The sequence below is a fragment of the Pyrgilauda ruficollis genome, unplaced genomic scaffold (assembly GCF_017590135.1).
Source record: "Pyrgilauda ruficollis isolate IOZ18807 unplaced genomic scaffold, ASM1759013v1 scaffold273, whole genome shotgun sequence".
NCBI lineage: Eukaryota > Metazoa > Chordata > Aves > Passeriformes > Passeridae > Pyrgilauda > Pyrgilauda ruficollis.
In genome coordinates, this window is record NW_024524078.1 from 135,066 (window position 1) to 272,157 (window position 137,092).

The 137,092-nt window shown below is 55.2% G+C and overlaps 7 protein-coding genes and 1 non-coding gene across 11 annotated transcripts; 4 read left to right on the forward strand and 4 right to left on the reverse strand.

Annotated features, from left to right (window-relative positions):
* Window positions 1–23,322: 23,322 nt before the first annotated feature.
* Window positions 23,323–41,370, forward strand: LZTS1 (leucine zipper tumor suppressor 1). The gene is made up of 4 exons (XM_041471693.1): window positions 23,323–23,446; window positions 36,435–36,844; window positions 37,194–38,018; window positions 38,702–41,370. The coding sequence occupies exons 2-4, from the start codon at window positions 36,494–36,496 to the stop codon at window positions 39,359–39,361; spliced, it is 1,836 nt and encodes a 611-aa protein (XP_041327627.1). The 5' UTR covers window positions 23,323–23,446; window positions 36,435–36,493; the 3' UTR covers window positions 39,362–41,370.
* A 5,883-nt stretch (window positions 41,371–47,253) lies between these two features.
* On the reverse strand, window positions 47,254–56,900 carry ATP6V1B2 (ATPase H+ transporting V1 subunit B2). Its single transcript, XM_041471685.1, has 14 exons — window positions 56,768–56,900; window positions 54,424–54,479; window positions 53,702–53,800; window positions 52,924–53,017; window positions 52,751–52,828; window positions 52,113–52,252; window positions 51,908–52,009; window positions 51,342–51,439; window positions 50,606–50,729; window positions 49,981–50,131; window positions 49,634–49,716; window positions 49,447–49,551; window positions 48,815–48,944; window positions 47,254–48,719 (listed from the first exon to the last, which is right to left on the reverse strand). The coding sequence occupies exons 1-14, from the start codon at window positions 56,874–56,876 to the stop codon at window positions 48,583–48,585; spliced, it is 1,506 nt and encodes a 501-aa protein (XP_041327619.1). The 5' UTR covers window positions 56,877–56,900; the 3' UTR covers window positions 47,254–48,582.
* SLC18A1 (solute carrier family 18 member A1) lies at window positions 56,875–68,149 on the forward strand. The gene is made up of 16 exons (XM_041471682.1): window positions 56,875–56,941; window positions 59,822–59,926; window positions 60,939–61,299; window positions 62,247–62,305; window positions 62,479–62,562; window positions 62,720–62,812; window positions 63,136–63,225; window positions 64,094–64,137; window positions 64,241–64,301; window positions 64,416–64,511; window positions 65,983–66,061; window positions 66,157–66,208; window positions 67,273–67,336; window positions 67,417–67,536; window positions 67,610–67,743; window positions 68,036–68,149. Exons 1-16 carry the CDS (start codon window positions 56,875–56,877, stop codon window positions 68,147–68,149), a joined length of 1,623 nt encoding a protein of 540 aa, XP_041327616.1.
* Window positions 68,150–68,819: 670 nt separating this feature from the next.
* Window positions 68,820–72,834, forward strand: MAK16 (MAK16 homolog). 2 transcript variants are annotated; one of them, XM_041471690.1, is made up of 10 exons: window positions 68,820–68,967; window positions 69,278–69,327; window positions 69,538–69,647; window positions 69,904–69,968; window positions 70,284–70,435; window positions 71,179–71,233; window positions 71,318–71,392; window positions 71,702–71,818; window positions 71,952–72,008; window positions 72,256–72,834. In XM_041471690.1, the coding sequence occupies exons 1-10, from the start codon at window positions 68,953–68,955 to the stop codon at window positions 72,442–72,444; spliced, it is 885 nt and encodes a 294-aa protein (XP_041327624.1). In that variant the 5' UTR covers window positions 68,820–68,952; the 3' UTR covers window positions 72,445–72,834. The 2 variants fall into 2 exon arrangements, with proteins under 2 accessions (XP_041327624.1, XP_041327623.1); XM_041471689.1 differs by lacking the exons at window positions 68,820–68,967; window positions 69,278–69,327 and adding an exon at window positions 69,038–69,231.
* On the reverse strand, window positions 72,815–77,117 carry TTI2 (TELO2 interacting protein 2). 3 transcript variants are annotated; one of them, XM_041471686.1, is made up of 7 exons: window positions 76,350–77,117; window positions 75,953–76,139; window positions 75,389–75,481; window positions 74,905–75,089; window positions 73,929–74,072; window positions 73,338–73,500; window positions 72,815–72,936 (listed from the first exon to the last, which is right to left on the reverse strand). In XM_041471686.1, the coding sequence occupies exons 1-7, from the start codon at window positions 76,955–76,957 to the stop codon at window positions 72,856–72,858; spliced, it is 1,461 nt and encodes a 486-aa protein (XP_041327620.1). In that variant the 5' UTR covers window positions 76,958–77,117; the 3' UTR covers window positions 72,815–72,855. The 3 variants fall into 3 exon arrangements, with proteins under 3 accessions (XP_041327620.1, XP_041327622.1, XP_041327621.1); XM_041471688.1 differs by lacking the exon at window positions 72,815–72,936 and adding an exon at window positions 73,195–73,263 and having other exon boundaries at window positions 73,344–73,500; XM_041471687.1 differs by lacking the exon at window positions 72,815–72,936 and adding an exon at window positions 73,235–73,303 and having other exon boundaries at window positions 73,344–73,500.
* Window positions 77,118–77,595: 478 nt separating this feature from the next.
* On the forward strand, window positions 77,596–77,690 carry LOC121355879. Its single transcript, XR_005955468.1, has one exon. It is a non-coding gene; the product is annotated as a small nucleolar RNA U13 (small nucleolar RNA).
* A 562-nt stretch (window positions 77,691–78,252) lies between these two features.
* On the reverse strand, window positions 78,253–85,744 carry RNF122 (ring finger protein 122). The gene is made up of 6 exons (XM_041471691.1): window positions 85,679–85,744; window positions 80,907–81,063; window positions 80,328–80,373; window positions 80,120–80,161; window positions 79,238–79,320; window positions 78,253–78,793 (listed from the first exon to the last, which is right to left on the reverse strand). Exons 1-6 carry the CDS (start codon window positions 85,701–85,703, stop codon window positions 78,688–78,690), a joined length of 459 nt encoding a protein of 152 aa, XP_041327625.1. The 5' UTR covers window positions 85,704–85,744; the 3' UTR covers window positions 78,253–78,687.
* A 1,888-nt stretch (window positions 85,745–87,632) lies between these two features.
* DUSP26 (dual specificity phosphatase 26) lies at window positions 87,633–95,279 on the reverse strand. Its single transcript, XM_041471694.1, has 4 exons — window positions 95,169–95,279; window positions 90,559–90,831; window positions 89,566–89,774; window positions 87,633–88,226 (listed from the first exon to the last, which is right to left on the reverse strand). The coding sequence occupies exons 2-4, from the start codon at window positions 90,735–90,737 to the stop codon at window positions 88,027–88,029; spliced, it is 588 nt and encodes a 195-aa protein (XP_041327628.1). The 5' UTR covers window positions 90,738–90,831; window positions 95,169–95,279; the 3' UTR covers window positions 87,633–88,026.
* Between the last annotated feature and the right edge of the window lie 41,813 nt (window positions 95,280–137,092).

The following is a 137,092-nucleotide window of genomic DNA, read 5'->3' on the forward strand; positions in this document are numbered from 1 at the left end:
AATCCATCCCAAAACAGACCCAAAATTCCTCCAAAAGCAATCCCAAAATGGGTCCCAAAGCAAACCCAAAATTCCTCCCAAAACTGCGGTGACCCTCAACGGGACCCCCGTGATGCCATTCTGATTTTTGCCTTTTTTCTTTTCTATTTTCTCAGACATTTGCAATTCTGTAACCCATTCTATCAATAACTCATTTTCCCAAGGAATTTCCACACCTGAATTTTCCACAGGCAAATTTTCCACACAACAAATTCCAGACCTCCAAAAAAAAGGACTTGACCCGGGGAATGGTTTCATCACTCTTCTCCTTCTAAATTTTTTTTTATCAATTATGCTAATTTATTAAATAAATAACTGTGTTGACCCCATGTGAGTGGAATTTATCTTTCTGTGACTGCCTCTGAAGGCCTTCAAACAAAGATCCACATTTTATAGTTCCTTTTTACTAAAATTACCTCAATTTTCATTTCCAGGTAGAGAAAAAGGGTTGGGAGGGGCTGGAATTTGGGATTTGCCAGATCCCGGGCAAAGCCGGGGTGAGACTCAGCAGGGATTGGCCTCTTTTGGGTGGGAATTCCATGAGGGCAAAAGCCCAATATCCCATGTAAATTTTATTTTCCCAGCAGTCAAACCTTTCTCCAGTGGTTTAAATCCCAGGAAGAGACTTTTAAACATTTCTACCAGCTAAAAAAGGTCCATTCCTCCCTCTGCTGCTTGGATTGTTTCCTTGAACACACCGAGGACACCCATGGAAGTTTTTCCCACCAGGAGCTCTGCTGGGACAGAAAAGCAGCTTAAGGGAAAGAAGGAACAGCAGGAATATTTCATTACACAATTCCAGACTTGTTTGGGTGAGAAGGGACCTTAAAATCCCCTCGTTTCACCCCTGCTGTGGGCAGCCACTCCTTCCACCATCCCAGGGACACTTCCAGGGATGGGGCAGCCACAGCTCTCCTGGGAATTCCATACCAGACAGGAATTCCACCCCAATATCCCAGCAAAATCTCCCGTATTTCAGCTCAAACCCATTAAAACTGAAATTTTAAGTTCAAATCCTTCCTTGTTTGCACCTCCGAGATCCCAAAACGCCTCTTTGGCCATGGGGGAGTTTTACGGAGCTGGAATCCCGTTTATTGCTGGAATTGCCATGGAGGCTCTGATGAGGACGCCTGACAGAGGCCTTTCCTTAATTTCCTTAATTGTGCTTAATTGGCCGTGGTTTCATTGTGCCTTGTGCAGCGAGAGCTCGTTAGAGTGGCACTAAAACAGAAGGGAAGCCAAGGAAGGGACACGTGGAGAGGCTCCGGGAGCCGAGATTGGCACCTGGGTGCTCGTTCCCACTCGGAAAACGCCGGGAATGATGGATGGAGGCACTTACGAGCACCCTGACAGCAATCAAGGGGGTGATCCATCCCGGTGCTGGCGGAATTCCAGCGGCTCGGCCTCGCGCTGCGCCGTGGGAAAGGCTCAGAGGGATTGGGGGAGCACGTTAGGAATTGTGAGCCTGGATTCTGCTCCTGGTAAAGCCATTCCATGGGATGGAAGTTCTGGATTCTGCTCCCATTGGAGCCATTCCATGGGATAGAAGTTCGGGAGAGCAGTGTGGATTCTGCTTCCATTAGACCCTTCCATGGGATGGAAGTTTTGGATTCTGCTCCCATTGGAGCTATTTTATGGGATGGAAGTTCTGGGAAGCAGCGTGGATTCTGCTGCCATTGGAGCGATTCCTTGGGGTAGAAGTTCTGGATTCTGCTCCCATTGGAGCCATTTTATGGGATGGAAGTTCTGGATTCTGCTCCTGGTAAAGCCATTCCATGGGATGGAAGCTCTGGATTCTGCTCCTGGTAAAGCCTTTCCATGGGATGGAAGTTCTGGGTTCTGCTCCCGTTGGAGCCATTCCATGGGATGGAAGTTCTGGGAAGCAGCAGCGCCTCTGCACAGCCAAACTCGAGCCAGGAGCTGCTCAGGGTGGGGAACAAACGTCTCCCTGAGCTGGTTCCAGGGGAAAACGACAGATCCCAGCCTCTGGAAAAGCTCAGGAAAGGCTCGGGGGGAGGTCACAGGGACTGGCAGGGGGTGCAGGGGGGGAAGTGCAGCTCAGCACCTCCGTTTGGGGCTGGATCTGCTGATTTCTCCCAGGATGAGAGGGAACGGCCTCAGCTGTGCCAGGTGGGACATCCACAGGGATTTCTCCATGGAAAAGGTTGCTAAGCACTGCCTGGGGGGGTTTGGAGTCCCCATCCCTGGAGGTGTCCCAGGAATGCCTGCGACACTCAGAGCTCTGGGCTGGGGACGAGGTCGGACTCGATGACCTTGGAGAGTTTTCCAGCCTCAGGGGTTCCATGATTCCCTTCCATGGTTCCACAGTCCTGCTCTCCCGGAGCCGTGCAGGACCAGGAGCAGAACCAGCTGAGTGTCACAGCCCCAGTTGAGCCAAGGCCACCCTGGCAGGGACATTTCCAGCGTCCCCTCCTTGGCTCCGGAGCACAGCTCAGCCTCAATCCCCGCCTCCCATCTGCCACCAAACCCCACCTGCTCCTCTCCTCCGGCTCTCAGGTACAAAGCAGAACAAGCACTTTGTAATTTAGTTGAAAGAAAGGAGGTATTTTCTTTTTAATCCCCTAAACGCCACCTTCATTTTTCCTGCAAAGCACCAAATCTCACGGATTTTTTTTTATAATTTTTTTTTTTTTTAACTTTAGAGGAGAAATTAATGCACGGAACAAAACAGCAGAGAGAACAAAGAGGAGAGGGTTTGTTTGTCCCCAGCAAAGGCTGCAGATGACAGCCACACGCCCGGCCACCTCAGGTACGGCACCAGATTCGCACGGCTTTGTCTCCTGCCTTTGATGCCTCAAATTAAAATGCGCCAGAGGACGGTAATTAAAAAAAAAAAAAAAAAAAATCAAAAAAACCCCAAATCCTGAGAACCACTTGGCTTTTTGATTCGGATCCCTCCTGCCTCAAGGTTTAACCCTGTGAGGGATCTCCCTGGGAATGGTTTTCCATGGGAGCTGTGGTGGCTCCATCCCTGGAATGTCCAAGGTGCGGTTGGAGCAGCTTGGGGTGGTGGGAGGTGTCCTTGGGGGTGACTTTGAGGTCCCTCCCAACCTAAACCATTCCAGGATTCCGTGATAAAGGGAACAGGGCATGGACTGAGCCCATTTCCAGCAGAATTCCCACTTTCCAGGTCACCCCACGGCCGTTGGGGTGTGTTCTCTCCCAGCATCGCCTCTGCTCCTCTCCTCCTCCTCTGGGACCAAGATAAGGATGCAGAGCACCCCTATTTGGGGCAATTCCCTGCAGGAATTCCACCAGGAAATCAAAGCACGCAGATTTTGGGGGTCTGGTGGTGCTGCAGGAGGGATGGGGGTGCAGGAGCAGGCCCAGCTCACAGGGAGAGGACCCCAAAGTGCTCATTAAAGCCCCTCTGACTTGTGGGAACATTGGCATCCATTCCCAGCCCCAATTCCTGCTGAGAGCAAACTGCTCTGATCCCGATTCCTGCTCAGGGCAGAGTGCTCCAGCCCTGATCCCAATTCCTGCTCAGATCAAATGATTCCAGCCTTGATCCCAATTCCTGCCACCCCCATCCCAATTCCTGCTCAGAACAAACGATTCTTTAAAAAAAAACCTATTTTGATCCCAACCTGCCACCCCCATCCCAATTCCTGCTCAGAGCCAGATGCTCCAGCCCCGATCACAGGCAGCTAATTGGGATCTCAGCTAACGAGGATCAACCCCTCCAGGAAATCACACACCCCGAACTCGGAGCGGAGCAGAAATCGCTCCCTGCTCTCCCCTCGCTGATCCCCTCTCAGATCCGGGGTCCGGCCAAGCCCAGGGACGTGGCAGCATCCCCTGGTGCCTCATGGAACACAGCACCAGCCTCTTCCCTAATTATCCCCCCCGGGAATGCGCTGGAGTAAACACAACTCCACTCGGTAATTTATGCCGGCTGCTGCTGCCTTTGTGTTTCAGAACAAGCTGGGCCCTTTCTTGTTGGGTTTTTTTCGGTTTTTTTTTTTCAATTTAATTGCTTGATGAAAAGTCCCATCAGTGCTGTCAGCGCGAATAATGTCCCCAAAGAAGGGATGCCCACCTGGCACCCAAATGGCACAGCGGGAATTAGAGCCCACAAAGGGGCAGGGGAAGGGAAGGGGGCACGAGGTGACCCCCAAAGCCACTCCCAGTGCTGGAAAAGGGCTGGGCTGGTGGCAGTGATGCCATCCCTGCCCTTGGCAGCAATTCCAGAGCCTTCCAGGTCCCTCGGGATCTGTTTCAGCCCAGCCACGGGACAGGGTGTCCACCAGGATGTCAAATGTCACAAATGTCACACAAATGTCACAAATGTCACAGCAGCCTCCTAGCCCCTCCTCAGCTCCCCAAAACCAAGCCCCAGCTCTGGGCTGAGCCCTGTGTGCTGGGAACAGATCCCAGCCCAAATCTCACTTCCCAGCCAGGCTCATGGCAAAAAAAAAAAAAAAAAAAAAGAAGGCAGAAAAAAGATGTGAAGAAAAGCAAAATCTCTTCATCCAATCTCTTAATAAACCCCAAGAAGGATTCTGGGTTTGTTTCCCTTTTGCGCAGCAGCAGGATGAGGATTCATTAATTCTCTGGCTCTGGCTGGGATTATTCCCGAGGTTTTTGGCTGCATTGCCACAGGTGATTTTTGGAACAGGTGCACCCTCCTTGCGGGCAGCACCGATAATTGATTTGTCATTATTAGGGAGATAATTTACCTAAACTCGGTATCAGGCCCTGGTTCCAGCCTGGGATTAGTGCAGCCTGATCAGATTAGCAGGGCCTCTGCCAGGCCGGGGTGTTCCCAGGCCAGGAGCTGGAGCCTTGGAGCAAAAGAGTTTTGTGTAAAAAATTATCGTAATAATTATCTTTAAAATCATCCCGGAGTGTGGGATGATTCCCTGGCTCTTCCCTGGTGAATCCTGGGAGGATTCCTCCTTGACCTGAGCACCCAACACTCCAAACCCCAAAGGAGAACCCCCAAACTGGGTTTTGGGCAGTTTTGCTGGATTCTCGTCGTTTTGCAGCTCAGTCACAGAACGGTGCGGTGCCTGCAGCCCCCTCCCATTTACCACAGCCCCAGGCAGCTCCAGCTCCAGCCCAGGCCCGTGCCCATCCCTCAGCCTCTCCCAGATTCCTGGAAGGGGCAGGAGGGGCTGCTTGGGAGAGGCAGTGCAGGCTGAGAGGGATGCTTAGAAGAGACTACCTCCTCCTCTTCTTCCTCCTCCTCCTCCTCTTTCTCCTCCTCCTTCTCCTCCTCTCCCTCCTTCTTCTCCTTCTCCGTCCCCTTCTCCCACCACCTTCTCCTCCTCTCCCTCCTCCTTCTCCCTCTCCCTCTCTTTCTCCTCCTCCTCTTCCTCCTTCTCCTTCTTTTCCTTCTCCTTCTCCTTCCTCTCCTCCTCTTCCTCCTTTTCCTTCTTCTTCCCTTCTCCTCCTTTTCCTTCTCCTTCCTCTTCCCTTTCTCCTTCTCCTTCTCCTTCTCCTTCTCTTCCTCCTCCCCCTCCTCCTCCTCCTCACCTGCGCCTCCCCCGCCACCCGCGGCGAGCCCGGGGCCGCCCGGCGCTGACAAAGACGTTGTTTAGCAGCTTGTCAGAGCTGTAAATTGGCCGAGCAGCGGAGCCGTTTGCATTCTCCACGGGGCTTGAACTGAGAATTAAACAGTGGCAGCAACTGCTGCTGCTGCCTGATGGAGCAAATCAATTCTCCCTCCTCCTCCTCCTCCTCCTCCTCCTGCTCGCGGCCCGGATTCAGGAGGGCAGGGTTTGCCAGGCAGTCCTTGAGGGCCGGCGCAAAAAGGCAGAGAGAGATCAGGGCAATTAACCTGAAAGGCCCCTGGAGAGCGAGAGAGGAGGAGATCGGGGGGGAAAAACTCAGGATCCGAGCCCTCCATCTGTCCGCGCGCTGCTTTAATTGATCCGCGAGTCAATCACAGCAGCGGCGGCTCCTGCAGGGCTGCGCTGAGCTGGGCTCAAAGCAAACACGGGCCCAAAGCAAACACCCCTCCGGCACGGCTGGGGGGTGACACGGGGACAGCGGGGACAGCCAGGCTGCCACCCCCAGCAGCAGGTGACCCTGGGGTGGCTGGAGCGGGGTAAGACTGCAGGGAAATTCGGGGAGTGGGTCTGGGGGGGAGTGGGGGTGACCCCGCGGGTGTGGAGCTGGCATGGGGACTCTGCTGGGTTTGGTCACCTCCCCCTGTCCCCAGCCAGCACCCCAGGCTGTTCCCCGGGCCAAGGGGTTGGCAGGAAAATTAATCCACAAACACCAGAGGTTTGTGTCCAAAAGGAGACAGAGGAGTTCTGTAACTTTATTCCAGTAAAGGGAGAGGCCATGGGGCATCCCCTGTGGTCTCTCCAAGTTTTGGAGGACACAGCCTTCCTTTTAACCCAATTTCCTGGCTGCATTTCCCTTCTCTCTTTCCCCATTTCTGAGGTAGTTGGGAGGTTCAGACTTCTCAGAACACCTGATACAGAAGATTCCCCTCTAATGTATAATCCTCCCCTTTAATTTTTAATTCTTCTGGAATTTAGGAGTTTTCCCCATTGTTTCTTTCAACTTTCAATGTCCAATTTAATTTATCAGCAACCCTAAAGTCTATTTGTAAAAGCAAAGATCTTTTTCCATTTGTCAATCAGTGGAATCCTTCCCATTGTCTCTTTTCTCTCCCAGTGCTGGTTTTAACCACCAGCAGACCCACAGCTTGTTGGGAAAGACAAATCTGCCGTTCCTCTCAGGGTGAATCAGGAGGAATGGGCTGCAGGGCCCCATCCGTACCCCCCAGCCCGGCTCCTCGGGATCCCCGGGCAGCAGAGCCCGGCCAGGCTGCTCCTGCAGCTCCCTCAGCACCCCCGAGCCCGGGACAGCGCCGGGGACCCTGCCCGACGTCACAGACACTTCCCTGGATCCCGCCCTGCCCCGGATCCCCATCCTTGGATCCCCACCCCTGGATCCCCATTCCTGGATCCCCATCCCTGCATCCCCATTTCTGGATCCCCATCCCTGGATCCCCATCCCTGGATCCCCATCCCTGGATCCCCACCCCTGGATCCTGATCCCTGGATCCCCATCCCTGGATCCCCACCCCTCGTGGCTTCTCCTCCCTTCCTCAGCTCCCAAATTCCCGTTTTACTCCCTCAGGGCCTCGCAGCTCCTCAAGTGAGGCAGAGCAGCAGATCCAGGTGGAAGGGGCTGGGGGGCTGCCCACATTCCTGGTACTCCCAAATTATCCAGGGGTTCATCCCTGATATCTCCAATATTCCCACATTATCCGGAGGTTCATCCCACATCCCTGATATTCCCACATCCTCAATATTCTCATCTTCTTCAGGCATTCTTCCCATGTCCCTGATATTCCCACATTATCCAGTTCATCCCCAATATTCCCGACATTCCCACATCCCCGACATTCCCCCCTTCTCCAGGAGCTCATCCCTGCCATCCCAGCTCATCACCCGACTGAGGAACCTCAGCCTCACCCAATCTGGGGCCCCCCCACCCCCGGAAGCTCCAGCTGGGATCGCCTGGGATCATGGCCGGGTTTGGGATGAGATTATCCTTGAGACCTCTCCCAACCCAAACCATTCCATGATTCCTTTTCCCTCCCGCCAACCCCACAGACCCTCCCCATCCCGCTCGCCGTCTGTTTTGCACAGGCTCGGGGGAAGGAGGGGAGCAGCAAACACCGCCTTTATTTTAAAATAAAGCCAGAAAAACACCCGGAGCCCGCGCGGCGCCCTCGGCGGAGCCCTCTGCCCCTGATTTCCCTCCACCAGACAGCTCTGCTCTCGCAGCCGGCTCCGGGGAGCTGTTTTGTTCTGCGTGCTGAGAAATCGCGCTGCTCCTGGAGAGCCCTGACGAGCGCGGGGAGGTTCCCACAGCGCCCGGCCCCGGTGATTAACCCGGCTTTTCCCTGCTCCGGGATGTGCCAGACGGAGACGCTTCCGCTCCTTTTGGAGCCCTCTCCAGCCCTTCCAAACCGGGCTGCCAGGACCATGCCCAGCCCAGCTGTTTTGCATCCCAAAAAATCTATTTTGCGCCTTTATCCCAGCCTGGGAATGGATAAAAATGCAGCTCCGACAATATTTCCTGATCCTGAGGGATTGGAACACTGGGATATCTCCCCTCATTCCCGGGGCTGGGGGGAGAGGATGGATCAGATCCCAAGGGATTGGGAGCACTGGGATATCTCCAGATATCTCCCCCCATTCCCAGGGCTGGGAGGAGAGGTTAGATCAGATCCTGATTGGGAGCACTGGGATATCTCCCTGATTCGCAGAGCTGGAAAGAGCCTGGATCAGATCCTGGGCTATTGGGAGCACCGGGATATCTCCCCTCATTCCCGGCCTGGGAGGAGAGGATGGATCAGACTCCGACTGGGAGCACTGGGATATCTCCCTGATTCCCAGAGTTGGAAACAGAGCCTGGATCAGATCCTGGGCTGTTGGGAGCACCGGGATATCTCCCCTCACGCCCGGGCTGGCAGGAGAGGCCGGATCCCATCCCAGGCCATTGTGCCGCAATGAAAGGAGCAATCAGCGGCTGAAAGGAGCAATCACCGCCTGCCGCCTCCCCTGCGCCATCCCTGCGGGGTCTCGGCTCCCGGAGCAGCTCCGTGGGGTTTGCTCTGCCCCAGATCCCGCTCCCATGCCTCTCCCTCTTTCCCTCACCCTCCTGGTCTCCATCCCAGCGGAGATTCCCAAGGCGAGGAACCGGAGCGAGAATCGTTCCTTCTGTTGTCGCTACAACGTTTGGCACCGATCTTCTCTGCCCTTCAGGTGTTCCGGGGATTGATTTTGCATCAGCCGCCTCTCCCCCGGCTCTGGGGCCCGGTAAAATCACACAGACACCCCGGAGAGCTCCGGAGCGGCGGCTCCGGCTCCGGGGGAGCCCCTTTAGGGCCGGGAGAGGCGGCATCTGCTGCCAGCGGCCCTAAAAGCCGAGTCCCCGGCAGATAAAAGTTCGGACAAGACTCGGAGAGATGGAAAAATCTCCCTGTGCCTCTCTCTCAAAGGGATGCTCGGCTGAGGCACGGAGCTGGGAAGGAAAGGGCTGGAGGTGCACTCAGCCCCTCTGGCTCCGGGATTTTCTCCCTCTTGGAGAGGGGAGGATTGATTCCCCAAATTTATGGGGTGGTTATAGAATGATGGCTCGATGGAGGTTGGGGTTGTGTGTGAAAATCTGTGTAATTCCAGCCCTCAGGAATGCCCAGGTGAGGCTCTCCAGCCACATCTCTGGACAAAAACATCCCCCAGAGAAGGTTTTGAGGCTGTGTATGAAAATTCCTGTTATTCCAGCCCTCAGGAATGCCCGAGTGAGGCTCTGCAGGGATTCCCAGCCACCGATCTCGACTAAAACACTCCTCAGTGAAACCCCACCGATCCCGAACCCCACCGATCCCAAACCCCACAACCCCACACCGAGCTGCAGCCTGAGCACGTCCAAGCACAGATGCAAGCCCAGCTTGCAAAGCCTCCCAAATCCCTGTCCTGGAGCAGGAGCCTCTCAAATCCCCATCCTGGAGCGGGACGGTCCCAAATCCCCATCCTGGAGCAGGAGGTTCCCAAATCCCCATTCTGGAGCGGGACGGCCCCAAATCCCTCCCCCCGTTCCCTGGACCGGGGGAAATGCGGGATGCGGGTTTGGGGTCGGGCTGCAGGAGCTGTTTCGGCCTCCTGAGCGCATCCCCGGGGCGAGCGGGCAGAATTCCAGCCCGGAGCGATTCCAGGGCCAGAGGAGCTCCTGAATCCCTTCCCCGGATTTCTCCCCGCATCCCTCCCTGTGCGCGACTGACTCCTGCCACCTAGCGCTGCTGCCGGCCCCAAATCCCGCAATTCCAGCAATTCCTGCAAATCCCGCAATCCCGCAAATCCTGCAATTCCTGCAAATCCCGCAATTCCCGCTATTCCAGCAATTCCTGCACTTTCCGCAATTCCCCCAATTCTTGCACTTCCCGCAATGCCCGCACTTTCCGCAATTCCTGCAATTCCCGCAAATCCCGCAATCCCGCAAATCCCGCAATCCCGCAATTGCCGGCAATTCCCGCTATTCCAGCAATTCCTGCACTTTCCGCAATTCCCCCAATTCTTGCACTTCCCGCAATGCCCGCACTTTCCGCAATTCCTGCAATTCCCGCAAATCCCGCAAATCCCGCAATCCCGCAATTGCCGCAATTCCCGCTGCCCCCAAGCCCGGCCGCCCCCGCAGTCCCGGGGAGGCTCCGCAGTCCGGGGCAGGCGGGAGCGGCTGCGGGAGGAACCCGGGAAGGGCGCGGGGAGAGCGGCTGGGGGGGGGGAGCAAGGGCTGGGGCTGCCCCCAACAGGGGCACAGGGACCCTAAACCTGCTGGGGGACCCCAAATCAGCTGGGGGATCCGAAACCTTCATAGGGGACCCCAAACCCCCTGGGGGATCCAAAATCCAATGGGGTGACCCCTAAACCCGGCTGGGGGATCCCAAACCCGGCTGGGGGATCCAAAATCCAATGGGGGATCCAAAACCCTGCTGGGGGATCCCAAAACCGATCCCAAACCTCACAGATCCCAAACCCCACCGATCCCAAACCCCACAGATCCCAAACCCCACAACCCCACACCGAGCTGCAGCCTGAGCACGTCCAAGCACAGATGCAAGCCCAGCTTGCAAAGCCTCCCAAATCCCTGTCCTGGAGCAGGAGCCTCTCAAATCCCCATCCTGGAGCGGGACGGTCCCAAATCCCCATCCTGGAGCAGGAGGTTCCCAAATCCCCATCCTGGAGAAGGACGGCCCCAAATCCCTCCCCCTGTTCCCTGGACCGGGGGAAATGCGGGATGCGGGTTTGGGGTCGGGCTGCAGGAGCTGTTTTGGCCTCCTGAGCGCATCCCCGGGGCGAGCGGGCAGAATTCCAGCCCGGAGCGATTCCAGGGCCAGAGGAGCTCCTGAATCCCTTCCCCGGATTTCTCCCCGCATCCCTCCCTGTGCGCGACTGACTCCTGCCACCTAGCGCTGCTGCCGGCCCCAAATCCCGCAATTCCAGCAATTCCTGCAAATCCCGCAATCCCGCAAATCCTGCAATTCCTGCAAATCCCTCAATCCCGCAATTCCCGCTATTCCAGCAATTCCTGCACTTTCCGCAATTCCTGCAATTCCCCCAATTCTTGCACTTCCCGCAATGCCCGCACTTCCCGCAATTCCTGCAATTCCCGCAAATCCCGCAAATCCCGCAATCCCGCAATTGCCGCAATTCCCGCTGCCCCCAAGCCCGGCCGCCCCCGCAGTCCCGGGGAGGCTCCGCAGTCCGGGGCAGGCGGGAGCGGCTGCGGGAGGAACCCGGGAAGGGCGCGGGGAGAGCGGCTGGGGGGGGGGAGCAAGGGCTGGGGCTGCCCCCAACAGGGGCACAGGGACCCTAAACCTGCTGGGGGACCCCAAATCAGCTGGGGGATCTGAAACCCGCATAGGGGAACCCAAACCCCGCTGGGGGATCCAAAATCCCCAAATCAGCTGGGGGATCCGAAACCTTCATAGGGGACCCCAAACCCCCTGGGGGATCCAAAATCCAATGGGGTGACCCCTAAACCCGGCTGGGGGATCCCAAACCCGGCTGGGGGATCCAAAATCCAATGGGGGATCCAAAACCCTGCTGGGGGATCCCAAATCCAATGGGGGACCCCAAACCCGGCTGGGGAACCCTAAACCTAGCTGGGGGATCCCAAACCCAGCTGGGTCACTCCAAATCCAGCTGGGGTGACCCCCAAACCACCTGAGTGTGCCCAAACCCAGCTGGGTGACCCCAGGCCTGGCTGGGTGCCCCTCAGACCCCACTGCGTGACCCCTAAATCCATCTGGGTGACCCCAGACCCCACTGGGTGATCCCAAACCCACCTGCGTGACCCCAAACCCAGCTGGGTGACCCTCACTGACACCCCCACTCTCAGGATGCTCCCCCCCCCATCCCATCCCATCCCTTTCCAGGTGCTTTTCCAGGATAAGTGGGACCATTAGGTAAATTTGTTATTGACTGCATCACATTAAGGCCACGGGTTTTTTTCGGACTTTCATGGCAACAGGAATAATAAAAATGCACTTTATCCTGCTGGATTTATAGGTTTGTAAAGCAGCTTTGGTGCCCCCCTGGGAATGCAGGGATTAGAGGGGCATTAAACACCTCCAGCGAAAATTCCACTCAGGTGAAAAGGGGGGAATTCAAGGGCGAGGAGTGAAAATAGGAGTTTAATTTATTATCAAAGTAATAAAAGCCTCGTAAAAAAATTTAAAAAATAAATAAATAAAAAACTTCTCTCCCGGCAGGAGGAATCCATAATCCCACTGCTTGTGGATTCTGCCCGGGAACTTCTGGAGATAAGAGGCACGAAGGAAAAGCGGGATCAAAACGTGAGGGGCGAGCGGAAAATTCGGGAGGAAAACTCGTGAGCACCGACCCCTCCTCCCTGCCAGCAGAACCGATCTTCCTGCAGAGCGGGGCAGAATTCCAGCCGGGAAATTCCCGCAGTTCCGGCACGGGGATGCAGCTCTGTGCTGCGCCAGGAGAGGGGGCTGTGACAAATGGCCCCAGGTGTGCCCAGGTGTGCCCCCAGATGTGTCCCCTGGTGTGCTCAGGTGTGCCCAAGTGTGCTCAGGTGTGTCTCCAGCTGTCCCCAGGTGTGCCCAGCTGTGTCCCCTGGTGTGCTCAGGTGTGTCTCCAGCTGTCCCCAGGTGTCCCCAGCTGTTTCCAGGTGTGTCTCCAGGTGTGCCCCCTGGTGTGCTCGGGTGTGACCCCAGCTGTGTCCCCAATGTCCTCAGCTGTCCCCAGGTGTGTCTCCAGCTGTCCCCAGCTGTCCCCAGGTGTGAGTCCAGCTGTCCCCAGCTGTCCCCAGGTGTGTCCCCAGTGTCCCCAGCAGTGTCACCAGCTGTGTCCCCAGGTGCGTCCCCAGGTGCCACCACAGCCACACTTCATTCCCCTCTGACACCTTGTCTGGCCCCGGGGTCACTCTGCTGTTATAAACATCCCAATTTGGGGAATTTGGGGTGAAAATATCACAGTGAGAGCAAACCTGCAAGCGAGTTTTGTTCCCCTAAGGAATCGCTTCCCGTGGGAGCTGAGCCATAAATCTCCGGTGAAATCCCTGTCCCTGCAGCCGCTGATCCCACCCCAGTCCCGAGGAGTTATTTTGGATTTATGGAGCAGCCAGAGCCCGTTGTATTTATGGGGTTCCCCAATGAAGGAAGGAATGATGAATCTGACTCCATGTTCTCAGAAAGCTAATTTATTATTTTATAATCTGTATTATATTAAAGAATACTCAACTAAACTATACTAAAGAATACAGAAAGGATACTTACAGAAGGTTAAAAAGATAATAATGAAAACTCATGACTCTCTCCAGAGTCTGACACAGCTCAGCACTGATTGGCCAAAGAGTGAAAACAATTCACATGAAACCAATGAAACAATCACCTGTGGGTAAACAATCTCCAAACACATTCCAAAGCAGCAAAACACAGGAGAAGCAAATGAGATAAAATTGTTTTCCTTTTTCTCTGAGGCTTCTCAGCTTCCCAGGAGAAAAATCCTGGGTGAAGGGATTTTTCAGCGAGTGTGAATGTGACAAGAGGTGAATCCCCAGCTCCCCACCGAGCGCTTCAGGATCCGCCGCTCCCACCTGAGCCCAGGTGCTCAATTCCACTTTTCCACGGATTTCAGCAAAAGGAGAAATTAATGGGATGGTTTTTCCATCCATCCTGACTCCTGCTGGCGCCACAGCCTGGAATTCCTCCCTCATTCCCCCTGCAGCATTTTGATGCAGTTTTCCCCCTCTCCTTTGGCGAGGAGCCCTCGGAGAAGTTTTCCCAGGACAAACTCACGCCTGGTTTACAAATCCCTGGCTCGAGCCCTAATTAATCCTCCGAGGGCACTAATGGCACGGAAAGCCTCTGGAACAGCTTGAGTTATCCAAGGAAAAGCCAATAAACACCCCCGGGGATGGGCAGAGCTGTTAAACATCCAGTAAATCTCCCAGCAGGAGCATTCCCTGCTCCTCCTGAGCCCAGCTTGGCTTGGGAATCCCCTCCAGGCTCTTTTCCTTTTTCCTTTTTTTTTTCTTTTTCTCTTTTCCTTTTTCCTTTTCCTTTCCTCTTTTCCTTTTCCTTTTTACTTTCCTCTTTTCCTTTTCCTTTTTCCTTTTCCTCTCTTCTTTTCATTTTCCTTTTTCCTTTCCCTTTTTCCTTTTCCTTTTCCTTTTCCTTTTCCTTTTCCCTTTTCCTTTTCCCTTTTCCTTTCCTTTCCTTTCCCCTTTCCTTTCCTGGGATTCAAATTCCACATTCCCCCAGTTCCAGCTCTCTTTTCAGGAAAAGAGAGGACTCCGCTCAGGATCCTCCACTCTTCAATGTCTTTCACCAAATTAAATTCCCTGCCAGGAATGAGCGTTTTAATGATCATTATTTTAATTAGCAGCAAACCCGGCCTAGCGGAAGCCCATGGCAGGGGATGGGATGGGATGGGATGGGATGGGATGGGATGGGATGGGATGGGATGGGATGGGATGGGATGGGATGGGATGGGATTGAAGTCCCGCCCAAACCATTCCATGATTTCAGGGACGCTCTGAACTCCTCCCAGTGCCTTTTTCCAGCCCTCCAGGAGACGCTTTCCCCTCCCTCTGCCGTCCTCCCCCTCCCTCCCTCGGCAGGCCAGGGAACATTTCCATCATTGAGGTTTAATCGCGGGTCGTGAAAGGTTTATTGGGAGTGAAAGCTCTGCCGGTGCCGATAAAACCGCGGAGCTGGAAACCCAATCCTGCGGGAGAGAGGAGGAGGAGGAGGAGGGAGAGCCGGCGAGACCCAAAGCACAGCAGGAGAAACACGAGGAAATTCAGAGAGTTGGGTTTTGAGGGAACCCACGTGGGATTTTCAGGAAGATTTTGGGATCTGGGAGTTTCCTCCATGATCTCCTTGGGCAGCAGAGGAGGGAGGCTCTGCTGGATCATGGAATCCCTGAGGCTGGGAAAGAATTCCCAAATCATCAAATCGAACCTTTGATCCCGGCCTTGTCCCCAGCCTGGGGCAGGGAGTGTCACATCCAGGGGTTCCTTGGACACCTCCAGGTTCCTCGGATGCTTCCAGGCCCCTTCCAGTGCCTGCCCACTCTTGCCCTGGAGGAATTCCTCCTTGTTTTCTCTCCTGGATGCGCTCCAACATTTCTGTTTTGAAACCCTCTCCAAGCCCCACAACTCCCTCTTTCTTCTGCTCCAGAGGGAGGGAGGGAGGAAGGGCAGCTGGGTTTTCATGAATCCTGGACAATTCCTCCTTTTCCAGAGGACTGGAAGCCCCTCTGTCCGTTCCAGACATCCCTTTTCCCTCAAAACCTGTTGCTCCTGGTTTAATCCCTTTCCATGAGCTCTGCTGGACACTGATCCCACTTTTCCCAGGATTTTTGGGAAGATGAAACTCCCAAACCCTCACAGGGACCTTCCCGTGGGGGTTTTACCAATGCAAGGGGACAGGGCAAAGGTCCAGGGAGTTTCAAACCCAAAATATCCTGAGAGACCCCAGACACTGGATGAATCCCTGGAAGGATTGGCAGGATGAATCCCTCCAGGGTGAATCCCTCCTGGATGAATCCCTTCAGGATGAATCCCTGGATTAATCCCTCCAGGATGAATCCTTCCAGGAGGAATCCCTGGATGAGTCCCTGGCAAGATGAATCCCTCCAGGATGAATCCCTCCAGGATAAATTCCTCCAGGATGAATCCTGGGCAGGATGAATTCCTCCAGGAGGAATCCCTGGATGAATCCCTGGCAAGATGAATCCCTGCAGGATAAATCCCTTCAGGATGAATCCCTGCAGGATGAATCCCTCCAGGATGAATCCTGGGCAGGATGAATCCCTTCAGGAGGAATCCCTCCAGGATGAATTCTGGGCAGGATGAATCCCTCCAGGATGAATCCATCTATTCCCCAGGAGCAGAGCAGACAGTAACTATGGCAATGCCTCAATCACAGCCCGCTAATTACAGCCCGCTAATTACAGCCCAGTAATCACAGCCCGGCCTGCCCGGGTCCTACCTGGCAGAAAAAGCATCAACCAGCCCTGATCCAGCCGGGAATCTGGCTGGGAATTCCCTGAGCTCCCGTTTGCAGGGTGCCCCTCCATGGGTTGCCATGGTGAGCCCTGACCTGGGGAATTGGAGGGGTTTGACCTGGGGGGGCTCACAGCTCCCCCCACCGTGCCCAGCTGGGCTTTGGGGGCTGGTTTGGGATCTTCCTGGGAAGAGGGGAAGCCACAAAACCCCAAATTTGGGCTGTGGCCACCAAACCCCTCCAAGCTCGCTCCCAAAAATGGGTGAGGGGTCACAGAGGCACAAAATGCCCACGGAAGGAGCAGAGGGGTCCCAGGCAGGGGCAGGACACGCTCTGGGGACCCTGAGGCTGGGAAGGGACAGAGGGGACATTGCTGAGGTCACTGCTCCAAAACTGCCCTGGAAAGGGATCGGGGGATCCTGGGATCAACAGGATCCTGGACAGGACTCAGGGAGATCCTGGAAATGGATCAGGGGATCCTGGGATCAAAGAGATCCTGGAAAGGGATCAGGGGATCCTGGAATTTGGGAGAGGATGGGGCTGGAATTCAGAAGAGGATGGGGCTGGAATTCGGGAGAGGATGAAGATGGAATTCAGGAGAGGATGAGGCTGGAATTCGGGAGAGGATGAAGATGGAATTCAGGACGGTTCCAAACGGCACCAGCAGCCTCTGGCGGGCGAGGCGAGCCCTGCAGCCGAGTCCGGTTTTATTTAATAAAGGTCCAGGTGTGTGCTGGGATTGGGCTGGGATGGGAAAGTCTGGAGCATCCCTGCTTCCCCAGGGATGGGAATTTCAGCTCTCCTGCCTCCCCCTGTCCAGGCTGGGCTTAAATCAACCTGAAACCGGCTTAAAGGGCTCTGGAGAACCAGCAGAGAGGAAAATCTGCTCGGGGTTTGGCTGTGATTTACTGAGACCAGCTCAAAGCTGTGTTTACGCAGCCCCGGGCTCAATAAATCCCGGAATTACTGCTCCTCTTTAGGAGTGATTTAAGTCACTTTAAGAGCTTCGAATTTGCAGCAGAGCAGCCAAAAGGGATTTCCACAGCTGGGTGAGGGAAATGAACAAACCCCAAGTGTCCCAGCCCCCCCAAACTGGGGATGTTCCCACTCCAGCCCCCAAATCATCCCCGTGGATGATTTTAACCTAATTCCAGCCTCCTGTGTTGGAGCTGGGGTAAATCCTCATTTCCCAAGCTCTCCTCCAATGGAAAAAGGATTTCATCCAGCATGGAGAGAGCTGGGAATCCTGGAAGGGGGTGGGAAGGGCCTCAAAACTCATCCAGCTGCAGCCCAGGGCCACCTCCCGCTGTCCCAGGGTGATGTGAGCACATCTCCCCCTCCAGCTCCGGGATGAATTATTCAATCCCGCAGTGCAGCAGCTCTGCTGAATTATTGAGGAGGATTTGGATCTGGAGGCCGACGGAGCAGAAGCACTGAACATCCTTGGGGAAATCCAGGCTCTTTTCCCACTGTTTTTTTTTCCCTGGAAAGCAGCAGGAGAGCGGCCTGGGCTGTCCTGGGGTGAATCCAGGCAGGCAGAGCCAGGCAGGCTCATGGAGATAAGAATTGAGTAAGTGGTGAGTAATGAGAGGAGGGAGGAGCTGGAGGAGGAGGAAAAGGCTGAGAAGGAAATGGAGAGAAAACTTTTCTTCTGAAAAGGAGAGAAAACTTCTGCTCCAGAGCTCCTGGACTGGGATGACACAGGGGTCTGGATATCACCCACTGATATTCCCATTTCTGACCCAGATGTGACACCTGGATTGGGATGAAAATTTGGGATATTTCACCCATTGATATTCCCATTTCTCACCCAGAAGTGACTCCTGGATTGGGATGAGTTTGGGATTTCTCACCCCCTGATATTCCCATTTCTGACCCAGATGTGACACTTGGGTTGGGATGAAAAGTTTGAGATATTTCACCCACTGATATTCCCATTTCTCACCCAGATGTGACACCTGGATCGGGATGAAGACTTTGGGATATTTCACCCACTGATATTCCCATTTCTGACCCAAATGTGACTCCTGGATTGGGATGAAGAGTTTGGGATATTTCACCCATAGATATTCCCATTTCTGACCCAAATGTGACTCCTGGATTGGGATGAAGAGTTTGGGGTATTTCACCCATTGATATTCCCATTTCTGACCCAGATGTAACTCCTGGGTCAGGATGATGAGTTTGGGATATTTCACCCACTGATATTCCCATATGTGACTCCTGGATTGGGATGAGAGTTTGGGATATCTCACCCACTGATATTCCCATTTCTCACCCCAGATGTGACACCTGACTCCAGCTTCCTCCTGCATTTTGGGATCCCCCCTCACCTTCCCACCTTCCTCCTCTGACATTCCACCCCTCAGCTCCCTCCCTAGACCAGAAGCAGGATTTGGAGCAGGATTTTGGAGTAGGATTTTGAGCAGGATTTTGGAGCAGAGTTTGGAGCAGGACTGGTAGCAGGGTTTGGAGCAGGGTTTTGGAGAAGGGTTTTTTGGAGCAGGGTTTTTTGGAGCAGGATTTGGAGGAGGATTTTTTTGGAGCCTTTCTCTCAGAATTATCCTGACCTGGCTGGAAATCCCTTTGTGCAGTACAGTGGGGACAAAATCCTGGGACATCAGCTGGGGATGAGCTCCTGAATATTCCCAGCCCCAAAGCTGAGCCCTCAGCAATCCCAAAGACACATCCCAGTCCTGAAGTCCCAAATCCCTGCTCTGGCACCTCTGGGAAGGCTCAGGCTTTGGGATCAGGCCTTGAGCACAGGCTTTGGGATCAGGATGTGAGATCAAACTTTGGGATCAGCCTTTGGGCTCAGGTTTTGGGGTCACCCTTTGGCTCACCCTTTGGGCACCCCCACAGCTGCTTTCTCCCCCCTTGGAAGGGAAATTCCCATCCCTGTGGTTTTGGGAAGCAAACCCATCCTCCAAACCAGGAGAGTTGTGCCAGCCCCGTGTGACCCCCCTGCCCAGCCCCAGGGGATGTCCCTTCCCCATCCCCCAGCCCTTCCCACCCCACATCCCACTCCTGGATCTGTTGAAAATCCAGGTGGAAAAATCAAGGTACAATTTCTTTCCCTCCAGCCCCGCGGAGCCTTTGGAAGTTTTGTTTCCTTTTCCAGCCCTTGCCTCACTTCTCCAATCTTCCCTCATGGCTCTGTGGGGGAAAAAGTCATTAAATACACACCTACTTCTTGCTTTTATCACTGATCTGATTATCTTGTAATTCCCTCCCCAAGCAGCAAACGAGTGTGAACCGAGTTCTATCCAATTTCAAAGGATTTGTAAATAATCTGGGAGTAGTAAAAAAAGGAAAAAGAAAAAAAAAAAGAGAGGGGGTGGAAATCCTGTCTTTGTAATTTCTGCTTTTCCTTTATATTAAAATATAAGGGATTTTATTCCATGTAGCCATGCAAATCCACTTAGGGCTGCGTCCAGGATGATTCCAGGGAGGAAGGAGGGGTGGGAAGGAAGAGGGAGAGACTCGCTGCCCACCGGAGCCACTCCTGGAGCTGCCAGACTGAACGAGGCCCGGGAACATTTCCCTGCCCAAATTCCCTGCAGGGAAACAAATCACCTGTGGTTCACCCCCCACTTGCAGCCAAAGGACAAGAAGTGGAATTTAGTGATTTTTTTTGTTTTGTTTTGTTTTGGTTTTTTTGTGGTTGGGTTTTGCTGAAGGAATTTTTAAATTTAAAATGTGGAATGTTTGCGGGGGGATTTTCACAACAGGCCAGGCCCCACCATGGGGAAATCCAGGTGGATTCAGGAAGGCATTTCAGGACCTGGCCTTCACCCCACGCTCCTCAAGAACCCAAACCTCCACCGGGATCCCTTCCAGTTCCTCTCCGGGGCTCCCTTGGCCTGGGAAGGTTTCCAGGTGACTCGGCAGGTGAAGCAACACCGCAACTCAGAGGTGGCAGCGGGGGAGGAGGCAGCGGCACCCGGGGCGAGTCCTGACACGACTGGGATGGGATGGGATGGGATGGGATGGGATGGATGGTGGATGGTGGATGGATGGATGGATGACGGATGGAGGGATGGATGGATGGATGGATGGATGGATATTGGATGGATGGATGGATGATGGATGGATGGATGATGGATGGAGGGATGGATGGATGGATGGATGGATGGATATTGGATGGATGGATGGATATTGGATGGATGGATGGATGATGGATGGATGGATGACGGATGGAGGGATGGATGGATGGATGGATGGATGGATGGATGGATGGATGGATGGGGCAGCCGGGCAGGACGAGTTCCAACCCAGGAAGAGCCAGGCAGGGCAAGGTCCCGCCCAGAGGAGCCAGGGACGGCGAGTTCCAGCCCAGAAGGAGCCAAGCACATCCTCAGGGAAAGCCCAGGGACAGCCAGGGGACACCGTGGGGCTCTTTCCCCCCGACCCCCCACGGTGGTGGAGCTGCAGGCATCCCAGCCCGGAGGATTCCTGGGAGCTCCAGCCGCTGGTCCAGCTGGAGCAGATCCCTCCTGTCTGTGGTTTGCTATAGAAACACCGAGCTCGCTGAAAATGAATCATCACTGTTTTCCTGGCCCTTTTTCCCTGTAGAATCCTGCTAAACCCTCTCTGTGCTCACGTGAATTCGCTTTCTCCTTCCTCTCCTTCTCCTTGTCCTCCTCCTTCTGTTTCTACTTCTATTTCTCCCTCTCCCTCTTCTTCTCTTCCTTCTCCTCCTCCTCCCTCTCCCTCTCTCCTCTTCCTTCTTCTCCTCCTCCTTCTCTTCCTCCTCCTCCTTATCTTCCTCCTCCTCCTTATCTTCCTCCTCCTCCTTCTCTTTCTCCTCCTCCTTCTCCTCCTCCTCCTTGTTCTCTTCCTTCTCCTCCTTCTCCTCCTCCCCCCCCTTCTCCTTCCCTTCTCCTCCCCCTTCTTCTTTCTTCTCCTCCTCCTTCTCCTTCTTTCTTCTCCTGCACCTCCTTCTCTTCCTCCTCCTCCTTCTCTCTCTCCCTCTCCCTCCCCTTCTTCCCTCTCCTTCTTCTCCTTCCTCTTCCTCCCTTCACTTCAGAGCTCCCAAAATATCCGACTCCAGCCGCCTGCTCTGGCTGTGGGAGCCAGCAGAGACACCGAGGGAGCTGCCAGGAAACGGCGTCAAAAAAAGCCAGGGGGTGGATCTCGTCTGCCGAGCGGCAGCGCCATAAATCACAAAAATCCCATAAATCCCGTAAATCCCATAAATCCCAGCCCCGCTCTCCGTGCCGGCTCCACCCCCGCAGGTCCGTTCCCTCCTGTCAGACCCCGGGAGGGGAGGGCCAGGGTTGGGGTCACACCTCCCGCCCGGTCCGGGGTGCTGGCCCGGCTCCCACCGGGGGAATGGAGCAAATCCCAGTGCTGAGATCCTTGGGATGTACCAGAGGATGGAGATCCATGCGTGGGACACCATCCCAACCCCATGGGACACCGTGTCTCCTCCTCCTTCTCCTTCTCCTCCTCTCTTCCTCCTCCTTGTTCTCTTCCTTCTCCTCCATCTCCTCCTCTTCTTCCCCCTCTCTCTTCTCCGTCCCTTCTCTTCCTCCTTCTCCTTCTTTCTTCTCCTGCACCTCCTTCTCTTCCTCCTCCTCCTTCTCTCTCTCCCTCTCCCTCCCCTTCTTCCCTCTCCTTCTTCTCCTTCCTCTTCCTCCCTTCACTTCAGAGCTCCCAAAATATCCGACTCCAGCCGCCTGCTCTGGCTGTGGGAGCCAGCAGAGACACCGAGGGAGCTGCCAGGAAACGGCGTCAAAAAAAGCCAGGGGGTGGATCTCGTCTGCCGAGCGGCAGCGCCATAAATCACAAAAATCCCATAAATCCCGTAAATCCCATAAATCCCAGCCCCGCTCTCCGTGCCGGCTCCACCCCCGCAGGTCCGTTCCCTCCTGTCAGACCCCGGGAGGGGAGGGCCAGGGTTGGGGTCACACCTCCCGCCCGGTCCGGGGTGCTGGCCCGGCTCCCACCGGGGGAATGGAGCAAATCCCAGTGCTGAGATCCTTGGGATGTACCAGAGGATGGAGATCCATGCGTGGGACACCATCCCAACCCCATGGGACACCGTGGGACACGATGATCCCAACCCCACGGGACGCCATCCCAACCCCCAGGGAACACAATTATCCCGATCCAATGGAACACAATCCCAATCCTACAGAATGCCATCCCAATCCCATGGGCACCCAGCAGCCCAGTGTGAGACTGAACGGGGATCCTGTTCTGGAATGGGGGATCCTGGGCTGGAATGGGGGATCCTGGGCTGGAATGGGGGATCCTGGGCTGGAATGAGGGATCCTGGGCTGGAATGGGGGATCCTGGGCTGGAATGGGGGATCCTGGGCTGGAATGGGGGATCCTGTTCTGGCTCGGGCGATCCTCCCTCCCCGCACACCGGACCGGGCCGCAGCGCCGCCGCTCCGTGCCCGGGACAAGCCCAGATGTGGCCGGGACAAGCCCAGATGTGGCCGGGACAAGCCCAGATGTGCCTCCAGCTGCCCGGCGGATTTCTGAGCGCTGCGTCAGCGCCCCGACCCCGCGCGGGGCAGGCGGAAAACTCCGGGAAGGAAAACTCCGGGCAGGGAAACTCCGGGCAGGGAGCGGCTCCCAGGTGAGGGGAAGGAGGCGAACCCCCTCCCCAGGGGCCGGGGCGCAGGGACGGAAGGGACGTGGCAATGTCGCTGCCCCTCCAGCCCTGTTCCAGGCTGCCAGCGAGCAACGGGAACCACACGGAGCTGGAAAATCGGGAGCAGGACAGACCTCACCTGCGGCCACGCACAACCTCCCTGGGCTACAGAAACCGGGGCCCACCTGAATGGATTCAGCAGAGACGTTCGGGGCTTTCCTTTAGAGCGTCCCTGGCACTCCGGCGAGCCCAGGAGGGGTCAGGTCCCCCTGGCCCAGCAGTTCCAGCCCCCCGAGCGGGTTGCCGGGGGTCAGAGGCGCGGGGATCGTGTCCCTGCGGCGTGAGCCGGGCACAGCCCAGGCCGCGATTTTGGAGCCTCTGCTCAAAGCCCTCGCTCCGAATCCAGCAGAACAGGAACTTCAGCCCGGACCTTTCCCGGCCCTGCTGCCCCGGCTCCGTTCCCGCAGAGCTTCCCGAGGCGCCGGAGAGCCCGGCTCCACCGGCGGGCCCCTCTCCCTTCTCCCTCAGCATCCGAGAGAAAGCCCCGCTCCTGCCTCTGCCTCAGCCGGGGCCAGAGGAGGGGCCGGGGGCGCAGAGGAGGGGCCGGGGGCCGGGCACAAAGCCGGGGGCTGCGCCGGGGCGGGCCCGGTGCGCGGGCGCGGGGTCCAGGCTCCTCCTCCGCTGCCGCGCCGGGGATGCTGCGGCCGGGCCGGCTCCGGGAGCCCCGCGGAGCCCCGCGCCGCGCCGAGGAGCCAGCGGCCACCCGAGGTGGGCACGGGGGGACGCCGGGGGGCCGTGCCCGGGGGGCTCCGGGAAGGGGCACGGAGGGGACGCGCGGGGGAAGCGCCGGCGGCACCGGGGGACGCTGCCCAGGGTGCTGCGGGGACATTGACGGGACAGCGAGGGGACCCGGAGGGGCCGAGGTGCGCGGTCGGGGCTTCCCACAGTGCGGTGGCTTTGGGGTGACCCCCCCCGGTGGGCACTGCGGCCCCGGGGGTGCCCCGCGCCGGCCCGGCTCCGTGGGGACGGGGCTCGGGGACAGGGCTCGGGGCTCGGGGACAGGGCTCGGGCTCGGTGACAAAGAGTCGGGATCGCCCCGGGAGAGCGGCTGGGCTCGCCCCCGTTGCCGGCTCCCATCCCTTTGGCCGCTCGGAGCCGCCCGCGGCTCCCCCGGGGCTCAGCTCTGGCTTTTCGCTTCCCTCTGAAGTCTGGAAAACTTCTTTTCACACGGCAGCGAGAAAATTCTGCCTGTTCAGCACCTCGGTGCGGGCTGCCTCGGGTTACAGAGCCCCGCACTGCCGGGAAGGAGGGGAAGGAAGGGAAGGAGCGGATGCCTTTGGTTTGTTGTCATCAGCTCGGAGCCATCCCGGCAAGGGGCTGCCTGCTCCTGCAGGAATTCTTCGCCGCTGGAGCTGCGCGGGCAGGGCCGGGTGCGTGGGAGGGGAGGAAGGAGCGCGGGGGCCGCGGGCAGCGGAGACCCCTGCGGGAAATGCCAACCGCACCTGGATGGATGCGGCAGCCCCGTCCCGCCGCCTCTGCCAGGGGCCCGGCCTTTCCCGGGGCTGCCCCCGCTCCGGGCCGGGCTCTGCAGCCGGGGAAGGCGTGGGAGGGAGGTCAGAGCTGCCCCGAGGCCGCGCAGCTCCCGCGGGTGCCAGCGCAGCTCCTGGAAAGCCGGGGATTAATCTCGCTTGGAAAAGCGGCGCTGGAGCGCTGCCACGGCCGGAGTCAGCGCGGGGCTGTCACCGCTCACCCGGTGACACGCAGTGCTCGGGGACGGATCCGCACGGGGACAGGTCCTGGCAGGTCCTGGCAGGCGACATTCCCGTCGCTGCTGAGCCACCTGAGCCGTGTTTGCTCTGTGACATCTCCGGAGGGCCCTGGGTTCTCCCTCCTGCTCCAGGGGTCTCTCCCACAGGACAGGACCCCCTGGTGTGGCAGGAGGGTCCCACACCCACGAGAGGGCCCGGGGGTCGTGTGGGACCCCCAGTGCTGATCTCCTCCCCCACAAGGGATGTGTCCCCATCCCTCGGTCCCGGCTGCAGGGGTGGCACAGTTGCATCCCTGTCTCCCGGGGAGCTGGGCTTGGGGTCCTGCTGTCCCCTTCTGCCACCACCCCCCCTCCCCCCGCCCCGTGTCTGCCCTGTCCAGCCGTGCCCAGCCCTGGGCACGCCCTTGGCCCGAGGGGTTTCTGTGTGTGTCCCGTGCTCCCGTGACCTTCTCCTCCCCCGTGGGCCTCGGGCAGCCAGGAGGGAGCAGCGCCGGCCCCATTTTTTGGGAGCAGGCCCGTGCGTTTCCCCCATGGCTGCCCAAACCCTCCCCAGAGCTCCTCTTCCTCACCCGAGGCTGCGGCGAGCGGAAAAGCAGGGAAAAAAACTCCCCCACCCTCAACCAGAGACTGATTTACCTTCCCTGGGAAGCTCTGCCAGGGATTCCTGGGCAGCCCAGCCTCCCACGCCAGTCCCGGCCCAGTGTCACACTCTGTCCCCTGCGTGTGTCCAGCTCAGCTCTGTGCACCCAGCCAGGCATTTCCAGTGTCACACTCTGTCCCTTCCGTGTGTCCAGCTCACCCCCGCGCCCCCCAGCCAGGTTTTCCCGGGGCTGCGAAGCCGCTCCGCCCGGGTCATTAATTACCAGGGCTATTAATGAGCGGCACAAAGAGCTGAAAGTGCGAAATCCTCGTAATCGGCGTTGGGGGGCAATTAATGGCAGCTGCAAAAGCGCACTCAGCCGCACAATCGCGGCTCCGGGGATGCTCCCCGGCCCCCGGAGCCCCCGGCTGTGCCCGGGTGAGCCCTGCCCGGCACGGCGGGGCCGCTGAACGGGGCCGGAGCCGCTCCGTCCCTCCCACCCGTTAGTCACCGCTCCTGGCAGGCAGCGCTGCCGAGGGGGGGAGGCGAAGGCAGGCGAGGCTCAGGCAGCAAAATGAGAGCTCCAGAGCAGCCCAGCGCCCCTGCAGAGCCCCAGCAGAGCCCCCCGGCCGTGGGGGCTGCCAGGGCAGCGCCCCCGTGCCCAGGTGTGCAGGGCAGGAGGGGCAGCGGGAGATGCTCCGCTGTGGAGGGGACAGGGATCTGTGCCAGGGAGCTGCCGCTCCTCCTGCACCCCTCGCTCCATCCTCGGCCCCAAATCCCTCTTTTCCCTCTCTCGGAAAGGCTCTGTCTGCAGCGGGCAGGTCCAGTCATGCTCAGGTGAGGCTCAGGTGAGGCATCCGCGGCACGCAGAGATGGGCAGCACAGAGCAGCAGGGCCCGGCCGGGGCAGGAATCTGATCCTTGGGACCATCCCAGAAATCCCTGAGAGCCAGAGCCGAGCTCCAGGGGCCCTTCCCGGGACACCGAGTCACCCAGGGCCACCGGCAGAGCTCGGTGCCCGCGCTGCGTGGCCAAGTGTGAAACCGTAGTAGCACTGCAGCTATTCCGGGAGCTGCTGCAAAACCTGCTGCTAAAACTGCTGCTGAAACTGCTCCTGGAGCAGCCCAGCCTGGCAGGGACACGGCTGTGGCCCCGCATGGCTCCGTGGCAGAGCCGTGGGACCTCCGTCCTCTCCATCAGGGAAAGCTCAGCTCTGACAGGAAATTTGGAGGGGTTTTTTTCCTGCCCCCTGAGCACTGCCTGGCGTGTTTATAAATACCCTCTCTCCTGGGAGGCCCCAAATCCACCCCCTGCCTGATTTATTCGGTGTTCCTCGCTCACCAGCTGCCCGTGGGGGGATTTTTCCAGGAGCTGCAGGGAAGGAGCAAGGCCGGGAGCAGGAGCCCCAGGCAGGGTTTCCATTTGGGATTAGTTAAAAATAGCAGGGAATGCACAAAGATTCCGCACGTGGCTCACCGAGGCCTTCCCTGCTGCCGGGGTTTTGTGCTGCTCCCCTGGCTGGGAGAAGCCCCTGTGAGCAGGAAGGGCCAAGGAATTCCTGGGTTTTTGTGGGAAGCCCTGAGTGCTCCCAGGCACTTCCCTGGGTTTGAGGAGCCAAATCCTGCCCAGGCAGCGCTGGGGTTCCTGCAGCAGCACCCCTGCCACATTCCCAGTCAGACCTTCCTCCTCTTCCTCTTCCTCACAGCCAGGACTTCTCCCCCTGGGCTGAAATATTCCCATTTATCCCCTCGTGGCAGCAGCAGTGGAGGCAGCTCCTGCCTGAAGGGAGTTTTTATCATTTCTGGGAGAGCCTCGTCCCTGATCTCTGGCTTTGGGAGGTGGGAGGATCCTCCGAGGCCTGGGAGAGGGAGAGGATGCAGCTGGGAGATCCTGGGAAAGGAAAACCTCCCAAAAATCCCTGCTGCCATCCCAGGGTGTCCCCTCCGAGCTCTCCCAGCTCTCCTGGGTGCAGGGCTGTGGATTTGGGCCCTTGCCCAAGCCAAGATCAGAGGTTCCAGCTCAGGATCCAGGAACATTTGGATCTTTAAATGCCCCTTTTTCCATCTCCTCCTGCTCCTCCCAATTTTCGGAACAATCCAGTGACATCTCCGTGAGCCACTTAGGGAAGAGCTCCTTTAAAGGTTAATTAAATATTCCCCGCAACTTTGATGCACATTTCCCTGTTGGGAGAGCTGCTCTATTTGGCAGCCAGGCATTAAAGGGGTGGATTTCACCACGGGCCAAGTCTGGGAAAGAGAGGAAGAGGAAAATAGGAAGCAAGAACTGAATTTGCCTTTTTTTCCCCCCCCTTCTGCTGCTGCATTGGAGCATTGGGAAGGGATGTGACACTCTGGGAAGCAGGAGAGGAGCTGGGGATGAGGAGACAGCGGCAGCAGATGCTCCTCACAGCGAGGACAGAGCTTGGCTCCTCACCAACGAGCAGGAGTTGCCTTTGCTCAGCTCTGAGCGCCAGGCAGGGACAAAAATCCCCAAATTGAGACAAGCTGGGTGTAACTGGTACCACAGACAGGGAAGGGCAGCGCAGGAGGAATCACAGCAAAGCCCAGCCTGGAGCTGGCGCTGGGTTTGGTTTGAGGAGGATCTTTAGGCCCTGCCTGGCCGAGGTTTCTCTCTGGCTCTCTCAGTTTCCTCAGAGATTTGGGGCTTTCAGCTGCTGCCAGGGCCACGGACTCCCCCTCCTGTTCCTCAGGCAGTGTCCAGCCCTTGGCTGGAGGAAAAAGCCCCAAACCAGCCCAATTCCAGCCCTTGTCCCCCTTCCTGGCTGTCCCCAGGGCACAGCGCGGAGTGGACAGCAGAGGGTGGCCCCGTGCCCCTCACGGTGCCCACCTGAGCCCAGCAAGCCCAAATTTGCTTTATGGTGCCCAAAGTGGCCCTGAGAGGGGGTGAAGGAGCAGAGAGGGCGGTGGGCTGGCTGCTGTGGCCACCAGGAGCAGGGGGGCAGTACCGGGGGGCAATGCCAGCTAGGCAATGCCAGCCCCGCTGCTCCTGGCTGCTTTTCAGCCGCTCGGGAGAGGGGGAGAGACAATAAAAGGCGCGGGGATTGCAAACACAGCCCGGTCTCCATGGCAGCCTGAGCACCGCTGCTAAATTTTGCCTGTACATGGAGAGGATGCTGCTCCCCTCCTGTGCCCGGGGGAGTTGTGCAGCACAAAGAGCCTCGGCCCAGGTATTTCCCGCAGCTTTTGGGCAGCTGGGTGCCTCGTGGAAGGAGCCCTCGAAGGGGTTTGCTGTCCCTCATCCCGGTTTCATCCATAATTCAGGGCCGAAGCCACGTGAGCAGCCCGTGGAAGCGGCAAGCTGGGAGGAGAAGTATTTCGGGCTCATGCCGAGTTACAGCGAGTTCCTGCTATTTTTAGCCGGACAGACAAAGCTTTCCCACCAGGCAGAGCCCGGGGCCAGCGCGTGGGAGGCTGCGGGACCCCCACCCCGCCGGGGTCGGTGCTGCCCGGGCAGGAATGCAGGGATCCATCCCCGAACCCTCCCGGAGCTGCCCGGGGCAAAGCAGCCCCTGGAGCCGGGAATTTCAGCTGGCACCGCGGCAGATTGTGCGGGGCAGGGCCGGGAAGAGAAGTGTGAGCAGGGGCCTGGCGGCTCCCGAGTGAAAGCCGGGCTCAGCTGTCACCGCCCCGGCACCACCTGCCAGCCCCAGACGGCTCCCAAAAGATCCCAAAATGTCCTAAAATATCCCGGCCAGCGCGGGGGGGGACGCTCCTCACCTGCAGGGATGGCACCTCCAGCGAGGTGTCCCCCACAGCATCCCCAGGAGGCCAAAATGTCCCCAAATTTGGCGCTGTGGCTGCTCCCCACGGATCGAGGGTGCCTGGCAGGGGAGGGGAGTGGATCCCCCAGACTGGCCGCGGTGCCACTGTCACCCTTCAGGTGTCCCCAAACCAAAGCAGCTAGCGGGCGTTTCCTTGCCAATTAGCAGGGCTCTAATTGCCGTCTCAGTCGCTCATTAGTGCGAAAAGCCAGATGCTGGGAGGAATTAGAGGAGCTGAAAGGATCTTTCTCTCCGCCCCAGGAATATTTAACGGTGTCTCACACGCGTTCCCTTTGTCGCCGAGCATGACTGATGTGGCTCGTGTGGGTGCTCTGTGAATCACCGAGCTCCCAAAGCCCGGCGACAGCAGCGGGGACAGAACCGGGCAGCTCCGGGTGGCACTGGGAGGCTCTGGCACGTGGTGCCAGCTGGGGAGGGGGCCTGGAGTGGATTTAACCCAAAAAAGAGGGAGGAAGAATTCGGGTTCTGCTCTCACAGGAAGGGCTGGGGGTTGTTCACACAAATGTTGGTGTTGGGAGGATGGAAAGGACAGGGTTTGGAGGGCAAAAGAAAAGAACAGGGTTTGGAGGGAAAAAACAGCAGGGTTTGGAGACCCAAAAGCAGAATTTGGAGGGCAAAAGGAGCAGGGTTTGGAGAGAAAAAAATGCAGGGTTTGGAGAGAAAAATAGCAGGGTTTGGAGAGAAAAAATAGCAGGGTTTGGAGGGCAAAAGGAGCGGGGTTTGGGGAGCCTGGCCCAGCTGGGCACAGGGAGAGCCGGAGGCCGAGCTGAGGTGGGTGGAGCAGGGATCCCCAAGCTCCTGGGATGTTCCCAGGCTGCCTTGAGTCCAGCAGGGAGCATCCATCCTTGGGGCCAGCTGGGAGCAGCCCCTGGCCGGGCTCAGGCAGGGACAGGGGTGGCAGGAGGGGCCGGGGATGTGTCCAGCCCCCGATTTTCTGGGCTCTGCAGCTCCCAAACTGCAGCGGTGTGGGGAGAGCTGGGGGGTTTGGCCTCCAGGAATCCCTCCTCGCTCAGGGCACGCACACAGGGCAGCTCCAGGGCTGGCCTGGGAGCAGCAGATTGCCAAAGTGACTTTTGGGGCCGGCAGGGCCGGCAGGAAGGAGGTGAAGATGTTCGGTCCCTCATCATCACCATCTGGTGGCATCCCAGTTAGTTCTAGGATCACAGGATGTGCTGAGCTGGGAGGGACCCACAGGGATCAGAGTCCCAGCCCTGGCCCTGCACAGAGCCCCAACAATCCCATCCCAGGACCTGCAGCAGCCCCGGGGCCGTGCCCATTCCCTGGGCAGTGCCTGCCACCCTCGGGGGGCAGAACCTTTTCCAGCCCAGCCCTCTCCTCAGCCTGGTTGTCCCAGGGGCCGTGACCCTCCAGGATCCCAGGGGATTCCATCCCAGGGGGCTCCATCCCAGGGGGCTGCATCCCAGGGGCTCCATCCCAGGGGATTCCACCCCAGGCGGTTCTGTCCCAGGGGATTCTGGTTCTGGTTCTGGTTCTGGCTGGGGCCTCTCAGGGTTTGTGCCCCCCCCGCGTCCCCCGAGGGCTGCGGGGCAGAGAGGAGAGGAGCAGATCCCCTCTCTAGGCCGGGCATTTGCTGGGCTGAGGCTGCAGGGAGCGAACTCTCGGCGGGAAGTCCCGGCACGCTGCTGACACCGATTTTCTGCGCGTTGAGCAATCGTCGGCGGGCAGGGCCGGGAGCCTCTCCCCGCGCTGCCCTTCCCCGGGGAGGGTGGGGAGGCAGCCCCGGAGCTCGGCCTGGCTCTGAATCAGCGGGACCCGCGGAAACCCCTCCTGCTCTGCCCCAAACGCGGCTCGGAGCCGCCCACGTCCCGCCGGGGATGGTTCCACCCTGCTCGCCCTGCGCGGCCGCTTCTCGGCGCATCCCGGGCGGGATCCGCGCCTCGGCCCCTCCTTGGGTGTCCGCGGCTCCTCCAGAGCCCTTCCCAAAGCTGCTGCTGAATTCAGAGATGATTTTGGGCTTTCTAAGTGCCCTTGACCTGAGCCACCCTCCCGCAGGAGCTGGTGTGATGCAAATTCCCTTGGTTTTTTTTTTTTTTTTTTTTAACCTTTTTTTTCCTTTCCCCCCTTTTTTCCCCTTTTTTTTTTTTTTTTGGCAAAACCAGCAGGGTTTGGGGAGCAAAAAGAGCAGGGTTTGGAGGTTTGGAGATAAAAAAGAGCAGGGTTAGGAGTGTAAAACCGGCAGGGTTTGGGGAGCAAAACGAGCAGGGTTTGGAGTGCAAAACCAGCAGGGTTTGGGGAGAAAAAAAGGCAGGGTTTGGGGAGCAAAAAGAGCAGGGTTTGGAGAGAAAAAAGGGCAAAGTTTGGAGAGTGAAAACAAGCAGGGTTTAGAGAGAAAAAAGAGCAGGGTTTGTGGAGCAAAAAGAGCAGGGTTTAGAGAGAAAAAGGGGCAGAGTTTGGAGGGGAAAAGAGCAGGGTTTGGAGGTTTGGAGAGTAAAAAGAACAGGGCTTGGAGGGCAGAGTTTGGAGGGGGAAAAGAGCAGGGTATGGAGGTTTGGAGAGTAAAAAGAACAGGGCTTGGAGGGCAAAAAGAGTGGGGTTTGGGGAGAAGAAATCAGCAGGGTTTGGGGAGCAAAAAACAGGGTTTGGAGAGTAAAAAGAGCAGGGTTTGGAGAGTAAAAAGAGCAGGATTTGGAGGGCTAAAAGATCAGGGTTTGGGGAGCCCGGGCCCAGCTGGGGACAGGGAGAGCAGCAGGAGCTGGAGCAGAGCTGGGCAGATGCTCTCACACAGCCCAGGGCGGCTTTGTTGCCTCAGCCCGGGGGGTTCAGTGGTGTTTGGAGGTCCTGGACGCTCAGTCTGGGTTTAGTGCAGCTCCCAAGCCCAGCTCCCAGCTCTGCACTGAGCCGTTCCCTTCACTAAGCCCAACTCACATGCTCCAGGTAGCACTTTCCGCCATGGAAATTCCCAGTTTTCCCCCCCAGGGCCACATTCCCGGTGTCCCCAAGCCCCGAATGGCCGGGTGGGACAGGGGCACAGCGCCTGGCAGCGCTCGAGGGGAAGAGGAAGGCTGAGGCTGAGCCCCGAGCCGGGCTCCTGGCAGCTGCTCCGTGCTATCCGAGCATCTCCCAGCAAACACCCAAATGTGTGGGAGCATCTGCACGGCGAGGATGAATAATAATCCAGGAGGGAAAAGGCGGGGGCGAGAGCTCGCGGGGAAGAAGGAAGCGCTGGCATTCCAGAGCGGGGGGAGAAGAACAGGATCGGCAGGGAGCGGAGCAGCACCGCGGGGCCGCGAGGAAACCGCGGCTCCTGCCAGGGGAACCTGCTCGGGAAGGCGCAGGGAAAGCTGCTGCTGCTGCTGCAGCGGGCAAGGGGGAACGCTTCAAAGGCTGGGGGAGATAAGATTGAGGGTGATAAGACTGAATTCTGGGGGGAAGGAGGCAGGGGAGAGCGGCGCTCCCACGTGCGGGGTAGGCATGACTGCGCTGATGAGATGCCATTCATTTTTTTCCCCCCTCTCTCTGCACAAGCCCGAGTGGGTGAATCCACGTGTTCTCCCCCATCCCGGGGTTCAGCCCGTGCTGTTTGTCGGGATCTGCCCCCCAGGACCCCCACGCTGCCAGGCGCTGCTCTGGGTGATGCCACCGTGGCCATTCCGGGATTCCCTGATCCGGGGGGAGCTGGAAGCCCCTGGGAGGGTCACAGACCTGCTCGGGGAGGGGACACGGGGCTCGTGCTGCTGCCACCGCGGTGCTGCCCACAAAAGACCCTTGAAAGGCTGGTTTGCTGCAGGCACAGAGCGACAGGGACACCTCTGTCTTCTGTGGCTCTCTGCGCTCGCTAATTGATCGGGGTAATCACCTTCAGGGGCTCTGGGGACAGCCGGGCTGTGCGGTGACATCACGGGACCCACCGAGGACACCATGACCCCACCCGCAGGTCCAGTCACCCCTCTCACTTTTAGGTCACAGGCTGGACTCGATTTCAAAGGTTTTTTTCTTTTAATTCTGTGTTTTTGTGACCTCTGGCCGTGTCACACCCCTAGGCCCGCAGTGCTCTCCAGCTGTGCACCCACAGCTGCCCACGGGACACCCCCACCTTCACTCCCTGCACTCTCGGTATCATTTACATTTCTTTTTTTACGTTCACAAGACGCCTGCTCTGACCCAGCCAAAGTGCCAGCCCCCTTAAACACCCAGCCCCGATATATCCACGCAGCTCTCGTGTGTGAATGTCCACAGTGACGGGGTTTGGTGGCTCAGCAAACGCCTCTGGCTCCCTGCAGGGCATCAGCATCCCTGTGTTGCACCCAGGAAAGGTGATGAAAAAGGAAAGGGGACAGCTCCGACCCCTCTTGGGGTCCTGTGCCCTCTCAGCTCTGCTGGCTCCTCTTTTTGCCGTCGTTGCCCGTGAATTCCAACTCCCCCACGGCTTTCCAAGTGTTCATTTTTAAGAGGGAAGGAGAAGAAAAACGTGCCCAGCCCTCTCGGGCGTGCGTGGGAGGGCTGGGGTTGATGGAAACGCCTCCTGCCAAGAGGCTGGAAAGTCCCAGCGCTGCCTCCGCACTCCCCCATCTCCCACAGGCACCCAAAAATCCGCGGGCGCCTCTGCCCGAGGGGCAGCGAGCAGCTCCGACCTCTTTAGGGGCTCGAACCCCCCCACCCTGCCCTGGGTGCGTGTAAACCCCCCGGGTGGAAAATAAATGTACAGGGACGTGTCACAGCCCGGGGCTGGGCTGAGCGCCGAGCGCTGCCCGGGGACGCTGCGGCTGCAGGTGGCACCTGTGTCATTGTCACAGCGCCTTCCACCCCCGCAGGCTCCGGCACGGGCTGTGCGGGACAGTTCTGGGGAAAATGGTGGGGACAATGGTGGGGAAAATGGTGGGGAAAATGGTGGGGATAATTGTGGGGACAACTGTGGGGACAGTTCTGGGGACAATGATGGGGATAATGGTGGGGACAATTCTGGGAACAATGGTGGGGGCAATGGTGGGGGACACTTGTGGGGACAATGGTGGGGACAATGATGGGGATAATGGTGGGGACAATTCTGGGAACAATGGTGGGGGCAATGGTGGGGAAAATGGTGGGGGCAATGGTGGGGATAATGGTGGGGATAATGGTGGGACAATCGTGGGGATAATTGTGGCGACCATTGTGGGGACAATTCTGGGGACAATTATCGCGTCCCCTGCAGCGATCCCTCCCCTCCTCCTCTTCCCAAAGCTTGTGCCGTATCAGCCGCGTCCCGGCAGCCGCTCTGGCCTTTCTCGGTTCTCTTAATCTCCCAAAAATGGATTTGGGGATTAGGCGGGCGGTCTGTCCTCCCCCTGCCCTTCATCCATCCCCCTCCTCGGGCACGGGGAGAGGGAAACAAACAAAGGGAGGGATGAGCGCGGGTGGGGCTGGGAGCAGCCGGAGCCGGGAGTGGGAAAAGAGTGGGAAAAGAGAGGAGTGGGGAAAGAAAGGAGAGGGGAAAGAGAGGAATGGGAAAAGAGAGGAGAGGGAAAAGAGAGGAGTGGGAAAAGAGAGGAGTGGGAAAAGAGGAGTGGAAAATGAGGAGTAGGAAGAGATGAGTGGGAAAAGAGAGGAGTGGGAAAAGAGGAATGGGGAAAGAGAGGAGTGGGGAAAGAGAGGAGTGGCAAAAGAGAGGAATGGGAAAAGAGAGGAATAGGAAAAGGGGAGTGGGAAAAGAGGGGTGGGAAAACAGGAATGGGAAAAGAGAGGAGGGGAGAAAGAGAGGAAAGGGAAAAGAGGGATGGGAAAAGAGAAGAATGGCAAAAGAGAGGAGTGGGGAAAGACAGGTGTGGGAAAAGAGAGGAGTGGGAAAAGAAAGTGGGAAAAGAGGGGTGGGAAAACAGAGGCCTGACTCTGGGATTGAGTTTAGGGCAGTGAGGGCCCTGGCACAGCGTTCCTGCACCCTCTCCACCACCCAACCCTCTCCCAGCCCCAGTTTAACCCCCAGATTCCCGCTTGGACCACCGGCACTCGGCCTGGGGAGCTCTGGAGAGGGCTGGAGCACCCGGTGGGAGCTCTGAGCTGTTCCAAGCACAGCACGGAGCAGAAACCTTCCCTCCCTCCTCCTGCAGCGCAAACAGGACCCAGCTCATTTTATTTACGTGCCTTCCTCCTTCTCACCGCTAATTACCGAGATGGATCTGCGTCCCCATTAGAGCCGAGCGTCGAGGAGGCCACCAGGAGCTGGGGCTTTGTTTTATTTATATTTTCCCCTCACAACAAAGCGGATGAGCCGAGAGCCCCGCGTGCCTCTGATGGCAGCACTCAGCGCTCGCAGGGCCTCTCGTCCCCTCGAGTGCCGCGCAGCCATTAACGCTAATTAAGCCTCGCGGAGCCCCTTTCCAGGCGGGTTAAGAGGAGCGCTGGGAAGTGGAGAGGGATCCGGGAGTGCCAGGGATGCGGGAGAGGCTGTGGAGCCGGGATCTGTCCAGGAACGAGCAGGAGATGCGGGCGCCTGTTGGGATTACGCCCAAAAATCGCCACAAATCCCTTCTCCTCCTCCGGGCGTTTTTAGAGAACTTTCCTGGCTTTATCCAGGATGGCTAAAAATCCACTGAAATTAATTAAATATTTCATAAAAGCCATTTAAATTAATAAGAAATTAAAGCCATTTCAAGACATTTCCTGGCTTTATCCAGGAGGGTCCCAAGCACAGCCGGAGCCTGGCCAGTGCCCGACCACCCTCTGGGGAAAGGAGCCTTTCCCTGATGCCCAGCTGGACGTGTGGGAATGTGGGAATGGGGAATGTGGGAATGGGATGTGCCTCCCTGGCACAGCGCTCTGGGTGCTGTCCTGTCCATGTGTTTGAGGGTCCCAGGACGAGGGAAGAGATGAATCTGACTCCATATTTCTTAGAAGGCTGATTTATTATATTATGATGTTATATTATATTTAAAAAGTGCTATACTAAACTATAGGGGGAAAGGAGTACATCAGAGGACTAGGAAAGGAGTGAATAATAAAAACCCGTGACAGAGAGTCCAATACAGCTGGCTGTGGTTGGTCACCAAGTAAAAACAATTCACATGAGACCAAAGACGCATCTGTTGGTAAGCAACCTCCAGACCACATTCCACAGCAGCAGATAGTTATTGTTTACATTTCTTTTCTGAGGCATCTCATATTTTCAGGAGAAAAATCTTGGCGAGGGGATTTTTTATGAAAATATCACAGTGACAGCTCACCCTTTTTATACAATTAAAATTTTACAAAAATTTGTGTTTGTAATCCTTCTGCTTGGCCCTTGCAGAAGAGAGAGCAAACACATCTCGAGAGGTTTATCTGTTGCCAATCAAAACCTCAATCAAGTGCTGATGTGGAATGATCAAGGAGATTCTTCACCTGTAGAACGTCAAATCCTATCATATCACTAAAACAAAGCTTACAATATAAGGAAACGCAAAAAATGTTCATTGCTTACACTTCTTATCTGAGGTTTCTCAGCTCCTCAGGAGAACAATCCTGGCGAAGGGATTTTTCATAAACGTATCACAGTGCCGCTGTCCCTGTCACACAGAGCTCGGGACGGGGCTGAGGCCCCCCCAGCCTCAATTCCCACCCTCACACCCCCAAACCGGGGGCTCTGCCACCCCCGCGTGGCCTGTCCTGCTGACGCCGTGTCCCCGTGTCCCCAGGCTCGCCGCTCCCGGCCGCTCCGCGGGCTCTGCTATGATCTGGCGGCGCCGGGAGCAGCATGGGCAGCGTCAGCAGCCTCATCTCCGGCCACAGCTTCCACAGCAAGCACTGCCGCGCCTCGCAGTACAAGCTCCGCAAGTCCTCGCACCTGAAAAAGCTCAACCGCTACTCGGACGGGCTGCTCCGCTTCGGCTTCTCGCAGGACTCCGGCCACAAGTCCGGCTCCAAGAGCAGCAAGAATGAGGATTTCTTTTACATCAAGGTCAGCCAGAAGGCGCACGGCTCGCAGCGGCCGGACTACACCGCCCTGGGCGGTGGGGAGCTGGCTGTGCCCGCCGGGACCAGCGGGCTGGACTTCGGGACGCCCACGCCACAGAAGCTGATGCCCTTCCCCAGCCAGCTGGAAGTGGTGAGTGGGGAAAAGCGGCCCCGGAAGGGGGGGATGTCCCACTGTCCCCAAAGTGTCTGCAGGTGCCACCACGGGGTTGTGTTGGTTGAGCCTGAGGAAGCTCAGGGAGAGCAGGGGCAGCTGGGGGCACTCTGCCACCTCGGATTTTGGGAGTTCGAATCGGCAACAGGAGCTGATTTGGGTCCTTTCATTTCCAAACCCAGCAGTTTTAGCCAGCAGCATCCCCCGAGCATCCCCGGAGCCCCGGGGGGACTGTCCCACCGCGGGGGTGCCATCCCGGGGGGCAGAAGGGGCGGGAGGACACTCGCGGGGCTCGCTTGGTGCTGACGCGCTCTGCTCTCCCCGGCAGGGTGGGGACAAGCCGCTGCCTCGTCCCACGGCCTTCAAGCCGGTGCTGCCGCGCTCCGGGGCCATCCTGCACTCGTCCCCCGAGAGCGGGGGGCCCCTGGGCCAGCAGCTGCACCCCCCGGAGAAGGGCAAGGAGCAGGAGCTGCGGCCGCTGCCGTGCTCGGGGGGCCTGTCCGACTCCGGCCGCAACTCCATGTCCAGCCTGCCCACGCACAGCACCAGCAGCAGCTACCAGCTGGAGCCCCTGGTCACCCCCATGGGCCCCATCAGCCGCTTCGGGGGCTCTGCCCACAACATCCTGCAGTGTGCCATCATCCAGGACAGCAACATGATGAGCCTCAAGGCCATGTCCTTCTCCGACGGCGGCAACAAGATCCTGAACCCCGGCAAGGCCCCCCAGCACCGCGCCGCCGCCGAGAAGAGCGTCTGCGTGCGCTCGCCCATCGCCACGGATGAATCCACCATCCAGGAGCTGGAGCAGAAGCTGCTGGAGAGGGAGGGCGAGCTGCAGGAGCTGCAGTCGAGCTTCGAGGAGAAGGAAATCAGCTCCTGCCAGGCCTACGAGGAGAAGCAGCGGCGCTGCAAGGAGGAGCTGGAGGGGCTGAAGCAGAAATGCAACAGCAAACTCAAGCAAACCTCACAGAAAACGCAGCGGACGCAGCAGGTGCTGCACCTGCAGGTGTTCCAGCTGCAGCAGGAGAAGCAGCAGCTGCGGGAGGAGCTGGAGAAACTCATGAAGGAGCAGAACCTGCTGGAGACCAAGCTGAGGTCCTACGAGAAGGAGAAGACCAGCTTTGCCCCGGCGCTGGAGGAGACGCAGTGGGAGGTGAGAGGCAAAGGGGGGAACAAGGAGCAAGGGGGACGGGGAAGGGGAGAGCTCCAAACCCCCCAGCCCTTCCCATCCCGTCCCAGGCTGTAGGAAATGGATGTGAAATCCCAGCAGAGCCCCGGGCTGTCCCCAGGGCAGTGGGATTGAGGCTCTCACTGCCCTCCTGAACCCTTCCCCTCACCCAAGGGAATAAGCACAGCACAAACCCCTCAGGCATTAAAATAACTCAGCATTCCTGGCCTCCAGCTCAGGTTTTCCTGCCCCACAGGAGCTGTAAAGCTGCCTTCCCTTAAGGAAATGGGAATTCCTTGGGCTTGCCACGGCCATTTGTAAGGGAGCAGTAAAACATTCCACTCTCTGCTTAAGGTTAATTTACTCACTCCTTGGTACTGCTGAGCAAACACTGTTAATCTGGAAATTCCAACGGGTATATTAATTACAAATTAATATTAAAAATAAATAATAATATGCAATATTATTTAATATAATATTAATTATGAATAATAATTGTAATTAAATTATAATTCTAAAAAATAGTGGTAAAAAAGTTAAATTCAGGGTCCATAATTCTAAGAAATAATGGTAAGGAAGTTAAATTCAGGGTCTCCATGTGATGCACCCCAGCTGTGCCCTGGCCCTTCCCCACAGTCCAGCCCTAACTCAGGTGTTCACCCCCCAAGGTGTGCCAGAAATCCGGGGAGATCTCGCTGCTGAAGCAGCAGCTGAAGGAGTCGCAGACCGAGCTCACCACCAAGACCACGGAGATCCTGAGCCTGAAGGCGCAGCTGAAGGAGGTGAGGCTGAAGATGGAGGGGCTGGAGATGAAGAGCCAGGAGCTGGAGGTGTCGCTGCGCACCAAGGCCATGGAGCTGGAGGTGTGCGAGAACGAGCTGCAGCGCAAGAAGAACGAGTCGGAGCTGCTGCGGGAGAAGGTGAACCTGCTGGAGCAGGAGATCCTGGAGCTGCGCTCCGAGCTGGCCGCGCTCCGTGAGCAGCTCAGCGAGGCCCGCGAGGGGCCCCGGCCAGGCGGGGACGATGCCCAGGCCCTGCAGGGGCAGCTGGAGAGGCTGCGGGCCGAGCTGAAGGCGGAACGCGACAACAACGAGCAGATGAGCTGCAGCTTCCAGCACGAGCGGCAGACGTGGAAGGAGGAGAAGGAGAAGGTGATCCACTACCAGAAGCAGCTGCAGCAGAGCTACCTGCACATGTACAAGAGGAATCAGAGCCTGGAGAAGATGCTGCAGCAGCTGGCGGCGGGCGAGGACGGCAAGGAGCCCATCGAGCTGGAGATCCCCGGCGCCGACGTCCCCTACGAGGACATCATCGCCACCGAGATCTGAGCTGCTGTCCCCTCCCGAGCCGCTCGGCCCCGCCCCGCAGCCGAGCTGAGCCGTGTCCCCCCTGTCCCTCCGTCGTGTTCCAGAGGTGACCAAGCCACTCGTGCCAATGGTGACGTGCCCGCAGCTCCCCCGCCCCGGCACCGCCCCGGCACTGCCCCCTCTGCCCCCGGGCAGGGATCAGGACTCCAGGGAATTCTCTGCCATCCGTGCCCAGCGCCCAGGGGATGCTCTGCTCCAGGCTTGGGGAACCCGGCTTGGCCCCGCTCCGGGGGTGGCACAGCTCCAGGGATGGCACAGATCCGAGGATGGCACAGCTCCGAGGATGGCACAGCACAGTCCTGCCCGCTGATGGTGGCAGGAATCAGCCCCAATGTGTGCCCAGCTCCAGGGGTGGCACAGCTCCAAGGATGGCACAGCACAGTCCTGCCCGCTGATGGTGGCAGGAATCAGCCCAGTGTGTGCCCAGTTCCAAGGATGGCACAGCACAGTCCTGCCCGCGATGGTGGCAGGAATCAGCCCCAGTTTCCTGGAGGAAGCTCCCACTCCTCCTCACCCTCCGTCAGTGCCGATCCCAGGGCGCTGTGGGAGCACAGAACCACCTCCTGCCCTGCCAGCCCTGAGGGCCTCAGGAAGGTCCCCACCTGCTCACACCCCCCTGGTACAGCCCCACTCCATGAAATCACCCCAAAATCACCCTGAAATCACCCTGAAATCCCTGTTTAGCCCAAGCACAGCCCCCCCTGCACCGCACCCACAGCCCTCCCTCTGCCCGGCATTCCCAGCTCCCACGGACAAGGACTCTGTCCCTTCTCCCGGCTGCCAGTCAGCAGCTGCATCCAAGGATTCACAGGAATGTCCCAGCCATGGCCTGACCAAGGAATGGGGTTTGTGTTCACCCCTGCACTCACCAGGGCTGTCCCTCCTGGGAGCCCTGGCTGCCTTATCTCCTCCTGTGCCCTGATCCCGTGGGATCCGGCCAAGGGGAGCTGGTTAAACACCCCAAACCAAACACTTCCACCTTAATTTCTACCCCAGCTCTTAAAAATTCCTCCTGCCACCAGCGAGTGGCTCCACAGATAATGAGGTGGTGCTGCTGGTGACCCTCGTGTCCCCCTAACTGGGGAGGGAACCAGCAGGACCCAGTTTGTGGGGTGGGGGCTCCAGGAGACCCTTCTGTGCCAGTGCAATGATATTTTTGCTGCAATTATTTACCCACTGCCCCATCCCAGGGCTCTTGGGCGGGGTTCTTGCACAATCCCAACGTTGCCAATTTGGCCATGGGCTCCTAGCTGTGCAAAATTCCGCATCCCTCGTGCCACTCCAGCCTGGAAAGGTGACACACAGGAACCAACCAGTCTGTGCCTTCTGCGCCCGGCCCTGAGCACACCAAACCACTGCCCCAGCTCTCCTGGCTGGGTCTGGCACTGCCCAGCCACTCCTGGCACTGCCCAGTCAGTCCTGGCACTGCCCAGCTGGGTCTGGCACTGCCTGGCCACTCCTGGCACTGCCCAGTTGGGTCTGGCACTGTCCAGCTGGTCCTGGCACTGCCCATCCAGTCTTGGCACTGCCCAGCTGGGTCTGGCACTGTCCAGCTGGTCCTGGCACTGCCCATCCAGTCCTGGCACTGCCCAGCTGGTCCTGACACTGCCCAGCCATACCTGGCACTGCTCAGCCACTCCTGGTACTTCCCAGCCTGTCCTGGCACTGCCTAGTCAGGTCTGGCACTGCCCAGCCAGTCCCAGCTCTGCCCAGCTGGGCCTGGCACTGCCTGGCCACGCCTGGCACTGCCCAGGTGGTCCTGACTCTGCCCAGCCTGGCTTGGTACTGCCCAGTCTGTCCTGGCACCGCCCAGCTGGGTCTGGCACTGCCCAGCCCATCCTGGCACCGGCACAAGCGATGCTCACCCCCAGCACGCTGGAAAAGCCAACCTCAGGCTCCTGCGGGTGCCCCCGGGGCCAGCCCCTGCCCAGCCCCTGCCCAGTCCCTGCCCAGCACCAACCCAGTCCCTTCCCTGCCCAGTCCCTTCCCTGCCCAGTCCCAGCCCCTGCCCAGCCCCAACCCAGTCCCAGCCCTGCCCAGTCCCTTCCCAGTCCCTGCCCAGCCCCAACCCAGTCCCTTCCCTGCCCAGTCCCAGCCCTGCCCAGTCCCTTCCCAACCCTGCCCAGCCGAAAGATGTTTGGAAAGCTGAAGGATCGGGGATGGCGAGGCCGGGAGGGATTTTGTGCATCCCCCGAGGCCGGGAGGGATTTTGTGCATCCCCCGAGGCCGGGAGGGATTTTGTGCATCCCCCAAAGCCGGCACAGCCCCGCCCGGCGCTCTGTGCCCGGAGCCGAGGGAGCAGAGCCCGTCCCGACCTCGCCCCACCGCGGCAATTCCCCGCTCCTGCTCCCGGTGGCACCGTCCCTGTCCCTGTCCCCAGGCGTGTCCCCAGCTCTGTGATGTGATCTCCAGAGGCCTCGCCGTGCTGCCTTTGCACAACCGCGCTGTGTGTGCCCGTTGCATTCCAGGTGTGTCGCTCCAGGTCCCGGCCTGGACAGAGAATTATTTTTCTGCAGGTTTTCTTTTTATTTTGTTTGGTTTTGTTTATTATTTTTTTGGATGTTCTTTCTGGTGACTGATGTAAACTACTGGTTAATTTTATGGTTTTATTTATAAATAAATTTTTTAAAACTTCCCCAGCCTCTCTCTGTGGGCGTTCGGTGGCGTTCTGGGGATTTTCCATGCCTGAGCCACCAGAATTTATCACAGCCCACCAGGGTCCCCTCTGGGGACATCCTTGCACCTGCCCTGCTTTTTCCAGCCTGGAGTTATCTCCGCTCTGCAGCTGGGATAACCCGAGCATGGAGAAGCAGGGATTGGGCTCGGGTGGATCAGGGAGGGTGGGATAATCCACCCGGCCCCCTCCCAGCCTGAGCCCCCCGACCCTGCAGGTGGGCCTGGATCTCACCCCGAGCCCACCCCCAGCATCCCTGAGCAGGCAGGGCCCGACCCTCAGGAGATCCAGGGAAAACAATTCCCGAGGGAGAGGTTCCCGTGGCTGCTGGAACAAACCCGAGCTCGTATTTTGACTATTTCAGCTGTTTTGCTCCAAACCAAATCAACTCCACGAAAAAACAGCCTGGGGGGAGGTAAAGGGAGAGGTTTGGGGAGCAGAAAATGGGGAAAACTCTCCAATTTCAGGAACCTCTGCTCATTCTGCCTCATCTGGCTGCACCCATGGGGCAGGGGGTGGATCTGGGCACCCCAAAAAGGCACCTGGCACCTGCTGCTGCTTTCCAGGGAAATTTGGCTGTGCTCCTGCTACCCCAGGAGCGAGGGAAATTGATTTTTAGAGTTTATTTATTTTTAGTTTATTTTGGAACTGCTGGGGAGGGAAGGGACAGAAAATCCTATGAGGGCTCTGTGCCCTGGGGGTCCCTCCTGTCACAGGCACCCCAGCCCTTCCCAGCCCTTCCTTCCCAGGAATCCGGGCAAGGCAGCAGCAAGGAGAGCCCTGGGCTCTCAGTTCTGCCCGGGAGAACTCCCAGGGGACATCTCTGTCCCTCAGAGGTCACAGCCCAGCTCAGCAGCACCAGGAGGAGCCAGGGCAGGGCCAGGAGGGACAGCAGCACCCCTGAGGGCACAAACACCCCAGGGAATTCTTAGGAGCGCCCAGGGAAGCCAAAACCTCATCCGTGGAGACCCAAAATCCCAGCCCTGAGGGCCCTGGGCTGCTTCTCCCGAAAAGCAGGTGACGATCCTGCCCCTTTTGCAGCAAACCCCTCCTGAAACTGCGGCTGAGCTGTGCCAGCCTTGGCACAAACCTGGCAGGGGAGAGCACCAGGATGTGAACTGCTCCTGTCCTGGGAGAGCACCAGGATGTGAACTGCTCCTGTCCTGGGAGAACACCAGGATGTGAACTGCTCCTGTCCTGGGAGAGCACCAGGATGTGAACTGCTCCTGTCCCGGGAGAGCACCAGGATGTGAACTGCTCCTGTCCCGGGAGAGCACCAGGGTGTGAACTGCTCCTGGGAGAGCACCAGGGTGTGAACTGCTCCTGTCCTGGGAGAGCACCAAGGTGTGAACTGCTCCTGTCCTGGGAGAGCACCAGGATGTGAACTGCTCCTGGGAGAACACCAGGATGTGAACTGCTCCTGTCCTGGGAGAGAACCAAGGTGTGAACTGCTCCTGTCCTGGGAGAGCACCAGGATGTGAGATGCTCCTGGGAGAACACCAGGATGTAAGATGTTCCTGTCCTGGGAGAGCCCCAGCACAGATGGGACCCTGCTCCTGCAGGAGACAGAGCAGCAAGGAGCAGCAAGACCGGATAATCCCAGGAGAAAATCATTCTCTGGAGCCAGAGCTCCCTTGGGGGCAGGCTCAGCACGAGTCAGGCAGGTTTTTGGGGGGCAAACGGGAGAACGAGCCCAGCCGGAGCATGGCCCGGGCCGGGGGTCCCTGCTCTGCTCCAGCCCCGCTCCAGCTGCCGCGGGAGCAGCGCGATCGTTGCGCTAATGAGCGTAATGAGCGCATGCAAATCAGCCCGGAGCGGAGAAAAGCCGATTTGCATCTCCTTTAAACGCGCCGGTGGCACCGCAGGCGTGTCTGGCTGTGTGCGGGGCAGAGCCAGCCCCAAACCCGAACCCAAACCCGAACCTGAACCCAAACCCAAACCCAACCCCAGCCCCGACCCCTCCTCCGCGGCGCTGCCTGGGACGGGGAATTGTTCGGAGCCACCCCGCGCTCGCAGGGCCGGGTTTGGGGAGCAAAAAGCCGCTTTTGATGTGCAAATGAGCCCCGGCCGCTCTGCCCACCAGCCTGGTGCTGGCCCTGCCTCGCATCTGCCACCGGCCCGCAGCCCCCGGGGCAGGAGGGACCCGCCCGGGCTGTCCCCTCCCCTCCCCTCCCCAGCGAGGGGACAGCTGGCGTGTGCCCGTGGCAGGGACCGGCTGCCATCCCTCGGCTGAGCCCCCGGGCGGTGCTCGTTACTCATTATGGGATCAAAAATCTGAATTAAAAAAGCAGCCGGCCTGGAAAGGCCCGGCAGCGGCAGCTGGGAGAGCAGCACGGCCCTTTGAGCCGGTACCTGCTGTCCCCTGTCCCCAGCCGCGACAGAGCCGTGCCAGGAGCTGTCACAGCACGGCCACGGACAGACGGACAGCCCCAAAGCCTTTGTTCATCCCACAGCACTGAGCAGCTCGGGGGAAACGCTGTGCTGAGCCCCAGGGGCGCCGGAGAGCAGAACCAAAGCTGGGTTTGGGCTGTTGATGCCTGGGTTTGCCATTCCTGGGTTTGGTTTGGGCATTCCTGGGTTTGCCATTCCTGGGTTTGGTTTGGGCATTCCTGGGTTTGCCATTCCTGGGTTTGTTCATTTCCACGTTTTCCGTTCCTAGGTTTGATTCGTTCATTCCTGGTTTGGTCAGTCCTGGGTTTGACTTAGTCATTCCTGGGCTTGCTATTCCTGGGTTTAGTTTGTTCGTTCCTGGGTTTGATTTGGTCATGCCCAGGTTTGCTCATTCCCACATTTGCCATTCCTAGGTTTGGTTGGTTCATTTCCAGCTTTGACTTGGTCATTCATGGTTTAAAAAAACCATGCCCATTTATTTTGTAGATTTTTGAGCATTCTTAGCCATACTGCTATTGGAGAGCTCTGTTAGGCAGAGAGAGTGTAGAGACATCACTGTGCATGGCTGCAATATCTTAGTCTCATCTCTCTCCTGCTGGAGGCTTGAATAGCTTTTTCATTCAAAAAAATCTCTCAGCTGGGTGACAGTTTGCCCTTCTTTCTGAGCTGGATGGAAAAGTAAATGCAAAAGTGCAAAAGATAGCACACATGGCCAGTTTTTCTGTGCTGACAGCTCACACCTGGGCCCTGGATATTCCCTACATAGTCTTCTCCCAAAGGAGAATTTTCTTTTGCCAGGACAGCACCTGTTGAATGTACCAGTGAATCTGTCTTCTGCAGTTTTAGCCCAATTTCCTATGAAAGGTTTATGCAGTCAATGCTACACTTCTTTTGATCTTACCCATTTCATGCTAATAGCTTTTGATTCCATTTGCTAATTTTAAGAGTCTGAAGTCACAAAGATACAATGCTTCTACAAGTTTACATGGAAATAGGAAGCTCAGCAGAGGAGAGACACCCCACCACAGGAAGCGATAAGCCTGAGTACAGTCTTAATTAGGCGTCAAAAACTGCAGAACACATACACACAAATGCTTTCTCATTTTGAATGTGAAAGACAGATTTGTATTTACTAGACATGAGAGAATGAGATATCAAATACAAAACATAAATTAAAAGGATGCCAGGATCTGCTTTCAGCCCCGCTCCAGCTGCCGCGGGAGCAGCGCGATCGTTGCGCTAATGAGCGTAATGAGCGCATGCAAATCAGCCCGGAGCGGAGAAAAGCCGATTTGCATCTCCTTTAAACGCGCCGGTGGCACCGCAGGCGTGTCTGGCTGTGTGCGGGGCAGAGCCAGCCCCAAACCCGAACCCAAACCCGAACCTGAACCCAAACCCAACCCCAGCCCCTACCCCTCCTCCGCGACGCTGCCTGGGACGGGGAATTGTTCGGAGCCACCCCGCGCTCGCAGGGCCGGGTTTGGGGAGCAAAAAGCCGCTTTTGATGTGCAAATGAGCCCCGGCCGCTCTGCCCACCAGCCTGGTGCTGGCCCTGCCTCGCATCTGCCACCGGCCCGCAGCCCCCGGGGCAGGAGGGACCCGCCCGGGCTGTCCCCTCCCCTCCCCTCCCCAGCGAGGGGACAGCTGGCGTGTGCCCGTGGCAGGGACCGGCTGCCATCCCTCGGCTGAGCCCCCGGGCGGTGCTCGTTACTCATTATGGGATCAAAAATCTGAATTAAAAAAGCAGCCGGCCTGGAAAGGCCCGGCAGCGGCAGCTGGGAGAGCAGCACGGCCCTTTGAGCCGGTACCTGCTGTCCCCTGTCCCCAGCCGCGACAGAGCCGTGCCAGGAGCTGTCACAGCACGGCCACGGACAGACGGACAGCCCCAAAGCCTTTGTTCATCCCACAGCACTGAGCAGCTCGGGGGAAACGCTGTGCTGAGCCCCAGGGGCGCCGGAGAGCAGAACCAAAGCTGGGTTTGGGCTGTTGATGCCTGGGTTTGCCATTCCTGGGTTTGGTTTGGGCATTCCTGGGTTTGCCATTCCTGGGTTTGGTTTGGGCATTCCTGGGTTTGCCATTCCTGGGTTTGTTCATTTCCACGTTTTCCGTTCCTAGGTTTGATTCGTTCATTCCTGGTTTGGTCAGTCCTGGGTTTGACTTAGTCATTCCTGGGCTTGCTATTCCTGCGTTTAGTTTGTTCGTTCCTGGGTTTGATTTGGTCATGCCCAGGTTTGCTCATTCCCACATTTGCCATTCCTAGGTTTGGTTGGTTCATTTCCAGCTTTGACTTGGTCATTCATGGTTTGGTCATCCCTGCTTTTGTTCATTCCTGGGTTTGCCTAGGCCATTCCGGGTTTGCCCATTCCTGGGTTTGATTTGCCCATTCCTGCTTTTCCAGGGCCCTGTGCAGGCTCAGGCTGTCCCCAGCTGGGACAGGGGTCACTGACTGACCCCCACTCCACTGCTGATCATACCCAAAATCCCAGCCAGAGTGGGGCCTAAAGCTCCTTTTCCAGGAGTTTAAGGTTTCCAAGCCTCCCCCAGAAACAGAGGGAGGGAGGTGAGGACACAGGGATCACATTCCCTGCACATTCCTGCAAAGCCTTTCCCCGTGACTGAGGCTGAAGGTCAGACCCTCCTCCTCCTCACCACCAGCTCCAAGGACAATGTGGGGGAGGCTCCAGTGACCCTTAATCCACACTGGAGCTGCTCCATTCCCAGGGACAGGAACACTCTGCTGAACAGCCCAAGTAAATTTTCAGCCCCAGAACCACCAAAGCTCCCGTTTGTTCAACACCTTCCATATTTAATTTATTTAGAGATTTTCTACATTAAAGTGTTTTCATGCCAACGCTTCTGCCCTCCCATCCTGACTTTGGGAAAAAGAGACTGGACACAGCTTTGGGTGGAATGCACTGGAATAAAATCGCTGCTGCAGCCACAGAGAACACGGAACAAACCAGAGAACTGCACATGGAGACGTCAGGGAAAGCTGGAATTAGCACATTCCAGTCATGTTAGCACCTTCCCAGACGTGCAGGGAGGTGTAACATGCCCTGCTGAGCCAGCCCAGAGCTCAGACTACAGGAAAGCCTGGAAAAAGCATGGAATTGTGCCAGCAGCAGCAGCAGTGGGCCCAGAGCCTCGGCTGAACCCGCTGGAAAAGGAACAACACGGAATTGCCCAGCCAGGATTGCAGAGTTTGGGAATGCTGAGCTCAGGGCTGAGGCAAATCTGTGCCTGGAGTGCAAACCACAACAGCTCCAGCCACAGCATGGGCCCAGCACACCTGGAGCAGGTTGGAAATATCCTCTCTCACATTGAAAGCTGCCTCTTTATTAGCAACTCCTGTTGCCTTGTGTGAACAGACCATGGTTTAAAAGCTGAGCTCACATCAGCAGCAGCAGACCTAGGCCAGGTTTTAGGTTGGTTTTCACCTCTCAGGATCCCCCTCAGCAGCAGCACAAAGCCTTGAACCACCAACAGCTGTGGTGACACTCCTGAGCCCAGACTGAGCTGCTGGTTCTGTCTGGCATCTCCAGAATCCAATCAAAAAAGGGGGAAGAAGGAAATTTATTCTGCAAACTTCAATTTAAAACCTGCAATTCAGTAATTGAGCTTTATCCTCCTACTTTCAGGTAGCACCTCACTGGCCTTTGGTCAGTGAAAGGACAAGGACTTTTCCACCTTTGCTGGTGGGGAAGCCCCCAGTGTCACCCCCACATCCTCAGTTCACACAAACCCTCCAGAATGTGCAGCCCTGGTTAAAAACCCGCATTTTTCACCAAGGAATGTTGTCCTGCAAGTCACATATCCTCTTTCGTGTTTTCTAACCCATAGTTTCAAAGTGAAGGTTTGCAATTTCTGGCAATGCTCAGCCTTGAGAACCCACAAAAGGCTCATTTCAAAGCCCAAACCTCGTGGTGGCTATTGCACATTTTCAGAGCATCCTCCTGGAGATGCAGGCTGTGGGAGAAGGGATATTTTCCAAACTGCTCTCAATGGGAACACTGCCACAAGTGTCACCTGCTGCTGGGTGGAGCTGGGAGGGCAACAGGGAAACACCAACACATGGAAAAGGAAACCAAACCACAGAGCAGGGGCACAGGGAGCCAGGCTAGTGCTTGGCATCCCGAGGGTAGAACTCGGCCAGCGTGCTCTGGGGGATCCTCTTGAGCATCTCCTTGGGGAAGATCCTGAGCAGCTGCCAGCCGATGTCCAGGGTCTCGAACACCGTGCGGTTCTCGTAGGGCCCTGCAGGGACAGCCCGGGGGCACGTGGGGCAGGGAGTGCCACAGGGAATGCCCTGGGATGAGCCCTGCCCCGCTGGGAGCTGCTGCCAGCCTTACCCTGAGCAATGAAGTTCTTCTCAAACTTCTGCAGGAACTCCAGGTACAGGAGATCGTCCGAGGTCAGGGCTTCCTCCCCCACCACGGCCTTCATGGCCTGCACGTCCTTGCCGATGGCGTAGCAGGCGTACTGGAGGGGAACGGGGCTCAGGGACCCTGGCAGGGCCTCAAACATCACCCCTGCCACGGCAGGGACACCTCTCACTATCCCCAGCTTAGCCCAACCTGGCCTTGGGCACTGCAGGGATCCAGGGGCAGCCACAGCTCCCCTGGGAATTCCAGCCCAGCTCCTCCCAGCCAGGAATTCCTTCCCAATATCCCATCCATCCCCGTTCTCTGGCAGTGGAAAGCCATCCCCTATGTTCTGTCCCTTCATCCCTAACCCTCTTTCAGCTCTCCTGGAGTCCCTTTAGGCCCTGGAAGTGGCTCTGAGGTCTCTCCAAGTGAACGCCCACAGCTCAGCTGCTCCCTTCTCTCTAATCCACAATTCCTCGTCAAACTCAAAACATCTCACTGAACACTCAAGGCATTAAAGCAGGCTCAGGAATGTTCTGGATCCCAACTGATCCAGGCTGGGCAGCCAAGGGTGTGCTGGAGAGCAGCCCCTGTTCCCAGAGGGGTTTTGTACCCACCAGCTGGTTGGACACATCTGCGTGGTCCTTCCTGGTCATCCCCTCGCCGATGGCCGACTTCATCAGCCGGGACAGGGAGGGCAGGACGTTGATGGGGGGGTAAATCTGGGGGAAAACACCCAGAATTAACAGGAATCCTTAAAAATCAGAATAACCTTTAGCACCTTGTGAGCACTGAGGCACACACCTGCCTGTTGTGCAGCTGCCTGTCCACATAGATCTGTCCCTCAGTGATGTATCCAGTCAAGTCAGGGATGGGATGAGTAATATCTGTGAAAAAAAAAAAGAAGTTTTGAACATTTTCAGCCCTTTTATATCCATTTTAGCACTGAGCTTTTTGTTGCCAGGTGACTTCAGCAATTATTTCCTCCACAAATCCCAAGTGCTCTTGAAGCCTGAGCCCTCAAAGGGCAAAGCATTTTTATCAGAAAGCAGCCAAAACATGGAATGAGAAGGAAACCTAAAGGCTAGAGGATTCCTGTGCTGCTGGGTGCCCCCAAGGCAGCTCTTGGAAGGCCCCTGGCTGTGACTCACCATCGTTGGGCATGGTGAGGATGGGGATCTGGGTGATGGAGCCGTTCCTGCCCTCCACGCGCCCGGCGCGCTCGTAGATGGTGGCCAGGTCAGTGTACATGTAGCCAGGGAAGCCACGGCGCCCAGGCACCTCCTCCCGAGCTGCTGACACCTGGGGCAGCCACAAAAACATCCTCAAGGAGTCACACCCAGCCCAGGGAGCTGCTGTCTGCCTGGGCTTAGTGCAAGTGCAGCCACACAAACCCCCCTCAGGTGTTTGGCAGCACAGCCATGTGTGACAGGACAAGGTAAATCCAAAATCAGGGTATCAAGCTGCTGATTCATGGAATCATGGGGTGGTTTGGGTTGGAAAGAAACTTAAATACCATCCAGACCCACCCCTGCCATGGCAGGAATACCTCCCACTGTCCAGGGCTGCTCCAAGCCCTGTCCAAACTGGCCTTGGACACTTCCAGGGGTGGAATTTCCACCAGTGAAATAAATCCCAGCCAACCAAGGATCAGCTAAAATCCTCAATGACTGCTCTCAACCATCCCAATGAATATCAACTCCAACAGCTTGAGCAGCAGCTTGGCTCCTCACTCTGCCAACACACACATTAATTAACACCTCAAGGACCACACACCTCTCTGAGAGCCTCGGCGTAGGAGCTCATGTCTGTCAGGATGACCAGCACATGCTTCTCACACTGGTAGGCCAGGAACTCTGCCGTGGTCAGCGCCAGGCGGGGCGTGATGATGCGCTCGATGCTGCAACACAAGCTGCTGTCACCTGCCAGGGACACCTGGGAGCCACACGGAGCTGCCAGGCACCACCTGCAGCTCCAGCATTGCACCTGGAACTGCACCAGCACTGCACCTGCAGCTCCAGCATTGCACTTTAGCTGCAGCAGCACCACTGCACCTGCAGTTCCTCCAGCATGACTGCACCCAGAGCTCCACCAGAATTTCACTCAGAGCTCCAGCACCACTGTACCTGGAGCTCCACCAGCAGCATTGCACCTGCAGCTCCAGCATTTCAGCTGCAGCAGCAGCACTGCACCTGGAGCTCCACCAGAAATTCACCCAGAGCTCCACCAGCACCACTGCACCTGCAGCTCCACCAGCATCTCACCTGCAGCACTGCTGCCACAAAACCCCACCCCGTAAGTCATTGCACCTGCAGCTCCAGCATTTCAGCTGCAGCAGCAGCATTGTACCTGGAGCTCCACCACCACTGTACCTGGAGCTCCACCAGAATTTCACCCAGAGCTCCACCAGCATCTCACCTGCAGCACTGCTGCCACAAAACCCCACCCCACAAGTGGCACCTGCACAAAACCCCCCACAAGGCTCCATCCCCCTGAGGCAGTGGCCACTCACGTGGGGTCGTTGGCCAGGTTCAGGAACAGGCACACGTTGTCCATGGAGCCGTTCTCCTCGAAGTCCGACTTGAAGAACCGAGCGGTTTCCATGTTCACCTAAAGCACAGTTCTGGGCTTGACTTGGCACATTTCCCAGCCAATTAAGGGCTGATGAGCTCATTAATAACCAACAGCAAAAGATGTCCATCCATCAGGTTCCTCTATGCTCCCAGAGCGAGCAACTTCTGGAATTCCAGGCTGGGGAGCAAGTCTGAGATACTTTATCCTCATCAGCCACACTTTGCTGGAATCATGGAATGGCTTGGGTGGGAAGGGACCCCAAAAACCCCTCCAGTGCCATGGGCAGGGGCACCTCCCACTATCCCAGCATGCCTCATCCAACCTTGGACACTTCCAGGGATGGGGCCACAGCTTCTCTGGGCAGCCTGTTCCAGAGGCAGATTCCAGCCTTTGGGATTTTCACCCATTCTTTAATTCCACATACAAAAGCTGCTCAGGCTTCAGCCACTCTCAGAATCTCTCTGATTCCTCCAGCCCCACCTTCCCCCAGCACTGTGGGCTCACCCCCATGGCAGCAAAGACGATGGCAAAGTTCTCCTCACTGTAATCCATCACATCTTTGGATTTCTTCACCAAGCCAGCCTGGCGACAGATCTGAGCAGCAATCTAGGCACGAAATATTCCAGGGCTTGCACCTGATGCTGTCCCACAGCCCAGAATTAAATTTATTTTGGCTCCCACCAGGTTTAGAACAGCTCTGAGGCCTCACCTCGTTGTGGGGCAGCCCAGCAGCTGAGAAAATGGGGATTTTCTGGCCCCTGGCAATACTGTTCATGCCATCTATGGCAGAAATCCCAGTCTGGATCATTTCCTCTGGATAGATCCGACACTGGGGGTTGATTGGTTGGCCTGTGGGATTTTTGGAGAGAATACAATGTTACTCCCTGGACACACTGGGAGCTCTATCAAACACCCTGATGAATGGGTACAAACCCCACTGTGACACCAACAGACCTTTAGCTGCACCTGGTCACACCTGAGTCCTTCAGAGCCCAAAGACTCTGCTGTTAAATGTTCATGTCAGTGGTAAGAATGATTTAAAACCCTGCCAGGTTATCAGCATTTCACCTTTAGGTGTTGTAGAATTAAGTCTACAAATAACAAAGAGCATCTTTCAAACACTGCAGAAAATTTTCTGCTCCCTCATCTCCCTGCACTTGGGTAGTTGAATTAGAATTTGGTGCCATACACATACTCAAAAATGAGATGAAGCTCCTCCCAAGTTAGATCTTGTGTTCTAATATATAATACATAGAGTTAGCCCTCGTGTTCAAATATATAAATCCAGGAAGCTGAAACACACCAGGTTTGACTTTACCCCCCCTCAGAAAAGGATTATAAACAAACCCATAATGTCCAGGAAATCCTCAGCCAAGACAATGGGGCCTCTGTCTATGGGTTTTCCTGATCCATTGAACACTCTGCCTATAGGAAACAGCAATAAAAATGAGAATTATTGTGAAAAGCAGTTAATTTTGGATAAATCTGTTCATTGCTCACATCCCCAGGTAAATCCTCACCAAGCATGTCCTCCGAGACCGGGGTTCGCAGGATGTCCCCAGTGAACTCACAGGAGGTTTTCTTGGCATCAATCCCTGAAGTGCCTTCAAATACCTGCAAATGCAGCAGGAAAAATAAAAATTAATCACAGGATAGGAGTTTTGTGCTCCACAAAGTAACTCCTGAATGCTGCTTCACCTGCAGCCCCAGGGCACAAAGCAGAAGCTGCTCTGGAAAGAGCTTCAAGAGCTGGTAGAAAACACCACAAAACCCTGCTTAAAAAAATAAAATAATGAATTCTATCAGCAACAACCACCAAACCTGGTGCAACGCCTTTGATCTCAAGTGTTTCCCCCTGCCAAGTCCTTCAGATGCAATAATGTGAACAAGAAACAGCTTTTTAGGAGAAACACCAGCACCCACTTAGCACAGGGCTGGAAAACATCTGGAAACCAACACTGCAAATTCCAGGGGATTCCTTTAATCCAGCAGCAAAGGAACCCAGTGGGGTGGAAGTACATCCAGGGGGGATGGAAATATATCTAGGGGGGATGGAAATACATCCAGGGAGGATGGAAATACATCCAGGGAGGATGGAAATACATCCAGGGAGGATGGAAATAAAAATGTCACTGTGCACTGTCAGAAATCTCCTAAAATGATCGATGCCACCTGCACTGGGAACAAGCAGGTGATTTGTTGTTCCCATTGAAAAGGAATACACCTCCAGACAGGTCTGATTTGGTTTGGGGCTCATCCTGATTAATCAGTGATGGGAAAAGAGCCTCCTGCTCCTACCTGAACCACAGCTTTGGAGCCACTGACTTCCAGCACCTGCCCACTCCTCCTGGTGCCGTCGGGCAGGGTCAGGTGCACGATCTCGGCGTACCTGGGGAACTGAGGGGGCAGAGGGAGGAGGGAAGGCATTAAACTCCAGCCAGCAAACAAAAATCACCACTCCCAGCCTGGAAACCACTCGGGTTTTGAGAATAATTTCATCATCAGAACCAAACTCCTGCCCAGGATATTGAATTACCCAGGTTAAAGCGATTTTTATGGGAATAAACAATATTTAGATGGTTGGAGCTGCCAGAATCAGTTCTAAAAACTGCAAATAGTAACAGAAAGCCCCAGTGCAGCCTCTGCACAAGAAGAAAAACCTGCAGCAGCTTTGCCCTTAAGAGCAGCCTGAAAAGAAGCCAGGAGTTTCCACAGCTTCCTTTTCCAGGGCACTGATGTGGAAACAGAAAGGTTGGGAACAAAGCAAACAGCTTCATTTCATCTTGGAACTGCATCAGCATCCCAGGGGTTTGGTAAAACTCAAACTCTGCTTCTTTTCCTGCCCCAAGAACTCTCCCTTCCCTCCTGCCTTAGAGGAACTTCCACACTCCCATTCATCCCAGCAGTCAGAAATGTACCAAAATAGCTCTGGGGAACTCCCCAGCAATCTGGATTTTACCTTTCCCAGCTTTTCCTGGCAACTCTCCCCCCAAAATCTCCATGAACAGCTGAGAATTTACCTTAACCTGGTCCAGGATAACCAGGGGCCCGTTCACACCCGACACGGTTTTGTAAGCTGCAAAAAACACAAGGCAAGAGTCAGGCACTTCCTCAGGAACTTCCAAAAATCCCATTTCATCCCTGCCCACATCCCATTTCCCATTCCATCCCTACCACCAGGCTCAGATTTGGGACCCCATTTCTGTTTATTAGGAACTCCACAAGGAGGATGAAGGACAGGATTGGGTGTCCTGCTCCCTGGAGGTGACACTTTTGTGATCCCAGTGTTTATTCTCCATGACAGGAATTCATGGAGCACTTTTCCTGCTCCTTGAGGTGATCCCAGTGTTTATTCTCCATGACAGGAATTCGTGGAGCACTTTTCCTGTTCCCTGCAGGTAACACTGACATGATCCCAGTGTTCATCTCCACGACAGGAATTCCCTGCTCAGGCTGCAGGGGGCTTGGAGCACTCTGGGACAGCAGAAGGTGTCCCCATGGCAGGGGTGGCACTGGGTGGGCTTTAGGCCCCTTCCAACACAAACCATTCCATGAGTCTGTGATTCCAAGGAAGGATTTTGCTGTCAGCTCAGGGAAAAAGCATCAGCTGAGCCCCAGAGAGGGAAATCCTGAGTCAGAGCCCCCTGAGGGTCACGAGGAGCAGCTGGGGCTGTTCCTCACCGCTCCCCAGGAAGGGAAATGGGACAGCGGGGCCATCCAGAGCCCAGCCAGGACCCCAAACCCAGCAGGATTTGGGATCCAGGCCCGGCAGCTCCGCATTGACACTGCAATAAAACAGCTGGGACTGCTGCAAAGTCAGCCCTGACCGGCTGTGACCAAACTGCTCTGGCTCAGGGGAGCCGGGCTTAAACCCCTGAGCTGAGCTTCAGCCCTGAGCTGAGCTTCACCCCTGAGCTGAGCTTCACCCCTGCAGCCCTCCTGAGCAGCCGAGACAGAGCCTGGCCCAATCCCAGCTGGGCCTGAGCAGGGAGAGGCACCGGGATCAGCCGGGAGGAGGAAACAGCTCAGGGCACCAGGGGTGGGACTGGGAACAGGATTGGGAACAGGATTGGGACTGGGAATGGGGACAGGCACATAGGGAATGGGATTGGGAACAGATTAGGAATGGGAACTGGGAATGGGAAACAGGATTGGGAATGGGCAATGGGAAACAGGATTGGGAATGGGCAATGGGAATGGGGAATGAGAACTGGACAGAGGGAATAGGACTGGGGAATGGGAACGAGAAATGGGATTAGGAACAGGACATAGGGAATGGGATTGGGAACTGGAACAGGGAATGGGACTAGGAACCAGGATATAGGGAATGGGAACGGGATTGGAAATGGCATTGGGAATGACAACAGGGAATAGGACTGGAAACTAGGAATGGGAACTGGGATATAGGGAATGGGAACGGGACACAGGAAATGGGATTGGTAACAGGGAGTGGTTTTGGGATATAGGGAATAGGAACAGGGAATGGGGCAATGCGAATCGGGAATGAGGGGATTGGGAACAGGGAATGGGGCTGGGATAACTGGGAATGTGGCAATGGGAATCAGGAATGGGACTGGCAACAGGGAATGGGAGTGAGAATGGGATCTAGGGGATGGGAACAGGAAATGGGATTGGGATAATCAGGAAAGAGACCAGGATATAGGGGATGGAAAAGCTGACCCTGAGTGAGGCATTTCACCCCGTGACTGTCTCATGAGCTCTCCTTCCTCAATCAGCCTCTCGGGCAGCTCCACGGCAAACCAAAAGCAGCCCGGAGCACTTCCCACCCCCATTCAGGGGAAATCCAGAATCTCCATGGAAAACCCTGGAGTCACCTTGGCCCCAACCCCGCCAGAAGCCTCGGCTCCAGGGCAAAGGCTGGAACTGCAGTGAGGGGTTTGGCTTCCAAGCCTGACGGTATTTCCAAAGGCTCCGTGACCCAGGGCAGCCCCTGCAGGTCCCGCTGCTATTCAGGGCACAGCTAAAGCCATTTTACGTAATTCCAGCCAGAAAAACACCTCCACGCTCTCGGATTTCTCCCCACTGCGCTGCCATAAAGGGGTTTCACCAATAGCCCGCATTTCCCCTTTTCCACGCGATTTCTCAATTTCTGTTAAACACAGACTCCATCCCACCCCCACCACTCCCAGCTCCCGGAACAAACCCCGGCTTTTCGGAACGACACGGGACGGGCCGTGTTCCCAGCTGCCCGGGTTAATTACGGTATTAATTACAGCCTGAGCCCGGGCTGCTCTGAGGGGGTGGCTGATGCGGCGCTGCGGCCTGCCCGGAGCTGCGGCCCCCGAGGCGGGCGGATCCCCCCTCCCGCAGCCCTCCGGGTTCCCCCGCACGGCCCGCACTCACTGAGGCGCGGCTGGGACAGGAAGTCGCGGGTCAGGGCCGCCGCCTGCTCGCGGGGCCCGCCGGGCCCGGCGCCGTTCACGGCCCCGCGCAGCGCCCGCACCGCCGCCATGTTGGACCGGCTGCTGAGGGGGCGGCCGCGCATGCGCTGTTATAGCGGGGAGAGGGACACGCCCAGTGGCGCACGGGACACGCCCATTCGCGCATGGGACACGCCCACCGGCGGGGAGGGGCGGGGCCGGAGCTGTCCCAGGTCCTGAAAGGGGAAAGGAAAAGGGAAAAGGAAAAGGAAAAGGAAAATGAAAAGGGAGGAGGGAAGAGGAAGAGGAAAAGGAAGATGAAAAGGAAGAGGAACAGAGAAGAGGAAGATGAATGGGGAAGAGGAAGAGGAAGAGGAAGAGGAAGAGGAAGAGGAAGAGGAAGAGGAAATAAAGGGGTTAATGGATAAGAATAAAAAACTGAAAAGTCAAAAGGGGAAAGGTTGGAGAAAGAAAGGGAAGAAAAAAGAGAAACAGGAAAACAAGGAAAAGGAAAGAAGAAAAAAACCCCATTAAAATAATAAGAGACAGAAAAATAGCAAAAAAAAAAAAAAAGCAAAAGGAAGGAAAAGGGAAGTAAAGCGAGAAAGACAGAGCAGTAAGACAGAAGGGATTGGGGTTTTAAATCAATCATCCCCCTCCTGCTGGATCAGAACTGGAAATATTTGGGAAAAACGTCTGCAAAGAGATCTGGGAGATTCTGCCTGGGGCAGCGAGGAGGCGGAGGGGAAGGAAACCTCCCGAGGAGGCAGCAAACAGAACAGCTAACTGCACAGAAAGGGTCAAACTAAGAAAAAGAGGAGCAGAAAAGGAGAAAAGGGGGGAGGCGAAGGAGAATGGGGAGCGCTCCCGGCGCGGCAGCCCCGCGCTCCCGCAGCAGATGGAGCTGCTGCCCCGCTCCTGCCGCGCCTCGGCTCCCGACGGCCAACCCCAGCCCCGGCCGCGCCGCTCTCCGCTCCTCAAATCCATTTAAAGGCTTGAAAGTCCCGCTCTAATGCTCGCCCAGGGGATTCCCGGCAGGATGTTCTCGTCTGCCATGGTTTGGGGCCAGGTTTGGCAGACGAATGGCACCGGCGGCACATTTATGTGTCAGATTTATGTGGGAATGTATTTAGGATTTATTCCCTCTCCCTGCAGTAAATCTCCGTGTCCTGGATGAAGGATGGAGTCGGTTTGGGATTTGAAAGGGAAATCACGGAGCCAAGTGTCAGAGGTTTAGGAAAACAGGAATGATGGAAGGGGTCCGGATCTGCCGGGAGAGAGAGAGACAGCATCCCGGGGACAGCCCCGGGGCAGCGGGGACCGAAACCTGCTGGGGACAACACCCCAGAGCTCCGGAATCCCGAGACAGGTGCCCCGATCCAGGCTGGAACGCCTGGTGCTCCAAAATCCCGGGAATCCCGGGCCGGGTGCCCCGATTCAGGAAGGAATTTTGGTGCTCGGGAATCCCGGGCCATGTGCCCCATCCCGGCAGGATTCCTGGTGCCCCATCCCGGCAGGGAACCCGGTGCCCCATCCCGGCAGGATTCCCGGTGCTCAGGTGCTGCGTCCCGGCGGGATTCCCGGTGCCCCATCCCGGCAGGGAACCCGGTGCCCCATCCCGGGGGATTCCCAGTGCTCCATCGCGGCAGGGATCCCGGTGCCCCATCCGGGGACATTCCCGGTGCCCCATCCCGGTGCATTCTCGGTGCCCCATCCCGGAACATTCCCGGTGCCCCATCCCGGGGGATACCCGGTGCCCGGTGCCGCATCCCGGGGCATTCCCGGTGCCCCATCCCAGGGGATTCCCAGTGCTCCATCCCGGCAGGGATCCCGGTGCCCCATCCCAGAAGATTCCCAGTGCTTCATCCCGGCAGGGATCCCGGTGCCCTATCCCGGGACATTCCCGGTGCCCCATCCCGGGACATTCCCGGTGCCCGGTGCCGCATCCCGGGGCATTCCCGGTGCCCCATCCCAGGGGATTCCCGGTGCCCCATCCCGGTGCACTCCCGGTGCCCCATCCCGGGACATTCCCGGTGCCCGGTGCCGCATCCCGGGGCATTCCCGGTGCCCAGCCCTGCCGCAGGATCTCTGATCTCCGTTCCTGCCCCCGGCCCAGCCCCTCTGACGCACGGGGAGCTCCCGGACAGCGGCGAGGCTCCGGTGCCACCCCGGGGCCGGGGCCACTCCTCTGTCTGCTCGCTGCTCCCGGGAGCCGCGAGCCCCGGGCGAGCAGAGCTCGGCAGCGGCTCCCGCTCCCACCGGGTGCCGGGGTAAGAACAATTCCCTCTTTCCTCCGCTCCACAGGGCAGGGAAAGGGACAGGGTTTGTCCTGGACAGGTTAAACTACGGGTCTGTATTGCCTCTGATCCCTCTGTCTTAGATTTATTTATAAATTTGTATATTTTATTTATTTTGATTTATATTTATTTTTATATGTGTATTTTCTATAATATATATTCTATTATATAATTCATAATCATTATTTATAATTAATACATAATCAATATATCTACGTTATCTATAATGTTTATTTATTTATGTATCTATAATATATAAAATATATTATATACATTATAATTAATAATAATTAATCTATAATCTATACATCCGTGTTATCTATATATTATAACAAATATAATAAATATATTACAATAAAATATATAAGTATAATAAAATACATTTATTGATCTAGAAAATATATAATCTAGAATATATAATGCATAATAATTCATAGTAATTAATGGTAATTAATCTATAATCATATATATTATCTACACTATCTGTCTATATATATTTATATATTTATTTATTTATCTGGGGACACACTGAGTGACCCCAGGAGTTGCCATCCTACGGGAGAAGCCCCGGCCCCGTGGGAGGTTTGACCTGGAATGTTCTCTTGGCAGGTTTGTGGAGGCCTCGACCCCTGAGCACAGGAGCCCGCAGGAGCCTGGCTGTGCCCTGGCCGTGTCCCCAGCCATGTCCCCAGCCGTGTCCCCAGCCGTGTCCCCTGCCGTGTCCCCTGCCGTGTCCCCAGGCGGGTCCCAGCCCTGGCTGGCCGCGGGCAGGGCCTCGCCCCGGCTGGTGCTGGCGGTGGTGTTCGTGGCGCTGCTGCTGGACAACGTCCTGCTCACCGTCGTGGGTACGCGGGGCTGCCGGGGGTCCCGGGGGGCCCTGGGGACCATGGGGGTCCTTGGGGGCTGTGGGGGTCTCTTGGGGGCACAGCGTGGGGTCCTCTGGGGCTGCCTGGGCATGGTGTGGGGTTCTTTGGGGCTGTCTCAGGGGTACATTGTGGGGTTTTTTGGGGGCACATTGTGGGGTCCTTTGGGGCTGTCTCATGGGCACAATATGGGATTCTTTGGGGCTGTCTCAGAGGTACAGCATGGGGTTCTTTGGGGCTGTCTGATTGATACATTGTGGGGTTCTTTTGGGGCTGTTTCATGGATACATTGTGGGGTTCTTTGGGGTTGTCTCATTGGCAAATTGTGGGGTTCTTTGGGGCTGTCTTAGGGATACAGTGTGGGATTCTTTGGGGTTATCTCAGAGGTACAGCATGGGGTTCTTTGGGGCTGTCTGATTGATACATTGTGGGGTTCTTTGGGGCTGTTTCATGGGTACATTGTGGGGTTCTTTGGGCTTGTCTTGTGGGAGCAATATGGGATTCTTTGGGGCTGTCTCAGAGGACAGTGTGTGGTTCTTTGGGGGAACATTGTGGGGTTCTTTGGGGCTGTCTAATAGGTATAGTGTGGGGTTCTTTGGGATTGTCTCATGGGTACAGTGTGAGGTGCTTTTGGGGCTGCTCACAGGACAGTGTGAGATTCTTTGGGGGCACATTGTGGGGCTCTTTGGGGGCACATTGTGGGGTTCTCTGGGGACACAGAGTGGGTTTCTTTGGGGCCCTGTCTCAGGGTACACTGTAGGGTTTTTGAGGCTGTCTCAGGGCAGTGTGAGGGTCTTTGGGGACACAGCGTGGGGCTCTTCAGGGCTGCCCTGGGTACCCTGCTCCATCGCTCCCTGGGCGATGCCAGCGGCTCCTGCCCAGGCGACCTTCCAGGACCCACCTGGCCAGCACCGCTCAGCTCAGCTCCGAGCCGAGCCAGGAACTGCAAGAAAATCCCTCAATCCCTCACTAATCCATTCCCCATTTTTTGCAGTCCCCATCGTCCCCACCTTCCTCTACACCACCGAGTACGAAGGTGCCAAGAGCTCCGCGAGCCCAGCCGTGCCCGAGCCAACTCCCGCAGCCCCGGGGGCTCCTCCCTTCTCCTCCGTGCTCTCCTATTTTGACAACACCACCGTGCCCGTTCGGGGCTTCAGCGGCGCCCTGGGGCCGCCCAACGGGACGGGGAGCAGCCCCCCCGGGGACCCCCCCAGCGCCCCCCCAGCCCCGGGCAGGGGCTGCCTGGAGGGAGGGGAGTTCCTGGCCCAGGAGAACACCCGGGTGGGGCTGCTCTTCGCCTCCAAGGCTCTGGTGCAGCTGCTGGTCAACCCCTGGGTGGGTGTGCTGACCAACAGGTAGGTCAGACCTGGGGTTCCTGCGATTCCATGGGTGAGAAATGACACCGGCTCTCAAAAACGTGAAAGGTTTATTAAAACCTTGTCAAAAATACAGCAGTAGACTGGATAGAGAAAATATTACAGGGAGCAGGGGATTTTTCCCACCATGTGCTAGTCCACACAGTGGAGCTTTTGCCTTTTAACCCTTTAACCCCTCCCAAAGTTCTGCCCAGTGGTGGAGGTCACTTCATTAAACATTGACCGGAGCTCAGTTGTTGCCATGGTAACGAGCCGACCCTCCCAAATATCCCAAACCCAGGCCACCCCATAATAACAGCTCAAGGGAGGTAAAACACAACTATAAATCTATAAAACTTCCCCTAACACATCCATGACATTTGCCCTTTAACTGTGAGAGCCAGCCACGGCGTTGCTCATCTGTCACTCACGATTCCTTGGCTCCTTCCTGCTGCTGGAACCACCAGGAGCTGAGGAATCTCCTGCAGCTGCAGGGATTGCCGGGAGGGAAACATCAAGAGGTAAAATACATCCATCCAAAAGGCAGCACTGACACCTTTTCTAGCAGCCTGCACGTGCCTGGTGGGTTTATGTCCCAGCATAAAGCTCACTGATGCTCTCCTCAGGTGCTGGCAGATGCTATTTGATACCAGCAAGCAGGGGATAAACAAACACAGCCTCCCAGCCCGCTGTGGATGGATAAAATGTTATTTTCAGGTTTTCTTTCCCTCCTGCAGACGCTGAGCCGGGCTGGGCTGGGCACGGGGGCTGGGCAGTAGAGCTGTGGCCCTGGGGGGTTTTGCAGAGTTATTGGGGGGCACTGGGGTCCCTCTGAGCAGCACTTGTGGGGACAGCCCCCCCTTAGGAGCTGCTTCCCAGCCCACAGACATTCCCCAGGGGAATATGAGGAGCCCTCCTGAGCTGGGGCCTCTTTTTTCCTGTTCCAGGATCGGGTACCACATCCCCATGTTCCTGGGCTTCACCATCATGTTCCTCTCCACAGTCAGTGAGTACCCTCCCCATCACCTGCTCCGTGTCAGAAAGGACAGAGCAGAGCCCCCAGGCCCAGGAAAGGGTGACAAGGACGATCTCTCTGCCCTCTCACCCCTTCCAGAGGCAGCTGGGGCCAGCCTTGCCCAGTGGCGCAGGTCTGAGCCCAGCCCTGCCCTCCCTCTGCAGTGTTTGCTTTCTCGGGCACCTACACCCTGCTGCTCACCGCCAGAGCCCTGCAGGGCGTCGGCTCCTCCTTCTCATCGGTGGCAGGTGAAGGTTCTGCCTACACCTCAGTCCCTGCATCAGCTCCCCCTGGCTGGGTTCTCCTCCTCCTCCTCCTGCCAGGGAGCAGCTGGACCCCCAAAATGGCAGAGAGGAGCCGCCAGGCACCCAGCCAGGCTGAGGTGGGCTCTGTGTGTGCCCCCAGGCCTGGGGCTGCTGGCCAGCGTGTACCCGGACGACTCGGAGAGGGGCAGCGCCATGGGCATCGCCCTGGGAGGCCTGGCCTTGGGAGTGCTGAGTACGGAGCCCCTGTCCCCAAGGGGACACGGCCACAGCGTCACCTGGTCCTGCAATGCCACCTTCCACCTTCCACAGCATCACCTGGTCCTGCAATGGCGCCTTCCACGGGCTGGGTGCTCCCCTCCCTCCCGCGTCCCCTCCCTCCCCTGTCCCCTCCCTGACACTGCCTGTGGGACTGACACCTCCCTGAACACCCAGCAGGGACTCAGAGCAGCCCCAGGCTCTGGGGACAGTGGCACCTCCAGGCTCTGGGGACAGTGGCACTGCCAGGCTCTGGGCACGGTGGCACCGCCAGGGTGTGACCCAGCCTTTCCCTTGCAGTCGGGGCACCCTTTGGGAGCATCATGTACGAATTCGTGGGGAAGGCATCGCCCTTCCTCGTCCTGGCCTTCCTCGCCCTCCTGGATGGAGGTGAGAAACCAAAGGGTTGAACCCTAGAAATAAAGGAAATTATTGGAATGTGGATGTGGGGAGGAAGAGGCACATCAACACAGGTGGGTGACACCACCAGCACTGGTTATTCCATCATCATCATCATCATTTAATGAATATTAAATCCTGTTTTTGCCATCTCCAGATGACTGACACAGCAGCAGAGCAGGAACAAATCCCTCATTATTTAATAACCCCCCTGACTGCTTTGACGGCTCCAGCAGCCCATTCAGTAAAGCTCTTTGAACTGTGAATTCTCTGGCAAGGCACCCTTGTCTGCAGCCTCCTGGTGCCATGAAGGAGCCAGGCTTTGCCAGCAGACGTGGCACCTCGCTCTTGCTCCCGCGCAGAGGCCACGGGAGCTTCCCGAGTGCCACAGCAAAGTCCCAGCCAGCAGGAGCTGCATTTGCAGTGGGAAGCACAGAACTAATTAAATTACAGCCCCAGTTACCGTCCTCGTCTGGCTGTAAAGCAAGATATCCCTAATGAAGCGTGTGAGAGCCGCGGGAAATGAAACACGGGCCTCGTGCCTATCAAACTTCCTGCTTTAACCCTTTTCTTCTCCTCATCCCATTCCTGTCACGCTCCAGCTCCCCAGCTGGCAGCCTGATGGGAGCATTCAGGGATTGATAAAACCCTTCCAAACCTCTCCAGGTGGTTTTGGGGCTCCCTCCCTCCTGCCCTGCCCGCTCTGATCAGGCAGGTCCCCAAACAGCTCCTGCAGGCTGGGGTTGTGCTCTGGGCTGGGTGGGGCAGAGAGGAAGGACAGGGGGATGGATGGATGGATTGGAAGGAAGGAAGGAGTGGTGCCTGCAGGAAGGAGCCCCCAGCCGTGTTCTGTCCCCAGCTCTGCAGCTGTGCATCCTGCAGCCCTCGCGGATCTCCCCGGAGGTGAGCACGGCGCTGGCTGGGGGAGGTGGGCACTGCCCGGGGCTGGGGCTGTGCCAGGGCCAGCTGAGGGCACAGCCCCCAGCCCACGTCACCCCCTCTGCAGAGCACCAAAGCCACCCCTGTGTCCACCCTGCTGCGAGACCCCTACATCCTGGTGGCTGCAGGTAAAGGTGGAGCTTTAAATTTGTTCCCCTTGTTAAAGATTTCCTCGTGCCTGCTTGAAACAGCAACAAAAAGGGGCTAAACCTGAGCTTTTCTTCCTTTTCTCCCTTTTCCAGGAGCCCTCTGCTTCTCCAACATGGGGGTGGCCATGCTGGAGCCCACGCTGCCCATCTGGATGCTGCAGACCATGTGCTCCCCGCAGTGGCAGCTCGGTAGGTCCCCTGCTCTGCAGCCTCTTCCCCTGAGCTCCAGAGAGCTCAGAACCCCAGAAAAACCCCCAGGAGCCATCGGGTCCAGCCTGTGACTGATCCCAGCCCTGAGCTCTGAGTGCCACGTCCTTGGACACTTCCAGGGACCAAGATCTGGCCCTGCCTGGGCACTGCAGGAGGGGTTGAATCATCTTTTATATCTCTCCAACAAAAGAGAAGGAAACATCTGCCCTGCTGCCCATGCAGCGAGCAATCCCAGGCTGGGCACGGCTCCAATTCCAGCTGGAAATGTCCTCAGTGGTGGCTGCTCTGCTCTGTTATTGAAAAATTGTGTGGGATGTGCTGCCCAGCAGAGCAATAACGGGGCAGGGAGCCCATCTTGTGCAGGGCAGAGAATGGGCTCGTGCTGGGCTGGGACTGGGGAGGCCAGATGGGCTCTGCAGAGCGAGCTGAGGCCGTGCCCAGCACCCCAGGCAGGGCAGGACGGGCTCTGCTGATTGCCAGCTGCCCGGAAAATGGGATGTGGAGATAACAGCGCCTGTGCTCGCTGCAGAAACGACCAGAAATGGTGATAAAACCCAAGCGGAGCAGGAATCACCCCAGGGGTGCCCCGGGCTGCACTTAGATCCCAAATTGGATTGCAGGCTGCGAGCAGGGGGCTGGAATTGCTCCTGATTGAGTTATCCTCAGCGACAGCAGGCGCTGAAAGCTTCTCTGGAGAGAGGAAGGGTGAGGGGAAAGTGGCACCCAGGGATCCTGGCACTGGGAGAAGGGACAGAACCCAGAGAAAAAGCACTCAGGGCTCCCCTGTCACCATGGGAAATCACAGGCACCTGAACATCCTGGGGAATGTATTTGGGATTTTCTCAAAGTCACCTCAAAGTGATTTAACAGAAGAAAATCCCAATATGTTCCTTAAGATGTTCAGGTACCTGAGATTTGAGAGCAGTTTGGATTCAGAGTTCAACACCACCCCTCTCACGAGCTGTTCAAAACTCAGGGGGTTCTTTATTGGGTCTCTTTCACCCATAATTCTGGGAAAAATCACCCAGAAGAGCTCGGGGTAAACCTGCAGGATTAACCAGGCTGTGTACTGTTAGAGGAGAGGAAATGAAACACAAATCAGCGTGCTCCAATAAGGAAGCTGTCCAGGGAAATGGAGCTGGTCACTTTTATTTATTGTCAGCAGGAGAGGATATGAAAAATAAACAACTGGTAAAGCAGCAGGGAGAGCAAATATTTAATTGTGAGCTACATAATGATCCCTGAGCTTTTTACTTAAGCGGCTTTATTCCTCTTTATTTAGTGAGGGAAAAGGTGGAAAGGTGGAAGAGGGAGAAACTCTGGCAGGAGATGTTCACGTGCCTGGCCTAGCTCATTATATTCTCCAAATGAAGCCATTGGGGAGTGAAAATTTGTGCAAATCTCTGTTTTCTTGGGCACAAGACACTTTTAAATCCTTTCTGTCTCCCAGGGATGGCGTTCCTGCCTGCCAGCATCTCCTACCTCATTGGCACCAACCTCTTTGGGATTCTGGCCAACAGGATGGGCAGGTGAGTGGGATATTAAAGATTTGGGCTCAGCCCAGCCCAAATTTCAGCATGTTCTGCTGGAGGCTGAGAACTCCTGCCCTGTGCTCACATTGCAGGTGGCTGTGCTCCATGATTGGAATGGCTGTGGTGGGAATCAGCCTCCTCTGTGTGAGTAGCACGGGGGAATCCGAAGGAATCTGAGGTGGGATCCCCACAGGGGGAATCTGAGGTGGGATCCCCACAGAGGGAATCCAAAGGAATCCGAGGTGGGATCCCCACAGGGGGATCTGAGGTGGGATCCCCACAGAGGGAATCCGAAGGAATCCGAGGCGGGATCCCCACAGCCCTGCCCCACAGGGGAATCTGAGGTGGGATCCCCACAGCCCTGCCCCACAGGGGAATCTGAGGTGGGCTCCCCACAGCCCTGCACCACAGGGCAATCTGAGGTGGGATCCCCACAGAGGGAATCAGAAGGAATCTGAGGTGGGATCCCCACAGGGGGAATCTGAGGTGGGATCCCCACAGAGGGAATCAGAAGGAATCTGAGGCGGGATCCCCACAGCCCTGCCCCATAAGGGGATCTGAGGTGTCCCTGCAGGAGAATCTGCAGGGATTTTCACCGTCCTGCCACAGCAAATGCACAGGGCTCGCAGATCTCCAGATCTTCAGGCTAAGATTTGGGATTGTTCAGCCTGGGGAAGGCTGCGGGGTGACCTGTGGCTGTCCGGGACCTGAAGGGAGCCTGGATTCACAGGGGATGGAGGGACACGATGAGGGGAAATGGCTTCAAAGTGACACAGGGCAGGGTTAGGTGGGATATTGGGAAGAAATTCCTCCCTGTGAGGGGGGCAAGGGACTGGGATAGTGTTAGAGTTCTAAATACTAAATATTTTAAACTCTCTATACTAACAAACTCTAACTCCCAAGAGAACAGTACATTTAACCTAAAGCCATAAAAAACCCTTCCAAAATTCAGTAATAACACTAAAATTACACGTGTGTAGTTAAATAGAAGCATGTAATATCCCACAGGAGCTGTGGCTGCCCCTGGATCCCTGGCAGTGCCCAAGGCCAGGCTGGAACACCCTGGGAGAGTGGAAAGTGTCCCTGCCCATGGCAGGGCTGGGACAGAAAGATGTTTAAGCTCCCATCCCACAATTCCATGGCCTGTGTCCCACCTTCCCACCTCCCACAGCTCTCCTGACCTCACACCTCCTCTCTCTCCTCCCCAGGTCCCTCTGGCCACCAACATTTACGGGCTGATCGGCCCCAACGCCGGCCTGGGCTTTGCCATAGGTAAGCCGGGGGTGCTGCGGCTGCTCCGGGGCAGCTCCCCCGGGACAGGGGGACTGAGGAGCCCCTCACGCCCCGGGCAGGAATGGTGGACTCCTCCATGATGCCCATCATGGCCTACCTGGTGGACCTGCGCCACACCTCAGCCTACGGCACCGTCTACGCCATCGCCGACGTGGCCTTCTGCACGGGCTTTGCCATCGGTAGGGGAGCTTTACTCACAGTGGAGGTGCACCTCCGTGGAGTTTTGTCACTTTTTTGGACCGAAATTTGCAGGTCCCTCCACGGGCGGGGCGATCGTGCGGGCCCTGGGCTTCCCCTGGCTGATGGTGATGGTGGGCGTGCTGAACGTGGCCTACGCCCCGCTCTGCTGGCTCCTGCGCAGCCCCCCGGCCACGGAGGAGAAGATGGTCAGTCAGGGGGGTTCTCCTGGGGTTCCACATCCCAGGGATCTGAGGGAATTGGGAATAAATTCGCCAGGGGTTGTGTGTTCCCTGTAGGCCTCTATGCTGCCCTCAAAAATGGACAAAAAAAACCTGAGATAAGAGCAGGGAGGTTTAGAGGGTCCTTCCCTGCACTCACAGCTTGTGTTCCCTGGGGAAAAGTCTGCTTTGGCTTTTTCCCAGCGTGGTAACGCTCCCGTTAACTGATCAAATTAATCATTACTTTTATTAAAACACGATTTCTGCTCTCTTCACCCAGGCCATCCTGAGCCAGGAGTGCGCCATGAAACCCAAAAGCTACAGCACGAAGGGAGCCCAGCGGGGATTGCCCCTCGCGGAGGAGAGCGACGGGGAGGCGGAAAACATGGAATAGCCAAGGAATGTGTGTCCTGCTTTGGAATTGTAATTATGGCGACAGAACACGGATGTGAGGGCAGCCAGCGCCGGCTTAGCCTGCCCCAGACCCGTCAGTCTCCAACCTCTGCTCCAGGATTTGGAGGCTCCATCCATTCCATGAAGCCGCTGTGGGACTCAACCATGGAGTCAGCTGGCACTAAAGATGTCACTCGATGTCTAAGGACGCTAAAAAACCTTCATTTGTTTGCGGTGTAGTCTGATGTATTGTGCTATGTCTGTGCTGCTCGTGTGTCCTTCCCAACATGCATTAAATTAATTTACTCGTTTGAAGAGCTCTAAAGGAACTGAGGTGGGAATAAGGTTTAGACTTAGCCAACAAAGCCAGGTAGATCACTGTATTTAATGTGGCTTTGTCAGCTGCAGATGGGACGTCTCGCAAGCTCTGAGGGAAGAGCTTAGCAGAGAAACTGCATTTTCTCCCACGGCTCCAGAGTGCATATTTAACCTACCCCAAACACATCGCTCGGGGCCCCTCAGCTCCTGTTTGAGCGAGGGGTTGTGTGATCAAGGGGTTGTGTGATCTCCGCCCTGAGGGGGCGCGGCCGCCATGACAGCGCGCCCCGCCCTCCTTCCCGCCCTTTTCCCCTCCCTCAGGGCCGCCGCTCTCGCGAGACTTCGCTCGCCTCGCCCCTTCCTGTAATGGCGGCGCCCTAGACCGCGCGGCCGGCGCTCCCATTACCGTCAGTCCGCGCTGTCACCGCCACCGCTGTCACCGCCACTGCCGTCTGTGTCACCGCCGCCACCTCTGCCACCGCCACCATGCATTCGGACGATGTGAGTCCGACCGTTCTTTCGGCCCCGTGTCAAGCGCCCGCCCCGCCGGCGGGCCCGGCCGTGTCCCCGCCGCACGTGGCCGCGGTCCCCTGTCTGTCCCCAGCGCGGCCGTGGCTCTGGGGACACAGGGGCACCGGGGGTGTGAGTGGGGACTTGGCAGCAGCACATGTGCTGTGCCTGCTCTTCTTGGGGCGCCGCTCTCTCCCTGCCGGGGGACACCAGAGAAGCCCGATGTTTGTGGGATCAGAGCCGCGCGGGGACAAGGTGAGGGGTGTCGCGGTGTGTCACCCGCTGTTTGTGCCCCCCGCAGGTTGTCTGGAGCATGCTGGGGAACAGGCAGTTCTGCTCCTACAAGATGACGTGAGTTTGGGGGACGGGGTGGGCTGAGCCCGGCGGGCTTTGGGGGGATCCAGCAGGGACAGGAACGGGAGGGACATGCTCGGGTACCCCCTAAAGTGTCCCCTCTGCGCCACCACGGCCACATGCGAGAGTCACAGAGGATGGGGTGAGCTGTGGGAGCAGTGGGGTCTTCCTGCCCTCCCCCATAAGTTCCCTTCCCTTTTTTTGCAGCACCAAAACGCAGAATTTCTGCAGGAACGAGTACAACCTGACGGGGCTGTGCAACCGCTCCTCCTGCCCGCTGGCCAACAGCCAGTACGCCACTGTCCGGGAGGAGAAAGGTGGGAGCAGGGATCCTGCATGGAGAGGGGATCAGGCCTTGGAAGGGGCCCCCAGGGGGGTTTGGAGCCCCCATCCCTGGAGGTGCCATGGGAATGCCTGGACGTGGCACTGGGGATCAGAGGTTGGATTTGATCTGGGGAGTCTTTTCCAGCCTGGATGGTTGTGGGTTGCAGTGGGCAGGGGAGGGTGGGTGGCAGTGCCTGGGGGCAGCCTGGCTCTGGGGAGGGGCTCAGGGGGTTTGTTGCCTGTTCCCAGGTCGCTGTTATCTCTACATGAAGACCATTGAGCGGGCGGCGTTTCCCCGGCGCCTCTGGGAGCGGGTGAGCTCGGGGACACGGCAGGGACAGCCACCCTGCTGTCCCCACAGAGGGCAGGGAGGCTGTTCCAGGGGAGGGACACGGTGGGCAGCAGCAGGAATTTCTCCGTGGAGAGGGTGCTCAGGCATGGAACTGCCCAGGGAGGTTTGGAATTCCCATCCTGGAGGTGGCACTGAGTGCTCGGGGCTGGGGACAAGGTGGGGATCCCCCTTGGAGGGCTTTTCCTAAATGATTCCGTGACATGGGGGCGATGCAGCCCCTCCCAGTCGTCCCTGTTTTGTCCTGCTCTGTCACCCAGCCCTTCCCCTGTCCCCGCAGGTGCTGCTGAGCAAGAACTACGAGAAGGCTCTGGAGGAGATCGACGAGAACCTCATCTACTGGCCCCGCTTCATCCGGCACAAGTGCAAGCAGAGGTTCACCAAGATCACGCAGTACCTGATCCGCATCCGCAAGCTGACCCTCAAGAGACAGTAAGGGACACGGGAGTGACCCTGGGAGTGACCTCTGGTGGCTTCTGCAGACACTGCCCCTCTCCTGAGCCGCTGGCTGCTGGGACACGGAGCTGGTCCCTGTTTTCCTGATCTGTTTAGATGGATCTGACATGGATGAGGTGCAGGAATTCAGCGTGTAAATGCCCTGAGGGAATGTCCTGAGCTGGAGGGACCCACAGGGATCACTGATCTCAGCTCAGTGATCATTGATCTCAACTCATTGGTCACTGATCCCACAGGGATCACTGATCCCAGATCATTGATCCCACAGGGATCACTGATCCCAACACAGTGATCACTGATCCCACAGGGATCATTGATCATTGATCCCAACTCCTGGCCCTGCACTGACACCCCAACAACCCCCCCTGTGCATCCCTGGGAGCAGTGTCCATCTTGGAGCTCTGGCAGCCTCAGAGCCGTGCCCAGCACCCTCTGGGGGAAGAATCCTCCCCTAAAATCCAATCTGACCCTTCCCTGCCACAGCTCCAGCCATTCCCTGTCACAGAGAGCCGGGATCAGAGCCGTCCCTCAGGAGGAGCTGCTCCTCCTGTGGCCCCTCCAGACCCTTCCCCATCCTTTGGACACTCTCTACCAGCTTTAGATCTTTCTTATCCTGAGGCACCCACACCTCAGGAGGTTCCCCACGTTTGGAATGCTGCAGCTGCTGGCTGTTGCTGCCTGCCAGGGGCTGTGACATTCGCAGTGCCTGTTCCCTGCAGGAGGAAGCTCGTCCCGCTGCGCAGGAAGATCGAGAGGCGCGAGAACAGGCGGGAGGTAACGAGTGCCCCGTGTCACCTCGTGCCACTGCTGCTGTCCCCGCGGCCCCTGGGCCTCACACAGCTGCTCTGTGTTCCCTAGGAGAAAGCCCTGATTGCTGCCCAGCTGGACAACGCCATCGAGAAGGAGCTGCTGGAAAGGCTGAAGCAGGACACGGTGAGGGTCACACGGAGCTCACAGCGTCATTTGCCCTGGGGGAATGGGGGTGCCTGGCTCCCCAAAACACAGGGAGCCCCTAAAGAAAGGGCTCCCCTCCTGCTCTGTGCACAGGGAGCCCCAAAACATGAGGGCTGCCCTCCTGTTTGAGCCCCAAAACAAGAGGGCTCCTCTCCTGCAGGAGTGTGGGCTCAGAGGTGGGAAGGGGCTGATCCACACCTCAGGCTGATGCTGCCCCATGCAGTGCCCCCCCATCCCAAAGTCCATCTCCTTCCTGTGGCTTATGGAAAATCCCATTTTTCCTTTCAGTACGGAGACATTTACAACTTCCCCATCCACGCCTTTGACAAGGCTCTCCAGCAGCAAGATGCAGAGAGCGAGAGGGAGTCGGATGCAGAGAGGGAAGAAGAAGATGATGATGATGAGGTAAAGCTTCCAGCCCTGCCCTGGTGCTGAGTTGGGCTGAGAAGAACTCGGGACAGCTCAGAAAAACCTTGTGGTGGCCTTGGTGGCTCTTCATGCCACTGCTGTGCTCAGTCCCTGCCTCTGTTCCTTGCAGGACGTGGATAAAAGGGAGTTTGTGGAAGCAGAGGACAGCGAGCTCAGCGACTTTGAGGTGGGTGAAGCACCAGGTACAAACTGAGGCCGAGCTGCACGGGCACCTCCACCCTTGGGTGTCTCTGGGGATGGGTAAGAGGCAGCAAAATCAGCTGTGCGAGAGAATTGGACAGTGGGAGCCCAGCCCAGCTCCTCTGGAGCCACGGATTGTGCAGTGGGATCGTAATGAGGTGATTTTGGGGAAAGAAGAGGTTTAGTTGCACAACCTGCTCTGATATCACTCTGCTCACTCAATTCTTCCTCAGGACATGGATAAGTTGGAGACAAGCAGTGAAGAGGAGCAGGAAAAGGAGGAAGAAGTAGAGCAGAAAGCCTCCCACTCCAAATCTAAAGGGAAAACGCCCCTGAAGGGCCCAGCCAGGAGAAAACGTCCCTACATCGAGATAGAGTACGAAGAGGAAACAGAGCCCAGCACCAAGACAAAAGCAGCCTGAGCCCTCCTGACCCTTTTGTACTGACTGACAGAACTCCAGATGTGTCACCAGAGTGGGACTCCAGCATCTGTCACCCACCTCCCACCCCTCACAGGACTCTCAGAACTCCTGGTTTGATACTCCACACATTTTCTGGGGTTTGTGTCCCGAGCCCAGGCAATTGCAGTGAGTTTGTACATCTGGGTGAAGCCCAGCTCAAAGGAACATCTCCCACCTCCTCTGCAACCTCAAAAAGCTGAGCCCAGCCTCTGCTCCAGAAAGGGCCCTGGCCTGGGGGGCTCTGCTGCTCCCTGTAAGGCTGGAGAAACCTCAGCTGTGTCTGGGGGAGGTGTAGGGCTCGCAGGTGGGACAAGAACGACAGAACTTTCAATAAATACAACACTTTTATTGTACAAAAGGGGGTGAGCAGTGTCAGGTGCTCTCCTGCACCTTCCTGAGGCACTCCCGCACCCGGTTCTCCTCACAGCTGCTGTGCACCCCTGCCAGCAGCACCTGCAGGGGCAGAGCAGCATTGCCAGTGCCCTGGCACTCTGATGGTGTCACCCACCCTCCCCAGCCCTGGGGGGAGCGCAGCACACACTGAGCCCATCAACAGCTACCGAGCCACTTTCAATGCTGCTGGGGAGGGGGAACCCAAACTCCTGCTGGGCTGAGAGGGAAGAGGGCCCTGAGACCCCCAGGGAGCCCTGAGACCCCTAGGGAGCCCTGAGACCCCCAGGGAGCCCTGACTCACCTTCACCTAGCCCTGGCAGCCCCAGGGAGCCCTCACTCACCTTCACCTGGCCCTGGCAGCCCCAGGGAGCCCTCACTCACCTTCACCTGGCTCTGGCACCCCCAGGGAGCCCTGACTCACCTTCACCTGGCTCTGGCACCCCCAGGGAGCCCTGACTCACCTTCACCTGGCCCTGGCAGCAGCGATCCAGCAGGATGAGGCACTGGGTGGCCCTGTGCAGCAGGGCAGCCCTGACGGGCTCGGGGGTCGGGCCCCGCTCCGTGTGAACGTCCCAGAGCAGCCTCAGCAGGGCCTTGAGGAGCACTGGGAGCCTGCAGGGCATCCTGCAAAGGAAACAGCTCATCCCAAACCCTTCCCCAGCCAGGGACGGCACAGCCTGGGGCTGCTGTGGGGCAGGATTGCTGCCAGGACGGCCCTGGACAGGCAGGAACCTTGGGATGGTGGTGGGGATGCTGGCACTGCACAGCCCAGTCCACAGCACAGGGTTTACTCCACGTTGGTTTAATTTCTGCTTTTGGAATAGCACAAGTTGGGTCAAAATGAGGATCCAGCTTAATTTTGGAGCCAGGTTTTTCAGTAATGCCAGTGAGTACTTCCTGGGACAATTTCCCCTTAGGATTTCAGGGCCTTTTCCTCAAGAAAAAGTAACTTTGGGTCTTAAAGCAGAAACATCCAGGATAGGAATGAAACATTCACATCAGGAGGGATTTCCAGGACAGCTTTTCTGTGTGTCATCCCCCCAGAGAGGTACCTGGGCCAGGCATGCTCTATGGTGCACTGCAGGGTCTCCAGGATTCCCAGTCTGGCCTCTTCCCCGGGGCCATCAGAGACCTCCAGGTAGCCCAGGATGACTCGCTCCAGCCTCTTCAGGTGCCTCACGATGAGGATGCCAAGTCTGGTGGCACAAACACACAGTGAGGAGGGAGGATAGATCCCCTGGATCCCAAAAACACACCCTGAGCAGGGAGGATAGACCCCTTGGATCCCAAAAACACACCCTGAGCAGGGAGGATGCCCTTGGATCCCAAAAACACAGTCTGAGGAGGGAGGATAGATCCTTTGGATCCCAAAAACACACCCTGAGGAGGGAGCATACCCTTGGATATCAAGCCCAGGGCCCATCCTTGTGCTCCCACCCCCTCAGGAAGGTGGGCAGCACCCCCAGTGCAGCTCCCACCCCCTCAGAAAGGTGGGCGGGACCCCCAGGTCCAGCTTTCACCCCTCCAGGAAGGTGGGCAGGACACCCAGGTCCAGCCCTTGGATCCCAAAAACACAGTCTGAGGAGGGAGGATAGATCCTTTGGATCCCAAAAACACACCCTGAGGAGGGAGCATACCCTTGGATATCAAGCCCAGGGCCCATCCTTGTGCTCCCACCCCCTCAGGAAGGTGGGCAGCACCCCCAGTGCAGCTCCCACCCCCTCAGAAAGGTGGGCGGGACCCCCAGGTCCAGCTTTCACCCCTCCAGGAAGGTGGGCAGGACACCCAGGTCCAGCTTTCACCCCTCCAGGAAGGTGGGCAGGGCCCCAGGTGCAGCTCCCATCCATTCAGAAAGGTGGGCAAGCCTCTCAGGTGCCGCTGTCCCCTCTGTTACCCTTGGATATCAAGCCCAGGGCCCATCCCTGTGCTCCTACGCCCTCAGGAAGGTGGGCAGCACCCCCAGTGCAGCTCCCATCCATTCAGGAAGGTGGGCAGGGCCCTCAGGTGCCACTGTCCCCTCTGCCTCACCTGGTGACAAAGGCAGGCAGGGTCCCTGCGTAGACCCTGCGCAGTGCCAGCCGGTGCTCGGCCTCCATGTGGGTCAGCACCAGCTGCAGCACCTGGTCCCAGGGGGAGGTGGCTCTGCCGTGGCCCTGGCGCCGCTGGCATCGCTCCAGGATGGGCAGCAGGTCCAGCAGGCACAGCAGCACTGCCTGGTTTGGGGACAGATGGGGAATGTGAGCTCGTGTTCTCTCCAAAAAACAACAAACCCCAACCCTGTGGCCACCCGCTGAGCTGAGTGCTTCAAAGCTGCTCCCGGCCCGCCTGGAATGGGGCACGAGGAAAGAGCTCTTCCCTCTGTGGTGTTTTCCTGGAATCCACTGAGTAACTTTGTCCCCAGGCTGGTGACAGCCTGGCTGCACTGTGACAGGGAACAGGCTCAGCCTCCTGCCTTAACGTGAGGGACTGCCACCACCCCAAGGCACCCCAAAACTCAGGGCAGCCATCCTACCTGGATGAGAGGGGCCTCCCGTGAGTACAGGTGGTTGTAGAGGGCGTGGAACACCACCTGGGCCCTGTTGAACTGGCACAGATCCGCCCCTGGCTGCAACAGCACAGAGCAGGACGTTACTCCTGCGCAGCACAGGAACCTAAACCCTGTGTGAAGTGTGAGGAACTGCTGGAAATGCAGGTTAAACCCTGCCAGGGCCTTCCCAAAGCTGGGGAGTGAAAGGAACTGCTGGAAATGCAGGTTAAACCCTGCCATTCACCAGCAAGAGAAGTTAGGAATCTGACCCACATGAGGGAATGGCTGGAGCTGTGTCAGGACAGATCAGGCTGGATTTTAGGGACAGGTTCCTTCCCCAGAGGGTGCTGGGCACTGCCCAGGGAACAGGCACAGCCCCGAGGCTGCCAGAGCTCCAGGAAACGCTCGTGGATGATTGCTGGGGTGTCTGTGCAGGGCCAGGGCTGGGACTCGGATCCCTGTGGGTCCCTCCCAGCTGAGGACATTCTGTGATTGCCCCTCCCTTCACACAGCAGCCCAGAGGCTCCACGCCCTCCCTCGGTCCCTCACCACGTTGAGGACGATGTGGTGCAGGCAGCGCACGCCCAGCACTTTGTTTTCCTCCTGGAAGTCGTCGGAGAGGAGCAGCGCGGGCGGCAGGACCCGCTCCAGGTGCGGGCACAGCCAGGGCCGGCTGACACGGAGCAGAGCCCAGGAGAACACATCTTTGGAGGCAGGGTTACGCTTCCAGGTGTCTCTGGAGAGACAGGCACAGCTCAGGGAACACACAGTACTCATTTACCCTCCACTTGAGGCTCTCGGCTGGCAGCAAACCCTGACAATCATCCCCCAACACCTTCCATTTGTAAAGCTCCTGGTTTCATACTTATCATGTCTTGAGCCTCAGAAATTTCCCAGTATTGCCTACAAAGACCCTCCAACCACACCACACTCCCTCCCCACTCACTTGGTTAACTCCTGCTTCAGGAGCCCCATCACTGCTCCGAATCTTCCTTCCTCATCCCCCTCCTTTCCCCGCAGGAATTCCTCCACGGACCCGCAGTCCGCAGCCCGGACCAGCCGCTCCAGCAGCTCCTGAGCCACCGCCCGACTCCTCGCCGTGGTCCAGGGCCTCTCGTCTTTGTGCGTGACAGCAAAGATGAACGCGTGTCCCAGCACCTTGCGCGGGACGGGCCCCACCGGTGGCTGCCGGCTCCGGGCATCTTCCAGCTTCTGCAGGAGCAGCAGGAACACGGCGCCAACGCGCTCTGCCCGCTCCGCCACGGCCTCCAGCTTCGTGTCCCGGCCGGGCGGCTCGGCCCCGTCCTGCTCCCGGCGCGGCGGAGCCGCCAGCTCGCCCAGGGCCGCCGCCAGCTGGCCCAGCGCCGCGGGGCTCGCCGAGCCCAGCAGCCAGCCCGGCTCCGCCGCCTCCAGCAGCGCGCTGAGCTCCCGCAGCGCTCCGGGCCGCTCGGACAGCGCCAGCCCGGCCCGCAGCAGCGCCTGCTCGGCCGAGGGGACGGCGGGGCCGGGCCCCCGCTCCGCGCTCGGGCCGCTGCCGCTGCTACTGCCGGCCATGGCCCCGCACCGGCCCGAAACCCCGCTACGAACACACACACATCGCTGGGGCAGCGGCGTCCGGCGGGAGCGGGGACCCCGGGACACCCCCGGGACACCTCAGAGACCCCCGAACACCCCGGGATCCCCTCACAGACCCCCAGGATCCCTCACAGAACCCGGGGATCCCTCAGAGACCCCCGGGACACCTCCGAGACCCCCAGGACCCCTCAGAGACCCCCGAACACCTCGGGATCCCTTCACATACCCCCGAATCCTTCACAGACCCCCGGGATCCCCCCACAGACCCCCGGGATCCCTCAAAGACCCCTGAGCACCCCCGATCCCGTCACCGCGGCGCCGCCGCCACCCGCACCACGCGCGCAAACTGTCGCAAAACCGCCCGGTTGCCGTAAAGCCGACGGCGGAGCGGGCGTGGTTTTGTGTGCATAAATTAGCATTGCTAATTAAGAACCGCGGAGCGGAGAAGGACGGCTGTACGGGGCGGGAGAGAAAGGAAAATGGGAATAGAAGGGTCAGGAAGAACGGCTTAGGGAGGATAAAATAAAAACCGGGGAGAGCTGAGTGGGGCGGTGTGTCGCCATGACTTGCAGAGCAGTGGCGCGGCGGTAGGTGCGGGCGCGGCCGCCATTGCGGCGATCCTTCCGGTTCTAGGAAATGATGAATGGGAGCGGCACGCGGCTGCGTGACGTGTGCACCCTGCTGTTACGACGTTGCACAGTCCCATCTGACCGCCGGGGGGTCCTGACGTCGCCATGACGTCATTTTAAGGTCTGCATATCAATAACAGAGAAACCTTAAGGCTGCTGTGGGTGACGTCATTGCTGTGGGTGACGTCATTGCTGATATCATCCTGCTGTGGATGATGTCATTGCTGATGTCATCCCTGGGAGGGGGCCGCAACTAGCGAAATTCGATAGCTAGGAGAATGTTATGGGGTGTATGATGTCACTGCTGACGTCATCCCCATGGCCTGTGATCAGCTCTGTGATGTCACTGCCACGTCATCTCCTTCCCGTGTCGATAATCGGTGGGAATGAGCGAATTAAAGAGTGTGCACAGTGCCTGGGCTGTCTGTGACGTCACTGCTGATGTCACATTCTCTCGGACGTGTCAAAAATCACCCGGAACGGGCAAATCCAGGGGGTTCACCCCGATGCGGGCACAGCCTGGGGGGTGGCCGCCCCTGGAGGGGTCAGTGATGTCACTACTGGCGTCATCATCTCTTAGACGTGTGAAAATTGGGGAAATCGGGAAGATTCGGGGGGTTCTGCCCTGGTTTGGGCACAGTTTGGGGGCATTTGATGCTATTTTGGGCACTTTGTCACCACGTCAAAGGGTCACGGTCTCCTCGGGCACCTGGGGGGGCTCAGCATCCCCCCCTGGGGACCCCTGACCCATCCCCGCAGCACCCACAGCTCAGACGGGCTAAAAAAACATCCATTTAATCATTTTTTACACCAAACTGTACAATCCCTCTGCCCCGCGGGGATCCCGGCGGGCTCGGGGGATACAAAAATAACCCCGTGCAGCAAAGGGGGGCTCTGAGACCCCCCCACCCGCACCCCGGGCTCAGCTTCCCGCCGGGAATTCCGGCTCCACGGGGAGCACAACCCGGACAAGGACAAACCCCCAACCGGGAAAGCGCGGATCCCTGCAGAGGGAGCCGGGCAGGCGGGGCGGATCCCGGCGGATCCCGGTGATCCCGCGGGGTTCGGAGCGGGGCCGCCTCACACCAGCTCGTCCAGCAGGGTCCCGATGCCGGCGCGGGGCTGTGTGCGGGGTTTGTTGCACATGGGGCACACGCAGCGAACCTCCAGCCACTTCACCAGGCACCTGCGGGCGGGAATTGCGGGGAAATGCCGATTCCCGCCGGGAATTCCCGGCACCTGCAGGCAGGAATTCGGGAATGCCGATTCCCACCGGGAATTCCTGCGGGCGGGAACTCAGCAATGCCGATTCCCGCAATTCCTGCGGGCAGGAATTCGGGAATGCCGATTCCCGCCGGGAATTCCCGGCACCTGCGGGCAGGAATCCAGGAATGCCAATTCCCGCCAGGAATTCCCGCAACTCCTGCAGGCAGAAATTCGGAATGCCGATTCCCATTGGGAATTGCAGCCACCTGCGGGTAGGAATTCGGGAATGCCGATTCCCGCCAGGAATTCCCGCAATTCCAGCAGGCAGGAATGAGGGAATGCCGATTCCCACCGGGAATTCCTGCTGTTAGGAATTCGGGAATGGCGATTCCCGGCGGGAATTGGCCGCTCCCGGCGCACTCACTTTCTGTGGAAGGCGTGCTGGCACGGCAGCACCCCCAGCTCCTCCTTCAGCCGAAAATCCTCCAGGCAGACGGCGCAGGTCTGCTGTGGGAGGTGAGACAGCGGCTGAGGGCGGCTGTGAAACGCCACGGCTCGGGAAATCCCGGGAATTTCCAGCCGGGAGCTCAGCCCAGTCCCCAAACCACCCGCGGGGAGGGATTCGCTCCCGATCCCGGCCCGCACATCCCCAGAGCGCGTCCCCGGCCTGTCCCGAGCTCCCAGGGTTATCCCGGTTCATCCCAGCTCCACCCCCGGCCTGTCCTGTGTTCCCAGGGTTATCCCGGTTCATCCCAGCTCCACCCCCGGCCTGTCCCGTATTCCCAGGGTTATCCCAGCTCATCCCAGCTCCACTCCCGGCCTGTCCCGAGCTCCCAGGGTTATCCCAGTTCATCCCAGCTCCATCCCCAGCATCCCTGAGCACAGGGAACGTGTCCTGAGGGTTATCCCGGTTCACTCCAGCTCCATCCCCGGCCTGTCCCGTGGGTTATCCCAGCTCACCCAGCTCCATCCCCGGCCTGTCCCTGCTCGTGAGCACAGGGAATGTGTCCCGAGGGTTATCCCGGTTCACCCAGCTCCATCCCCAACCTGTCCCGTGGGTTATCCCAGTTCACCCAGCTCCATCCCCAGCCTGTCCCGTGGGTTATCCCAGCTCATCCCAGCTCCATCCCCAGCCTGTCCCTGCTCGTGAGCACAGGGAATGTGTCCCGAGGGTTATCCCCGTTCATCCCAGCTCCATCCCCAACCTGTCCCGTGGGTTATCCCGGTTCACCCAGCTCCATCCCAGCCTGTCCCGTGTTCCCAGGATTATCCCGGTAAATGCCAGCTCCATCCCCAGCCCGCTCACCCCGTGCACGCTCAGCCTGCGGGCGTCGCCTTTCAGAACCACCTGCGGGAGAGAAGGAGGGGCAGGATTTCACACCAGGATGGCCCCGGCAGGAGCGGGATGAGCCCGGGGGAGGGGGGTCCGGGCAGGGGGTCCCGTCCCAGCGCTTTGGAACGAGCAGGATCGGTCCCCGCGTTTCCCCGCTCATCCCCGGCCCACCCGGCTTTACCTCCTTGTACCCGAAGCGCTCGCTCTGCGCCTGCTGCCGCAGCTTGCTGGGGAACGGGGACAGAAAGGCACCGTCAGTTTGGCAGCCAAAAATACCCGGGAGTTCCCCAAAACCCAGGGGAACGCGACCCTCCCGCCCGGGATTTGGGAGCGGCGGCTCCGCTGGTGCGGGGGCAGCCCGAGCTGGAGCCCGGGGTGCCAGCGGTATTTGTTTGCCTTCGGGAATCGTATCCCCAGCAGCTCCCGGCCCCGCCGCGACCTCGGCCGGGGAAGGGAGCCTGGCACGAGCCCCGGCCCCAAAACGCGCTCCCAAAAACGCCTGAGGGATGCAGGGGACAAGGCAGGGCGGGGCTGAGCCGGCCCTGCAGGAGCAGCAGCTGCAGCCTCGGCTTTTGGGGTTAAAAATAGCAGGGAAAGGCACATCCTCCCTCTCCTTCCCTTCCCTGCCCGCACAATGCGGCCCCCGCACGTTCCCTGGAAAACAGGAGCCCCTTCCTGCCCTGCTCCGGGGGGTTTGTCCCTGTTTTCTGGGACAAAACAGGATCTGGGAGTGCCCAGGCACAGCGAGCCCCTGGCTCACCCGATGAAGTAGCAGCAGACGATGAGGCTGAGCACGAAGATGAAGATGCCGGTGCCGAAAATGACCATGTAGATGTTGAGGGGCAGGTCCTGGAAGGTGATGGGCGGCATCGTGCAGGGTTTACTGGGATAAATCAGCCCCAGGCTGCAGGAGCACCCTTGGGGGAAGGAGAAAATCAGTTTAGGTGGAAAAAAGTGAGAGCAGAGGGAGGCTCTGTCCCCTGCGGAGCTTGCCAAGTGGGCAGAAAGCAGCACGAGGGCATTGTCCTGTCCCCAGGGAGTGGCAATGTCCCCTGCAAGGGCAGCAGCCCAAGGTGGGACTGGCAGCACGAGGGCACTGTCCTGTCCCCAGGGAGTGGCAATGTCCCCTGCAAGGGCAGCAGACCAGGGTGGCACTGGCAACACGAGGACATTGTCCTGTCCCCAGGGAGTGGCAATGTCCCCTGCAGGGCCAGCAGCCCCCGGAGCAGCCCAGGGTGGCACTGGCAGCTGCATTTCCACAGCCACCAGCCCCTGTCCAGCAGCACCCCGGCAGGATCCGGGCAGCTGGGGGGGCACGAGGCCCCGTTTCCATCTCCAGGGGATCCACAGAGGCCAGGAAGGGATTTAGGGAAGGACAGAGCTGAGAACCAGCTCAAAAACCAGGAGCAGCTGGCATCGCCCCAGGAGGAGCAAGCGGCTGCTGCTGTCCCAGCAAAGCCACAGGTGCCACCCCAGGGGTGTCACGCAGGGCTGGTGACAGCACAGCCACCCCAGGAGGGTCCCATGGAGCCCCAGCCCCCTGACACTGCTCAGAGATGCTGCAAAGCCAGGCTCTGACATGGACTAAGCCCAGTTTTATGTCTGGGAACGGCTCTGACCCCCCTGGAGGGGGTTTTGGTTTCTCCTCAGCTCTCCCTGGAAAGGAGAGGAGCCCCCAGTCCCATCTGTGCCCCCCGAGCAGCTCCCAGCCCCTTCCTTCTGCCCTGCACCCTGCTCCTCATCAAACAGCTCCTCCCGCAGCTCTCCTGCATTTAATTACAGCCCGTTCCTCCTGGATTTAATTACAGCCCGTTCCTTGGGAGAGGCTGGAATTTGCCAGCAGGGCCGGGAGGAGCAGCAGAGCCTCCTGCACCGCTGCAGACACCCAGGGCTGCTGTGCCAGGGGACAGCAGGACACCTGGCCAGCCAGGGCACCCCGAGCAGGTGGCACCTCTGGGCTGGCACTCCCAAATTCCAGCTGTCCCCAGGTGTCACCGTCACATTGTCTGGAAAATCCCTTCGCCCAGGATTTCTCTCCTGGGAAGCTGAGAAGCCTCAGAGAAAAATGAAAACAATTCTTATCTCATTTGCTTCTCCTGTGTTTTGCTCCTTTGGAATGTGGTTGGAGATTGTTTACCCACAGGTGATTGTTTCATTGGTTTCATGTGAATTGTTTTTATTTCTTGGCCAATTACAGCCAAGCTGTGTCGGACTCTGAGGAGAGAGTCACGAGTTTTCATTATTATCTTTTAGCCTTCTGTAAGTATCCTTTCTGTATTCTTTAGTATAGCATAATATAATATAATATAAATACTACATTATATATTCTATATATCATAATATATATATTATTATACATATAATTAGTATATGTAATGTATACAATACTATATATTTTATATATTTATATATATTTATATAATATATAAATATAATTTCATATATAATATACAATATTATATATTATTATAATAGAAAAATATATACTCTAATATATAAAATATAGTATAATATATAACTTAATATTTAATAAATATATATAATAGAATAATAAATTAGCCTTCTAAGAACATGGAGTCAGATTCATCATTCCTCACTTCGCCTGGGAACGCAGCAAATACAAGACCCGGGTGTCTGCCCTGCTGGCCTGGCTGAGTTAATGTGCCCCGTGTCCCAGCCATGTCCCAGCCTGGCCCCACCCGGCCCTGGGGACACCGTGCAGCCGCCCTGGGGCAGCCGGGGCTGCAGGAAATGGGGTTTTCCTGCCACTTGCCCCGGGCCGGCTGCAATCACCAGAGACAATCCATCATCTCCTCAGGCACAGTGGGAAAGGGAGGATTTGTTTGTCAGGTCCTGCTGCTCCTGAGGCCACCAGGTGCAGGATGATGAGACAATAGGAAAGGTTCATTATTTTTTGCTGTTTCCTTGCTGGAAATGATTGAGAAAAGTTCAAAAAAAACCCCCAAAACAGAACAAACCAAAACAAATACAGCTCTGACAAAATCCCACTGAGCAAGACATGAGGTGATGCTGGAGCACCTGGTGGCCAGCACATCCCTCCGGGCTCATCTAAGGGCTCAAATTCCAGCTCAGGACCCCAAAACCACCCCAGGCACCCTCTCCTCCTACAGCCCCCGTGCTCTGTCCCCTCCTTGGGCAGAAATGCCATCCGTGACCCCACGAGGGCCCTTGTGGCACTCACCAGCTCAGGCAGGGCGGGATGAGCCTCCAGAACTCCCAGGCTCCAGGGAAATTCCCTCTGCAGCTCCAGGATGTGAGGAGGAGCTGCCAGGACCTGGGGCAGGGGTCCCTGCCGAGCTCAGCCCCCTCTCCCTCCCCGGGCTGGTTCTGATTAAACCCCCCCTGCCTGCCTGAGCCCTCTGTGGTTTCACTTCAAGGGGAATGGATCAAATCCAGATTTAACCCAGGAAATGCCCCCTGCCACCAGCTCCAGGCTCCCAGTCTGGCACCAGAACCAAACCCCCGAGGGCTGGAGCCATTATTTAATTAAAAATTATTTTAAAATGGGAAAAGAGGGATCTGCCATTATTTAATTAAAAATTATTTTAAAATGGGAAAAGAGGGATCTGCAGACACGCAGGTGCCTCTCTGGGCTGCTGCACCAAGGACACTCACGGGGAGCAGACTCAGTTTGGCCAGAGAAGTGTTTTTCATGCAGACTCCCAGAGCTCCTCGTGGAAGGAGCCCAGGCACAATTTGGCTCATCAGGGCTGTGCTTTGCACCTCTTCCTCCTCTTCCTCCTCCTCCCCACAGAGATTTCACCCAAACCCCTGTGCTGAGGACACAGAGCTGCCCCAGCCCCGTCCCCCACACCAAACCCCACAGCCTGAGCCCAACCCCACAGCCCAGCCCTCCTCAAACCCCTGGAGCCCCAGCAAAGCCCCTCAGTTTGGCCCCTCAGACCCCACATTTTGATGTATTTCCACTCAGGACCCACACAAATTCCCCCCCCCACACACACATTGTGCAGGGATTTTGCTTCTCCCTCACCCCGATTCTTGTTCAGTAAAACCCATGGAAAACTCAGCAGGTCATTAAATAAAACCATTCCTTCTCCTCCCACACAAAAGCTGGGCTTTGCACCAGAAATCTGAGCGTGGTTTCCGTATGGGTTTTGCTGGGATGCAGGAAAAAAAACCCAAAACTTTTTCCCTGCAAAAAGCTGCCCTGAAGCCAAGTCCAGCGCAGGGATAAGGAGCTAAAATAAATAAATAAATGCCCCAAATAAAATCCCCTGGGTCTGCAAAGTCCTGAGCTGCAGGTGAGCAGCAGGAGGGAGAGCTGGGCTGCAAAGAGGAGCAGAGATCCAAGGCCTAATAAACCCTTTTAGGTCAAAATGTGATTTTCCAGCAGCCCTGTGAAGGCCTTTAACAGCACCAAGCTCTGATTTATCAAATATTTGTGGGGTTGGAAGCCAAAGTGCACAAGTTGAGCACTCAGCCCTGCCTGGGGCTGGGGACAGGGCTGGGGACAAGGCTGGGCTCTGTCCTGCTGTCCCCAGAGCCTCGGGAGGCCCAGAGAGAGCTGGGAGTCCCCAATTTTGGAGATTCTTCAGCCTGGGGAGGCCAAAGCCTCTCTGATTTCGGAGGATCCTTGAGCAAAGCCAAGCCTGGAGCTGCTGTGGAGCCTTCCCTGCCTGGGGGGAGCGGTGGCTCCGTGTCCCCCACGCTGCCCAGTGTCCCCCACGCCACCAGGACACAGCAGGGACGTGTCAGGGGACAGGAAGAGCTGCTTGGTTTATATTTAGCTTCAAAGGCTGCAGCCATTCCATAAATTCAAGCAGCCCAGCCTTTGTTGCTGGGGCTTGGATGGAATTCCCAGCGCAGCTCCTGGGTCTCTAAAACAACCCAGCTCTCGTGAGCCCCCCTCAACTCAGCTTCATGTTCCTGAGGGCTCCTCCCGGCCAGGGGCCCCCAAAAATGAGTTTGCCCCACTTTTGTGGGCACACCAAAGGTTTGAGGTGGGGTTTTTTTTTGGTGTGAGCAGCCAGTCCATTGCCCCGGGTGCTCTCTCCCGGAGAACCGGGCGGGATGCGCCCCTCGGGGGCACAACGGGGGCACCGGGAACCCCGAGGAGGGGAGGGAGGAGCGGGGAGGGAGCGCCCGGAGCACGGAGCTGCCGGGGCTGACCGGGGATAGCCGGGGAATGCCCGGGGAGTGCCTGGGGATGCCCAGAGGTGCCCGAGAACGCCCGGGGGATACCCGGAGATGCTCAGGGGATGGCCGGAGATGGCCGGGGGATGCCCGGGGGTGCCCCGCGATGCTTGGAGATGCCCGGAGATGCCCAGAGGATGCCCGGAGATGCCTAGGGAATGGCCGGGGGATGGCCGGGGATGCCTGGAGGTGCCCGGGGATGTTCGGGGGCTGCCCGGGGAATGCCCGGGGATGGCCGGGGGATGCCCAGAGATGGCCGGGGGATGCCCCGCTCCCCCCGCAGCCGGTGCCCCCCTCCCCGGGCAGCAGGGAGGGGTCACCCCCTGCCCACCCCGCCGGGCCCCTCCCCGCGCTCACCGTGGCACCACTGGAACGGGGGCATCGGGCGGCTCCGCGGGGCCGCGGCTGCTCCTCCGGGCCATGGCCGGGCCCGAAAACCCCGCCCCGGCCCCGCAGCCCCCCCGGGGCCGCCCCCGGCCCGCCCCCGGCGGGTCCCTGCGCTCACACCCCCGGGCCCGGTCCCAGGGCATCACCTGGCGCAGGTGGCACCCGGCCCGGCCTCGGGCCCTCTGGGGCTCCGCGGGGGTCTCGGTGTGAGGTTTGGGACACCACAAGTTAGATATTCCGGAAAATGTCGTTGTTGAAAGGGTTTGCCTCTCCGTGTTGCTCTGGAGCTAAAGGCAGGAGGGAATTCCTGCCTGGGAAGGAGGGAGGGGCTGGGATGGAATTCCCAGAGCAGCTGCGGCTGCCCCTGGATCCCTGGGAGTGCCCACGGAGCACCCTGGGATGGTGGGAGGTGTCCCTGCCATGGCAGGGGTGGAATGGGATGAGGTTTAGGGTCCCTCCAACCCAAACCAGACTGGGATTGTCACACCCAGCCCAGGCTCGGGGACACCAGCCAGCTCAGCGGTGACACAGGGGGTGCTGGCACTGCTCCTGGTGTGCCCCAAGGCATGAAGCTGTTCCTGTACGGCCCCCAGCTCCCTGTGTCCCCTTTTCCATGATCCCACCACAGCCCCAGTCTGTGTGTCCCCCTTTCCATGATCCCATCAGGGCCCCATGTCCCTGTCCCCCCCTTTTCCATGATCCCAGGTCCCTGTCCCCCCTTTTCCAGGATCCCACCACAGCCCCATGTCCCTGTCCCCCCCTTTTCCATTATCCCAGCTCCCTGTCCCCCCTTTTCCACAATCCCAGCAGGGCCCCAGCTCCCTGTCCCCCCTTTTCCATGATCCCAGCATGGCCCCAGCTCCCTGTCCCCCCCTTTTCCAGGATCCCCGCAGGGCCCAGCTGCAGCCCAGCGCTGCTCCGGGGGCTCTCCGGAAGCTCGGGAAGAATGGAGCTATAACGGGAGCGGGAGGACAATGAGGGCTGGCAGCCGCCAGGGCCGGGGCCACCCGCGCCACCAGGACACCCCTTCCCGACCTTGGCACCCTCCTGCCTCAGCCCTGCTGCTCCTGGGAGTGTTTGTCACAGCCGGGGGGGGCACTGGGAGCTGCCTTTGGGACACTGGCACGGCCACCTCGTGCTGGATGGTGACACTGGCACTGCCAGCCCTGCTGGGGGACACAGGGACTGCCAGCCCTGCTGGGTGACACTGGCACTGTCAGCCCTGTTGGGTGACACTGGCACTGCCAGCCCTGCTGGGTGACACTGGCACTGTCAGCCCTGTTGGGTGACACTGGCACTGCCAGCCCTGCTGGGTGACACTGGCACTGCCAGCCCAGCTCTGCCTCCTACCAGGAGCCCCCCTTTGTCACACTGCTGGGAAAAAGAGGGGGCGACCCCAGGACAGGCCCTGAGCAGGATCTCAGGTTTGGGCACTGGGCAGGATCTCAGGTTTGGGCAGGATCTCAGCTTTGGGCAGGGTCTCAGCTTTGGGCACTGAGCAGGGTCTCAGGTTTGGGCACTGAGCAGGGTCTCAGGTTTGGGCACTGGGCAGGGTCTCAGGTTTGGGCACTGAGCAGGGTCTCAGCTTTGTGCAGGGTCTCAGGTTTGGGCACTGAGCAGGGTCTCAGGTTTGGGCACTGAGCAGGGTCTCAGGTTTGGGCACTGTCTCGGGTCTCAGCTCTGGGCAGGGTCTCAGGTTTGGGCACTGAGCAGGGTCTCAGGTTTGGGCACTGAGCAGGGTCTCAGCTTTGGGCAGGGTCTCAGGTTTGGGCACTGAGCAGGGTCTCAGCTTTGATCCCTGCACTCAGAATTTGGGGGCACTCAGGTCCATCTTCAGCCCGAGCACTCAGGTGATGCTCTGTCCCCCAGTCCCATGCCAGATGCCACCCTGAGCTGTCCCCAGGCCCACGAGGCGTGTCCAGGCTGTTCCTTAGCTCTGCCTTTATTTTCACAGGGCGGCACGAGGCACGGAGAACACCCAAACACCGCGGCAGGAGCTGGCCTGAGCCCACACACCACACCTGACATCACCACAAACACACGGCAGCACGACAGGGGACACACAGAGCCGTCCTGGCAGCGAGGGACACAAATGCCAGGGGGGACAACAAAGCCTTGAAGGCTCCCTGGAGGCCACGGGGATGGAGCAGCCGGCGAGGTGGGGCCGAGTCCCTCCGGAGGCGTCTGGGAGCGAGCGGGCTGGGAAGGAGGCCATGGCAGAACTGCAGGTGGAGGGTCTGGGCTGGACCACGGGGGGACCCCCTGAGCTGGGGGGGCTGTGGGGGACCCACAGGCAGAGCTCACACAGTGCCAGCCCCTCAGGAGCTCCTCTTGAGCCGCAGGGCGTTGTCCAGGGCCACCAGCTGGCGCAGGAAGCCGCGGTTGGGGATGATCCCGCGGTGGTCCTTGACCGTCTTTATGGCTTCGACCAGGGGCATGTGGTGGCGGATCATGAGGTAGGCGAGGACCAGGGTGGCCGACCTGCTGACCCCGACGGCACAGTGCACAAGGATCCTCCCTGGGGGGACACGGCAGCTGCGTCACGGCAGAGCCAGGAAAATCCCACGTTTTCAGCCCAAAAATCAGGCCAAAAATCCCACATTTTCAGCCCAAAAATCAGGCCAAAAATCCCACATTTTCAGCACAAAAATCCCACGTTTTCAGCCCAAAAATCCTACTGAGCACCCAGCTGTGCCCTGGAGCACCCGGAGCCGTGGTGCAGGTGGGCAGCAGCTGGTGGGGGGTGAGGGCTGTGAGGAACTGAGGTCACCCTCGTGGCAAAGGGTGTCAGAGTGTCCCGATAGCCCAAAAGGGACAGAACAGGCCCAGCAGTGCTCAGGACACAGGCCGGGGCTGTGACCTGAGGGGACAGTGCTCTCATCCAGCCTGCGCCTCTGGGGAGGGGGTGGTGCCATGAGGGGACACCACTGAGGTGATCCCATCCAGGAGACACCATTGGGGTCATCCCATGAGGAGATAGCATTGGGATTATTCCATGAAGAGACACCATCAAGATGATCCTGTGGAGGGGACACCATCAGGATTATCCCATGAGGAGACACCATTGGGGTGATGCCATCAGGGGACACCATCGAGGTCATCCCATCAGGAGACACCATCAGGGTGATCCCATGAGGAGATACCGTTGGGGTGATCCCACAAGGAGACACCATTGGGATTATCCCATGAGGAGACACCATCGAGGTGATCCCATCCAGGGGACACCATCGAGGTTGTCCCATGAGGGTACACCATTGGGGTCATCCCATGAGGAGACACAATTGGGATTATTCCATGAAGAGACACCATCCAGGTGATCCCATGAGGAGACACCATCGAGGTGATCCCATCCAGGGGACACCATCAAGATGATCCTGTGGAGAGGACACCATCAGGATTATCCCATGAGGAGACACCATCAAAGTGATCCCATCCAGGGGACACCATCGAGGTCGTCCCATGAGGGCACACCATTGGAGTCATCCCATGAGGAGACACCATTGGGGTGATCCCATGAGGAGACACCATCGAGGTGATCCCATCCAGGGGACACCATCAAGGTGATCCCATGAGGGCACACCATTGGAGTCATCCCATGAGGAGACACCATTGGGGTGATCCCATGAGGAGACACCATTGGGGTGATCCCATCCAGGGGACACCATTGAGGTCATCCCATGAGGAGACACCATCAGGGTGATCCCATCCAGGGGACACCATCCCAGCCTCAAAACACCTTTGTTTCCCAGGATCCTTAACAACAACCACCACCAGCCCACCACCCCATCTCCCCACCTTCCCAGGGCCGCTCCCCCCCACCCCTTCTCCCTCTCCTCCCCCTTCCCTCGCCCCGGGACCTTCGTTGAGGGCCTGGTGGATGAAGTCAGCGGCGGGGTAGAAGTAGGGGCTCATGTCGAAGGAGGGGGAGTCGTGGGCCTCGATGCCCAGGTAGCGGATGCCCGTGCCCTCGTAGTAGTCGGCGCCGCCGCGCCAGCGGCAGTGCGAGGCGTTCAGCACGTGGGTGATGCGCAGCTGCAGCAGCTCCCGCCGGTTGGACGCGATGTCTCTGCAGGGACAGCAGGGAGGGGACACCTCAGAGCACCACGAGTGTCCCAGAACACCGGAAAGGCTGTCCTGGATAAATGTTTCTGGCTGAGGGAGCTGGATGCAAAATCTTGGCGGATTTTAGAGATTCTTGGGTTTTATGGACATCTCACGGCCCTGGCTCCATGGACACCCTCCCTGCACAGCTCTGCCACCTCCTTCCTCCTTCGTCCCAGCTAAATCTCTGCAGGGACAGCAGGGAGGGACACCTCAGAGCACCACGAGTGTCCCAGAACACCGAAAAAGCTGTTCTGGATAAATGTTTCTGGCTGAGGGAGCTGGATGCAAAATCTTGGCGGATTTTTATGATTCTTGGGTTTTATGGAGATCTCATTGCCCTGGCTCCATGACCTGTGACCTCCCTGTACAGCTCTGCCACCTCCTTCTTTGTCCCATTGAAATCTCTTCAGGGACAGCAGGGAGGGACATCCTTTCTTTCTATTATTTTTAGTATAGTTTTAGTATAGCAATGTAATATAATATAATATAATGTAATGTAATGTAATGTAATGTAATGTAATGTAATGTAATGTAATATAATATAATATAATATAATATAATGAAACACGGAGTCAAGGTTCTCATCTCTTCCCTCATCCTGGCACCCTCGAACACAACCCGAAGCTTGGGGCACAAGTTCTCACAGAGCCACCTCGCCTGTGCCAGGCGCTGACACACATCCCCACTCCATAACTACATCAGGGTGTGGATTCTGTTATTCCACATATCCCTTCAGCCACACTTACTGGTCTCCCAGGTAGAGGCCTGGCCACACCTCGTCGGCGTGGTTGCAGGCGGTTTTGCCGGTGTAGAGCAGCCGCTCCAGCTCGAAGACGCTGAGGATGGGGTGGCTCCCGCGCTCGTCCCGCGGGGCGCGGCTCGGGGACCTGCTGCTGCTCCTGTAGAGCCTGGACAGGAAAGCCATGGGCGCTGCCCAGCCCCACAAGGCATGCCTGTGGGGACGGGGAGGCCGGACGGGGGCCTGGGGGTCACTTCTGCTGCTGCTGCCACCCACGGTCCTGTCGGGGAGCAGAGGAGAGGCCGTCAGGAGAAACCCCCCTGTGAGGGGCTGGGGGTGTCCAGGGAATGGGGCTGGAGCACCAGGAGGGGCTGAGGGAGCTGGGAAGGGGCTCAGCCTGGAGAAACGGAGGCTCAGGGGGAACCTTGTGGCTCTGCACAGCTCCTGACAGGAGGGGACAGCCGGGGGGATCTGGGATCTTATCCAAGGGAATAGGGACAGGAGGAGAGGGAACGGCCTCAGACTGGGCCAGGGCAGGCTCAGGGTGGATTCAGCAGGAATTTCTGAATGGAAAGGGGGCTCAGGACTGGAAACTGCCCAGGGGGGTGCTGGAGTCACCAAGGAACAACTGGAGGTGGCACGGGGCTGGGGACAAGGGCACAGCTTGGACTCGATGATCCTGGAGGGCTTTTCCAGCCTCAGGGATTTTGGGATTGTGTGGTGCTGTGATCTGGGACCTCTCACTCGATCCCTGTTGGCCCAGGGCAGGCAGGTCCCACCCTGCTGATGCCAGGTCACCCACCCAGAGCATCCCCTACATCCCTGCTGTGACAGATGAGCAATGCCATGGCTGAGTCTCACAGTTAAAGGGCAAATGTCATGGATGTGTTAGGGGAAGTTTTATAGATTTATAATTGTGTTTTACCTCCCTTGAGTGGTTATTATGGGGTGGCCTGGGTTTGGGATATTTGGGAGCGTTGGCTCGTTACCATGGCAACAGCTGAGCTCCAGTCAATGTTTAATGAAGTGACCTCCACCACTGGGCAGAACTTTGGGAGGGGTTAAAGGGTTAAAAGGCAAAACCTCCACTGTGTGGAGGAGTGCATGGTGGGAAAAATCCCCTGCTCCCAGCGCTGTAATATTTTCTCTATCCAGTCTTCTGCTGTGTTTTTGCTAAGGTTTTAATAAACCTTTTTAAATCTTTTGAAAACGAGTAACATTTCTCAGACTTCCAAGAAGGAAAACTGCTGGGGAGAACTTCCAGCTGCCAGGGCTGGGGAGAACTTCCAGCTGCCAGAGCCTCCACAGGCCCAGCATCTCTCCAGCCCCACGGCTTTGGGCTGAGGCCACCTTGGCAGGAGCTGCCCTGCCCAGGAGCCCCTCCCGTGGCTCTGCTGCCAGGGGACGGTGCCAGCTCGGGGCTGGCGCTGCCAACCCGCGCTGGGAGGGAGGCGAGGAAAGGCGGCCAGGCCTGGGCACGGCACCAGGACCGGGCAGGAAAAGCCCCGAACAGGTGGAGGATTCCACATGGCACCAGGCAGCCTGGCCCCGGCACACATCCCTGCGGGGAGGGCGGGCAGGATTAACCCTCCAGGGGCCCTGCAGCTGCTCGGCAGCACCCGGGGCTGCTCTGGGGTGGGAAGAGTTAACTGCAGGCATGAGCAAGCTGCTTTGAGCCAGCAGCTCCTGCAGGGCACGGCCCTGCTCCAGGACCTGCATCATCCGCTGCTGTCACACATCTGCAAGGACCCTGCCAGCCCGGGCAGTTCCCGCTGCCAGATGAGGTCAGAGCGGCCTTTGGGGGCTCCCTTCGCTGCTGCCCCTCCCTCAGGAGGAGAAATGAGAAATTCTCCTTCTCATCTCGCTGCTGCTGCCCTGGAGCTGCCCGGGAGCTGAGCCTCCCCTCGCAGCGCTGCCCGGCTGGGCTGGGGGAAGCGACGACACCTCGGTCCCCACTCTGTGACATTCCCGGGACCTCCTCGGTCCATTCTCTGTGACATTCCCGGGACCTCCTCGGTCCCTTCTCTGTGACATTCCCGGGGTTCCAGCCAGGCGAGGAGGAGGAAGGAGCCCCCAGAGCCTCCAGCCATGTCTTGGCAACGCAGAGGAAAACGCGGCAAGGGCAGGGGGGAGCTCGGAGGGAGCCCAGGGAGACGCAGGGATGTCCCCATGTCCCTTCCCCGCTCAGCCCCTGCCTGGCACCCGCGGTGTGCCAGCCCTGCCCAGGTGTCACCCCAGGGCCGGCTCCTCCTGCTGTGACCCAGCCTGGGCTTCTCCAGGCTGGGAATTCGGGCCGGGACAGGCTCCGGGCAGGGCCGAGCTCCCGGAACCTTGTGTGACCTTGGTGGCAGCGCGGCCGCGCGTCCCCAGCGCCGGAGGCAGCGGCTGGATCGTGGGGAGGGCTGGAGCGGCGGAATTCCAGCGCTCCCATCGCCACAGCTGGCTGGGAAAACAGCCATCCCCACCCAGCCCGGGCTGCCAGCCGGGCCCCGAGCCCCGGCAGCCCCCGAGGGTCGGGAGAGGCTCTGCCCCCCGGCCGGAGCGGGGAGCGGCCCCCGGCACCTCCCGGGCAGGGCGGGGGGCAGAGGCGGGGGTCGCCCCCTGCTCCCCGGCACTTGTGCCCGGCTGGGAGCGGGGGATGGAGCTGGGGAGTGGGGGTTGGAGCCGTGGGATAGGGGGGGGGATGGAGCTGGGGAATGGGGGGATGGAGGGGCTGAGGCCACCTTGGCAGGAGCTGCCCTGCCCAGGAGCCCCTCCCGTGGCTCTGCTGCCAGGGGACGGTGCCAGCTCGGGGCTGGCGCTGCCAACCCGCGCTGGGAGGGAGGCGAGGAAAGGCGGCCAGGCCTGGGCACGGCACCAGGACCGGGCAGGAAAAGCCCCGAACAGGTGGAGGATTCCACATGGCACCAGGCAGCCTGGCCCCGGCACACATCCCTGCGGGGAGGGCGGGCAGGATTAACCCTCCAGGGGCCCTGCAGCTGCTCGGCAGCACCCGGGGCTGCTCTGGGGTGGGAAGAGTTAACTGCAGGCATGAGCAAGCTGCTTTGAGCCAGCAGCTCCTGCAGGGCACGGCCCTGCTCCAGGACCTGCATCATCCGCTGCTGTCACACATCTGCAAGGACCCTGCCAGCCCGGGCAGTTCCCGCTGCCAGATGAGGTCAGAGCGGCCTTTGGGGGCTCCCTTCGCTGCTGCCCCTCCCTCAGGAGGAGAAATGAGAAATTCTCCTTCTCATCTCGCTGCTGCTGCCCTGGAGCTGCCCGGGAGCTGAGCCTCCCCTCGCAGCGCTGCCCGGCTGGGCTGGGGGAAGCGACGACACCTCGGTCCCCACTCTGTGACATTCCCGGGACCTCCTCGGTCCATTCTCTGTGACATTCCCGGGACCTCCTCGGTCCATTCTCTGTGACATTCCCGGGACCTCCTCGGTCCCTTCTCTGTGACATTCCCGGGGTTCCAGCCAGGCGAGGAGGAGGAAGGAGCCCCCAGAGCCTCCAGCCATGTCTTGGCAACGCAGAGGAAAACGCGGCAAGGGCAGGGGGGAGCTCGGAGGGAGCCCAGGGAGACGCAGGGATGTCCCCATGTCCCTTCCCCGCTCAGCCCCTGCCTGGCACCCGCGGTGTGCCAGCCCTGCCCAGGTGTCACCCCAGGGCCGGCTCCTCCTGCTGTGACCCAGCCTGGGCTTCTCCAGGCTGGGAATTCGGGCCGGGACAGGCTCCGGGCAGGGCCGAGCTCCCGGAACCTTGTGTGACCTTGGTGGCAGCGCGGCCGCGCGTCCCCAGCGCCGGAGGCAGCGGCTGGATCGTGGGGAGGGCTGGAGCGGCGGAATTCCAGCGCTCCCATCGCCACAGCTGGCTGGGAAAACAGCCATCCCCACCCAGCCCGGGCTGCCAGCCGGGCCCCGAGCCCCGGCAGCCCCCGAGGGTCGGGAGAGGCTCTGCCCCCCGGCCGGAGCGGGGAGCGGCCCCCGGCACCTCCCGGGCAGGGCGGGGGGCAGAGGCGGGGGTCGCCCCCTGCTCCCCGGCACTTGTGCCCGGCTGGGAGCGGGGGATGGAGCTGGGGAATGGGGGGGGGATGGAGCCGTGGGATGGGGGGATGATCCTGGGGGATGGGGGATGGTCCTGGGAGAGGGAGGGAATGGTTCTGGGGATGGGGAGATGGTCCCATGGGATGGGGGATTTACCTGGAGGATGGGGGGATGATCCCGGGGGATGGGGGGATGGAGCCGTGGGATGGGGGGGATGGACCTGCGGGGTGCAGGAATCATCCCGTGGGGTGCAGGGAGAGGTGAGTGATGCAGAGATAATCCCGTGGGGTGCAGGGATAATCCAGGGGTAATCCCGTGGGGTGCAGGAATGATCCCGTGGGGTGCAGGGATAATCCCGTGGGGTGCAGGATGCAGGGATGACTCCGTAGGGTGCAGGGATGATCCTGCGGGGTGCAGGGAGGGTGCAGGACGCAGGAATGATCCCGTAGGGTACAGGAATAATCCCGTGGGGTGCAGGAATACCCCCTTGGACGCAGGATTCCTCCCGCGGGCTGCAGGAGCGATCCCTGCCGGGGCTCCGCGCCTCGGGGCCGCCCCGGGAGCCGCGGGGAGGGTTCAGCCGAGCCGAGCGTACCTGGGCGAGGGCCGGGAGCCGGGGCTCGGCGGGATCAGCGGCGGGCGGCCATGTCTCGCTGCCGCGGCGGCGGGAGGCGGATGGAGCAGCAGCTATTTTAAGGCATGACATGGCCAGAGGCAGCGTTGTTTGTGGCGGGCTGGGCGCGGAGGGGACACCGCGGAGCGCCCGGGGCCCCGCGACAGCGACAGCGTCCCCAAATCCTCCGCCGGGCTCCTCCGCATCCCCCCGGAGCCACGGGAGCGAACGGACAGCAGGAGATTCCAGATTCTGCTGGAAGTGATTTCCCTCCCAGCCGTCGCCAGGAGATGCGTTTTGGTATTTTTTCTGTATTTTTTAAAATATATTTTTCCTTCCAAGGCGATTATTTTTTGTATTTTTAAAATTATTTTTTGTGTTTTTCCTTCCCAGGCAATGGGGTTTTTTTTGGTATTTTTTTTATACTTTTTCTTCCCAGGCAAACCAGGAATTCCTCCTGGCTGTGTGCAGCCGAGCCTGTGTTTATCCCAGGATTTAACCCCGGATTTAATCCCGGATTTAATCCCGGATTTAACCCCGGATTATCCCTGAGGGATTGAGCAGGGAGGTCCTGGCTGGGGCTGCTTCTCTGTCCTCACCGAGCCCATGGGGATTTGCAGCTCTGGGATGCTCCAGGTTGGGAAAACCCCCCCTGAACCCTGGGAAATGGGGTTGGTTTTCCATAACCTGCAGAAAAACTGAGTTTTCACTTCTGCCTGGCTGTGGAAAATGCGTGTTTTGTGATTGGCTTTTCGCAAATATTAAAATGAATATTATATGTGTCATGTTAGAAAGTTACGCTGTATTAATTTTCTTAACTAGCGTGTTAAATATAGTTTTGGGTTATAACGTAATGGTAAAATAGAAACTATGATATGTGGGGTAATTTTTTTAAGAGGGGAATGAGGTTCTCACACCAGAGAGCAGCCACAGGACGCCTGAATCTTTCAGAGAAAAAGAATTTATTGCCCCATTATCAGAAGAAACGAACTTCTTCCTGCCTTGCTCAGGTTGGAATTAAGAGGAAGAAGTTGGCACTGACCAGACAGAATCCTTTGTTGGAATGGAATTTATGCATCATGCATGAGGGGTATGAACATGCAACAGGTTATTGCTTTTAAGGGTTAATCCTCTGTTAACCTTTGCCACCCAAAATCCCCCTTTTCCTGCCCCATTCCCCCCTCAATCCCCCAAATCCGGCCCCAAATCCCCCGTGTGTCCTTTTTTGGGCTCATTTTGCCTACAAAGAGGTACCCAGACTTTTGTTTTTATTTCATATTGTCCTAAATCCTAATTGTCCAAACTTTTGTTACTCTAATTATATTACTATTTTTATAACCATTTTATTACTATTAAACTTTTAAAATTTTTAAAAACAAGTGATTGGTGTTTTTCACACTGGCCACAAAAACCAGCACCGGGAGGGAATCCCTGGGCTCTGGCTGGAGCTCCGCTGTGGCAGCAGCTGCCCTGCCCTGCCCTGCCCCGGGGAATTCCATTCCCAACAGTTTTGGAAAAGAAAAGTTTGTGAACAGAAGAGGATGCGAGGCCTGGCACAGAAGGTTAAATCTGGATTTAAAAAAGCTTAAAACAAAACAAAAACAAACACAAAAAAAAACCCCAACAACAACAAACCCAAACAAACAAACAAAACCCCACCAACAACAGAAAAACCCCAATAACAACAACAGAAAACCAACAACAATAACAACAGAAAACCCTAAAACAAAACAAAAAAAACCAACAATAACAACAGAAAACCCTAAAACAAAACAAAAAAAACCAACAATAACAACAGAAAACCCTAAAACAAAACAAAAAAAACGTTACTCTAATTATATTACTATTTTTATAACCATTTTATTACTATTAAACTTTTAAAATTTTTAAAAACAAGTGATTGGTGTTTTTCACACTGGCCACAAAAACCAGCACCGGGAGGGAATCCCTGGGCTCTGGCTGGAGCTCCGCTGTGGCAGCAGCTGCCCTGCCCTGCCCTGCCCCGGGGAATTCCATTCCCAACAGTTTTGGAAAAGAAAAGTTTGTGAACAGAAGAGGATGCGAGGCCTGGCACAGAAGGTTAAATCTGGATTTAAAAAAAAACAAAACAAAACAAAAACAAACACAAAAAAACCCCCAACAACAACAAACCCAAATAAACAAACCCCACCAACAACAGAAAAACCCCAATAACAACAACAAAAAACCAACAACAATAACAACAGAAAACCCTAAAACAAAACAAAAAAAACCAACAATAACAACAGAAAACCCTAAAACAAAACAAAAAAAACAACAATAACAACAGAAAACCCTAAAACAAAACAAAAAAACAGACAAAAAACCAAACAAAAACAACCCCAAACAAACAAACAAAAAACCACCACCACCAAAAAACAAAACAACAGCAATAACAACAAAACCCCAAAACCAAAACAAAACAAAACAAAAAAAACCAACAAAAAACTAGACGAAGAAAATGAGGTGGATAAATGTTTTGGCAGCACGCTGCCTGCAGGGAACTCGAGGTCATTTAGGCCTGGGATTAGTGCTAATTCTGGTTTTGTTCCAGTGATAAAGCCGGGATTGCTTTGTGAGGCAGCCAGGAGCGCCCAGCAAAGGCAGGGAGTGCTCCTCGCATAATGAAATTTCACATCTGATGGTGTGGCCGTTTTAGTTTGAAATTGGGTGGAAATATTAATTTTGTGTGGGGGTTTTGGTTTGTTAATTTGAGATTTTGTTGATTCTGAGGGAGTTTTGGGTGGTGTATTAATGAGCGTGGTGGGTTTTAGTAATTATTAGTGTGCTTTGTGCTGTGAGGTAGGATTAGGAGAAAGGTAAAGTAGGTTTAAAACTTTAAAAGGGTATAAAGAAAAATCTATTAATAGTGATTAAAAGAAAGAGCAATAAAAATTATAATAAGAGTTTTAGAATATTTTTTAAACTTTTTTTTAATTGATAATGTAAAGAAATAAAACCTAAAATTGTGCCTGGGGCCACCGAAGGAGAGGCACCCTCTGCTCGATGGGATGGGATGGGATGGGATGGGATGGGATGGGATGGATGGGATGGGATGGATGGATGGGATGGGGAACACCCTCATAACTTCAACAGGAAGGTAAGGAAATATCCTAAATTTCCCCAAATCCTGGGAGTTCCTCCCCTGTGCAGGGATTTTCCAGGCCGGTTCCTTTGGGAAGGAGCCCCCACCCGTGTCTGGGCTGACCTTCCTGCACGGCCAGGTCCATGGGGCTGGAGTGCCACTGATGGGATGGGATCCATGGGATTTGGGATGGGACTGGGATCCAGGGGATTTGGGATGGGACTGGGATCCAGGGGATGGGATTGGGATCTGTGGGGTGGGATCCATGGGATTGGGATCCATGGGATGGGATTGGGATCTGTGGGGTGGGATCCATTGGATGGGATTTATGACAGGATTGGGATCCATGGTATAGGATTGGGATCCGTGGGATTTGGGATGGGATTGGGATCTGTGGGATGGGATCCATGGGATGGGATTTATGATGGGATCGGGATCAGTGGGATGGGATCCATGGGATGGGATCAGTGGGATGGATGGATGGGATGGATGGGATGGGATTAGTGGGATAGACAGGATCCATGGGATGGACGGGATGGGATGGAAGCGCAGCTGGAAAAGTTCACGGATGCAGCCACTGGAGGCTGCTCTGGTCATGCATAAATCACCTTTCTCATCCTTCACCAAAACCATACAAACAACCTCGGCCAGCCCCTTCCTTCCCCTAACTGCGGATAAAGCTGGAAAACCCCTCCTGGAGGGGGGATCCCTCAGCTTCCAGCCCCACTTCCGTGGGATTTATGGCCCTGACCTTCACCCTGTCACATCTGGGTGCCTCCCTCTCCCCTCCAGGGACATTCCCATTGTTATTCCAGCCAGGTTCCTGTGGGATTCACTCTCAAATCTCCTCTTCAAACAGATAATTAAAAGGTAATGGTGTTTATATTGCAGATGGAGCCGAGAGAAAAATAATAATAGTAATAATAATCGTAATAAACACGACTTTGCTGCTCAGGAGAGTTTGTCAGATGGCTCCTGGAGAGGCTGGGTACGCTTTAATGAGTTTAAAGACGAGGATTTACACTCTGCAAACTTATTCAATTGTTCACAGGTGACTGCTGAGGTGAAGCTGCTTTCAGGGGCAGCCAGAGCTGTGACTGCAGCAGGACAAAATAAAAATAAAAGAATAATAAAAAAAGGGCATTAAAATCCCATAACTTTTACAGCAGCGGATCTGCAGAATGGAATTGCAGCTCTGCAGACTCCAGGAGCGATTCTGAATTAATGGCTTGGCTTTTCCAGGCCCTTCAGACGGGCTCATTTCATGCAAGATAAATTACAGGACCCTGCCTGCCCTGGAACCTGAGAGAGCTTGGGGTAACTCGGGGGTAACTCGGGGGTTACTCAGGGGATACTCAGGGGTAACTTGGATATAACTCAGGGATAACTCAGGGGAAACTCAAGCATAACTCAGGAATAACTTGGGGGTAACTCGGGGGTAACTCGGGGGTTACTCAGGGGATACTCAGGGGTAACTTGGATATAACTCAGGGATAACTCAGGGGTAACTTGGAGGTTGCTCAGGGATAACTCAGGGGATACTCAGGGGTAACTTGGACATAACTCAGGGATAACTCAGGGGAAACTAAGCATAACTCAGGGATAACTCGGGGGTAACTCGGACATAACTCAGGGATAACTCAGGGGAAACTCAGGGGAAACTCAGGGGAAACTCAGGGATCCCTCAGGGATAACACAGGGGTAACTTGGAGGTTACTCAGGGATAACTCACAGATAACTCAAGAGTAACTCAGGGGTAACTCGGGGGTAACTCAGGGGCAACTCAGAGACAACACAAGGATAACTCAGATGTTACTCAGGGGTTACTCAGGGATAACTCAGATGTTACTCAGGGATTTCTCATGGGTAACTCGGACATAACCCAGGGATAACTGAGGGGTAACTCAAGGATAAGTCAGGGATAACTTGGGGGTAACAAAGGGGTTACTCAGGGGTAACTCAGGGATAACTCAGGGGTAACTTGGGGGTTAGTCGTGGTAACTCAGAGATAACACAAGGATCACTCAGGGGTTACTCAGGGATAACTCAGGGATCACTCAGGGGTAACTCAGGGGTAACTCAGAGATGGTTACTCAGGGGTCACTCAGGGGTTACTCAGGGTTACTCGGGGTAACTTGGAGATAACTCAGGGGTAACTCAAGGGTAACTCAGGGGTTACTCAGGGTCACAGCTGGGTCTGCCACAGGTGCTGCACCCAGCCCCAGCTGGAATAAAAATTTCCTGTAAAAGCAAAAAGCACTGAAGCCAAACTCCCAGTGAGCCCCCGGAGCAGCCCAGGGGAGCCGAGGCTTGTGCTGCACAAAAGTCCCCTAAAACCGGGGTCTGCCTTCTTCGTGGGACAAAAAAGCTTCGTGTGGCTGCAGAGTCCTGGGAGGGGACGTGGCTCCAGGCCCGAGCTTAACCCTGCTGCAAACAGAGGCGGCCCAGCCTAGCAAAGCTGAGAAATCCAAGTGCTGGGAGCCCAAATCCCGATTTCCTGCTGGAAAAACCGGCTGCACCCGCCCGGACAGAGCTCAGGCCTGACCCACCCTCTGCTCTCCTTGGAAGCAACGGGAAATATCCAGGATTTGGCCTCTGTTCCCCTCCTGCCCCTCCCCTGCTGGGTTTTGTCACCCACTTGGGCACTTCATCACCGTTCTCCTTCCTTTTGGAAAGCGCTGACGTGTAATTATTGCCGTGATTAACGCTCTTGTGCAGCTAATTGTAATTACACCTTCCCATCCCCAGCCTCAATTACTCATCCTCGCCTCGGCCCAATGTTTTCCTCTCCCCGAGTTTCTGGAAGTTGTCTGGCTTGGATAAACACTCCCAGCAAACCATCCCAGCATCCCAAACTCCTCTGGTTGATTAATTTCGGGCCATGATAATGGATGAAGGCTGGATCATGGGCTGGTGTAAATCAGAGCAGCTCCCCCCGTGCCACCAGGCGGATTTACAGCAGGGGAGGTGTCGGATATTTCACGGAGAAGCCGCTGACATCCCAGGAAATATTGCTGAGGGAGTTCCCACGCAGCCAGAAATCCATAATTGTTGAGATATTGGGATACTGGGACACGAGACAGACGATGGACTTTGGACCTGGTTAGCATAAGAGATTTGATAACAGGATGCCTTGGCAAGAGAAAACTTTGAGGATTAAAAGAAGATTCAATCAGACAGGTTTACCAGGAAAAGAAAATCTCTGCAAGCAAGAGATGCTGTAATGTGCATTAGCTGGGACTCACCTGAAAAACGCCACAAATCATCCCCCTGCCCTTTTCCCAGCCTCGGTGCCCACCCTGCAGCCTCTGAGACCAGGAGCAGCGCTGAGAGGGAAGGGGAGGCAAAATAAATGAAATTAAAAGTGAAACCATTCCATTGTCGTCTGGGTGGTTTCCAAATGAACCCATCAAAGTCGGGAGGATGATTGGAGCTGATGGCTGTGGATCCACCACCAGATAAACGGGGAGATTGGGAAGCTGCTCTTCCGCTCAGCTGGGGCTGCAGGAAGTTCCCAGCCCTGGCTAATTGCTTCGTTTGGCAGCTTTAATTAAGTGCAGCCTCCTGATGGAGCTGCTCCAGACAGAGCCCGACACAGCAGAGCTCCCAAAGCTCCTGGGATGTGCCCTGGACTCCTTGGAGCAGCTCCTGCCCCAGGGATGGGAACAGGGAAACGACGGATTTCATGGAAAATCCTCGGATTTGGGTTCATGGAATATCCATGGGATTGGGTTCTCCTGAAACCAGGGATGGGAATAGGGGAATGATGGATTTCATGGAAAATCCTCAGATTTGGGTTCATGGAATATCCATGGGATTGGGTTCTCCTGAAACCAGGGATGGGAATAGGGGAATGATGGATTTCATGGAAAATCCTCAGATTTGGGTTCATGGAATATCCATGGGATTGGGTTCTCCTGAAACCAGGGTTTGGAACAGGGAAACAATGGATTTCATGGAAAATCCACAGATTTGGGTTCTCCTGAAACCAGGGATGGCCACTGACAGCTCTGGGAGCTCATCACAGCACAGAGACCAGGGGAATGATGGATTTCATGGAATATCTGTGGGACTGGGTTCTCCCGACCCCAGGGTTTGGAACAGGGGAATGATGGACTTCATTGAATATGCACAGATTTGGGTTCTCCTGAAACCAGGGATGGGAATAGGGGAGTGACGGATTTCATGGAAAATCCATAGATTTGGGATCTCCTGCCCCCAGGGATGGCCATGAACTACTCTGGGAACTTAGCACAACACACAGAACAGGGAAATTATGTATTTAATGGAAAATCCTCAGATTTGGGTTCTCCTGAAACCAGGGATGGTCACAGACAGTTCTGGGAGCTCATCATGGCACACAGAACAGGGAAATTATGGATTTCATGGAAAATCCTCAGATTTGGGTTCTTCTGACCCCTGGGATGGGCATGGACAGCTCTAGGAACACATCACAGCACACAGAACAGGGAAATGATGGATTTCATGGAATATCTGTGGGATTGGGTTCTCCTGGAACCAGGGATGGGAACAGGGAAACAATGGATTTAATGGAAAATCCATCATTCATCCCTCAGATTTGGGTTCATGGAAAATCCATGGGATTGGGTTCTCCTGCCCCAAGGACAGGAGTAGGGGATTGATGGATTTCATGGAATATCTGCAGATTTGGGTTCTCCTGGCCCCAGGGATGGCCACAGCTCTGGCAAAGGCCAGCTCCAGGCTCTACAGCTGTGGGAAATCCCATTCCAGCTTTAGCTGTTGGAGGGGTTTATTCCCACAGGGAATAAGGAGCAGAAAGTCCTGTGGCCACATCTCAGCCTCCAGAACCTTCCAGCCCGCCCAGCTCCAGCCAAGTTTTCCCTGAGTCTTAAAAAGAATGGATTAACCTTTTCCAGTTAATTTCTCCAACCCCCAAACTAATTATCTTTTCATTCTTCTCCCATCCTTTCCCTGCCAAGGGATGGAAATCAGGACAGGACTCCTGGGCTTTCTAAATCCTGCAATATTTATCACCTGGAGCCTTGTTCCTGACAGAACACTGGAGCTTTTGTGCTGAGATAAAACCAGCCAGGGACACGGGGACAGCGCTGGGAGCATCATCCTGAGGCCAGCCCTGAAGGGAAAAGGCCATTCCATCCAGGAGAAGCTGAACCACTCATTAAATGTCGGATTTTTTCTGTTGTTACTGGGCTTTTTTCTGAGCAAGGACCCAGAAGAGGGAGAGAGCAGCAGGAGGGAGGTGGGAGAAAAGGAGAAGGAACAAGGAAAAGCTTGAATAAACAAAAAAAGGGGAAGATTACGGGGGAAAAAAGCTGCACAGAGGGACTGGGACTCAGGCCAGCTCTGTCTGCAGCCTTCCAAACCATGCGATACATCCAAGGAAAAGGCAGACAGCACATCTGAGCAGAAATTACAGGTGGCTGAATTAATTAGCTCCAAATCCCAGCACCCCCAAACATCAGGCTCTGGGATTACGGACCCTGAGCTGGTTTGCTGCCGGATCCCAAAGCCCAGAGATTATTTGGATTGAAATTGGAAGTGTTGCAGATGGGTTTGTTTAGGGAAGGAGAGAGCAGTCTGTTCCTGTTCTGCCTTCAGCTAAAGCAGAAGGGCTCCCCTTCCCTTCCCTTCCCTTCCCTTCCCTTCCCTTCCCTTCCCTTCCCTTCCCTCCTGGATCCTGCTGTTCCCTGAGATTCCTGGGGATCCATGGATCCTGCTGATCCCCATCCATGGATCCTGCTGTCCCCTCCTGGTCCCCACCCCAGGCACAGCCGCTGCCGCATCCCCACGCTCTGTGCAGGGCGTGGCAGTCGGGGCTGAGCGGGGGATGGGGATTTTCCTTCCAGCTCCCCTGGGATAACCAGGAGAGGTCATTCCAGAGGAGCAGGGAGAGCCATTCCCGGCTGGAGCCGAGCCACCACCTGCTTCCAAATCCTGCCAGTGGTTGGGAGCTGCTCCTCTCAGCCGGCCCAGAGCGGCAGCTGGGGCAGGAATGGGCTCCATCCCCTCCCTCCCCCTCCCCACGGGAAGGAATTTCCATTTTTCCCTGATTTCTATTTTCCCTGATTTCCATTTTCCCTGATTTCCATTTTCCCTGAATCTCAATTTTCCCAGATTTAAATTTCCCCAAATCTCCATTTTCCCCAAATCTCCATTTTCCTGAATCTCCATTTTCCTGAATCTCCATTTTCCTGAATCTCCTTTTTCCTGGATTTCCATTTTCCCAGGTTTCCATTTTCCCTGATTTCCATTTTCCCCAAATCTCCATTTTTCCCAAATCTCCATTTTTTCCCAAATCTCCATTTTCCCAGGTTTCCATTCTCCCAGGTTTCCTTTTTTCCATTTTCCTGAATCTCCTTTTTCCTGGATTTCCATTTTCCCAGGTTTCCATTTTCCCTGATTTCCATTTTCCCCAAATCTCCATTTTCCCGGATCTCCATTTTCCCGGGTTTCCATTCTCCCAGGTTTCCTTTTCCCCGGATTTCCCTGCAGCCCCTCGCAGCCTGTGCTGCTCCCCTGTCCCGAGGGCTCCAGGCGATGCCCTTGCTCGTCCTGTCGCGCTCTCTGGGAGCACAGAGATGTTTTTGGGGAGGAGGAGCAGCGCGGCAGAGGGAGATGAGGCTGGCAGGACAAGAGCTCTGCCACCGTTCCTGTGACAACAAACAAGGTGGTGACAACAAACGCAGTGACAACAAGCGCGGTGACGCTCGGCCCCGGGGGGCAGCGATAATCCCAGCACAGAACTGGAGAGGAGAATTTGGAGTTTTTGTCACCTGCACCGCCCGGCTGGCAGGGGCAGGGTGACAAAGCAGGGACAGGGTGACCTGAGAGGGGACAGGGTGACAAAGAGGGGACAGGGTGACAAAGCAGGGGCAGAGTGACCCAAGAGGGGTCAGAGTGACCTGAGAGGAATAGGGTGACCTGAGAGGGGACAAGGTGACAAAGAGGGGACAGGGTGACCCAGTAGGGACAGAGTGACCCAGCAGGGAGAGGGTGACCTGAGATGGGGCAGGGTGACAAAGCAGCACAGGGTGACCTGAGACGGGACAGGGTGACCCAGCAGGGGACAGAATGACAAAGCAGGGACAGAGTGACAAAGAGAGGACAGGGTGACCCAGCAGGGACAGGATGACCTGAAAGGGGACAGAGTGACAAAGAGAGGACAGGGTGACAAAGCAGGACAGGATGACCTGAAAGGGGACAGAGTGACCCAGGAGGGACAGAGTGACCCCACAGATTTAAAGTGCCAGAGGGCAGGGATGGATGGGATTTTGAGAAGGAATTCCTGGCTGGGTTGGAATTCCCAGAGCAGCTGTGGCTGCCCCTGGATCCTGGCAGTGCCCAGGGCCAGGCTGGAGCCCCCCGGGACAGCGGGAGGTGTCCCTGGGTGGCACTGGATGGGATGTAAGGTCCTTCCCACCCAACCCAGGCTGGAATTCTGTGATTCTGAATTTCACACCGCATTTGAGCAACCTGGGAGAAAACTCCGGGTTTTTCCTGGCAAGGGCAAGTCCTGCAGGAGGGAATCCTCGTGGAGAAGAATTCCTGGTGGTAGACAGAGCCGGGAATTCCCGTTATTCCCAGCTGCATTCCTGGTGGTGACAGAGCCGGGAATTCCCATTATTCCCAACTGCATTCCTGGCAGGGAGAGCCAGGAATTCCCATTATTCCCAGCTGCATTCCTGGTGCTGAGAGCCAGAAATTCCCGTTATTCCCAGCTGCATTCCCGGCCCTCACCTCGCTGCCAGGTGGATTTTAAGGAGCCCCCAGCCCAGGAGGGGCAGGAACTGCGGGGTCGCGGGGGAGGGACTGCAATGCTCCCGCCGCAGCTCCACCTCACCAAACGCACCCCAAGAAGCGTCCCCGGGCCAGGAGGGCGCTCCCGGCTCCTCTGGGGAACTTTCCTGAGGAAAAGGAGCAAAGGCAATCAATTCCCAGTGAACACAGCTCTTTGTCAGCCCTCAGCTGTTTAAAACCAGCCTCTCTGCACTTCCCGCACCTTCTCAGGTGCTCACAGACCTCATTCCACACCAGCGCTCCCATTCTTCCTTCCCCTGCCGCGTCCAAAATCCCAAATCCAACCTGCGCGGCTTTTGTCCCCCTCTCCAGCCCCGATCCTCGCTCCGCTCCTTTGTGCGGCGCTCGGAGCTGCTGCCAGGGCGATAAAACACATCCTGTTTACGGGCACAGAAAATCCCACCTCAGCATTCTGCCGGGCCGGGGAACGGCGAGGAAAAAAAAAAAAAAAAAAAAAAAAAAAAAAAAAAAAAAAAGGCGACATTTCCAAAAAAGCGACATTTCAAAGCATTCCAAGACTGCGAGCGCTGCAAATTAGAAAAGGCACCGTTCCTCCTCAGCCGGAGTGCAGGCAATTACCCGCTGAAAGAAAGGGCGATTTCCATCCCTTTCGCCTCTGATGCCTTCAGGATCCATCAGGTCCTTATTTGTGGGGACTTTGGGAGGTTTGGGGAAGGAGGAAATTGCTTTGCTTTGGCTTCGTTTTCACGCTGGTTAAATAAAAGTCTTTCAGAGCCGTGGGGAATGAGTTTCTTTCTCTCCTGCAAAGTTTCCTCCTCCTCCTTCAGGCCCGGACTGCCACAGCTTTGCGCTGATTGTTGTGCACAGGACGCGGGGTTTATTTATATATAAATATCTCTACACACCCCTCAGACCTCGCTTAGCAAATTCCCCGTGCAGGAAAACACCGGGAAATAATTCCAAATAACATTTCCCCCTCTGGTTCTGTCAGGATCAGCTTTTTCTCAGCCGCTCTTTCTCCTGCGTTTGCAGAATATTCCATTAAATGTCTCCTCCCTTTGCTCCCCCTTCCTCGCTCCATCTGGGACTGGAGCAGCTCTCCACCAGCAGCATCTGTGTTTAATCAACTTTAATCCTTCCACGGGCTATATATAAGTAAGGGAAATGGTCTGGACAGGGGATAATTATCCTTTTAATTACCCGGGAGAAGCTGGATCCACTGCCGGGGGCTCAGGGGGAGCAGGGGGCACTTCCAGGATGTGGATCTGCCCTAAATCCCATCCCATGGGACACCTCCCACCATCCCGGGCTGTTCCAACCTGGCCTGGGACACTGCCAGGGATGGAGCAGCCACGGATTCCCTGGGAATTCCATCCCACCAGCCTCACAGGGAGGAATTCCTTCCCAAAATCCCATCTTATCCCTGCCCTCTGCCACTTGAAAGCAGCTTTAATTCCATCTGGAGAAAATTGAAGTTTTTGAGAGCAAAAAAAAAGGGACTAGGAATTAAAAACTTGATTCCTACCAGACTGAACCTGCCTGTGGGTGCTCTGAGTTGAAAAAATTCTCTTTTTTTTTTTTTTTTTTTTTTTTTTTTTTTTGCTGGGATTGGGCTCTGCAGCCGGGCCTGGCTGTGGGTTTGATGTGTGAGAGTGAAAAATGCCTGGTTTGAATTCCAACAGGTGCTGCCTTCGCACCAATAATGATCAATAGGAGCCCTGCAGATGGGCTGGCAGAGCAGCTGCGCCCCTGCAAAGTCCAATTTCGCATTCCCGAATTAAACCAGATAATCATCGGAGATTTTCCGAGCTCCTCTGAAGCCTCTGATCCCGGAGCTCCGTCGTTAAACGCGTTTATCACGCGCACGCCAACACAGCAGCGAAATCCACGAAATTCACGGCAGCTTTGTGCTCCAAAATCGGCGTTTTCCGGGCCAGATTCACCTCGCAGGGGGAACAAATTCAAGGTCAACGTCTCACTTAGCTGCGGTTCTCAAAGCCCGAATCAGGCTCTGATTGCGGGATCTGGAAAAGGAAAGGATGCCAAGCCCAGCCTGGCTCTGCATCCCTCGGGGGAGGTGAGGAGCCCCGCAGCCCCCAGAAATCATCGCCGCCTTTAAACACAACAATGGGAGCCCCGAGCACCGCAAAGTCCTGGCTGTGGCTGGGATTTGCTCCTGCAGTCACATCGAAACTGAATTTCCAGCTTTTTGGGTAGCGGAGGGGGCTCTGCTCTGCCTGGTCACGGATGGGATTCATCATTCCAGCGGATGGAGCAGAAGGCAGGGAATGAAATTGCAGCTGAATTAAACATCCTTCTCCCAAATGACCTCGGAGTTTGTCCCGTCCCTCCCTCTTTGTCCTCTCTGGCTGCGGGATCCTTCGGACAGGACCTTCAGCTCTGCTTCTGGGCACGCAGAAAATAAAATAAACCGCCCCCAAAAACAATTTCCCCGTGATTAAAGATCCGCTGCTGCTAAAAATATTGAGAGCAGGAATCAGGCCGAATAATAGACTTGGCAGCGTGCAGCAGAGCTGACAGAAACTGCTGGCACCGTGCAGAAAACAAACACCAAAAAACAAAATAGCATCAGACGCTCTGAAGCACTGGAATTTGGGGGGTTTTTCCCCCCGTCCCCTTTTGCTTTTGCTCACGCCGTTTTGCCAAGGTTGTTTGTGCATCCCTGTGGAATTCCAGCTAATTCTTGGAGTCAGGATGTTCCCTGAAGTGCCCCTGGGATGGCTCCTGCACTCGTGTGTGCTTCTGGCTCTGGTTCTGAGTGGAGCAGAACAGTCAGGGCTGTCCTGAAGCTTTTATTCCGCTTCATTTCCTTCCTCTTTTCCTTAAAATGTCTGGAAGTAGTTTCTCCCTCCTTCCCCTCCCTGGGTGGGAGCTCTCAAGGTGTGTCCTGTCCCCAGACTGGGAGGAAGGAAGGACAGAGGAGCAGAGATGGAATCCAGAGCCAGTCTGGGAAGAAGGACGGAGGAGAAGAGATGGAATTGTGTCAGAGCCACTCTGGGAGGAAGGACAGAGAAGAAGAGATGGAATTGTGTCAGAGCCAGTCTGGGAGGAAGGAAGGACGGAGAAACAGAGATGGAATTGTGTCAGAGCCAGTCTGGGAGGAAGGACAGAGGAGCAGAGATGGAATCCAGAGCCAGTCTGGAGGAAGGACGGAGAAGAAGAGATGGAATTGTGTCAGAGCCACTCTGGGAGGAAGGACAGAGGAGCAGCGATGGAATCCAGAGCCAGGCTGGGAAGAAGGACGGAGGAGAAGAGATGGAATTGTGTCAGAGCCACTCTGGGAAAGAAGGAAGGGCAGAGGACACCAGGGAGGAGCAGGCATGGAATCGAGGATGGTGGAGCTGAAGGACTGGAGTGTCCTGAATGTGAAGGGGGCAGCTCCCAGGGCTGGGTGTGACCCTGAGGAATTTTGGGGACTGCTGATCCCTGCAGATCCTGTGGGCATCGAGCCCCAAGTCTGGCTGGGGTTTATTACACTCAAACAGGGATCCAGCAGGGACTGGGCCAGGCTCCAGGGGAGCTTTTGGGGTGGCACCCAGGGGTTGGTGTGGGGCTGACCACCACCCTGGGCACAACCTGTCCTGTTCTGGGAGAAAAGAGCAGCACAGACACGTGAGAACCCCAGAATCCATCCAGCCCTGCTGCTCCTCACACCCCAATGTGCAATCAGGACCGAGGGCTGGGCAGCAGCGCCCGTGCTTGGTGGGGAGGGTTTTTCCCAGGGTCAGGGGATAACGACCCCAAAGGTTTGAAGACTTTGAGCCTGGTGGAGCAGCAGCCCTGCCAAATCCTGCTGTCAGTCTGGAGCTTGTTAGCAACGCTCCTGTGGCTGGGCTCGGCGTGATTAGTGAGCTTCCAGCCCGTGTGGAGGAGCAAGGGCTAACAAGGTTTGGATTCCACCTTCCCCCAATAAAAGCAGCAGCGTTTCCCTTCATTTATTTGGAGTTTTGTTGTGTTTCTTAAGGGGAAAGAATAATTGGTGTGGGCAGGAATCTCCCTCCCTGAGTGCACTGACAGTAATAAATGTGTCCAATTACTTCTGCTGGAGTTTTTAAAATTCACTGGTGTTTGTGCAAACACTCCCACGTACACGGGGAGTTCTGCAGGGATTAGATCCTTAACCAAGCATGAGAACTCTGCGGGATAAATCCACATGAACACAAACCACCCCTGGGAGCACGGGAACACAACCAGCCCTGCATGAGCCACCTGGATCTGTGTTCATCCAGCTCCTGGGGCAGAAATTCCAGACACAGGAACAGACCAGCTCTGGATGAACCACGTGCATCTGTGTCCATCCAGCTCCTGGGGCAGAATTCCCAGGCACAGGAACACATCCAGCCCTGGATGAACCACGTGGATCTATGTTTATGCAGCCCCTGGGGCAGAATTCCAGACACAGGAACAGAATCAACCCTGGATGAGCTGCAGATTCTGTGTTCATCCAGCTCCTGGGGTAGAAATTCCAGACACAGGAACAGAACAAGCTCTGGATGAGCCATGTGGATCTGAGTTCATCCAGCTCCTGGGGCAGAATTCCTGGACACGGGAGCAGGATCCTAGAGCTGAGGGCAGGATCCTAGAGCCGAGGGCAGGATCCCAGAGCCGAGGGCAGGATCCCAGAGCCCAGGGCAGGATCCCAGAACCCAGGGCAGGATCCCAGAGCCCAGGGCAGGATCCCAGAGCCAAGGGCAGGATCCCAGAGCCGAGGGCAAGATCCCAGAACCCAGGGCAGGATCCCAGAGCCGAGGGCAGGATCCCAGAGCCCAGGGCAGGATCCCAGAGCTCTGCAGGGCAGGATCCCAGAGCCAAGGGCAGGATCCCAGAACCCAGGGCAGGATCCCAGAGCCAAGGGCAGGATCCCAAAGCTGCAGGCAGGATCCCAGAGCTCTGCAGGGCAGGATCCCAGAACTGCAGGGCAGGATCCCAGAGTTGAGGGCAGGATCCCAGAGCTCTGCGGGGATTCATTTTTTGAGTGAAATCATTCAAAATCTTCATCCGCCGCCCCTGGGTGGCGCTGCGCAGCCGTCCCAAACTCCCCCAAATCGGGGATTTGGGGAAGGAAAACTTCAGCGAGATGGGCCCGACGTAAAGCCGGGCCTTGCTGAGCTCCAGCAGCTAAACCTGGCACCAGCGTGCGCGCCCTGGCCACACCGCGTGGGGTGACATTCCCGGGGCTGGGATGGGGACACTGGGGTGACATTCCCGGGATTGGGGGTGACATTCCCGGGGCTGAGGGGGCCATTCCCGGGATTGGGGGTGACATTCCCGGGATTGGGGATGACATTGCTGGGGGTGGGGGTGACATCCCCAGGATTAGGGGGGACATTCTTGGGATTGGGGAGATATTGGGGTGACATCTTCGGGACTGAGGGTGACATTCCCAGTGCTGAGGGTGACATTCTTGGGCTGGGTGTGACATTCTCAGGATTGGGGTGACATTCCCAGGGCTGGAGGGGGGGGACATTCTGGGACTGGGGTGACATTCCCAGGACTGGGTGTGAAATTCCCGGGACTGGAGGTGACATTCTCGGGATTGGGGTGACATTCCTGAGCTTGGAGGCGACATTCCCGCCTCCTTGGCCGGCTGTGATCCCAAATCCCACGGGCAGGACCGACCCTCCAGACCCTCCTGAGGTCACCCAGGAGCCCCAGGCTTCCAAACCCACTTTGCAGCGGTCTGCAATAAAAAATGCTAAAAAAATATTTCGAAAGACTCAGAAAAAAACCATGAAAAGTGAAAAAACCCCGCGCTGTATCTCCTCCTCCAAAAGCAGAAGCTGCTTTAGCTTTTAAATCATCAGCTCGTGCTGCGACGCCCACGAGAATTCGCTGACGGAGCTCATTTTCTTCTTTTTTATTTGTTTTCTCTCATTTGTTTCAGGATTTTGGCTGCTGAAGGGACAAGGACACGGGAGGAGGAGCAGGGAAGTGTCACAGGGACTCTGCAGAGGGAGGTGGGGAAGGATTTTCTGTGTTCAGAATTCAGTAGTCAAATTAATATTTTGATTATTTTACTAATAGAATAGTATACAATATTATTATCTAATAATTATTACCACAATGATATGATATAATATAATATAATATAATATAATATAATATAATATAATATAACATAATATAATATAATATAATATAATATAATATAACATAATATAATATATAATATAATATAATATAATATAATATAATATAATATAATATAATATATTTTTGATTATTTTAATAATATATATTGCAGAATTCCACCTGAAGGCAGTGAAACTTTTTTTTCTTCACCAGCATTCCCTGAATTTCCCATTCCCAGTGCAAATTCCAGCCTCTCACACTTGGCCAGCACTTTCCCGTGGCACACTTTGAGTAAATCCAACCCAAATTTAGGGAAACACCTGCAGCAGGGAGGCTTTCCAGGGGAAGGAATTTACCCAGTAAGCGCTGAGGATTATTGAAGTTTTCCCCAGTGAAATTCAGGGATGTTTTTGCTGAAACAGTCCCAGATGATCGCAACGAGAATTTGTTTTTAATTGGCAAAAACTGACATTACAGAGTGAGGCTGGGAAAAGATGGGAACAGAGATGGGATCTGCCCCGGGATCTGCTCACTTTAATCACAGGTGTGGAAAAGAAATATAAAAATGGCCAGGAAGGTGATCAGCAGAGGGGTCAGCCCCAGTATGGACCATTCCTGTATTGTAATAAATAATAGATTATAATAAATCACACACACGTAATTCCCGTGGCAATCCCATAATAATTCCGTGGGAACGGCTTCCAAAAGGCAGAGGGGCTTCCAAAAAGCAGGAAAGCTGGAAATTGTTGAATTATTCTTCTCTTCCACAGCCCTGGCGTTGCTTTGAGGCTAAAATCCCAAATGCAGGTGGTGCTGGAGCTTTGCACATCCTCTTCCTCCTCCTCCTCTTCCTCCTCTTCCTCCTCCTCTTCCTCTTCCTCTTCCTCTTCCTCTTCCTCTTCCTCTTCCTCTTCCTCTTCCTCTTCCTCTTCCTCTTCCTCTTCCTCTTCCTCTTCCTCTTCCTCTTCCTCTTCCTCTTCCTCTTCCTCTTCCTCTTCCTCTTCCTCTTCCTCTTCCTGTGTCCATCCCCCCTCCTCCTCCTCTTCCTCCTCCTCCTCCCCCTCCTCCTCTTCCTCCTCCTCCTCTTCCTCCTCCTCCTCTCCTCCCCCTTCCCCTGTTTCTGTGGCATTCCCGGGGGATCAGGAAAGCTCCCAGGACCCTCAGCGAACACAGGGTTCCTCCTCACTGCTCCTTGAACGCCAAGGAATGATGTAAACGTTTTTCAATAATAAACAAGCACCGTTCCTGTTCCCTGTTCCTTAATTGAATCCATTTTCCACGACCTGCCGGGCCGTGGTCAAGGAGAACACCAGGAGCTTCCTCTCCTTGGCCATTCCAAGGCCATTCAGCCGCTGTTAAAGGACGCAGAGGCAAGCAAAAAAAAAAAAAAAAAAATTATATAGTCAGTCTTGCTAAATTAGTTTACCTAAAATTGTATGTGTGAGTGATTTTAATCAAAATCTAATTTCCCCTCTTTTTTAGAGTAACCGAAATGAGATTTTTCTAATTTACTTTTCGCGGTTCAAGTTTCTCATAATTCTTCTGTGGTCGTGACAGCCCCGTGAAAAGCGTCTGCTGCTACAAAGCATTAAAAAAAATTAGATTTTCAAATTGATGTGCTAAATTAAAAATGTTTAATGTTTCTCATCAAAGGCACAGGAGTGTGCACAAGGCCCTTGGTACAGTTAGAGGCAGCAGACTTTTTTCATCTGTTTCTTTAATTCACGTTGCAAAGGCAACTCTGCTGTGAAAATTAACGAGCTACAAGCGAAAAGCGTTGTAAAATAGTGTCTTCAGAGGAAATACCTTTTAATTCCTCCCCCTCCCCGGTGCTGCTCTGACCTCAAGGGTGTCATCACAAAAATAGATGCTGTGTTCTGCTCCTCACCGACTTCAGATGGAGTCCCACCCAATCCTGACAGAGAATTTATTTCTTTATTCTTTTAATTCTCTGGGCTTTGCTGGCTAATTCCCGTGGTTTAGGAGATCTGTAAATTAACTTAAAATTATGAATGCAGTCAAATCTGGGCTCCTGACGTCAGCAGCTGCTTGGGAGGTGGCTCCGAGCTGGGACCTCTGGGGCAGCTGCTGGCCTGAGGGTGTTTGAGGAGCTCCAGTTCCTTCTGAAACTGAGTTTTCCCTGCTGAAAATTGAATTTTTCTTGGTTTAATTTACAGGAAAGTCCTCAGGAGCTGTGAGCTGGGCTGGGCCTGGCAGGACGAGGAGCTGGGAAAGGTGGAGCAGGTTTGGTGGGTTTGGGTGTGTGGTGGGGTTTCTGCTGGGCCTAAAGGGAAAAAGGGAGAAGATTCTCAAGGAAACAGAGAAAATCCATGAGGAAATGGAGAAAATCCTTGAGGAAACAGAGAAGATCCTCAAGGAAATGGAGAGGATGCTCGGGAAATGCAGAATGTCCTTGAGGAAATGGAGAAGGTCCTTGAGGAAAAAATCCTCCAAGAAATGGAAAAGATCCTCCAGGAAATGGAGAAAATCCTCAGGAAATGGAAATGATCCTCAAGGAAATGGAGAGGATGCTCGTGAAGTGCAGAAGGTCCTTGAGGAAATGCAGAAGGTCCTTGAGGAAATTAAAAAGATCCTCAAGGAAATGGAAGAGATCCTTGAGGAAAAAATCCTCCAATAAATGGAAAAGATCCTCAAGGAAATGGAGAAAATCCTCAGGAAATGGAAATGATCCTCAAGGAAAGGGAGAAAATCCTCAGGAAATGGAAATGATCCTCAAGGAAATGGAGAGGATGCTCAGGAAATGCAGAAGGTCCTTGAGGAAATTGAGAAGATCTTCAAAGAAATGAAGAGATCCTTGAGGAAAAAATCCTCCAAGAAATGGAAAAGATGCTCAAGGAAATGGAGAAATTCCTCAGGGAAATGGAAAAGATCCTTGAGGAAATTGAGAAGGTCCTTGAGGAAGCAGAAAAGATCCTGGAGGAAATAGAGAAGATCCTCAAGGAAATGGAGAAAATCCTCAAGGAAATGGAAAAGATCATTGAGGAAATTAACAAAGTCCTTGAGGCAACAGAAAAGATCCTGGAGGAAATGGAGCCAATCCTCAAAGAAATGGAGAAAATCCTCAGGAAATGGAAAAGGTCCTCAAGGAAATGGAGAAAATCCTCAAGGAAATGGAGAAAATCCTCAAGGAAATGGAGCCAATCCTCAAGGAAATGGAGCCAATCCTCAAGGAAATGGAGAAAATCCTCAAGGAAATGGAGAAAATCCAACACCAGCCTCGTGGTGCGGAGAGCAGCAGAGCAGCTTCACAGCCAGCCTGAAAAAGCTGAAAAACCCCAATTTTGGGGGCACAGGGAAAAACTGGAGCTCATTTTATGGGCCAGGACCTTCCCTGCCCCCTCCTGCCCCCCCAGGGACCTGTGACATTCCGTGGGGGGCTGCAGCGGGGTCACGTTCAGCGCCGATCATTTCAAAATAAACATTCAAAACAGCACCTGACGGATAATTTGAAAGGTGGAGAGGCAGAAAATGAATCCCTGTAAAATACTGCCTGGCAAATTAAAAGACATCATCGATTCTATTAGCTAATTTTCCAAATTAAGTGTTGCTAATTGCCCGAGATAGTGTTTGTTTGGAACAGCCACTGCACCGAGGCTGGGCTAAGTTTGCAGATTGACAGGCAAAAGTTGCTAAATAAATTTGTTCTTCCTTCTCCTCCGCCCAGGATTTGTTTCTGAGGTACCTCAGGCCATTCCTGAGCTGGATTTATCTGTGGGCAGAAAAGGCAAAGGCTCCATGAAAACTTCCCAAAACTTCTGGAGAATCACCAAAGGGGATGGATCTGGCCCGGAGCTGCCCGGTGAGGGTCCCAAACCCAAACTGCTCCTGCAGTTCTGCTCCTCTCCTTCCAAACCAGCCCAGGAGCTGCTCCCCAGAGACATTTTTATTTTATTTTATTTTATGTTATAGAAATAAAGCTGGAACCAGAGCATTTCAACATTCCATGAGTTTTCTGTCATTGGGAATAAACCAACTCACTTTTGCTGTGCCTGACCCGGAGGTCTTGGCCAATTTTCCAGCACCAGGCCCAAAAATGTGAGACCAGCGAATGGTCTGAGCTTCACCTGGTGCAGGAGGCTTCGCTCAGCCCGGAAAATAAGGAATTTCTCCATCCACTGTGCCTTTTTTCCCAGCACAAACAGTGCTTTCCAAGTGCTGGACTCGCTAATTCGTAATATTTGCGCTGGTTTCGTTGAGTGTGGGAGGTGAAGGAAGGGAAACAAATTCCTGGAGCTGCTCCTGTGGAAAAGTCTGTGCAGCTTCCCCTGGCCACGCCAGGAGCTCCAGGGGCCAGAGCTGGGCTGGTGACACGTGACAAGAAGCATGGATTGCGTTTGGAGCTGTGTTCGGAGCACCGGGGGATGAATTACCCTAATTGGTGTGTTAGTCTCACTTACACAGAGTAATCACCGCAGGCTGCCTCTGTTTTCATTAGAAATTTAATTAAGTTTATCAATGTTTAGCTTCTTTGGCCTTGTTTTCCGCCACCTTCCGCAGGCTTTGCTTTGTTTAATCAATATTTTTAGTGAGATGGGAGGGAAATGTTCTTCCAGTGCACCTTGGTTCTCATTTTCCATTTTTTTTCCCTCCTGACACAAATCTGCTGGAAGCAGAGGAAGTCAGGGATTCACTTTTGACTCAAATAAAGTTTTCTCACTCCAGTAACGCCTCCAGCAGCCACCAAACCCTTCCCCACCACACCCTGGACATTTCTGACAACATTTCTCCAAAACCTTGGAGAACTTCAACACCCCCGGGAAAACACAAACCACAAAAAATCAGAAACTTCTGGACAATTTTATCCCAGGCAACAATTCCTGGAGCATTCAGGAGCCAAAGATCTCCCCCTGCGTGCTGGACCCTGGTGTTTAATGCCTGTCTGGCCTTCAATTTTCCCGTTTCGCTGCTATTTTTGTCCTTAAATCTCCTGGCAGTTTAGCAATCTATTGACTTCAGGGCGGTATTTTATTTTTTTCCCCTCTAAACACACTCTGCTGGCTGCATAATTCAGCCTGACACATAAACTGGGAGCTGTTTGCTTCAGCTGGAATTTCAGCACAAAGCCACCCCCCTGCAAAGCGGGGCTGGGGAGGCAATCCTCCCTCCCTGCTGCCCTCATGGAGCAGCTCATTTGTTAAATCATATTCCCAGCACTAATTTTGGTTTTTTTTTATTTTTTCCCTTGCCCTCATGGAGCAGCTCATATGTTAAATCATCGTCCCAGCACCCATTTTGGGTTTTTTTTTTATTTTTTCCCTTGTCCTAATGGAGCAGCTCATTTGTTAAATCATCGTCCCAGCACCTTAATTTATTTTAATTTTTACACTTTCATTTAATTTATTTTTAATTTATTTTATTTTCATATTTTATTTTTATTTATTTTATCTTTTTATTTTGATTTATTTTATTTTTTATATTTTTATTTATTTGATTTTTAATTTTCATTCATTTTATTCTTTGTATATTTTTTTTAAAATTTGCTTTTTAATTGTTTTTTAAAAAAGTTATTTTCATTTTTCATTTTGGTAAGAGTGCCGTGAATCTTCCTCTGAATGATTCAGGTGTCCTGTGGCTGCTCTCTTGGTGCAAGCACCTCATTCCTCTCTTTAAAAAAACATCCCACACACACAGTGGGATTTTACCGTTATGTTATATTTTACCGTTATGTTAAAACCGAAAACTCTATTTAACACACTACTTAAGAAAATTAACACAGCATAACTAACACAACACATCTAATATTCATTTTAATATTTGAGAAAAGCCAATGGTAAAACACGCATTTTTCACAAAGACGGGGCTTGGGGGGACAGGAGGCACAGCAAAAACTCATCCCATAAATGGATTTATTGACTGATGAAAGCCCAAAACGAAGCCGTGGGGTGGCCCTGCTGACCCTCGCAGGATTCCTCGGGGAAAGGGCAGGAATAACACATGAATTCCGTGTTGGAATGATCTCCAGGTCTGCCGGGAGCGTCAGGTTGTTAATTACCCTGAGAGCTCTGCTGATGGCTGTTATTACAGGCAATTTCGTGCTCTCGAGCACTGCAGACCCGAGCTCTGCGAACAACAAAATGAACATTGCTGGGTCTGTTTGTCCTGCTCCCTCCCCTGGGTTAACGCCATGGGTGGGCATCCTCCTTGCTTCCAGGAGGAGGAAAATCCAGAACATTCCCAGCAGAATATTCCCGGAGGGATGAGGGTGCTCCAGGAGAGGTGCTGGAAGCTGAACCTGGATCCTGCAGAGCCAGCACTTTGGGCAGCCGGGAATGCAGGAATAAACAATTCCTGTCACCCTCACCCGTCTGGAAAATCATGAATTTTTTAAACATCAGTAACCTCAAGAGCTCCTGGCCCTGAATCCATCTTGGGGCATCAAAATCTCACCTTGTGAGGCTGCAAAGCTGCCCTTCCCACCAAAACAGCTTTGGTAACACCAAAACAGATTTGATAACACAAAGCTGCCCTTCACACCAAACCAGGTTTTATGACACCAATCCTGCCCTTCACACCAAATCAGATTTGATAACACCAAACCAGATTTTATAACACAAAGCTGCTCTTCAAACCAAATCAGATTTTATAGACCCAAACCTGCACTTCACACCAGATTTGATAACACCAAACCTGCCCTCCCCATCAAAATAGATTTGATAACCCAAATGTGCCCTTCACACCAAATCAGATTTGATAACACCAAACCCGCCCTTCAAATCAGATTTGATAACATAAACCTGTCCTTCACTCCAAAACAGATTTTTTAACACAAAGCTGCCCTTCACACAAAAACAGGTTTGAGAACACCAAAATAGATTTGATAACCCAAACCTGCCCTTCACACCAAAATAGATTTTATAACACGAACCTGCCCTTCACACCAAAACAGGTTTGGTAACACCAAACCAGATTTGATAACACAAACTTGCCCTTCACACCAAAACAGGTTTGGTAACACCAAAACAGCTTTGGTAACACCAAAACAGCTTTGATAACAACAAAACAGATTTGATAACACCAATCCTGCCCTTCACACCAAATCAGATTTGGTAACACCAAACCAGATTTGATAACACAAAGCTGCCCTTCACACCAAAACAGATTTTATAACACGAACCTGCCCTTCACACCAAAACAGGTTTGGTAACACCAAAACAGCTTTGGTAACACCAAAACAGCTTTGATAACAACAAAACAGATTTGATAACACCAATCCTGCCCTTCCCACCAAATCAGATTTGGTAACACCAAACCAGATTTGATAACACAAAGCTGCCCTTCACACCAAAACAGATTTTATAACCCCAAACCTGCCCTTCCCACCAAACCACATTTGATAATTGCCAAGGGTGGATCCGGCCCTCCGCTCCCACAGGGAAATCCCCCAGAGCTCTGCAGCACCCAGGAATATCAGGAATAAAATTCTCTTTATTTTGCTGCAGACAGACCCCACAGGATGCACCCCTGGCTCCGAACAAGGGGATGATGATGAATTTCCAGATTCCTCTGGAAATCTGTTGCTTTTTCTGTCGAGAAACAGCTGGAGAATCCCAAGGTGTGGGAGCTTTGGGAAGGGGTTTGGGAGCCCCAGCCCCACACTTCACTGAGGAAATCCCCAGCTGAATTCTGAACTCTCCCTCTGGTTCTGCCCTGCTGCATCAATCTGAGGGGAAAATTGTTTCCAGTCAATTTAAGGGTTTTTTTTTAATGCATCCAGAGAGGTGTAAAATAACTCTGGGCTAAACAGAAATCAATTCCTGCCTGTCAAGAGACCAGAAATCCACCTGGGCTCTGTGCCTGGCATCTCCTGGCGTCTGTGGGGCTCAGGACCTGATTGTTAATGATAATTAGGGGGAAAAGAGGGGATTTTTAATCAGATGCTGGGGGGTTTGTGTGATGTTGATGCTCAGACAAGAGGGGGTGCCAGGGAATGTTCTGGAACCAGCAAAGCCCCACTGCAGGGCTCTGCTCTGCCCCAGCCACACCAGTTGTTCACTCCTGGTTTATTATTTATTAATGAACTCCTGGTTTGTTCTCCAGGGAGCTCTGGGGATGAAAGAGCCCCAGCTGCACAATCCCAAAACTCAGGTCCTGATCACTCCCAAAAGCTCAGACAAATCTGAAACACCCCTGGAGTGAATTTTGTAATGGTAATTTTTTATTTCAAAAGCTCTTTCTGTGTTAAAGCGGGACAAAACCACTTCAAGTTTCCTTTTGCTTTTTTTTCCCCCTCCAAAAAGACCTTTTTAAACCCAATGAACCTTTCTGATGGCAGCAGCCTCAGTGTTTTGAACAGAACATCCCAACAGGCCTGCCAACCTCTGGTACCCAGTGAAAAACCTCTTTATTCTGCCTCTAAACAGCTCTTAAAGAGTCTTTGAAGCCACCACCTCAAAGATTCACCGTTAATTTTTGGCAAATTAATTCTTTCCCTTCCTTGCAGCCCTGATTTATTCCCAGCTCCAAAAAGGAGAAGCTTCTGGAAGCTGCCAGGCCAGGCCCTGCTCCTTTCCTTGTGCTTCATTTGCATTTTGAGTTTTTGGAAAGCAGGGAGGGGATCTCTGCTGCTCTGCCCTCTCCTCTGCAGCAGCAGGGAAATCACAATTTATTTTCCTTAAGTTTCCTTTTATTTTCCATTACAATGCAGGACGGGGCCTCTTTATTTCTGTATTTTCTGAGATCACTGAAAAAACACCTCTTCATCCACAGCTCCAGAGAGAAGCAGGTTTTTATTTAGCACGGATTTTTTATTTAGCACGGATTTTTCATTTAGAAGAGCGAAAAACACGAAGATTTCACTCAGGTTTTAGTTTTATATCTTTACCTCCACCCAGCATCAAGCACTAATTGCTGCCTGCTGGACTGTTGGTGATCATGAATGATTTATGAATGCTGACCTGCTCTGAGTTTTGGGGAGTTTTCAGCTGTCTCTGGCTGGGCTGTGCCAATTCCTCAGGTTTTTTTTTTTTTTTTTTGACATTGTTTATTCTTGTTTTAGTTGGGGAGTTTGGGACAGAAAGCTGAGCTGAACCCGGAGCAGAGCAGGAGGGGAAAAGCTGGAAAAAAGCTGAAATGAGGATCTGTGTGTGGTGGGACCTCACAGCATCAAAAATTCATCCCGTGCTCTGGTTGGGATGGAGATGCAGCAGGACAAGATGTGGTTCTAGGGCAGGAGCTGTCAGGGAGGGGCTCCCCGAGCAGCAGCAGCCCTTCAGCCGTGTCTGGAGTGAGGAATGAGGGCTGGAAAATCGGGGAGAAGGAGTTTTCCTGCAGCCTGGCTGGAAGACGTGAAAAAAAAAAAAATGTAAATCCCAGCCCTTCTTCAGGGAGGAAAAGCAATTTAGTGTGCGGCACAAGGGCAGGATAAAGACCTCCAGGTCTCACCCAGAGCTCCTGCCCTGAGTTATTGCTGCTGGAACTGCTGCCTGGGGAGGGCTGGCCTAGACCAGAGTCACAGAAAAAAGCAGGGATTTATTAAAAGGATCTCCTCCATGGATCCACCTCGGGCAGCACCAGAGCCCAGCCAGGGCTGCACCAAGATGAACCAAAATGGTCCTGAAATGAACACAAAATGAACCAAAGTGGTCCCAAAATGGTCTCAAAATGAACCAAAATGGTCCAAAATGAACCAAAATGGCTCCAATATTGCCATTATATTTTTATGAAAAAATCCTTTGCTAGGATTTTCTCCTGAGAAGCTGAGGAGCCTCAGGAAAGAAATGCAAACAATAACTGTCTGCTGCTGTGGAATGCAACAGGTGCCTCTTCCATTGCTCCACGTGGATTGTTTTCACTTGATGACCAATCACAGCCACCTGTGTTGAGGCTGTGGGCAGCCACAAAATTTTGTTATCATTCCTTGCTTCTCCTTTCCTGCCTTCTGAAGGATCCTTTCTCTCTATTCTTTCAGTATAGTTTTAGTGTAGCATTTTAATATAATATATATCATAATATAATAAATCAGCCTTCTGAAACACGGAGTCAAGATTCTCGTCTCTTCCCTCGTCCTGGCACCCTCGAACACAACCACACCCAAAATGAACCCAGGATGAAACAAAATGGTCCCAAAATGGTCCCAAAATGGATGAGGTCACGGGGTCTCTCCCTGGATCAGCTCTGCTCCATGTGCACATTGCAGTTCAGTGTCCAATTCCAGCTCAGCCCCTGCACTCCCATCCTGCTTGTTTTTCTCTCTCCAGCCCACGGGGTTTGTGCTCCTGGGCTGAGATTTGGATCATTTGTCCTTGGTGCCCAGCTGGAGCAGGAATTGTTTTGTCTCCCTGCTCTGTGCACAGAGCTCACCATCCCATAATATGAACCCAGCCCCACACACTAAAGCAGCTCAGAACCTGAAAAACAGAAAGCCAAACCCTGAGGCACCAGAGCAGGCTGCAGGTAACAGCCAGGCCTGGTCCCTGGCATCCCCCAGTGGGAAATGGGATTTTCCCTCCGTGCTGCCGGCAGCTCAGCCCCGGGCAGGCTGGAATTTCCTCCTTTTGGTTTTGTGATTGAGAGAATGACAGATTTGTCTTTCCCAACAAGCTGTGGGTCTGCTGGTGGATAAAACCAGCACTGGGAGAGAAAAGAAACAATGGGGAGGATTCCACTGGTTGATGAATGGAAAAGATCTTTGCTTTTACAAATAGACTTTAGGGTTGCTGATGAATTAAATTGGACATTGAAAGATGAAAGAAACAATGGGGAAGAAAAACCCCTAAATTCCATAAGAATGAAAAATTAAAAGGGAGGGTTGTACATTAGAGGGGAATCTTTGGTATCAGGTGTTCTGGGCAGTCTGAACCTCTCAGGTACCTCAGAAATGGGGAAAGAGAGAAGGGAAATGCAGCCAGGAAATTGGGATAAAAGGGAGGCTGCATCCTCCAAAACTTGGAGAGACCCCAGGGGATGCCCCATGGCCTCTCCCTTTACTGGAATAAAGTAACAGGACTCCTCTGTCTCCTTTTGGACACAAACCTCTGGTGTTTGTGGGTTAATTTTCCTGACACGATGGATGGGGAGGATTTGGGGCTGATCTCTGATGTGCCCACGCTGTCCCGAGCAGCAGTGGCACAGAAATGTGCTGTCAAACCAGCGAAAAGCTGCCCTGGGTGTCTCCCAGCTGGGGCTCTGCATGGTTTTGGGGAGGTTGTGGGGCAGGGATTTGCTGCCACGACTCTGACACCCCACACTCCGCTGCTTCCATGAGAACTGGATTCCAAAGCTCCTACACTGGATTTTCCCTTGGCTGGAGCAGAATCACGGATCCATCCCCATCCCTGGGGATTCTCACAGCCCCTGCGAGAGAGGCCTGAGCACTGGGCAGGGCTGCTGGCAATAATTACCCAGGCTAATTGCCCTGCTAATTACTGCACGTGTGAGCTCAGCCTCAAGTGTGAGGATGCAGAAGGGCTCCAACAACCCCCCTGGACACTGAGGAATGGTAATTGGGGAATATTCCAGCCCACACTTGGGCAGGGAGAGGGCAAATCCTCCTGCCAGAGCCCTGATGGAGGAACTGGCCCTGCAGGCAAATTGAACCCAAACTGGAGCTCCCTGGGGTCTCCTTCCTGGCTCTCTCTGGCAAAAAAAAAGGCATTTTTTAAGTCTTTTTTTGCTCCAGCATCTCTTCTCTCTGGCTGTTTGTCACCTCTTCATTGGAGGCTGGGCTGGTTCAGCGACAGCGCCAGGAGCTGGATTTTATTTGACTCTGGACTCAAATTTCCTACATTTCTGGACTCAAATTTCTTACAGTTCTGGACTCAAATTTCTTACAGTTCTGGACTCAAATTTCCTACAGTTCTGGACTCAAATTTCCTACAACTCTGGATTCAAATTTCTTACAATTCTGGACTCAAATTTCCTACAGTTCTGGACTCAAATTTCCTACAGTTCTGGACTCAAATTTCTTACAGTTCTGGACTCAAATTTCCTACAGTTCTGGACTCAAATTTCCTACATCTCCCCCGTGCTTTGTCCCCTGGGCCAGGATTTGAGGGTGCCACTGGAATATTTCCTCGGTGGGCTCCTGGCAGGAGGACTGAGGGTTGATGTCTCTGAGCTGCTGGAGCAGCTGGAGCTGTAGGAAAGAGATGGGAAGCCCAGGAGGAAAATCCCTGCCCGGGCACTCCCGGGAGCCAGGGATGGTGAGGGCAGAAATTCATCAAGCTCAGGTGGTGATTAACAGGTTCTCAGCTGTTGAAATTGGAATTTTTGCCTCCTGGGGAGAGGGTTTGGTGCAGAGCAGGGGGCTCTGATGGAAACCTGCTTCTCCTGAAGGATCTCCTTCAGTTCCTCCCTTGCAGCATCTCCATAATAAAAACTCCAACTCTCCCCTCAGCTGCTCCCTCGTGCAGTTAGGAGCAAAAGCAAGTGAGACTCTGAATTTCCACACTATTGTACAGGAGTCCATGGAAAAACAGGGGGATTCACACTAAAAAAAAACCCCCATTGGCTGAGTTTAATTTTTAAAATTAAATATAAAAATTAAATTCTTAAATGAAATCTTAATTTAAATTAAATTTTTAAAAACTAAAATTTTAAATTAATTTAAAGTAAAAATTAAATTAATTTAAATTAAATGTTAAAAATTTAAAATTGTATATTAATTTAAAATTTGAATTAATTTAAATTAAATTTAAAAAATAAATTTTTAAATTAAATTTTTAAAAAATAAATTCATTTTTTTCTTTATCTTGAGGACTTCAAAGTGCTGCAGAAGTTGAGCTGCACCAGCCTGGGTGGAAAGCTGGAGGGAGTCCCTGCAGCCAGGGTTGGTTCAGCTCCCCATCCCCACCCTGCTCAGGAATATTTTCCCTTTTCCCTGTGAGGAGCACTAATTGAAATTCATGCTCGCGTGCCTTCCGAGCTGTGAGTCAGAGCAATAAAAGCACTTAATCACTTAATGAAATTATTGCCTCTGCCAGCGTGGAGGGAGCGCGGGGGAAGGGGGAGCAGGGGCTGGGAAAAACAAAAAACAAATCCCCCACAACTTCCCTGAGGGGTGGGCACGACAGGGGCACTGCAATGTCCCCAGGGGGACCAGGAATGTCCCCAGGGGGACCAGGACAAGCCAGGGGGGACTGGATGTCCCCAATGGTGCTGCTGATGTCCCCAGTGGTGCCAGATCAGACCAAGGGGGAACTGGATCTCCCAGTGGTGCCAGGAGTGTCCCAGTGGTGCCAGGACAAACCAGAGGGCATGGATGTCCCCAGTGGTGCCAGGACAGACAAGGGAGCACTGGATGTCTCTAGAGGGGGCTCTGATGTCCCCAGTGGTGCCAGGAGTGTCCCAGTGGTGCCAGGACAAGCCAGGGAGGGACTGGGTGTCCTCAATGGTGCCGGGAATGTTCCCAGTGGTGCCAGGACAGACTAGGGGGGATTGGGTGTCCTCAGTGGTGCCAGGAATGTCTTGGTGGTACCAGGACAGACCAGGGTGGGACTGGATGTCCCCAGCAGTGCCAGGAATGTCCCAATGGTGCCAGGAATGTCCCAATGGTGCCAGGAGAAGCCAGGGTGGGACTGGATGTCCCCAGTGGTGTCACTGATGTCCTCAGTGGTGCCAGGACAGACCATGGGGGAACTGGATGTCCCTAGGGGATCCAGGACAAACCAGGGTGGGACTGGATGTCCCCAGTGGTGCCAAGACAGACCAGGCTGGGACTGGATGTCCCCAGTGGTGTCACTGATGTCCCCAGTGGTGCCAGGAATGTCCCAGTGGGGCCAGAACAGACCAGGGTGGAACTGGATGTCCCAATGGTGCCAGGAACATCCCCAGTAGTGCCAGGAATGTCCCAGTGGAGCCAGGACAAACCAGGAGGAGAGCCTGGCACCACTGGTGACATTCCTGGCTCCACTGGGGACATCCATGCCCTCTGGTTTGTCCTGGCACCACTGGGACATCCAGTCCCAGCCTGGTCTGTCTTGGCACCACTGGGGACATCCAGTTCCTCCCTGGCTTGTCCTGGATCCCCTGGAGACATCCAGTCCTACCCTTCAGAGATATTTAGGGGAGGTTTTTGCTTCCCTTTGTGGGGTCTCTGTTGGCACCAGCTGATCTCCACTCTGCGTTTGGACAATTTGAATTTGTCCTTTAGGAGCTGTGACCCCAGGCTGAGGTTTCTCTCCCCGAGTTGAGATGTTTGTGGATTTGTGCATAATTTAGAGCTCAGTTATTTTATATTCAGGGCAAATCTTTTTCAAGCGTTGAGAATGAATTGCGAAATTTAATATATTTAAAAAAAATAATAAGAAAAAAAGAGGAAGTAACTTATAAAGGGAAAAATAAGTCTGGGTTTGAGGAAGAAAGTGGGAAGTAAATAAGGAGGATTATGCCAGAGCCTGGGGATAGAAATGTAATAAAATGCAGAATTGAGACACAAACAAACCGATGGGAGCTCCTGGGCACTCAGCACCGACGGGAGAGCAGCAGAGGGGAGGGGGCGGCTCAGGGGCTGCTCCTGGGGAGAAAAGAGATCAGAAAAGTGCCCCGGGGGGGTCGGGGTCTGTGTCACCCCCGCCCCAGCACGGAGGGGTCAGGACACACAGGAACCACCCCGGAGGCACCGCTGTGCTCCCGGGGGTTCCGGGGGTTCCTGGGGGGATTCCAGGGATTTCTGGGGTGATTCCAGGGATTTCTGGGGGGGATTTCCTGGAGGGATTCCAGGGATTCCTGGGGGCATTCCGGGGATTCTTGGGGGGATTCCCTGGGGTGATTTCAGGGATTTATTGGGGTAATTCCAGGGATTCTTGGGGGGATTCCATGGATTCCTGGGGGCACTCCAGAAATTTCTGGGGTGATTCCAGGGATTTCTGGGGTGATTTCAGAGACTTCTGAGGTCATTCCAGGGATTCTTGGGGGAATTCCAGGGATTCCTTGGGTCATTCCAGGGATTCTTGGGGGGATTCCATGGATTCCTGGGGTCATTCCAGGGATTCCTGGGGGGATTCCAGAGATTTCTTGGCATATTTCCTGGGGAGATTCCAGAGATTTCTTGGGGTGATTTCAGAGACTTCTGGGGTGATTCCAGGGATTTCTCCGAGGGCAGGGAAGGACACGAGGCAGAAGTGCAGGGCTGAGGTTTGGGATCCTCGTGAGTGTGCCCCCAGTCCTGGCTCAGCAGGGAGGAGGAATTGTCCCTGCCCTGGTTCCACCGGGGGGTTAAAGAGCCCAGGCTGGCGGTGTTTGGGCCTTTGGGCTCTGCCAGGGGTGGGATTGCAGCACAGGGGTGAAAAACCCCCAGGTGAGCACCCGGCAGAGCGCAGGGTTCAGTGTCACTCTCCCTCTGCCCAGAGCCTGCACTCAGCTGCAGGGATTTGTCCCTCCTGGAACGTTCCTGCTCCTGCCCCATCCACAGGGACCCATTCCCTCATTTCCCATCCCTCGTTTCCCATCCCTCCATCCCAATTCCTCATTTCCCAGTTCCTTCATCCCATTTCCCATACCTCCCTCCCAATCCCTCCATCCCAATTCATTGTTTCTTATCCCAACCCTTCATTTCCCATCTCTCATTTCCCATCCTCTCCATCCCAACCCCTTATTTCTCATCCCTCATTTCCCAATCCCTCCATCCCAATCCCTCCATCCCAATCTCTCATTTCCCAGTCTCTCATTTCCCAGTCCTTCCATCCCAATCCCTCATTTCCCAGTCTTTCATTTCCCAATCCTTCCATCCCAATCCCTCATTTCCCATCCCTCCATCCCCATCCCAATCCCTCATTTCCCATCCCTCCATCCCCATCCCAATCCCTCATTTCCCAATCTCTCATTTCCCAATCCCTCATTTCCCATCCCTCCATCCCCATCCCAATCCCTCATTTCCCAATCCCTCATTTCCCATCCCTCCATCCCCATCCCAATCCCTCATTTCCCAATCTCTGATTTCCCAATCCCTCATTTCCCATCCCTCCATCCCCATCCCAATCCCTCATTTCCCAGTCTCTCCATCCCAGTCCCTCATTCCCACCCCTCAGCTGTGCAGTGTCCCTGGGATTCAGCATCCCCTGCTCTGACACAAACAGAACCCAAAATTCCACGTTTCTTCTTCCCTGCTTGGCCAAACACTTGGGTGGAGCCTGGAAAACAAAATCCTTGTGGTGATTTTAAGGCTGAAGGAAGCAAATGAAATTGGGTTTTTTCCCCTACTTTCTACGGGCCCTGTTCAATTACGAAAGCACATTGGAGTTGTTTAACTCCATTAGAAATTCCCCGTGGACTGGATTCCCTGAATTTTAATCTGGATAAAATTTGGATACTGGAAAAACTACTGCACAACTGGTGTCAGCTTTGGCTTTCTGGTTTTCTGCCCCTCACAAAGTTTCATTCCCTACAATGGGGGCTGGTAGAGGAAGGAAAATATTTTTATTTTCCCCACAAAGCTTCCAAATTTAAGCCTTTTTTTTTCTTTTTTTTTGGTAAAAACTGCAAGCAATTCAATTCCCAATTTAGCTGGTTTTCCAGGAGAACCTGACAAGCGTTCCTTGACGAAGAGCTTTGAGCCATAAGGAGAATAAATGTGAGGCTAATCCCAATTAATGTGTGCAAACAGAAGCCTTTAAAACACCATGTCTCTGCTTAAAACGCCCCTTTCTCCCTCCTGCGCTCACTAAAACCCAGCCAGAGCAGCGGGGAGAGCTGAGCTGGGAATTTTGGAGTTTATCAGCCCAAAACCAGCACGGGCAAAGTGGTCAGACACAATTTCTCAGCCGAGGAGAGCCGGCCTGTCAAATTACCAGCAGCGGGGCAGGAGGCTGGAAATCAATCCAAGCTCCCCGAGCAGCCAGGGAGCGCTGCAAGAAACACAGATTTGTGTAAATACATTTTCAGGGGGGTCAAAACATTATTTTTGCTCCTTGCAATGTGTCTGTCTGGCTTCAAGCTGTTCTCCACTCTGAGGAAACATCGATTTTATTTATTTTAATTTTTTTTTTTTTTATTATTTGCTGTTGTTGTTGTTGTGGTGGCTGATTTTTAAGCTGAAAAGGGCCCAGCTTTGCTGGGCTTGGCCTCGTCCAGAATTCCCTGCCACGAGCTGTGGGTTTGGGCTGCAAGCAGAGCTTTAATTACCACGCAGGTTTGACAGGAATATATCAGCAGTTTTTCACGGGGCATTGCTGCTGATTGTCTCTGCAGCCTGCAATCCAAACTGACAAATAAACAGGGCCTTTTAAACCCTTTTTTCCCCCCTCAAAATAGCATTGATTTTTCAGCTCTGGAGCTGGGAATGTGCTGGGCGTAAGAGGGAAGGGGTCGGGAGGGGATTTTCTGTGCAAAGGAGCAAGAAATGGGTCACGGGGAAGCCTGAGAGGACGAGAGGCTGCCAGGGAGGTGAATTTTTATGGAACAGCAACATCTGGGTGACAAAAGCACCCGGGGACTCTTCTCCACTCTCCTGAACAAAGCTCCCAGCACCAGCAGCTGCTGGAGTGAATTCCTCCCCAGAGGGGCTCTGAGGAGAGGGAACAGGGCTGGATTTTGGGAGCGATTAATGAGAGGGAACAGGGCTGGATTTTGGGAGCAATTAACCTGAAATGCTGCAGTTTTCTTTCCCTGGGCCTCCAGGGAGTGCTGGGTGATGGGCTGGGTGGCTGCTGCTGCTCCATCTCCGGGGCTGGCAGCCCAAATGGGGTTCTAAAAGCCTGAAATTCGAATTGGATTTGAAAAAGCCTGAGATTCAAGGGGAGAGGAAGGGGTTTCTCAGCTTGTGGCTGCTGGAATAAGGATGTTTTTGGAGAAAGGAGGCACCCAGGTGCTCATCCTGAGGTGTTTTTTGGGAAAAAAAAGGGTTTGAGGGCAGTTCTCACAGCAATTATTGTAACCCAGCTGCTGGAGAGCTGTTCTGTGAGAGCTGTCCAAAATAACAGGCAAAGCTGAGCGGTGGTCGGGAATTTTGGACAGGAGTTTTGTACAGAAAACAACCGCAGAATTTTTTTTTTTTTGGGAAATGTCTCGTTTGAGAAAAGCTCCAGCTGGTTTTTTCACTCCTTGTCAGCGTTTTGGAAGGTGAATTTCCTTCAGGGTGAAGCAGCCTGGCCCCCAAGCTCCACGTCCAGGGATTTGAGATAATTCCGATTTCTCTCTCTCGCTGTCCTTCCGCTGTTTTTAGCAGAATAAATCACTCCTGCTTGCAGGAAAAAAACCCGAAAACGTGAATTAATTGTGCCTTTAAAACCAAACGAGGAGGGAGATTGACAAAAAGCACTGGTCCAAGTTTCCCCTGCTTGTCACAGAGCCCTGTTTCTCCTGGTGGCCTGTCTTGGGCTCAGCTTTCCCATCTGTTAAACGCTGCCTATAATTAGCCTGTCTTTCACAACTTCTCAGCGTTTGGCACTCCTGATCCTGCTCCTGCTGTATTTTCACTCCTGGGGAATAAATGTGAGAACAAAACAAATTACCAGCCATCCTAATTCCTGTGCTTTTCTTCTTTTTCTTTTCCCTCTGTCCTGGCCTGGAGCTGGAGGGTCTCAGCCCCCACGGGTGAGGTGACCTTGGGGACATTTCCAGCGGGGTTTGGGCAGCACCAGCAGGTCCTGCAGGGAGCTGGGGCAGGATTTATCCCCTCAGCACTGAAATTCAGGCTCAGGACAGAGAATGAGGGGCTCCTTCCCAGGTTCAGCAGGAAAAGGCACTGGAATTCTGGCTTTGGGTGTGGAATGAGGGGCTCCTTGCCAGGTTCAGAGGGAAAAGGCACTGAAATCTTGATTTAGGGTGAGGAACAAGGGGCTCCTTTCCAGGTTTAGCAGGAAAAGGAACTGAAATTCTGGTTTTGGGCATAGAATGAGGGGCTCCTTCCCGGATTCAGAAGGAAAAGGCACTGAAATCTTGGTTTAGGGTGAGGAACAAGGGGCTCCTTCACGGGTTGAGAAGGAAAAGGAACTGAAATTCTGCTTTAGGACACAGAATGAGGGGCTCCTTCCCAGGTTTAGCAGGAAAAGGCACTGAAATTCTGGCTTTGGGTGTGGAATGAGGGGCTCCTTCCCAGGTTCAGAAGGAAAAGAAATCAAAATTCTTCTTTAGGACAGAGAATGAGGGGCTTCTTCCTGAGTCCAGCAGGATAAGGAACTGAAATTCTGGTTTTGGGCATAGAAGAAGGGGCTCCTTCCCAGGTTCAGAAGGAAAAGGCACTGAAATTCTGCTTTAGGACAGAGAATGAGGGGCTTCTTCCCAGGTTTAGCCGGAAAAGGCACTGGAATTCTGGCTTTGGGTGTGGAATGAGGGGCTCCTTGAGCAGGAAAAGGAACTGTGGGGCAGAGAGGTTTTGCTCCTTTGGAATGTGTTTGGAGATTGTTTACCCACAGGTGATTGTTTCATTGGTTTCATGTGAGTTGTTTTCACTCTTTGGCCAACCAGTGCCAAGCTGTGTCAGACTCTGGAGAGAGTCACGAGTTTCATTATTATCTTTTAGCCTTCTGTAAGTATCCTTTCTGTATTCTTTAGTATAGTTTAGCATAGTATTCTTTAATATAATATAGATCATAAAATAATAAATTAGCCTTGAGAACATGGAGTCAGACTCATTTCATGGGGGCACCCCACAAACACAGCAGGGCTGTGGGTGCTGCCTCCTCTCCAGGCTCTGCTGACTCTGTGCATTAATCCTGAAAACGGAGCCGAGGGGAAGGGCTGATAAATCAAGATATGAGCTGCTAATGAACACACGGTGTGTGGAATAGTGGCAGCCCGGGAGATAATTTAATTAAAAAGACAAAAGAGGAAGGGAAAAGGGAGGAAGCTCTTTTTTTATAGTTAATTCTGCTAATTGTGAGCTCGGCTTTGCTCTGTCAGTGCAGGAGCTGCCACCTCTCACCCCACAGCTCCCTCCCCTCTTCTCATCCCTTGGTCTTTGCTCCTCCAAGGTGCCAGGAGGCTTCAGTGGGAGCCTCGAGCTCCTGGGAGCTGTTTTCTCTTCTGAACCTGGCCTGAAATTCCTCTTCCTTTCCTCGTTCCTCCCTGCCAAAGTGCCCCCAGACCTCCTTTGGGTTGTGCTCCGTGAGGAATTAAAACCAGTGCCAGGGATTGTGCTGTTCCTGCTCCAAAATGTTCCTAACTGAAGGGAAGAACAGGCACAAATCCATTGGGTTTGGGGTTCCTGGGATTTGGATTTTGGGTTTCTGGGATTTGGGTTTCTGGGGGTTTGGATTTGGGGTTCCGGGGGTTTGGATTTGAGGTTACTGGGATTTGGATTTGGGATTTCTGGGATTTGGGGTTTCTGGGATTTGGATTTGAGGTTCCTGGGATTTGGTGTTTCTTGGATTTGGTGTTTCTGGGATTTGGGGTTTCTGGGGTTTGGATTTGGGGTTTCTGGGATTTGGGGTTTCGGGGGTTTGGATTTGGGGTTTCTGGGATTTGGGGTTTCGGGGGTTTGGATTTGGGGTCTCTGGGATTTGGGGTTTCTGGGCTTTGAGGTTCCTGAGATTTGGATTTGGGGTTCCTGGGATTTGGGTTTGGGGTTTCTGGGATCTGGGTTTGGGGTTCCTGGGATTTCTGGGATTTGGGGTTTCTGGGATTTGGATTTGAGGTTCCTGGGATTTGGATTTGGGGTTCCTGGGATTTGGGTTTGGGGTTTCTGGGATCTGGGTTTGGGGTTCCTGGGATTTCTGGGATTTGGGGTTTCTGGGATTTGAGGTTCCTGGAATTTGGATTTGGGGTTCCTGGGATTTGGGTTTGGGGTTTCTGAGCTCTCTCCACTCACAAAAACGATTCGATGGAAACGGAAGCGTTTTGGCAAATCTGAGGCAGGCAAATCAAGATCTGCGTGTCAGACAGGGACAGAAATGGGCCGGAGATCCTGATTTGGAATCACCGAAGGCAAAGCAGCCCCACCTCCCCAGCTGGGGGAGCTTTGGGCAGGCCAGTGATTCCCAGTTCCTCCCTGGCGTCCCCGTGCCAGGAACATTCCCGTGCTGATTTCCAGCACTGGGTGACCTCTGAGGGAATCTCCACCCGGCACACAGACAGCGCTGTGGCTCAGATTGAGCCGGGCTTAGCAAAACCCGGCTTTAGCCGCTCCCTGTGGCTCTGCTAATTCTGCTAATTTCCGCAATTAGCAAACCCAGATCGAAGGCTCGTCAAGGAAACAAATGAGGATTTATGGATCACCCACGGAAGGGCTGAGATAATTTCATTAAAGGTGTGAGGAGCTTTGGGAGGAGAATCAGTGACAAGAAATGAGAAGCAGCCAGGAAAGGAGGGGAGATGTTGGAACACAGGGAGCAGTTCCCTTCAAGGCTTAACCAGCCCTGTAAAATAATTTTTTATAGTGATGGGAATTACTGGGATGAGAGGCTCAGAGCTCATTTCTGATGGAACTTCTGACTTTTCCATTATTAGCTGGTTTCCAGTAGTTTATTTTACCAAAATCTCTTGGCCCAGGGCAGATTTTGGGAGAACGTTTCCCTTCAGGCTGTTCCCATGGATCAGGCAGGTAAAGCTCAGCTTTGGGTTAGACCACGCTTCTGAGGGGGTTGTGGAGGGTCTCGTTAGCATTTTAATCAGCTGGAAGTTGGTTTTAAGAGCTTTAGGAGGGGACAGATGAGCACGGCTGGCAGGGTGAGCAGTGTTTATTCCAAAATGTCCCATTTAGCTGCTATTCCAGTCTTTAAACACCTCACAGGATGGAAATGAGGACTCTAATAATAACAGCAGTAAAACTGAGAGATTTCTCATCTGTTTTACGGGGCTGTTCTAATTAGTCTGGGATTCTGTGGCTGCTGATGGACAGAGCAGGTCAAACCCAGCATCACTGCAGGCAATAATTCAGATTTCACTCACAACCAGGGCTGGGTTTGGCCTGGAATGTGGAAGGGGGAGCAGGCAGGGAGGATCTGGTGGTGGCAGCAGGGATGGGGAAGGGCTGGGAAGGGCTTGGCTGCCTCGTGTGAGCACTTGGAGTCACTAAAAAGTCATAAAAAGGGGCCACTTTGGTTGGGCTCGGGTCTGTGCTTGGTCCTGCCCCCAGGTTTTGCTGCTGGTGTCGATTTTAAAGACCATCTTGGGCCTGGCTGGGGTCGCAGAGCTCAGGGTTTTGTGCAGGAATGGGATTTTTTTGCAAACGCACAGCGGGGCTGTGGAGCTCCCTGGGGGTGTTCCCAGGTGAGCTGGGCTCCTGGGAGGCGAAATCTGGATCTGGTTCGAGGAGTTGTGCCCCCTCAGCCTGCAGAGACATCACAGCAAGGTTTTCTCCAGCCCCAGGGGGCTTCTCAGGGAGGAGAATCCGTGGGATCATTTCCCAGATCCTCTCAGCATCCTCGGGTGCCCCAGCCCCCCCAGGCAGCCCCACCTCCAAACAGGAATTTCCCGGCGTTTGTAAAAGTCCTGGCATTTCCAGAGCGTGTTCTGCATTCCCTCGGGAATCCCCTCAGCATTCCCCATCCCCCTGCTGGCCCAGGGCTGCCTTCAATCCATAAAAACCGAAGGGAAAACGTGCAAAGCTGCATTTTACACCCCGGCCCCACAGGGAGAGCAAATCACTCACCCATTTATCTATTGAGACTCAGACCTATTAAAAATCGGAGGGAAGTTCTGCAACCTTTAAATCCTGTCACAGCCCTTTGTGTTCCTGCTGTTGAGCTTTTTTTCTGCTGTGCTCGTGTCATCCAGGGTTGGGGATATTTACAGCATCTAAATCAATGTTGAGGACATGCAGAATATTGAGGGATCAACTCTACTTATTTCTAATGCACTTTAATATTTTGACTGCCCGAGCAGAGTTGGGGAAATCGCTGTGCTGGAATGATAATGAGGAGTTTAACAGTTTTATGATGGTTGGAGAGAACTTTATGGAAGTTGATAAATCTCATCTTGTAGGTTTCAATTTCTCATTCCCTACAGAGAGATGGGCAGAATGCATTGATACTGCATTTCAAATTGGCCAGATCAGGAGGAACAGCAGCTAAAATCCATTACAACCCAATTACATCCATCAGCTGAAGCTGTGTGCATTCACTCGTGAACATCAGCATTTAATCCATAAAGAGGAACTAATGAGAAATTTGAAAATGGAATCCATGCATCAGTGGCTTTGGAGAGATTTTGCTGGGATTAATGAACTGCCAGAACGTTGTCAACACACTGCAAACCCATTCTCTCCAGGTTTGTTTACTGACCAAAGAAAGATTGCACTGCTTTGTTCTGCCTGTCCCTCAGCCCTGATTTTCTCTGGTTTTGGGTTGTTGCTTTTTCCCAGAGCAGGAAGGGCCATTTCATCCACTTGAAGGATCAGAGACTTGCTCCTTTTCCATCCTTCTCTCGTGGACATCTGGCAGCTTGGCTGCCCCAGCATCCCTGCAGAGATCTCTGGCGCTGGGAGCCAAGGCCACGTGGATAAAAGCAATTTCACAGCAGGGCAGGGAGGGCAGGGTGCCACGGGGGCTTGGGGATGGTCTGGAGCAGGAGGCTGGCGGGGGAACTGCAGTTTGTGGGGTTCCTCATGATGGATTTGCTGATTCTCTGGAAGTGTTTGTGCACACTGACTTTGTGCACACTGGTTTGTTTCCAAACCAGGTGTCTCAGTTTGGAAAGAGAGGTGTTTTTTAAGGAAGGCAGGAGCCTCCCTGAAATGGAAAATGTAAACTTTGTGCAGCCCAGGGAAGGTGAATAACCCCGATGGCAGCTGGAATTGGGGACTGGCAGAGCCTGGGGCTGCCAGGGCAGGGCAGGGTCACTCTGGAGTTTGTGCATCAGGGCAGCCAGAGCAGCTGAGGGTTCTGGTGCTGTGGTGTCTGCTGGAGTTCTGGATGCTGAGAATCCCAGATTTTCTGCACAGACAGACTCTGACCCCCAGAAGAACACTGCATTTGACCTGAGGCTGTGGAGAAGGTTTCCAAAATTGATTGATAGCACTGGGATTACGGGTGTGGAGTTGGTTATAAGTGTGTGATATCACAGGGTGGAAAACTCAGAGTTTGGGGTTTTAGAATATAGTAATAAATATGGAGCAACGTGGAGGTTTTAGGACAGAGGCAGGTTGTTCTTCTTTAGGTGTCATTTCTTAATTGGATAGTTTAGCCTTCAAAGACCTTGAACCAAGAGATAGTTAACCATTTTGTGCCTGGTTAGTGAAAGACTGCAGAACTCACTGCTGTGAGACTGCAACTGATAAGAAATAATAATGAGTGAGAAATAACCTGAGTCTGAACAGGAACCATCCTCTCAAGTGCCTTCAATCCTGACCTTGACAGAGGTAGAAAAAGGAAGCTGAAAACCAGCAGATATCCATCTCCACCCCTTAACGACCCAGCGCTCTAATTGTGGGTAAAATGCACATTATTCCCCCCCTGCAGCTGCCTTAAGAACACCTTGGTACTTCAGCTCCAAGAAAACCCCTCTGAGCTTTTTTTTCCCCCTGCTTCTATCTGTTAAAAAATAATTCTCCTTTTCATTCCCAGCCTTGTTCTCCCCTGCTACCAGAGCGGTCTGGCAAGGTTTGATGGCTCAATATTTATTCCTTATTTCTTTTGAAAGATCCCTGTCACATCCAGCAGCTGGATGGAGTTGCTGTGCTCATCCCCTCGCAGGAATGGTCCTTCCCAGGTTTCCCAGCAGAGCTGAGATCCCAATCACCCTCCTGGTGTGGACACGACAAGGGTGGCGAGGGGGGACAGAACTCAAACAGAATCAGCAGTGAGAGAGGCTGGGAAATGATTTTATCAGGAAAATTCATCCACAAACCCCAGAGGTTTGTGCCCAAGAAGGAGACAGAGGAGTCCTGGAACTTTATTGGAATCAAGGGAGAGCCCATGGGGCGTTTCCCATGGGGTCTATCCAATTTTTAGAGGATGCAGCCTCATTTTTATCCCAATTTCCCTCTTTCTTTCCCCACTGGTTGAGGTACTGGAGAGGTTCAGACTTCCCAAATCCCCTAATCCAGAGCCCCTTCTAATGTATCCCCCCCTCTTTTTCTTTTCCTTGTGTCCATCAGTGGAATTCCCATGGAATT

Coding starts and splice junctions, on each gene's coding strand:
- LZTS1 (XM_041471693.1), top strand. CDS start 36,494: ATGGGCAGCGTCAGCAGCCTCATCTCCGGCCACAGCTTCCACAGCAAG. Junction 36,845..37,193: donor TCCCCAGCCAGCTGGAAGTG/GTGAGTGGGGAA, acceptor TCTCCCCGGCAG/GGTGGGGACAAGCCGCTGCC. Junction 38,019..38,701: donor TGGAGGAGACGCAGTGGGAG/GTGAGAGGCAAA, acceptor TCACCCCCCAAG/GTGTGCCAGAAATCCGGGGA.
- SLC18A1 (XM_041471682.1), top strand. CDS start 56,875: ATGTTGGACCGGCTGCTGAGGGGGCGGCCGCGCATGCGCTGTTATAGC. Junction 67,537..67,609: donor CTGCACGGGCTTTGCCATCG/GTAGGGGAGCTT, acceptor CGAAATTTGCAG/GTCCCTCCACGGGCGGGGCG. Junction 67,744..68,035: donor CGGCCACGGAGGAGAAGATG/GTCAGTCAGGGG, acceptor CTCTTCACCCAG/GCCATCCTGAGCCAGGAGTG.
- ATP6V1B2 (XM_041471685.1), bottom strand. CDS start 56,876: ATGGCGGCGGTGCGGGCGCTGCGCGGGGCCGTGAACGGCGCCGGGCCC. Junction 51,440..51,907: donor TCGTCTTTGCTGCCATGGGG/GTGAGCCCACAG, acceptor ACTGTGCTTTAG/GTGAACATGGAAACCGCTCG. Junction 50,132..50,605: donor ACGCCGAGGCTCTCAGAGAG/GTGTGTGGTCCT, acceptor TGGCTGCCCCAG/GTGTCAGCAGCTCGGGAGGA.
- MAK16 (XM_041471689.1), top strand. CDS start 69,134: ATGTGCTGTGCCTGCTCTTCTTGGGGCGCCGCTCTCTCCCTGCCGGGG. Junction 69,648..69,903: donor CACTGTCCGGGAGGAGAAAG/GTGGGAGCAGGG, acceptor GCCTGTTCCCAG/GTCGCTGTTATCTCTACATG. Junction 71,819..71,951: donor AAGAAGATGATGATGATGAG/GTAAAGCTTCCA, acceptor TGTTCCTTGCAG/GACGTGGATAAAAGGGAGTT.
- TTI2 (XM_041471686.1), bottom strand. CDS start 76,957: ATGGCCGGCAGTAGCAGCGGCAGCGGCCCGAGCGCGGAGCGGGGGCCC. Junction 75,482..75,952: donor ACCACATCGTCCTCAACGTG/GTGAGGGACCGA, acceptor GTGCTGTTGCAG/CCAGGGGCGGATCTGTGCCA. Junction 74,073..74,904: donor CTGCCTGCCTTTGTCACCAG/GTGAGGCAGAGG, acceptor TTGTGCCACCAG/ACTTGGCATCCTCATCGTGA.
- RNF122 (XM_041471691.1), bottom strand. CDS start 85,703: ATGCCCCCGTTCCAGTGGTGCCACG. Junction 80,374..80,906: donor GTCTGCTGCTACTTCATCGG/GTGAGCCAGGGG, acceptor CCCGTTCCCCAG/CAAGCTGCGGCAGCAGGCGC. Junction 79,321..80,119: donor GCAGGCTGAGCGTGCACGGG/GTGAGCGGGCTG, acceptor CACCTCCCACAG/CAGACCTGCGCCGTCTGCCT.
- DUSP26 (XM_041471694.1), bottom strand. CDS start 90,737: ATGGCTTTCCTGTCCAGGCTCTACAGGAGCAGCAGCAGGTCCCCGAGC. Junction 89,775..90,558: donor GGCCTCTACCTGGGAGACCA/GTAAGTGTGGCT, acceptor CTGTCCCTGCAG/AGACATCGCGTCCAACCGGC. Junction 88,227..89,565: donor CCACCAGGCCCTCAACGAAG/GTCCCGGGGCGA, acceptor GTGTCCCCCCAG/GGAGGATCCTTGTGCACTGT.